This window comes from Phoenix dactylifera, chromosome 1, assembly GCF_051530095.1.
Source record: "Phoenix dactylifera cultivar Ajwa chromosome 1, Ajwa_hap1_PhDact_Kaust_v1.1, whole genome shotgun sequence".
Lineage (NCBI taxonomy): Eukaryota > Viridiplantae > Streptophyta > Magnoliopsida > Arecales > Arecaceae > Phoenix > Phoenix dactylifera.
In genome coordinates, this window is record NC_143190.1 from 36,197,895 (window position 1) to 36,324,394 (window position 126,500).

Consider the following 126,500-nt stretch of genomic DNA (forward strand, 5'->3'; position numbering starts at 1 on the left):
TGAAGAAGAAAGCGAAGATGAGGACATGGGCTTAATAGTAAGGAAGTTCAATAAATTTATGAGAAGAAAGAAACCCTTTCCAAGAAAGAAGTTTGGAGGGAGAAATGATTGGGAAAAGGAAAAAGAAAAGGAAAGAGACCCAATCATATGTTATGATTGCAAGAGACCGGGACAGATCCGTTCCGAATGCCCTCAACAGAAGAAGCACTACGGAAAGAAGAAGAAGAAGGCGTTGAAAGCAACTTGGGATGATAGTGACACATCCTCCTCTGAGGAAGAGACCGCCAACTTATGTTTCATGGCATTCAACGACGATGAGGTATGTCAAAGCTCAACTACAGATTTTACTTTAGAAGAATTATATGAAGCCTTCCAAGAGCTCATGAGTGATTGTAGTATGTTAGGAGCAAAAAATAAAGAATTAAAGGCCTCCAATCAAAAACTAAAGGATGACATTGAAAACTTACTGATTGAGAAGGAGAGCTTTGAAAATGTTAACACCATTGACCTAGAAAATAAAAATTCAAAACTTAGCATTGAAAATGAAACGGCAAAAACACTCATTAAGGAATTAAATCTAAAAGTTAAATTCCTACTCAATAGTAATACCTCACTTGCACAAAATGTTGAATCCCTTAAAAATGATAAGGAAGAATTGGCTAAAGAAAATTTGGATCTTAAAAATGAGGTACATAAGTACAAACCAATTGTGGAGAAATTTACACATAGCTCTGAAAAATTAAATCTTATTCTATCCAATCAAAGAGCTGTTTTTAATAAAGCCGGATTGGGATACAAAATTAGCAAACAACAAAAATATCTAAAGAATTTTTTTGTGAAAGCAAAAGATATCAAAACTGAAAAACCTACATGCTTTCATTGTGGGAAAAGTGGACATAAAGCCTATTCTTGCATTCAAAGAAAGATTCAAACTAACAAGAATACATTTGTAAAGGGTAAAAACACAACTAAAGTGTGGGTGCCTAAGGGAACCAACTACACTAACCAAGAAAGACCCAAGAAAACTTGGGTACCTAAGGGCCTCACATGATTATTTTGCAGGTATGCCTTTTTGCCGGGAGTAAAAAGAGAATGTGGTATCTTGATAGTGGTTGCTCAAGGCATATGACCGGTGACAAGAGCCTTTTCGTCACCTTAAAATCGAAAGAAGGAGGAGTAGTCATATTTGGAGACAATGCTAAAGGTCAAATCATTGGCGTTGGTAAAATCTCCATATCACCCTCCTCATTTATTGACAATGTATTGTTAGTTAATGGATTAAAACATAATTTATTAAGTATAAGTCAATTTTATGACAAGGGCTTTAAAGTGTCTTTTGAATCTTCACTATGCATAATTAGTAGTCCAGTTGATAATGAAATCATACTTACGGGACATAGGCGTGAAAATATTTACATGGTAGATCTTGATGATCTCACCATGAAGGATGGCCAATGTCTTGTAGCCATGGATGCCAAAGTCAATGAGACTAGCTGGTTATGGCATCGTAGGTTAGGGCATGCTAGCATGGATTTAATTTCTAAATTGATTACAAAAGACCTAGTCAAAGGACTACCAAAAATAGACTTTGAAAAGAACAAAATCTGTGCTGCATGTCAACTAGGAAAACAAACAAGAAGTTCCTTTAAGTCTAAAAAATAGTCTCAACATCAAAACCCCTAGAACTAATTCACATGGATTTATTTGGACCTACTAGAACTGCTAGTCTAGGGGGTAAGAAGTTTGGTCTTGTAATTGTTGATTTTTCACGTTTTACATGGGTTTCATTTCTTGCACACAAAGATGAGTCCTTTCCCGCTTTTATCAAGTTTCATAATAGGGTTTCGAATGAACTCAATCTTAAACTAAAAGCAATTAGGAGTGATCATGGTACCGAGTTTGAAAATCAGCATTTTGAAAAATTTTGTGAAGAAAACGGTATCAATCACAATTTCTCGGCACCTAGGACACCCCAACAAAATGGGGTGGTAGAAAGGAAGAATCGCACACTAGCAGATATGGCTCGTACCATGTTGTGCGAATCGGATCTACCAAAGTACTTTTGGGCTGAAGCAATAAATACTGCTTGTCATATTTTAAACCGTGCTTTAGTTAGATCTATCTTAAAGAAAACACCTTATGAGTTAATGAAAAATAAGAAGCCCAATATAAGCTATTTTCATGTTTTCGGTTGTCGCTGCTTTATTTTAAACAATGGAAAGGACAATCTAAGTAAATTTAGTGCTAAATCAGATGAGGGGATCTTCTTAGGTTATTCCTCATCTAGTAGAGCATACAGGGTCTTCAACAAGAGAACTCTCATTGTTGAAGAATCCATTCATGTTGTTTTTAATGAAGCTAATGGAGATTCTTCTAGAAAAGAAGAAGATGGTGATGCAGGTATACTTGAAGACAGAATGAAGGAATTCTCCATACAAGACAAACAACATGAGGACGAGATCAAAGAAGATACAATTCAGCAAGGTGAAGAAGATCAACCTCCAACGAGAAATCAAGATCTTCCTAAGGAATGGAGGTATGCACATGGTCATCCAAGGGATCTAATCCTTGGTGATCCTTCACAAGGGATAAGGACAAGATCCTCTTTAAGAAACACTAGTAATTATCTTGCATTTGTTTCACAGATAGAGCCTAAATCACTAGAAGCCGAAAAAGATGAAAATTGGATAAATGCTATGCAAGAGAAATTAAACCAATTTGAAAGAAATCAAGTTTGGACTCTAATGAAAAGACCCCCTAATGTTTCAATTATAGGCACCAAGTGGGTATATAGGAATAAACTAGATGAAGATGGAATAGTAATAAGAAACAAAGCTAGGCTAGTAGCCAAAGGATATAATCAGGAGGAAGGGATATATTTTGATGAAACTTTTGCTCCTGTTGCTAGGTTAGAGGCTATTAGACTACTTTTGGCATATGCATGCTTCATGAATTTCAAACTCTATCAAATGGATGTAAAAAGTGCCTTTTTAAATGGTTATATAATGGAGGAAGTTTATGTAGGACAACCTCCAGATTTTGAGAACCACTTACATCCAGATTATGTTTTTAAATTGCATAAAGCATTGTATGGACTTAAGCAAGCCCCTAGGGCATGGTATGAAAGATTAAGTAATTTTCTAATTGAAAATAAGTTTAAGAGAGAAAATGTAGACAAAACCCTCTTCATTAAAAAAAAAAGGGAATGACTTATTACTTGTGCAAATTTATGTGGATAATATAATTTTTGGTGCTACTAATGATAGTCTTTGTCAAGAGTTTGCTAAGCTAATGCAGGGAGAATTTGAAATGAGCATGATGGGTGAGCTCAACTTCTTCCTTGGGCTACAAATAAAACAATCAGAGGAAGGCATCTTCATCAGTCAGTCCAAATACATCAAGAAAATGTTGGAAAAGTTCAAGATGAAGGATGCAAAGGAAATCAGCACACCCATGGGCTCAAGTTGCAAGCTTGACAAAGATGAAAAAGGTAAAAGTATAGACCGCAAATTGTACAGAGGTATGATAGGTTCTTTACTTTACCTTACTGCTAGTAGACCAGACATATTATTCAGTATTTGCATGTGTGCTAGATACCAAGCATGTCCTAAGGAATCACACTTGCAAGCTGTTAAAAGAATATTCAGATATCTAGTAGGGACATCTAATGCAGGCTTATGGTATTCTAAACAATCTGATATAAATTTAATTGCTTATTCCGATGCTGATTTTGCCGGGTGCAAACTCGACAGAAAAAGCACAAGTGGCACATGTCAATTCTTGGGTGCCAATTTGGTTTCTTGGTTTAGCAAGAAACAGAATTCAGTTGCCTTGTCCACAGCTGAGGCTGAGTACATTGCAGCTGGAAGCTGTTGTGCCCAAGTTCTTTGGATTAAGCAACAACTTGAAGATTTCGGTATCAAAATGGACAACATACCAATTAGATGTGATAATACAAGTGCAATTAATTTAACAAAAAATCCTGTTCAACACTCTAAATCAAAACACATAGAGATTAGGCATCACTTTATAAGGGATCATGTGCTGAAAAATGATGTGATGATTGAGTATGTATGTACTGAAAATCAATTGGCCGATATCTTTACAAAGCCCCTTTGTAAAGATAGGTTCAACTTTTTAAGGAATGCTTTGTGTTTGTATGATCCTAGCAAATAGATTGAATTTGTAATGCAATGTTTTGTAAGCTCTAGAGATACATGTGAATGCTACTCAAACTAATACTACACTTCAAGGTCACAAATAGCAAACCTAATATCTAATAAGTGAAAACATGAATCTATCAAAGTTAGATGACGAATTGTTTGACTTTCCGGAGGATGGTTACCCTCCCTTGGACTCTTCATGGAGATATTTTCAGAGCCTATTTCATAGGCATTCGAAATTTGGTCAAACATTCCTCATTTCAATATTGATAATTCAAAAATCATTATCAAACTTTTATAGGATGTATTATTGAAGGGAAGGATCACAGGGAAACTCACTCTATATTCACCAAAAGAAATCACGCTGATTATTGTGGCTGAATAAAATAAATTGAGAAAAGATAGAAATCTTTCTGAAATTTTTCAGTGCCGGAGACGTCTCTGGCAAATCACAGAGACGTCCCCCCAGCGAGACGTCTCGCATTAGTCGCGGAGACGTCTCGGGGACCGAATGAAAGTTTTTAAATTAGGTCGAAACAGCTCGAGCCGACCCGAGCTATCTTCTTTCGTCCCCAACAAAAACACAAACCCTAGCCTCCATTTGCTCTCCACCACAAACCGAACCAAAATCTCTCCACATTTCCCTAGATTTTCAATCCATGGCACCTAAGAGAGCTAGACGAACGGGTGGGAGGCGTCCTAGAGTAGCGAACGACGACGAGGAACGGAGGGAAGAGCCTTCCGCGCCGTCTCCTCCGGTTGCTCCGCCAACCATGACCCTCTCCTGTGCAAATCGCACAGTAACCACGGGTAGGTACATTGATTTCCAATTTTTAGCTAGTGAGGGGTTCTCTATTGGAGAGAGACTCCGAGCCCAAGGTTGGGAATACCTATGTTCCCTAAATATGTCAACCTATCCCGGCCTAGTGAGAGAAATGTTTAGCAATATGGCCTTAGGGGACTCGGGGTATACCGGATATGTCCGAGGGACATTGATAGAAATCAATGAGGATATCCTATCTAGCTTATTACAAATTCCTAAATACGGTGAGGCTCCGACCTCACATCCCCAAAGGGAGATTGCCCTAAACCTACTTTTAGGAAGAGAGGACTGCGGCCCTCTTGACATAGTTAACTCCCAAGACCTCAATGCTGAAATGAGATTGCTTTTGAGCATAGTTAACCGGGTCTTGTTTCCAAAAACAGGTCGCTTCGATTTCGTTTCGGAGCGAGACTTAGCTATTATGCACCATATCTTGCTAGGGATTCCCCTAAACCTACCTAGGCTCATGTTGAACTACATCTCCATATGTCATAGGTATTCCAGATTTAGCATACCATATGGGATGATTTTTACCCTACTGTTCAAACATTTTAAGGTTCCAATTCCAGAAAATGAGCCGGCAAAACCTTTAAGAAACACTGACTACTACAATTAGAGCACATTACATAGGATGGAGTTTCACAAGAAAAACGGGTCTTGGGTTAAGGCCCCTAAAAGAAAATCCCAAACCATAGAGCCTGAGATCCCACATCAGGAGCCTGACCACCTCTCACCTCCACATAGTCCCATGGCTTTTCCTGATGTACCTTCCTGCTCGGCTGGACCATCCACCTCAGTGCCTCCTCCTCCAGTCAGTGGGCCATTCACTCTATCAGATGAGCAGATGCACACCCTAGCATCTGTGATATGCCAGCATATGAGGGAAGAGATGAGATCAATAGTCTCTGCTGAGTTGGCTCCCATCCGTACCTCACATGAAGCACTTCTACAAGAATTGAAGGAAATCAAAGTTCAGATAGAAGCTACAGCATCAGAATTGGTTCATGTGGGAACAAGTCAAACCTTAAGATCAATTGAGATACAGGCTGACTTGAAGAACATATCAGATGGTCTTCAAGAGTTGACGAGCCCTAGAGGCAATGTGGGCACTGTGGTTGCCCAACTTAGAGGAAAAATTGAAAGGGCAAGTCTTGAGTTTGAAGCACTAGTGGCAGCCTTCCATCAATCTCAGGGAGATCAGTTTAGAACTCTACTGGATTCAATAAATGGATTTATAGAGGCAGCTGTTAGGGCTATTGAGCAACGTCGCCGGTGAAGGACATTTTGTAGACATCTAGGGTTCATCTTTTTGTAAAACCCTAGGCTTATTTGAAACTTCTTTTGTATTAGCAATCAATACTTGTAATGGTTTCCTTTTCAAACTTGTAATGACTTCAAATGATTGCAATGATATATGAATTTCATACACTTCCTTTTGAAACTTTGTGTATGTTTCTAATTCTGTAGTATCAAACTTTGTGTATGCTGCTAATTCTGTGATGTGCCATAAAAATATCATAACATACTTTAAGTGTTCAAATTTGACACTATCCTGCCAACTTATCAATGCATATGAAACAGGGGGAGCACAACTTGTGATAACTGCTTTCAAAAAGTCTGAAATGAATTCCAAACCAAAGGAGGAGTAAAATGAATGCTGAATTCATGGATGGCAATAACTTGGAAATCATTGATTGCTTTATCATAATATGAATGCTGAATTCTAATAGGAATTGCGTTTTAGGTACTTAAGGAAAATTTGTCCCCTTCATTGTTGATGACAAAAAGGGGGAGTAGAACCTAGAACCAATATATGGAAACCAATATATGGATATATGGAAACCAATATATGGAATACAAAATACAAAATTTACACTCATACTTAAAAGTTGAATTAGAAAAGATAAAATTGAAGAATATTGGCTTTAAGATAATTGCCCTTCTGAAAAAGAAAGGGGGAGTCAAAAAGTATTTAGCTTTCAATTGTCTTTAGCATCAATATTTTATTAATTTACATTTTAACTTGATTCAAATTCAGTTGATATGCTAAAATAGCTCAAGAGCTACTAAGATCAATACTTATGCATAAGGATAGAACTGAAAGTTGACTATTTTGAATTATGCACACTGTATCTAGCTCTAACCAAAACACAATACTTGTACATCTGATCAAATACTGTGTATATGTTTAAATTTCGAATTTTGCATATACTCAGTGTTTTGTCATCATCAAAAAGGGGAAGATTGTTGACCCCCTAATGGATTTTGATGAATACAAAACACTAGAGTATAATTTCCTTTATCTTAACAATTTATTTGAGGATTTCAGGTGTTTAATTAAGAATATTGTTAAGAAATGTCTAGGCAAGTTTCCATATTTTTCAAGGATTTATTGAAGAATTTTTGAGATGAAGAAAACAGATCAGGGACAGCCGAGACGTCTCCGGTTTGTCCCAGAGACGTCTCTGGCACGAACAGGAAGAATTGGCACGTCTGGAGACGTCCCCGGCACCTGGCGAGGCGTCTCGCAGGGTCGGAGTCGACTCCCGACTTTGCGGAGTCGACTTCTCAGAGGCGGCAGAAAGACCAATTTCAAGGGATGCGCGCGAGTCGTCTCCAAAGGACGCGGAGTCGTCCCCACGCATAAAAAGCAAACTTCCCGAGACGTCCCCAGAAAGCGCGGAGTCGACTCTCTCAGGGGATTCCAGAGGACTTGTTTTTCGGTGATAAAACTACGGAGTCGTCTCCGACGTCGCGGAGTCGTCCCCATGCAAAAAGCGCAAACATCCTGAGACGTCCCCGTAAAGTACCGAGCCGACTCTCTCAGAAAAATAGAAAAACAGGCATTCAAGCTGCTCTTCCTCAGAGACGTCCCCGTAAAGCGCCGAGTCGACTCCAAACAACGTCAAAAGAAATTTTATACAGCCGAGACGTCTCGCGTTCAAGCGGAGACGTCTCCGGAGCACCTGGGACGCGACTGACACACTTTTGCAGGTTTGTTTGAATTTCAAACGTTCATATTTTTGTGTCTAACGGATCTATTGCTTTTTGGGCTATAAAAGGGAGCTTTTAAGTGCCTTCCAACAACTTCTCACCAACCTAACACAAGATCATTCAAGAGAGAAGAAAGAGAAAGAGGTTCAAGGGAGTTAGTGCTTTCAAGAGGAGAAATCAAGTGCATTCAAGCTTTTCCATCTGATTTCGTGCTCAACTACTCACTCCCACTCGGCATTCAAAGCTCACATTCAATCCAACGCGATCCACATCGGAAGAACCACCATTACCCACGCTTCCAACGGCAAAAAGGGTTCTTCCGGGTTTTGTTATTTTTCATTGATATATTTGCCTTCTTAAGAGCTTTCAAATCTTTGTGAAACACTCGTTTATTGTGCTTGTTCCAGTCAAGGGACTTGGAACAAGGGATAGGCGTCCCAAGCCTAGGTTAAATTGGGGGATTGTAGGGTTCGTTGTTAGCCCGGTGTAAAAACAACGAGTTGGGTAGTGCACTCGCAAAACTACCGGACTGTAATCGCGGATTATAGTGAAATTCCCAAAGGTATTTGGGGAGTGGATGTAGGAGCAGTGGAAGCTCCGAACCACTATAAATCTTCGTGTTTGCGATTGACTGTGCTTATAGCTTTATTTTTACTTTAGCGCATACACTTGTGTTTTTTGTTTTTAATTAGACAACAAGTTTAAAACACCCAATTCACCCCCCTCTTGGGTGACCATCTCTGGGCAACAAATGCTGATGTCTTCGCCTGGTCGCCCGCCGACGTACCAGGAATTGACCCTGAGGTCATGGTCCATCGACTCCAGGTGAAGCCGACCAGCAGACCTGTAAAGCAGAAAAAAAGAGGCTCTACCCCGGAACGACAACGAGCTGCAGCCAAGGAAGTGGATAAACTCCTTGAAGCTGGCTTCATCCGGGAGGTCTCCTACCCAGACTGGCTCGCCAACATAGTCCTCGTGAAGAAGGCCAATGGAAAATGGCGCATGTGCGTGGACTACACCGACCTGAACAAGGCCTGCCCGAAAGACAGTTTCCCCCTTTCCAAGCATCGACCAGCTCGTCGATTCCACCTCAGGACATCAATTGCTGACCTTCATGGACGCCTTCTCAGGATACAATCAAATCCGAATGGCGCCAGAAGACGAGGAGAAGACGGCCTTCATCACCGACAAGGGCACCTATTGCTACAAGGTGATGTCTTTCGGTCTGAAGAATGCTGGAGCCATATATCAGAGGCTGGTCAGCCAAATTTTTGAGGACCAGATCGGCCGAAATATGGAAGTTTATGTGGATAACATGTTGTGAAGCGCCGAGCGGCGGAGCACCATGTAGCTGACCTCAACGAGACGTTCTCCAAGCTCAGGAGGTACCGAATGAAGCTAAACCCAGCAAAGTGCGCGTTCGGAGTTACCTCAGGCAAATTTCTGGGTTTTATAGTGACCCAGCGCGGAATTGAAGCCAACCTCGAGAAAATTCGAGCGCTGCAAGAGATGACGCCTCCGAAGACAGTCAAAGAGGTGCAGCGGCTCACCGGACGGGTTGCCGCCTTGGGGAGATTTGTCTCCCGATCGGCTGAGCGCTGCCTCCCATTCTTCAAGATCCTTAAGCGGCCAAAGGACTTCCTGTGGTTAGAAGAATGCCAGCAGGCCTTTGAAGAGCTCAGGAGCCTTCTGGCCTCTCCCCCGCTACTCACCAAGCCTCAGCGGGACGAAGTTCTTTACTTATACCTGGCCGTTTCCCCGGTCGCAGTAAGCTCGATCCTGGTCCGGGAAGAGGACAAACTCCAAAAGCCGGTCTACTACATCAGCCGGGTCCTCAGGGATGCTGAGACCCGATATTCTAAACTTGAGAAGACAATTTTTGCTCTTATCATCTCGGCTCGGAGACTCCGGCCTTATTTTCAAGCACATACAACAGTCATACTGACCGACCAGCCTATGAAGCAAATATTGCAAAGGTCAGATCATGCGGGGAGGATCGCCAAGTGGGCGGTCGAGCTCGGGGAGTTCGACCTCGAATATCGGCCCAGGCCGGCCATTAAAGCTCAAATACTCGCCGACTTCCTCGTGGAATGCACCTTGCCAGACGACCCCGAGCTACCGTCTGCATCTATGGGGGGAACCCCGAGGCTACCATGGGTCCTATATTCGGACGGGTCCTCAACTTCGGGGGTAGCGGAGCTGGACTCATCCTCACCAGCCCGGATGGAGTGGTGGCCGAGCAAGCCTTATGCCTCGAGTTCCCGGCCTCAAACAACGAGGCAGAGTATGAGGCGCTCATTGCTGGGCTCAAATTGGCGAAGGAACTGAAAGTGGAAGATCTGAAGGCCTTCAGCGATTTCCAGCTAATAGTGAGCCAGATCCAGGGAGACTTTGAAGCAAAAGAGCCATCAATGCAGAAATATCTCCAAAAAGTGCGGAAACTCACGTCTGCCTTGGGCTCTTTCAGCATCCAGCACATTCCCAGAGCGGAGAATCTCAGGGCAGACCAGTTGTCCAAACTGGCGACCTCCCGCATGAGCGAGCTTTCCAAGAAAACAACGCTCGAGTATCTCCAGACACCCAGCACGGAGGAATCCGAACCCACCATGTGCATCGACTTCGAGCCGAGCTGGATCGACGGGTTCGTCCGCTATCTCCAGGACGGAACCCTCCCTCATGATGAGACAGAGGCTCGCCGGATCAGGCGCCAAGCTTCTCGGTATGTCTTACATGAAAATAGGCTCTATCGTCGATCATTCACTTCTCCTCTTCTCAGATGTCTCCGCCCCTCTGAGGCGGACTACGCCCTCCGAGAGGTCCATGAAGAAATTTGCGGAAATCACCTGGGAGGTCGGGCGTTAGCCCATAAGATCCTGCGGCAAGGATATTACTGGCCCACGCTCCAGAAGGATGCGACGGACTTCGTTCGGAAGTGCGACCGGTGCCAACGGAACGCCAACATCCAACGCCGACCTTCGGCCCTGCTAACTTCAATCATCGCCCCCTGGCCGTTTGCCTAGTGGGGGATCGATATTCTGGGGCCCTTTCCTCTGGCCACCGGGCAAAGAAAATTTCTGGTCGTCTCCATCGACTACTTCACCAAATGGGTTGAAGCTGAACCTGTGGCCCGGATCACCGAGCAAAAGATGCGGAACTTCGTGTGGAAGTCCATAATCTGCAGATTCGGACTCCCCCGTATCCTTATATCTGACAATGGCCGACAGTTCGACAACGTCCACTTCAGAGAATTTTGCTCCGAGCTCGGCATCGACCACCGCTTCACCTCGGTCGCCCATCCCCAGACAAACGGAGAAACTGAGGTAACTAATCGTACCATTTTGCAGGGACTCAAGGCTAGGCTTGATCGATCCAAAGGACAGTGGGTTGAGGACTTGTACAACGTCCTCTGGGCATACCGGACTACGTTCCGATTGCCCACAGGAGAGACCCCCTTCAACCTAGCATATGGCACAGAGGCTGTCATCCCGCTGGAAATCGGCCTCCCTTCTTCAAGGGTGGAGCATTACGACCCCGACTCCAACTCTTTCCGACTCAGAAATAATCTGGATCTCGTTGAAGAGACATGAGAGGTCGCCCGGGTCCGCATGGCAAGATACCAACAGAAAATGGCCCAATACTACAACTCCAGAGTCAAGCCCAAGCTCTTCAAAGTGGGGGACCTCGTCCTCAGGAGAACCGAGGCTTCTCAACCAACTGAGCAGGAAAAGCTCGCCCCAAATTGGGAAGGGCCATATCAAATCGCCCGAGTACAACGACCCGAAGCATACAAGTTGAAATCTCTCGAAGGGACTCCAATTCCGCGAAGCTGGAACTCCGAGAATCTACGAATGTACTACCAATGAAATCCCTAGGGGTTCTAAACAATCAGGAACATGGACTCAGTCTCCTCCTTATGATGATTTGTCTTCTTCAATGATTATGATTATCTCTTCTAATGTCGGGTCGTTTGTGATCCTCAGATTCCTCGACTAAGGTCGGGATGCCTCGAGGCTCGACTGTAGAGTCTCAAACTCCCTCGACCTCGGAAAGTGTAGCAGGACGATAAAGTATCGACTTGGCGCAAGATTCCCCGACAAGGTCGGGATGCCCCGAGGTTCGACCGTAGAGTCCCAAACTCCCTCGACCTCGGGAAGCGTCGCGGGTCGATAGAGCGTTCCCAGACCCATCGACCTAGCGCACGATTCCTCGACTAAGATCGGGATGCCCCGAGGTTCGACCGTAGAGTCCCAAACTCCCTCGACCTCGGGAAGCGTCGCAGGTCGATAGAGCGTTCCCAGACCCATTGACCTAGCGCACGATTCCTCGACTAAGGTCGGGATGCCCCGAGGTTCGACCGTAGAGTCCCAAACTTCCTCAACCTCGGGAAGCGTCGTAGGTCGATAGAGCGTTCCCAGACCCATCGACCTGGCGCACGATTCCTCGACTAAGGTCGGGATGCCCCCAGGTTCGACCGTAGAGTCCCAAACTCCCTCGACCTCGGAAAGCGTCGCAGGTCGATAGAGCGTTCCCAGACCCATGACCTGGCGCACGGTTCCTCGACTAAGGTCGGGATGCCCCGAGGTTCGACCGTAGAGTCCCAAACTCCCTCGACCTCGGGATGTATCGCAGGTCGATAGAGCGTTCCCAGACCCATCGACCTGACGCAAGATTCCTCGACTAAGGTCGGGATGCCCCGAGGTTCGACCGTAGAGTCCCAAACTCCCTCGACCTCGGGAAGAGTCGCAGATTAATGGAGCATTCCCAAACCCCCTCAACCTCGGCGGGCGCCATCGGGTCCATGAGAAGCCCGAGCTCTCCGAAAGTCAAAGAATGATTCCGAAAAGTTGGCGAGGAAATAAGGCCACCCACTCCGCTACGAGGAGCGCAATTTTGGAAATGCAAAAGGTACATCCTACTTGATGCTTGCCTTGTTATATTTATCTACATATTGCCAGCGACATCCCGATTAAAATCGGGACCTTATTCTGGCCAAAGTCGCATTGCTCCTGCAAGTCGGTTTAGTCTACTGACCTCAAGCATGCTTCGTCTACCGATAACCTCCGCGACAACTTATGTGAACCCTCAGGCACAAGGGCCCAATTCGGCCCTCATACGCAGAGACCCCAACGTCGACCTATGAAGATGACCTCGACCGCGGGCGTACTGATCGAGCTCAAGAAGACCGAGATATTCTCTACAAGTTCTGACCCCGCTCGCCGAAACCTCGGCGAGGTCCAAGGGCGATAACTATGAAAGCCCTGGCGACGATTTGATTATTGGCTCTCCTTCGAGGGACAGCACTAACCTTTTTATGGACCTACGGTCCGAAAGCCGAGCTCGAAAGCTCGGCGAGACCCCCAGATAGCGTCCTATGCAAGTCCAGCACGGCCCCGCTCGGAGGCCTGAGGCCCGAGCTCGGTGCCTCAAAAATCCAAAAGCCAAACACGACGACCTCTGCAATCTTCAAATCCGAGCTGCAGGACTTAGGAAAGTTTTCTAAGAATCTAAGCTCGGAGCTCCCTCTGGTTAGTGTAATCAGAACTCGGAAAAGCGAAACATAATCAAAAAAGAATATGCCTTTATCAAGTAGCTCGAAAGCTATGTTAAGGGTCGGTAAAACAATAAGTTAAACTCCCGGCCTCGTTTACAACAAAGGAAGACAAAGAGAGATAAACGCGAAGTGACAAAAGGAATTTTTCATTGATGAAATGCCAAAAGGCTAAGTACAGAATTGGAGGTCGACCATTCAAAAATTTGAAGGCCGACCTCGATTACAATGGAAAGAAGAAATAAATCTAAGTCCTAAGGGGCGGCGGTCGCGTCGGCGTCACCCTCGGGGTCATCTATGGCGATGACTGGAGGGTCTTCAGCAGGCACGGGCTCGGGGTCTGCGGCAGGGGCCTCGGCGGGTGCCTCGGGAACACCCTCCAACTCGGCCACCGCCACCGCAGGCTCGGCTGCTCCAACTCGGCCGACTCCCCCTCGGATGCCGGGGCGGCGGGAACGTCGTCAGAATCGGAGTTGTAACCCAGCCTCATCCTCGGACGAACCGTCGAAAGATCGAGCTGGGGGCAGAACCGGGCCATCTGCCTTCGGAAGTTCTCGAAGCCCCGGAGGAACCCGTCGACGGTTTCCTCCTCTAACATGTCGCGAAACTCCTCCGATTCTTTGAAGGAGTCTACGGCATGTTCGGCTCGCTCGAGCGCCCTCCTTTCCCGAGCCTCCAGTTGCTCGACCTTGAGGCGCAGGACCCCGCCCTCGTACCTGAGGCCCGCGGCCTCGGATTGGACCTCCCCCAGGCGCGCCTCCGAAGCGCGCAGGGCTGACTTGGCCAAGGAATGGGTAGCCCTCTCTTCCTCAAGCACCTCGACCATTACTAGGCGCCCGGCCTCAGTGGCCTCCCTCCGCGCCTCGGCCTCGGCCAGCGCCGCCTCCAACTCGGCAATTCTCTTCTTAGCCAGCTCAAATTGCCGGCTAAGCTGCCGAGTCTCTTCTTGACACCCTTGGGCAATGAATACCAGGGTGTCGACTTCGTGGATATGCTGCAAGAGAAAAAGGGTAAAGCGATTAAGAGTTGAAAAACATAACATATTCGCCAGTAGTCTTAGGAAAATTGAGAAAGTAACTTACCCGAGCGGTATTGCGGTAAGTACCGTCGACAACCTCTTCCAGCGGCAAGTTCCGAAACTCGGCCCGGTCCGCTGGAAGCATCGTACGCCGAAACACGGCGCGTGCGACATCGGCGTCGTGGATGGCCGAGCTCCCCTCGAGGAGTGGGGATCCTGGCTCGGCCGACTCCTCCCTCGGGACCCTTGAAGAGCTCGGCTCGTCCGAGCTAGGGACCTCGGGGCCTCTGATTTTGGAGCCTCTGGTCGGCTCAGGCCCCGAGCGCCGTAAGCGGATTACGGTCGCCCCCCCCCCCCGCTGGGCGACAGGGGCGGGACAGGGAGGGGCCGCTGGGCCCGCATCGCCGGCGGCCCGTGTCCGCCCCTGATCAACCGCGGAGGCCCCCGCCTCCGGGCCTCCCGTCCCGGCCGATGTGGAAGCACCGGCCAACCTCGACTTCTTCCGAGGCTGGGGAATAGCCCCCCCGGCCTCGGCCTCCCGCCTCTTCAATCGAGAGAAGAGGGACGTGTTGCTGGTCGGCATGTGGGGGATGTCTGAAACCAAAAATTTTCTTAAGTGTCAGACCAATGTTAGTGAGAAGAGGAAACAGATAAAAACAAAACAATGCGACTACTCTTACCCTCGGGGCGCGCCGAACTCAAGCCCACGCTCGCCAAGGCGTCCTCCCGTAGGAGCTCGGTCAGGTTGAACCCCTTCCCGAGGGCTCGCAGGGCGTCCAAGACCCTCAGCTCCCTCCCCGAGGGCTCGGAGAGTCTGTTGAGAGCTTTCAACCGAGGGTGCCCCCACCTCGGGTTAAACCCCCACGGCACCTCGGACGCAAGAAAGAAAAATTTCCCCTTCCACTCATGAATAGAGGAAGGGGCACCCTGAAAGAGTGACATACTGCCCCGAAAGGCGAAGTATAGCCACCCCGCATCCGCCGGGTTCTTCTTTAATAAAAAACACCGGCGGAAAATACTCACCGAGGTCGGGATCCCGTGCCCGAGACACAAGGATAAGAACCCGATTATGGTCCTCCATGAGTTCGGAGCAAGCTGTGCTGGGACGAGTTGATACTCCACCAGCAAGTTGTTCACGAACTCGTGAACAGGGAACCGCAGGCCGACCCAGAGCGTCTCGCGGTGAATCGCGATCCGACCTGGGGGCGGCCGCGTCGCCCTATCCTCCGGCCCCGCAGTTTCGAGACGAAATCCGGGCTGGAAGAAGAACCGGGAGCGGATTAACTCCAACTCCTCCCCCAACAAACTCGACCCCACCTCATCTGGACCAAGACCCATTTTACAGAAAAATGAAACAAACTAAAGATAAAGGGAGTAAGGAGGAGGAGGAAGAGGAACCCTAGCTAACACAGGGTGGAAACCTACGGAAAAGCCGCCGGAAATCGCTTCGGGCACCGTCGGCAAGATTTTGTCGAGAGGTGGAGTGAAGGTGGAAACGGCAAAAATGAAAAGCAACCAAATAGAACTCTTAGGGCAGATTCGTGGGGTTTATATAGACCCCCCTGACGGCCCAGATCGGCGGGTTCGGTTCCCACCCCCCGTCTAGATTGCGCCACGTGTCGGCCTCGGAAGCCGAAGCACCGCATTCACTCCAGATCAATAAGTCGGGTACAAAATCGAAGCGCCGTCCCATCGGATCTCACGGCCTCATCATGGGTCCACAAAACCGGACCGCCTTAAAAGACGAGCGGACGTCACCCCCGCTCCCTTCATTTAATAAGCCTCAAGGACACATGGAGCGCCGATATAACCTCAGCCTCCCCAGATCACTATCCTGCCAAAACGAGATCAGAAACGTCCGACCTCGGATCATGCCGCGTGTTCATTTTGAAGCACGAAACAGCATACCTATTTAAGAGGGGGGCCTCGACCACGAGATCGAGGCGCCGCCCCATCGGGCCCAGGGACCCTCATCATGAGTTCGCCGTACGAAGTGATCCCGGAGATCCAAAGGGCGCTATCCCCGTTGTAGCTACTTCGGGATGCGTAAGGATGCAGACCCCGTTATAAGTTCGCCATCTAAAGCAACCTCGAAGTGCCAAAGGGCGCAGACTCCGTTATAAAAGCTTCAAGACGCGTAAGGGTGCGGACGTGATCCCCTTCGGCTTCAATAACCACAATGACAATTTCTACTTCCCGCGTCCGAGCTTGCAAGCTGCTCGAACTCGGAAGTCGGGGGTAGTGTTGGGGGAATACAGTTTTCCCCCAGTAATATAGTAACCCCGCCTCTAGAAGGCCGCATAGCTGCCGACCTTGGGCGACTGAGGTCGGCGCCCGACCTCAGAACGTCCGACCTCAAAACCTCCGATCTGGAGAATTCCCGACCTCAGAGGTCTGTCCTTGTCGACTACCTACTACGGCCGTACCCCTCCGAGGTTCGGCCGAGGGCCATATCCTGCCACTGCCCCAGCATTTATTACGCATGACCTCTGCAAACCCCCGGTTCACTCAACAATTAATGCGAATCTCCAGCTTACTCAACAATTAATGCGCATGGCTCCTATTATCTACGGATCCTCAGCTCTCTACGGCAAATCAGCTCAGCAGAGTCCTGTCAGCCGTGATAAGTCTCTGACCCCGGCCTCACCTCCGACATTAATGCGATGATTCACCCGATCGCGTGCCAGCTCGGGTCGTACGACGGCCTCACCTCCGACATCAATGCAATGATTCACCCGATCGCGTGCCAGTCCAAGCAACATACCGAGCCGTACGACGGTCTCGCCCAATCACATCACAGGTAAACTGAAACCCCCTATAAAAGGGAACCCTTGCTTCTCAAAGGGGGGTTGGACACAGAAAACTCCAGAAATACTGCTCTCTTTTCTCCCTTAATACACAGTTTGCCCCCTCTGACTTAAGCATCGGAGGGCCGGCGTCGGAAAACCCGGCCACCGGCTTTTCTGCAGGCACCCCGACGGAGGACGCCGCCCGCCAACGGACCGCCACTCTCCTGTGTCCACCGACCGCTCCCCCTCCTCGACGGACGATCGCCCCCGGGTCCAATTTCCAGCAACAAAGTTAAATTAAAGTTCACCGGTGGGATTGTTTTATTTGACCTATAGGAACTTGCACCACCTGATTAAGATCAGACGGTCAATATTATTCAAGAAATTTAGGATACAATGTATCAAAAGTATTTCCGTATGGTCAGATATCTCTTAAAAAGAAAAAAAAAACTGATCATGGGCCGGATTTGGATAAAACATATCAAATTTTATGTAGGCTCCGTCCAAAGTTTGATTAAGAATAAATAAAGTTTAGGCCCGAGGCTGGCTCTTTCTCTCTCGTTGAAGTTTTTGGAATAGCAGAATACTTGTCTGGTCGCTAATAGGTTGCTATTAATTTTGTATTGTCTGATGTATTCTCCATTCGAGCAGCCTGTTTTGCAGAGATTTGAAGTTTTTGACCATTTTTTAGGTCATCAGGGGAAAGTGCCCATGTATAATTCTCCATCCCAAGTGCTTTTTCTTATCAATGCGAATGATAAAGCATGCTTCAGAATTTATAGAGGCTTCGCAATTTTGCTAATCTTTGCCAGTGGGGAATTTTGCTGCAGTCCTGCATTAGAACTGTGCTTCCCTGACTATGGTTGATATTTAATTAGTATTCTTGCTAGAGTACGCTTTGAGTTTTTGGCAGCTATAAATTCCGAATCTGATGAGTTTGAACAGTATTATGCTTTTGATCAAAGGTCAGTTGCATTCGTCGACTTATAATGGATTGTTATGTTGAGCAGGACGCATTCCAACAAGAAGCGGCCCAATATATTTGGGAGCCTAAGATCGTTTTGTCTTTAAAGCCTTTCCTGCAGTGGAATGGCCTAAGGCGAACTCATAAGAGAGACATTTTTCTTTTCTATTTTATGTTTAAGGCCTTTTCTACGGTGGACCTTTTTTAGGCAGGGGTTTTAGGCGACCGCCTTAGTCGCCTAGAGTTGAGCCGGCCATGATTCCAGCATGTATGGGAAGCGAGTTTGCCCCAGTACCTTAAGACCACAACGGCCAAGGGCGGCGCAGCTTTGGGCATATGAGCTGCGTGATCTCCTGTCTTATGCATTCATTCAACCATAAAGTAGCATCGCTTGCATTTTGCGCATGCTCCGTACCTTATGAAAGAAATCCAATAGCATTGGCGTTTCTGTTCCACCAAAAAACTACCTAATGATTGATCCTGCAGAAAAAAAAAAGAAAAAAGAAATTGGATTAGATTTTTTTTTTTTTGTAAAATAATATATGTTTTGGAATTTTCTGACAATTTCGTTCATGTGCACAAGTCTAAAATAAATGATGTATATTTAGTGAATGTTTAATATTTAAACGTGTGTGTGTTTATATTTTATATTTGTTTAACTTGCCGCTGGTCTCTACTTAAATGCTAATAAACTTGTTCAGAATTTGCAATATATATATGTATATATTTTCTTATAAAATCAATAACTAGGTGACTACAGAGGGTGGCTTTTTTGGGTTTTTCGGGGCGGTTGGCGGGTTGCGGGGGAAAAGAAAGTATCACTTTCCTTCGCGCGGATCCACCGTTGGATAACCCACCGCATATATCTCAAAGCGATCCAAATCCTGTTGTAGCGCAGATCTCAGAGCGACAAGTGGATGATCCAACGGTGGATTCATGTGAAGGATACGACCCGGTCCCAGTCGACAAAACTCAGTTACAAGGCCGGCATCTTTCACGAGGGCAGTGTGGCCGCTTGGGGAGTGTGTGAAAGCGAGCTCTCGCCTTCTTACTCTCCGGGGGGCCTGTTGTTTTTCTTGGATGGAAATATTCTGAGAGGAAAGCGAGGAAAAATAAATTAATTTAGAGATGGAATTTCGAGTGATATTAGTGGCGATTCTGTTCTTCATCTCATCGGTAGCTACTGGAATTGGAGCTGGAATAGGGGAGGATTACGTCCGGCCCAAGCCCCGGAAAGCCCTAACTTTTCCATGGAAGCGGAAGCAGTCCTCGGAGCCCCAGCAAGTGAGTTTTCGATCGCCTTCTGCGGATAATTTAGAAAAAAAATCGCTTTGTTTGAGGTTTGGATCGTGATCTGATCCTATTTAGGAACGTCGCTCGCCGGATCTGTTGCTCTCATTGTTTCTAGTTTGTGGAACAGGTCGCTGATTGATGGTTTTAGTGTAGTTTGTTGGCTATTTTTAGAATGTTTTGATGGAAAATTCCTAATTGGTTCTGGTGCTATTTATCCAGGAACTGCTTCGAACTCAAAATTCCCAGTTTCAATGTACTGAGGGCAGATTTTTATTTTTTTTTCATGTTTTTCACTATTTTTGAATGTTTTGATAGAAAACTAAGTTAATTTTGGTGACAGTTTGTTCAGCAGGTGCGCTTAAAAATTCAAAATGTCAATTTCCCCTGTATAGGGGTGATTTTCTCGAGAAAAAAAACTATAAAGTGGTAATTAACCATAGGCTTTTAGGCTGACAAGCTTCCGAAATGATTATTTCTGCCGTTGTTGTTCTCTAGGCTGGGATCTGATCCCCATTTATTGGAGATCTGGATAGAATACTTTGCGTTGCAGGTGAAGCATTGAGACTCTGAAATCATCTTGTCAGTTTAGTTTCGGAATTGGGCATGGTTACCTCTTGCTATTTTTACTGTGACTCCCATGCTCATGCTAAATTCACTGAGAATCGGCTATCATTTTACAAGGAGTAGTGTGATGTTGGCAATATTCACTTTCACTTATGGGGATCAGATTGTCTGCGGGTTTAGCATGCCATTGTCCAAAAAAAGGAATGCAATGAATAAAAAAATGGCATCTTTTCCACAGATTGGCAAGATTTAAAAATGACGATAAGTGTAATGCTGTCTGTCTAAATATTTGCGAATGTGTATGAATATACTTAAGCATGATATATGGCAGTGTGCTTGACTTTTGTAAGGTTCTAATATATGCAATGTGTGAAGCTCCAACCCTGGGATGCCTTGGATTCTGAATTGTTATTCATTTTACTAGAAAAACTAGAAAAGTAATCCTGTTCGGTAGGATCAAAAACGTCCTTTGTAATAGTTATAAATATCATTCACGTCTCATATTTTCTTGGAGGCAAAAATTATTTCAACAGCAACCTTTTTTCTATATTTTTGCAGGTTCACATTTCTTTGGCCGGGGAAAAACAGATTAGAATATCATGGATCACTGATGATGAAACTTCTCCTTCTATTGTTAAATATGGAACTTCACCTGGAGAGTACACTTATTCCTCTGAAGGAGAAAGCACATCCTATAATTACTTATTGTATAGTTCAGGGGAAATACACCATGTTGTTATTGGACCTCTTAAAGATGACACAGTTTATTATTATCAGTGCGGGGGACGAGGACCAGAATTTCATCTTAAGACCCCTCCCTCTCAGTTTCCTATAACATTTGCTGTAGTTGGTGATCTTGGTCAGACAGGGTGGACAACATCAACTTTAAACCACGTAGCTCAGTGCAAGTATGATGTGCAACTTGTTCCAGGGGATCTCTCATATGCTGATTACCAGCAGCATCTATGGGATTCTTTTGGCGAACTGGTGCAGCCACTTGCTAGTGCTAGACCATGGATGGTAACAGAAGGAAACCATGAGAAGGAGAGAATATTAATCTTTAAACCTGGATTTCAAGCATACAATGCTCGGTGGAAGATGCCTTATACAGAAAGTGGATCTACATCAAACCTGTATTATTCTTTTGAAGTAGCAGGAGTCCATGTCATTATGCTCGGTTCTTATACAGATTATGATAAAAACTCAGATCAGTATGCTTGGCTTAAGGTTAGTCTGTTTTATAGTTCCTACTGTGAAGCTTAAATATCCTTCTTAACTCACTTTTCTCATGGTTATTTTATTTCTTTCTGTAGCCTGGGAAACTTAGTAGAAAGCAACAAATTTTTCCAGTTCTCTGGAAGAAAGATCAAACTAGCCTTACAGGGCGACCGTGTAATATAGATGTGAACATATAATTTGTTATTGGAATTAAATTTTGAAAATAGAATAGAATCTGTCTCGCTTCTCCCTTAGTTTCCGGCAATATTGTACTAAGGACAATCATTCGTAAGAACTGGTCATAAGCATTATTAACTTCCTGCAGGCGCTACCTACTTGACTTTTCAGTTAACGTTGTAAACACATTTCTTGATATAATGATGCATCCTCATCTTATGGCTCATATGCTGAAATTTTTGTGTCAATTAAACTCTGTCTGAAAATAAAAGATACTATATTCCGTTTTAGCCAGAGTGCATGTCTCCCTCCAATGAACATTTCCTGCCCCAGAATTAGTATTCTTACTTCACCTAGTGAAACAATTAGTTTTTCTTCGGTTTTCTCAGATTTAGGGCTTGGATTTCCTTTTATGTTTTTCCTAATTCAACTGCATAGAAATTCAAAGAAAAGAAAATGGTTTAGTATTTTATATGGATGAAGAGAGAATCCATTTCCTTTTGATGTTACAGGCTGATCTTGCTAAGGTGGACAGAGAAAAGACACCATGGCTGCTAGTGTTATTGCATGCACCATGGTATAACAGCAACTGGGCTCATCAAGGCGAAGGGGATGGCATGAGGGCTGCGATGGAACGCTTGCTTTATGCTGCCGGTGTTGATATTCTTGTTGCTGGACATGTGCATGCTTATGAACGTTCAGTATGTCTGGATGACATGTAACTCTTTACTTTCCCACTCCTGTTCGAAGTAAGGCACTCATTGCACTTCACACTTTCAGGAACGTGTCTACAATGGTGGCTTGGACCCTTGTGGAGCTGTACATATAACTATTGGAGATGGAGGCAACAGGGAGGGTCTGGCTCAAAGGTACAGCATTTCCCCTGGCATGGTGCATCATGCTTAATTATATTACTAGAACTTGTGACCTTCATATTCATGGTGAAATTACTGAGCTTCTGAAGATATCTTTTTTGTAGTATAATTACTTAATTCCTCTTGTACTTATCAGATATATTCAGCCAAGACCAGACTGGTCAGTTTTCCGTGAAGCAAGTTTTGGTCATGGTGAGCTGGAGATCATAAATAAGACTCATGCCTTTTGGAGTTGGCACAAGAATGACGATGATGAACCAGTAAAATCAGATCAAGTCTGGATCACCTCATTAGTGAGTTCTGAATGCTTTGCTAATAGGAAGCCAGAGTTCAGGAAGATTCTGATGGCTCCTTAAGTCTGGAAATTTCAGCAGTACCACCCAAAGGAATCTAAGGGTTTCAGCTTAGTTCAACAAGGATTATGTTCGAGAAGTTCTTCTAGCACCAATTAGTCCTATCAAATATCTTGTCTTTCCAGCATGGTACACTAGTATGTACAAAGCCTTGAACTTGATAGTTGATGCTGTATGACATGTAGCATTATTAGGGTTGGAGCCTGTACTTGTTAGCATAAACTCTAGTTTCTTAGCTAATGCAAGAACTCATGGTTGTTCAAAGTTAGATGCAACCGAGGCAGATGAGTTGAGTGGCTTGATGTAAATTATTTGCTATTAATAAGTATGGACGATGGTTTCTAAGGTTGCATTGATGTTTCCAATTTCAAAATCATGATTTATGCTTCTCTTGGAATTAAATTTTTTTGATTTGAATAGAGTTCACTTAAGAAAGAAGATTCAAAAAAGGGAAAAAGGAAATATATCAAAGAGAGAAATCTAAATTTGAAACTATAAACTTCTAATCATCTGATTTTTAGACCTTAAGGAGTTCTCATTCCATAACCGAGAAATTGTATTACAAATTCCTCTGGTGAATTCAAAGACAACGGGAAGTCATTATTATCACAAACTGCGGCATAAGAAGAACTTTTGAGTAGAAAATTAAGATGAGAGCGCATGGAAAGGCCAAATAGTGGGCATGCTTTTGCGCCTGTCTTAATGGCTATGACACTGCTTGCAGTGCTGTCATTTCATTTTGAATACTGAATAGTCGTTTCAGCACAATCATACAAGATGTCAATTTGAAGCGAGCCACATTAACAGTATGTAAGTAGCATCAGTTCAGTACACCTCTCCACGCCGGTGATCAATAACTTGGGTGACTCAACAAACTGCAGGCACATAGATGATCAAAGGCTCCAATGAATTCACAAAATAAATTGCTGGCATGTAAGATTGTTATTACTCTGTGAGAGGAACTCTTGTTGCTTGGCTATATATTGCGTGCGGTACAAGATTAGCCAAACATGTCGCCCTCAAAAGAACTCTCCAGACGACATGAGCTAGAGGACTTTATGTGAAAGAGGGAGATGATCCATGAGGTGCTCCAGATCTCATTAAACGAATTGTCATCCTTCTTACTGATGAAACTTTACAAAACCAACATGGCTTACCACAAGCTTGGTGACTACGTTGTATTCGTTCAACTTGTATAAACTCGAGCCATGTCAAAGATTTTAGAGTACTGCTGGAATCCAACAATCATATTGCCTTGCCTGCTTTTTTCCATCAAGTGTATACAAAATCACAATCCAACCAATGATGGCTTATCAATGATAATATGAAAGGCTTCATTTTTAAGCATCAACACCATATACAGATACCAACAGCTTAGTGTACTACATTGTTTGGCACTTAAGATTAGTACCATTTATCATGTACATGGCTGTTCATGTATAGCATTTAGAAGCCTGAAATTAATCAGGACGGAATCTCCACAAAATGGCAATTAAAAAGCCTCAAATTTTGTCACTGATTATCATCTGCAACTAGAAGTAATAGGTTGACAGTTTCTCTAAACCTTCGCATGGTAATGTCCCTTTCAGCACGCAGGCGAGCATTCCTATATGAATGGAGGCAGCAGGTACAATATCAACATATTCAGTACATCTTATATGCTTGAGACAATGAAAAGATCGCATGTTGTCTCACCTCTTCTGCAGCTCTGTCTTCCTTTCAAGATCCTGAGCAAGAAAGTTTAATCTCCTTAAATGACCCTGTAAATTGTGAACTGCAGCAAGGCCTTCTTGTATTGAACACATTTTCTTCAGAAGCTCAGCTGCAATAAAAAACCCTTCACTTTTGTTCCTGAGGCAATTGATAAAGTAGTTATAAGAATGAAAAAGCAATGGTGAAAATTTATTTACTGGTGGCTACCAAAGCCCGTCCATGATGCACAGGAAGCTGAACCCAATCAGAAGAGTATATAAGGAACCAGAATAATTTATATGACAATAAAAAAATATGAACTGCGTACGTATTTGATAATTAATCTGCAACTATGCAACAATATATCAACCATAATACTAAACTTATATGCAATATGAGGAAACTTATTGTGTCGTGATCAATGTACAGTTTTACTAAGTTCAAAACAAATAAGAAATTATCCATCTATATGTTAATATTTGTCAAGGAAAAACCAATCTATTAATAACTAAACAAACTATCAATTTTTTCAAAAACCTAACAAACTGTGTAAGATAACAGTAGTTTTGTTTTTACACACAAAATGCAACAAACTGTTTAACGACCCTTTTTTCTCTAATGGTCTAGATTTAGCAAAAATGAAGGCAATTATGTGAAGTTATGTCTAGATTTAACGACCCTTTTTTCTCTAATGGTCTAGAAAAAGTTGCCATATATTAAGCACAACCAATCAGTTTTTTGATAATTTCTTACGGGAGTGAAAGAGGAGAAAAAGCACTTAAACTACTCGCAAAGAAATATCAAGTTCAACGTACCTTTCATAATATTCCTCTAAAAAAATAAAAAGAAAATCCTTTCATACTATAAACTGATTGCAGAAACGGTGAACTCTCTCATGTTACGTGCAATCTATAAATATAATAAGGACAAAATTTTCTTAAATAAAAATTCATTTTTAATATAGCATTATCCAAAGTTCACCGTCTCGGTACTGGATCCCGTACAAGTGCCACACTAACACTGTGTTGGTACGATACAGAATCTTTTCAACGTACCGAATATCGATACACCACCCATACTAGTTACCGGTACAAGTGTCCCGTACCACCATGTTCGGGTCGGTACGATGAACCATGGCATTATCACTAAGAACCCACACCAATTATGAAATAACAGATATGACAGTTTTGACCTCCATTATGTTGTATATGCAATATTGAAGAATGGCTATCTTGTATCATAACAACCCATTATAACACAAATAATGGGTATTATTCGCATTTGTACTACTTCTCCAAATAAAGTGTGATATTTAAAATTAAAATTTTAACTAATTTTCTCTCTAGAGAAGTTTGTACCACCTAAAAATAATAATTTCTATGACATGGACAATGAGTTGGAAGACTACATTGTTTTTTTTTTCAATATTTTCTGCTATAATGCCAACAAATTTGAAATCACATCTTACGTGGCAAATAATAGTCATTATGGCCATTATAATGACCAATAATGATTTTGATAGGGGTTCATTGTAATGGAATAACACTAGAAATCTAGGCCTGAACAGATACATTGCTTTTGAATAATTGTATATCCTATCACACTTTTAAAGTGAATTTTATAGGAAAACAACCATTAACTTCACCTCCTGATTATACCATAATGAAGTCTGAGCATAAGCAAATCATCTATCGGTTACTATCACAATCAAAAATGCTTTTAGAATCATTTGTATTTCAATCATCACATGATTAACCAACAACATTATGGTCACAGAATTAGTTAGACACATCATAGGAGTAAATATTTACAACATGTTTATCAAATGCAAACAATTTACAAATTTGAGGAAAGCAACATAGTAATATGGGTTATACCAAAATTAAGTTAAATTACTCAACAATCAATTTATTCACCTATCAAGCACGAAAGTCCCTCATAGTTCCTAAAAACAAAAACTTATTCCAGATCATGACCATGTAATTGGATGCTAGTAATATGAAGAAATGTAATCATAAAAGACGATTCTTGGGCATAGGGTTACATTGATTGATAACTTAAGCGATCACTGTACATTTGCTCTTTCCATTGATCACAAGGGTCTCAATAACTACATTATTCTAATATAGTGGATTCCCATCAAAATCATAGTTGACCAAACATTAGTTGCCCCAACCCTTGTGATGGGTACTTATTAATTATATATAGAATGATAAATTATACAACACCAATATTGCTGAGTTACGCCCCGCGTGATGCAACAATTGCAGCGGAATACCGCACGAGGCGTCATTCATCGTATGAACGTGCCAAGAATTGTAGAGTTCAAAAATTTTTCTGAATCCAAATCCAGAAGATCCTTGAACTCAAGAGGGAGGGAGATTAAGATCTGAAGGAGGTTGATTAACATTCATGTAAATAGAAACAAAATTCAGAGATAACGATTTGAAGATCCCATCTTCAAACCTTGTGCGGTTTTATGAACACCGCAGCCTGATGATCTTTTTAGGTTCCTGATTAAGCCGCACACATGTCCGGCCTCTACAGGTATCCACACGAGGATCTAATCATCTGAGATAAGGTCTTACCGGAGTGCTAGCTCCTTGCAAAGACCTCCCATGACTATCAAATAGATTGGAAGATAAAAATCTGCAGCATACCTCTTTGAAGAAAAACCCTTTCTTCTTCAACCTTGCTCACGATGGAGGAAGATGAGGGATGTAGCTTTAACCATGGATCTTCCTTTCCTTGCACCCATGGAAGAAGAGGATGAAGAGCACCCCTTGCTGCCGTGGAGAAGGAGAAGAGGAAGAAGGGGCTGACGTAAGCAAGAACACCTTCTTCCTTGGCGTGATTTGATCTCTTCCTTTGCTTCTTCTTCTTTTCTTTCCAACACTTGGAGGAAGAAGAAACCTTTCACATTGCTGCCGTGAGGAGAGAGGAGGGCCTCCTCTTGCTGCCGTGGGAAAGGAAGAAGGGAAGAGGGAAGGAGGCGTGGAGAGGAAGAGGAGAACTCATACCTATAACGCCTCAAGGGTCCTTTAAATAAATTTGGGTTTAGGGCTTTTTCCAAAGTCTATCATGAGTAGGAGACAAACTTCTCGAAATAACCCATCCTTGGATAAATGCCAAGTGTCCACTTAATCAATTGATTAGAGCCTAATCCAATTGGGATTAATCCCTATGGCGTCATGCATGATAGAGTGCCATGTGGACTTTAGAGTCCGCACAAATCCTGGTTTAATCCAATTGACCCAATCATGAACCCAAATCAATTTGGGTCGAACTCAATTTAATTTGGCTCATTTAAACAGCCCAATTGCAATCCAATTGCAATCAATTCCACTTAATTTTTCTTCCATTAACTCACTAACACTTAGTGGGTTAATTCAATCTCCAATCATATTGATGATTGATTTCTATTGTGATTCAAAATCACAATTATAATAGTCTGACTAATTAAATTCTCTATTTGTGTGACCCCGTAGGTTCTATTCTGACTGGTAGTGAGACAATTAGATCTCTATCTCAATATCACTGAAGCTCCTTTCAGTGGACTAAACTATTTCAATTCTACTCTCAGGGTTCACTGATCGCCAAGTGAATGCCTTCGAGTCTCACAATCTACTAGTGACACCTAGCAGTATGTGATGGCAACCCAGCAGAATGGAATGTCTGAACCTCTACGTGCAGTTAGCGTATGATACAGTCCCTCTATCATGGATCCCGACGTGATGGAGGTTATGGATAACTCGTCAAACTTCATCGTCTGTCATATGTCAGATTTATTCGACTTCCAGTTTGAAATATGGAAAATTCTTTTTCCAAAATACCTGACCAAAAATTTATCGAACTCAATCTCATAAATCACATAGGATCACTCCTAATCTATCAAGGTCGATAGATTCCATCTAGATGCAACCCTATTTCGAAATGGACTTACTGCAGCCAATTCGTACTACAAGGACCCGAATGGCTAGGGCCCAAGTTCACATGCTCGTCAAACTACAGCAACCTCACAGTGAATAGCTGAGGCATCGCAGGTCAAAGCACCAGTCATACAACTGCAGCATAAGTAGTCACTGACGAGTGGATAGACATCCATGTGACTACTTTCTTTGGTCACGCTCAGTACCTTGTTCTCTAACAAGTACTGGCATAATCACTCCAGTGTCTCTATACCGTGAACTCGAGACTCGTCCATCTGACTAAGTGATGTGTGCACTAATCTCAGCGGATCGATCACCGTCCCTCGTGATGGATCCATCGATCAGGAGCATTTAGAAATTAATTCCTAATAACACATGCCTCAAATTTTCAACTCTTTGAGAATATGTATCATCATCTATTAATTTCTTGGACGATTCATGGATACATACAAACATGAATGAAAAACAAATTGCCCAATCTTATTTATTAATAAGAGTCAAATTAAAAATTTATGTCCCAGATTACAAATATGCATCAGCCACATTGGCTTCTAGAGCATACTTCTAGCTAAGGTTCGCCGTACCGGTACCGAACTCCGTACCGAAGCCGCACTAGCATAAGCGTACCGAATGTCGGTACGGTACGGTATGCGGTATGTCAGGCGTACCGACACTGGCGTACCGATACCGGTATCCATTGGTACGGGTACGGTACGCCCGGTACCGACCTGTACCGATCGGTACATCATACCATGCTTCTAGCAAATATAACAATATTTTATTGGACAAATGTTATCCAAATCACTGTTATAAAATCACTTTTATAAAAAGTTAAATAAAATTGAATCTTGAAATATTATTATAATTGTAAATACCATTATAATAACTATTGTCCTTTTTTCTATTATTAGTAAGGTTGCAAAAGGGTTGGGTTGATCAATGACTCAACCACCTGACCCACCACATTTTTGGAGACCCATGGGTCGGGTTAGGGCTCAAAAAATTGGATGCATGTTTTCTGATTTGAAGCAACCTGACCCAATTGGATCAAACACGACCTGAAAACCCAAATTATATAAAACCTCATTTTCATATCTTTTCAATTCACTAAATGAACCTTACTTAAACTAATTCTATTTGTTCATCTCAATAACCCAATCTCCTCACCTATTTTCACATAATTATATTTAAATATTCATTGTTTGTTTAGGTGGATTCTTATTTGTAATATTAAGTATATAAATATTTATTTTTAAAAAATGTAGCTTGCAAACTTGTACTAGGTTGGGTCTGGATTTTGGATTATCTTTTCTGACTTGATCCAACCTGACCCGACCAATATAATATCCAGGTTTAATTTCATCAACAAAAAATAGACCAATCTAGCCCAACTGAATCCAACCCGACCTGAAAACCCAAAGTATATAAAACCTCATTTTCTTCACCCCCAATATCTTTTCAACTCATCGAATGAACCTTTTTAAACTAATCCCTCTTCGTTCATCTCAATAAGCTCGTCTCCTCTTACCTATTTTCATTAATTATGTTTAAACATTCATTGTTTGTTTAGCTGGATCCCAATATATAATATTCTCAAGTATACAAGTATTTATTTTTTAAAATTGTTGTATATTAGCAGTGATCACTTTCTTGGACAAATTATAAAAAAAAGCTTTGGAATGGAAATTCATATTTAAATTGGCTTTGTAGTTTATGTAAAATTTTAATAATTTTATATTTAATTATCAATTGCAATATTTTAGTTATAAAATGATAACTAAATGCTTGGCCTAAACTGTAGAGCCGACTTGGCTCAGTTCAAACCTGCATCAAGACATCTCGGGTTAGGTCTAGGTCATAGTTGACCCAACCCAATATGATTCATCCATTAGGTCTAAAATCTTTTCCATAGGCTCAACCTAACCCAATCCGATCAACAAATGTGTTGGATTCGAGCCCTAAATTAAGATCCAAACATGAAACTATGTCAGGTCGAGGTCAAGCATCCCACAGTCTAACATGACCCATTTGCAGCCCTAATTATTGGAGAGAGACCTAATGTGATTATAACGGCGATTAATTTTAAACCATGGATCTATGGTCACCAATGCTCGAGTTAACTGCTCCCTTATAATATATTGCTGAAGTAACAATGATAAAAAAATCAAACAAATTCTAGGCCTAAGGCAAAACTCTTACATCGGATCTTTAGTATGGAATCATCCCAATTGATGTTTTGGTGTTCCGATTGGTGGTAAGCACGGGAGCTTGGGCCACTCTTATGGCGCCATGTTATGCACCATATTAGATTGGTAACTTATAATTATTTGATAAAGGTCTTAACCACATAAATTTTTTAAACTTGAAGTTAAACTATAATGGTTTCTGGCTCCCTTCACAATGTTGTACTAGCAATTAGACACATGTAATGCATATTAAAAAATAAAGTAAAACAGTTTAAAGGATTAAAGGATAGGAGAGAGAAAATATGTGGATTACAAAAGGAGTATCGATTTTTTTTTTGCCTATTTTAAATTTAAAAGAGTTTAGTTGTGTAACAACTCAGGACCTTATCCAAAATGGCTAGACGGAAGGTATTATTTGGGTTTCTCGATCCTGTATAAGTACCCAAGATCTATCTAGCAAATAACCGATGTGGAACTAAACATACGCTCGTATAGATCCTTACATACTCCTTCCGTTTAAGCCCTAACGTCCTCATCAAGCTAAGGGTTCAAATCCATTCAAATCTAATTACAAACACTACGATCGGCCCATGGTCAGCCTCAATAAATTCGTGCTACAGTGTCCCCTAGTCCACAGATTATGGGCCAGGTCCGCTCTGAAACCATTTGTAACAACCCAGGACCTCACCTAAAATGGCTAGCCGAAAAGTATTATTTGGATTCCTTGATCCTTTATAAGTACCCAAGATCTACCCAGCAAATAACCGATGTGAAACTAAACACACGCTCGCATGGGTCCTCACAATAGGGATCCGAATAAGAGATGAGTAGAGATCATTTAAATAAAGTCCATTTGATGTGAGAAACTATGTAGATAAGAGAGAGCGCAGAAATAAATAGAGTACACGAGGTTTATATATTTGACTTCTTACATATTTTTCCATGGATATTTGCACAAAGATGACTCAAGAGAATTCTTGTCACAAAATTTGACGGATGGAATCTAAATAGCATATTACTCTCATGTAATAATATAGTATAGGTATAAAATAATGGAAATCATCGTAGTTCTTATAATTCAATTTTTTGCATCAACAATCTGTAACAACGCAGGACCTCACCTAAAATGGCTAGCCAGAAGGTATTATTTGGGTTCCTTGATCCTGTATAAATACCCAAGATCTATCCAGCAAATAACCGATGTGGGACTCAACACACACCCGCACGGATCCTCACATACTCCTGCCGTTCAAGCCCTGACGTCCTCGTCAGGCTAAGGGTTCATATCTATTCAAATCTAATCACAAACACCATGATTGGCCCGTGGTCAGCCCCAATGGATCCGTGCTGCAATGTCCCATAATCCACATAGGTTATGGGCAGGTTTGCTCTGATACCATTTGTAACAATGCAAGACCTCACCCAAAATGGCTAGCCGGAAGATATTATTTGGGTTCCTTGATCCTGTATAAGTACCCAAGATCTACCCAGCGAATAACCGATGTGGGACTAAACACACGCCCGCACGGGTCCTCGCACAAGCCCTCCAAAAGAGATTGTACAACCATAAAAAGATAAATATTTTCATCACAATTTTATCAAATGAACAATGATTGGGAGAATAGCACTTATTTTTTTATTATAATATTGTTATAATTGTTATTATTTTAACAATAAAAAATAGGATATCATATATTGTAGGAAAATTTCAGTGGTTATAACCATCATACAATCAACGACATTATCAGTGGTGGAATAGAATGACATTGCTATTGAGACCATGTTTGCGATAAGACTAACACCATGGATTGATTCAGTTCCAACCATCTCACTATTATTTGATGCTAATACCATTCCATAGTGGCCAATGTGTTCCCATCCAAGGAATGCCTTCTCTAATTTAGTGACCACAAATGGTTCTAAGGAAGGGCAAAATTGGAATTTAACATTTGTCATTTGCTATGTGGAGACCTAGGTCAATTGGCGCGGATTACGATGAAATTGTATGTCCGGGCAGAAATCAGATAATAGGACTGAAGTAGGAATAGATAAAATGATGAAGGGGAAAAGAGAAGGAAAAGGAGTGAAAAGTTGAGGTCCAAAGGATCTCCAAGAATATGCTTTAGTTACTTTATATAGATATATAAATAACAGAAGTATTCAGAACGCCAACATTGTCCATAGTGCATTGAAGGGATTTTACTAAAAATCTTAGTTTGGTATACTTATTTGGATTTAACCATCTAATTCACAATATCTAGTGATATCTATATACTATTATTACCTCTACTTTTGCAATTAGACCTAATTTTCACAAGTATGACTAGTTTGTGAAACATTGTTATATAAATTAATTACAAGGTGAACAAACCTTAGCAGCTCCTGGAAGATTATTTCCACTGATTGAGGAGTATTGATCAACACATGAAGCAGTTGTGGATAACGAATGATATTTCTCAGAGTACAGAGTATGTGCTTCAAGACTTCCTGATCAGGGACCCCACGATTGAGCGAGTGGATTTGCTTTAGTAAAATGTTAACTGCACCAGCAGACACCAGTGTTTCACAACATATCTGCGAAACCTCTGTAGCCATATCTGTGTTCACACATTATGAAAAATGCAGAACCTCAGTTTTCCAAAATGAAAGATCTTCAATGCAATGATACGACAGAATAATAACATGCTTATTGTATAAACCATGTATTTATAACATACTTTTCAAAAAAAAAGGCAAGGAAATACAGCTTTGAACTTGAGAGAGACTTATATTGGAGCTCATTTAGATGACCAAAGTGCATATGCACTACCCAGACACATAATACAGGCGCAAACTTGTAAGAAAACTTATTTCAAACCCAGCAAATGCATTTTGGCTTCTTAGGAAAACAAATCAGCAGACTGTATAGTATGTACCATGTGAAAAAATGGATAGTTGGAGAAAAAGCTTGGAGAAGCCAGGCATATAGCACGCACTAAGTTCTTCTCAAAGCAACAATCAGAATTGGTTTATGCAATACAATTACCAAAGCTATAACTTATAACCACACCTTCCCTAGACATAAAAAAGAAGCCAATATACTAAACATATAGTATTTCTCCAGAATAGTATAAACATGTCAAAAGACACCCTGCAGGATTCAATAAGGTCCCCCCTACCCGAGGGCACAGGTACCAAGTAAGGGTGCACAAGAACACATCAACCCACTCATTCTCGAGCAAAGCATGTTGCTACTACATGATCCTCGCAGTTTCACCATAACTTTTGTAGTTCCCACATGTATAAACAAATGACAAGAAGATTGATAGAAACATAAAATGTATAAAACACAATAGATGTTAGTAAGGTGGGTAGTCTGAAATATTCTTATTGTTTATATGATAATAATAAGGAAAAACATTTCACACTCAAGTTAGAACTCTGAGAAAAACATCTGAGAATGAATTTGATGTCGTTTCTTCAAAACACACAAACATGTTGGAAATATGACAGGGAATGAATGCAAAACTTTCTTGGTTTTTTATCAAAAAGAAAGAAGAGAAGGGAAGACAAAGAAGAAACCAACTGGAAGCCCTGCAGATTAGTTTCTCAGTGGTTTCCTTGTAATTCCCATGTACTCAAACATGTCCCTGTTATGAATTCTCGTTTCCTTTCCCTTTCTCCCACCAAAGTCTAGCCACACTTGCCCGCTTCTGCCCCTGCTTCCCATTAAAGCAAGATGGCTTATACTCTAAGCAGCTAAGTAGCACTATCCAAAGAAATGTATGCAAAGTGTCAAGGACAAAAGACGACATATAATGATCTAACATGGTATAATAATATAAAAGACAGCAAATGTAAAGATCTTAATTGCAACATAACGTTCACAGTAGGTTATGCAAGCATAATGAAATATTTGGAAGCTAAATGCCAGGATTATTTTTTCTCTAACGTTTACAGTACGTTTCAGAAGATGATGACACAATGACCCAGAATATTGATGTGAAGTGAAAGAAAGCTTACTCAGTGTAGCACAGGTATGTCGAATGTTACTAACGCTTCTACAACCAAGGAGTTCCGAAAGTGCAGAAACTAGTCTGTTGATTAATCGCATATCATTATCCACATTTGCAGCAGACTTTTTTATCCTGTATCGCAGCTCTACTATTTGTTGCCTTGAATTTTTCCGTGCTAGGTAACCTTTACAATAGGACTGTGAGCAAGAGATAGTTAATCAAACACCAGCACAACAAGGGAATATATGAGGAGTTTAGAATTAAAATTAGAAGGCAATATGAGACCAGAGTTCAATAAACACTCAAGTAAAAGAGCTACTAAGGCCAATAGGAGATGTTCAAATGTTTCAAAATAATTATATTGTGTTTATAACTTAAATATCAACACAATTGCCAACAGGTCAAATTTTTTTCTTTTTTTCTAATGAAAGTCCACAGATTATTTTTTGTTGCCTGAATACACAGTATGTAGTTGTACCAAAAAACACCACATTCTGTATCTCTTTTACCAGCCATGCGAACTTGATGATAAGGCAAGATATCTTATATAAACAGATTTGGGACAACAGTGGACAATGTTTAGGATATATGAAACCTTACAACAGGACCTAGCATTGCAGAATTACTGAATTAAGCCAATAAATGGATGATGGATCAAATCAAGCAAAAAAAGGAAAGACTGAAATTGTTGCATCTGGGTGGAAACAGTAGGATATAAGTGAACATCTGTGTGTCTTAGAAAAATGTTGAGTAACTGAGGTATCAAAATTCAATTTGGACCAAAATTGGCCCATTCCAGACTAAAGAGCAAAAACAGAATAGGCCTTTGAGAGCCAATCAAATTTTTTTACAAGGTAAAAAAAATCAATCTTGATTATGGTTTCCGCCAAGCAGATTAAGCTTTGATGATGTAGTTTCAGCAATCTTGACAAATTCAGTCTGAGTTGAGGTGAAAAAAATAATAATAAAATCAGAAAATGTAGAATATCAGAAACAATTGCTGATAAGGATACCTAAAACAAGAAAATATGTATGATATCATATAACAGAATATCGATCTTAGCATGTAAAGATTTAGTTCTATTACATTGGAACTATTAAAAAATCTAAAATATTAAGAAATGAAAAGGAAATGTTAGAATACATGCTTCAATATCCTTTTAAAGTAACTTAATTGTACTATGACAAAATAAAATATAACAATTCAAACAACAGAAATATGACCTAATGAGGTATGAGCTGTAACCATATTTAGAAAGAAATAAGAGAAATTAGTCAATCCATATCATCATGAAAATTGCAAGACTACCATTAGAATTAAAAGTTTTCTGTCTGATCTGCAGATTTGAATATAAAGGTGATTGATCTACAAAATCGGTTATAATGGAGATCAGAAAAATACTATCAAAAGTTCTCAAGCTTCCAGACCTAAAACTTAGGTTGCATTTGGCATCACTTCCCCTTTTCTGTTTTCAGTTTTCATGAAAACTAAAACAGCTTCTTTTTTTTTTTCTTGAAAACCAAAACCAAAACTTGTTTGGTAGTCTCTTGGTTGTATTTGGCAGCAGTTGCAATGGTGTTGGCAACTGTGGCAGCCAGCAATTGACGGCAGTGGCCTATTAAAAATATGTATGATATCATATAACAGAATATCGATCTTAGCATGTAAAGATTTAGTTCTATTACATTGGAACTATTAAAAAATCTAAAATATTAAGAAATGAAAAGGAAATGTTAGAATACATGCTTCAATATCCTTTTAAAGTAACTTAATTGTACTATGACAAAATAAAATATAACAATTCAAACAACAGAAATATGACCTAATGAGGTATGAGCTGTAACCATATTTAGAAAGAAATAAGAGAAATTAGTCAATCCATATCATCATGAAAATTGCAAGACTACCATTAGAATTAAAAGTTTTCTGTCTGATCTGCAGATTTGAATATAAAGGTGATTGATCTACAAAATCGGTTATAATGGAGATCAGAAAAATACTATCAAAAGTTCTCAAGCTTCCAGACCTAAAACTTAGGTTGCATTTGGCATCACTTCCCCTTTTCTGTTTTCAGTTTTCATGAAAACTAAAACAGCTTCTTTTTTTTTTTCTTGAAAACCAAAACCAAAACTTGTTTGGTAGTCTCTTGGTTGTATTTGGCAGCAGTTGCAATGGTGTTGGCAACTGTGGCAGCCAGCAATTGACGGCAGTGGCCGACGGTTGCGACAATGGTGCCAGTGCACTACAAGGGCTGGTGGCAGCAATGGTGACAGCAACAGGCAGCAGCGGGGACTGCTCGGGGTGGCTGTGCCAAGGGCAACATATGTGGTGGTGATGGCCATAGGTGGTTTTGGTTTTCAAAAGGAGGTGAACCTGATTTTTTTTGTTTCTACAATTTCTAGAAACTAAGAACGGAATTTTCAAAAATTGAAAATGGAAATTGGGTTACCAAACACCATTTTTGCCTTCTTTCTATTTTTTTGAAAAAAAATAACTGAAAATTGAAAGTGATGCAAAAAAGGGCCTATGGTTCTTTAGCTGTTTGGAAATCTTTGAAAAGAAAAGGAAAGAAAAACATTCTAAAAAGGAAAAATCTGATTCTTCTTTTTTTGATTGTTTAGCTTCTCACCATCCAACAGCTAGAAAATTGGATCTCTCCAAAAGTTTTAATTTTCGAAGATCTTTTCCAATTAACCAACTTTAGCAAGACTTGAGCTCAAATCTCACAAATTAGAACTTATCTAACAAGTCGCTTTCAGGATCCTAAATCAACTACAAAAATCAGCATTCTCTTTCCCGCAAAAATCTATCTGAAAAAAAGAAAAAAATCTCCACACACTGTGAACTATAACCTTTTCCTTGAATTGCATTCAACTAACATCCAAAAGCTTCAAATTTCTCAAAACTTGCACAACTTGAGTAGATGTTAGATAAAGGGTTTCTAGAAATCACAACTGAGAAATCCTTCACTGCCACAACTCTTGATGAGCCTGCTCTCGTCGCCTAGCTAGTCTAAGCACATTCTGTGAAAGAGCTGTTCTATAGAAGCAATCAATACCAATTTCTGGAGATGCCCTACTCCTTCTGATGATTGTTTATTGTGAATCCGTTCGACATATATGCCTTCACTCGGGGCCATCCAAAAAGTAGAGAAATGAAGAAGTGACGTCCAAGCCCGTGGTCGCAATGTCGCCTCCACGCAAGCCCTCGGTCACCAAGCCGACCTCGTCCGCTTGGAAGGACACAACCCCGGCCAGCCTTCCGGAAGCCTATAGCTTAAGGCAGAACTTACAAGCTTCTCACTAACCTCAATTGTAAGCTTAATTCGAAAGACAAAACTCAACAGACCAACTACCAAATGCGGAATGACGGTCGTGAGCCGGTCCTGATGGAATTCCTAGGCAGGAAGGTGGACAAGGTGGCGGTAACCCTCTTTATCTGGCGTAGCCTTTCGAGTGAAGCGGGCCTATTCGCTTCGTTGTCCAAATAAGCCTTTCACTTCACCGAGAGATCAAGGCTCCTCTTCGTGGCAATAAGAAGTTGGTCTGGTTGGTTTGCTTGCCAATCGATGGAATAAATGAATTAGCAGCCAAGATGACATGAACTTACAGACATACACTTAATATGGCTCTACAAGTCAGATTTAACCAAAATTTTAAAATCATTTTCATTTTGAAACCAATTTTGAGGGGAAAAAACAATACATTTGGTTTTGAAGTTTCAAGTTTCAACCATACTTGCAGTTAATCATATTCAACAAACAAACCATCCTTCCTAACCCTTTTTTCCATTCATTAAGTTAGAAGCGCATACTATTCTACCACCAGAAATCCCACAGTTCAGTTCATATCATCTTTGATCTTTGACACCCCCCCATTGTTTTAAATCATTTCACACAAAAGTGAGCCACAATATCAAGGATTACTTTCAATTTGTTGGGCACGCCAAAACCACAAGTTTACCCACTTTGTACTCAAAAAGTGCAACTTTTATCATCCCCAATCATTGTTCCAAACATAAACTATAAACTATCAAGGTAGCACCTAGCTTCACCATGTACAGACTTAGCTACCATATGCACTGCATATAGAGTGCCCAGATGGCTCAAATAAGCCTAGATGCTTTCACATGCAACCTGGCCTTCGATGAACTGCTTCCATGCAGGCAAGATGGGTTAGGTGGTGCTGAGAAGAAGAGGGGACATGGGGCTGCGAACCTTCAAAAGTAACTATCAACGAGGGATAGCAGCTAGTTGACAAAGGACCGTGTACAGCAACAAGAGCATCGCAGTAATAATCAAGGTTATTCTTTTGCTTACTTTTTCTGAACCCTCTGCCTCTCTGCCTTTTCTCCTTGTCTGCGGTTCCACATTCATCCTGCCTCCTTCGCTTCCAACCTTTTACGACCTCCTCCTCCATCTCCTCTTCCTCCCCTCCATATCCACAACTAACTCCTTTGGCCATTGTCCCCTCCTCTTCCTCGTCTCTGCCCCTCTCCTCTGACCTCCGCACTCCCCTCCTCTCTGTTATCTCTTTATTGGCCCATCACAATCTTGCCCCTTTGTGATGTTTTGGAAGTACACATCAGTCACAAGGGGGAAAAATTCTTGCTTAACAAAATCTCAATCTATGATCTGAAATAGGTTCTTAGGTTCTAATTGGATTAAATGTTTTTATGTTATCTTATTCTTTTGAGGAAAAACTTACATTAAGCTATTGCTCCCAACATAATCTGATGTTTCATTCACCCCAAAACCCATTTCTAAGCTTACATAAATACATCAAAAACAGATAAGTTGTAAAAGATTGTCAAGAAAGGTAGAGCAAGTATCAAAAAATGATACATACTTGGATTACTACAATGCGATGCTTATCTTGACATGCTGCTTGCCGAGCAATCCAACCACGAACATAAGCTTGAATAAGAACCACTGACCTTTTCCTTGATCTAATAAATAGAATATTTCTCCACCATCTCTGCAGTTTGAGTTATACCATAGATATGAATTGAATAGCATAGACATGAATTGTTTCTAATACTATTATAAACAGATATTAATCAAATTTAATACTATAAAAAACAAGTGAAGCGAAATAAATATTACAGAACAAATTTTGTCCTACTTGAATCATGTAAATGCTGTGCTGCAGTTTATGAGCAACCCTTCTAGCACCCTGTCCACGAATGAAAGATTGAATGAAGATGGCAGACATTGTTTGGGATTTGTGAAATAAAACATGTTTCCACCATCTCTGCAATTTTAAAATTGACTGTATTACTATCTTCAGCTCAATATTCTTCCCTGGATTGGCATTGCTTTTGCAGTAAAATCCACAACGCATCCTGCCAGATCGAAGGTAAGAAGCACCTGCATGGTTTAATATAACCGTTAGCATTTAGCATATAACGGAAGCAGGTTACACATTACAGAAGTCGAGACAATAAATATTTCTGAAAAATGAATACAGAAATAGTCTACTCAACCAAATAATTGAACATAATCACTGGGGCATCAGCAAAAGGCAAACCTAACAGCTTGTTTCGAGCAAGGTGCCCTCTTGAAAATCGTTGGATTACCACAACAGCAAGTCTATATCGTATAAATGCCTTATGACCTAACAGGCAACGAATGCCTGCCTGGATCTTTACGATTGCCCCAACTTGGTTTAAAAAGCTCATCCTAATGTACCAACAACGCCAATTACTCTGGATTTTAATTGCAGCAGATCTTTGTTCCAGAAAGCAATTACGTGTAGTAAATCTTTTCCAAGCCCTCTGTATCTTGATAGCGGCCAAGCTCGGAGACTCAAGAGATTCCCATCTGCAAACAGCTTGTTTTTCTTGTAACTGAGCAAGTAAATGAACATATCTAGACCTCATAATCTGACCACGAATATGTGACTGCAAAGCAATGGCTGCTGTTGCATGGTCTGAAAAAATTATGATTTCTGAAAATACACTACACTTTCTCTGATGCCTTCCTGCAATCCAAGCCCTTACAGCTTGTTGAATAAGCAGCACAGATTTTTTTATTTGCAGAAACCGGTGCCTTTCAATTATGAACCTGACATATCGGTCATGGGTTCCTGAGTTGTTGGTAAAATAGCATGTTAGGTTCCCATGTCAAACAAAACTATAAAGGCATAATGAAGAAAAAAAATACCAGATGATGGCTGCTGGACAGAGCAAGCAAGACTGGCTGTGTTTGAACTACTTTTTGAAGTCACAAATAACCAGGCCCGAATAGCATTTTGCAAAAAGGATGTTGCCATTTTAATCTTCAAGAATTTGTTTCGTTCAATATTTCCCCTGAAGTGAGATTGAATAACTCTTGCAGCCCATTCTGGGGAAAAATAGCAATAGCCCAGGTGTCACAAGGAACAGTTTACATAACATATAAGCTGAGATAACAAATGAAAAAAAATAGGAAAATTATTAGAGCAACTAGGAGACAACCTATTCCATCAACCACAATTAAACCAATTATAGTGCAACATCAGCTGATACATAATGCAATTTTGGAACCAAAGAAGAAATTGTTGACATATCTCCAACCCAATAAATACAAAAAAAAAAATGGATCTTGTCACAGGTTTCTTATAACAGCAAGAAAGTTAAAGCAATTAACTGACAAAAAGCTATCTGCAGCAAAAAAACAACACATAAAGAGCATGGAATTTGCAAAACATCTGAATTTTGTATCCTGACATCCACAAGAATGTAAAAAGGATTATTTTTTCTTTTTTTTTGCTAAATTCAGTAAAACATATTGATGTTAACTCTGATGTTTCAAAAACTGACTTCTCACAGCAGATCATGAAGTATGTAGTTTTAGCACATAGGAAGTAATGTTAATGCTACAAGTAGGTATATGTATCATAAGATGAACAAATTATAAATACCGCAACTTATTAAACCAACTTGATTCCAGCACATCTTACTTAATTGATCTTTTATGATCTATCAGACATAGCTTCAGTATGTTATTTCACTTATAACATGTGCCTTAGAGTTGAACACAATACCATATATTAAACATCGCCAACTTCCTTCTTCTAGACCTTTTCAAGCCTAAAGGAACATCAGAGGGTTTTATGAAGGATATCACATTTTTTTAAGGAAAAAAAATCCTACACGGGTAAATAATTGTTTCCATTTACACTTTAAGACATTCATTAGACCAACAAATATATGAAGATCTCATTATCAATTGTTTTATTTTTCTGAATAAAAGAGAAAATGAAATAAAAGAAAATAATTGAATTGCATGACAGATCCAAACCTGCATTATCAAAATATACTTTCATAGAATCGTAAAACACGCGCTAAAAAAGGAAGTTTTGAAACAACTCACAAGTAACATCATCATAACCTGTAGACTATTTTGGGTTCACAGTGATATATGTCAGATCAGATAAATCCTTTTTCTTAAAGAATTAAAAAAAAAAAAAACTTCAATGCAGCAGCAGGTCAAAACATGCCCCCCCGCCATACCCAAAAAAAAACTTTATAGAATCATCTGTGTAGATAGAACACTGAGATCGTAGATTTATTAGTGAATTATGCCCATAGTAAGAAATCATCATCATGCCATGAATTCAATTATATTATCGAGAAATAATCAAGATGAATTGAAATTTCAACAGTAAACAACAAAGCAAAACCTTCAGCATCGTATTTATCCAATGCTGCTTCTTTCAGTGGAGAGTCAAATTTCAGCGAATTTTCTCCCTGAGACTTGAATTTAGTATGTAAAGCGTCCATGGTAATTGACAGCCGAGAAACTGCTGAAGGCTTAATATCTGGAGTTTTATAATCTGAACTTGTAAATCTGTATGATCTTAGTTGATCCTAAAAGGCAGATGCAGTACCCACACAAGTTATAGTCAAGCATAATATTATCAAATCATACAAAATAACATGTGCATGGAGCCTTACCAATTTTTTCCGGTGAATGAGTTGAGAAGCAAGAAATACAAGAAGAATTATTACACTCCGCTCGTCATAAGATGCATCATTATCTAGTATGTCACCTATCTGCAGTACCTGTGGAATACGTATAGCAGAATCAGATAAGGAAACATAAAGGAACAAATGTTCATCAAATTTAGATTCTACCCCAGGAATGTTTCCCAGCAATGCAGTTATCTTTTGCACTAAAACAAAGTTGCGAACAGCAACACTAGAATCTGTATCCCCACGCCTAATTAGTGCTTCATTGCATTCATTCTGATCATCCTGAATATCATAAGAACCCATATAAAGAATGATAAAGTAAACTGAGAAGATAACAAAAATATATCGTGAACAAGGAAAATATGTCATTACTCTCAACCTTAGAAGAACATCTTTGAACGTCAATGCCAGAATAATAGTCAACCAGGCAGCACAGAGCTTCCCCATTAATTAGCGAAGAGAAGTTATCGACTCTGACACAATATTTCTCACAAATTACCTGTAATAAAATAAATACATGTAATACTAAAATATAAAAAATGAAAAATAACATAATAAGTAAATCTGAATTTTTACTATTAAGGAATGCATTTGTTTGATAAATGGCAATATGAAAAAAACAGCGAGAGAATGATAGATTGCAGATAAAATGAAGAGATGATGTAAGAAGAAGCGAGTGAATCGATTCATGACTCCAGGGAATGCATCTATCTCCATAGTGGACATCCCCTCCACCTCTATATGAACATATACAAATGAAGCAACTCCTATATGTCAAACTAAAGCAAGCCAGCCTGGCAATTAAATTTAACAAATTGTAAACCGGAAAAAAAAAACAGCATCATTTAGACCTTCAAGAAAAAACTTTGGAAATCACCAAAACAAAAAAGTAATAAAACCTCAATATTTTATTACAGAGAAAGATGATAAAAGGTGCATAAGAAGACCAACTGCAAATCAACAACTTCAGCATCTGATATGCCACAAAATGGAAAAAAAAACAACAAAAGAAACTACTGAATCTGAACTTACTGCTACTACCAAGTCAACATAAGTGAAAAATACTGAAGAAACTGCACTAAATCACTAAATTTTGTGATTATATTCTACAACCATATTTTCTTCTTTCTGAAAAAATTTTAACTCTTTTTGCACTGTTGCAAAGTTTCTAGATCCACTTGACTGGAAAAGGAACATTCATTTATGAAAAGTACTCTGCAGCTCCTCCTAGCTCATTTTCATCATCAGACTTAAGATACTATTAGCAATAAACTGCTTGAACAATAGGTCCAACTGATAATTCTTTCAGGAAAATTTAGAACCTGCAAGGAATAAATTAGGATAAAGGAGGCAGTTACTTAACCAACATATACTCCCCGACCAGCATCAGTATTGTGAATATCAATAAATCTACCAATTTATTTCGCATTAGCACCCAAAATTTGAGCATATGCATGATTGCACTTCAGCCTGGCAAGCAAATGAATTGGCTCATAGGCCCATGTGGACCTAATTTTCTACCTCTTTAGGCCAGGTCACCAGGACAATGCTGTTAAACTGAATCCCCTAAACTGTTAGAATTGATGAATGTTATAGTTAACAAGAACTCAAGTGGCATTTCCAGAGATCTCAACAAACAGAATATCAAAAAGACGAACAGGTTACAGAAAGAGTAGCATCATTTTCCAAAACAACATAACAATTAAATTCAAACGGATAACTAGCTCATATTATTTCAAAACAAAAAAAAAAAGCCAAAGAATCAGTACTACAATACAAAGAATACAAAACCTAGCAGAAATAAAAACTTCTATTCGCATAATCAAAGATCAAGTACATTTTATGCACGAAAAAAATCATTCCATGTGAATTACAAATGTCATGGTAATTACTGTACATTTTCAAAAGAAAACTATACCTAGTGATCAAACCAAAATAACTAAGAGAAGTACCTTGATCCAGTCAAGAAGCAAGCTCATGTTTGGTTTAGTATTGTACTTTGAGCAGTCCTAATAATCAAAATAAGCATGGAGAGTCAGGAGATAGCACTGGAACTAAATAGATGAAATTTCTCTCTGCAGAACACCAAAAGTTCTAGCTAAGTTTTGCTGGCATTACCCAATTTTACAAAAAAGAAATTCTATAAATGTGTATAGTCAACATTTTTTGTGTAGATAAAAGAAAAGGACACACACAAAAGAAAACACCTCCTCCAACATCTGACGTGCCCCTAAAAGCTTCTCCTGGACCACCTTCTCCACCCTCCTTGAGCAGCAATCCCCCACCAAAAGCAGCAATTGAGGACACAAGCAGAGCCCCATGAGGGGAGGGATTTCTAGGGTTTTGGTACATGGAGAGGTTGGGATTTCGTGATGGCAGAGAGAAAGGAAGGAATGTGGGCAGTTTGGATAAAGGGGCTGGGTTAGGGGTGCAGAGAGGAGGTGGAGGTGCTGGCCGTGGTGGAAGCTGCAACAATGAGGACAGGAATCTAGATGGTGTGGAGAAAGGTGTTAGGGTTATGGCATAGCAGGAGAGGGAGGAAAGAGAAGGTGGAGGAGGGGTGGGGGTTGGATGGTGGTGGTAGTGATCACAGAGTTAGAGTTCCATGTTTTATGAAAAGTGAAAGGAAGGTTTTTTTCAGCTTTCGGCCTTTTTCACAGATCATGACATTAGTGCTCAAAAACAGAAAAGAAATAGTGATAGCAAACAGGCTTTTTGTCTCAGTTTCATGTTTTGCTTTGGAAGGCAAATAACAGGAAAAATGATGATCCCAAACATGGCCAAAAAACAAGGGGTATCTCTTCTCCTCTATGGAAAGAGAGATCAGAGGGTTGAATTAGATCAGGGAAGGAAAAGAGGAAGAACTCCAAGGGCTTCAAGCACACTCATTACCATTAGCTGGATCAAAAGCATTTTTTGCCCGCATATGGAGCTAATATTAATAGTTTGCTATAGCAATAAAAAATGATTAGATGTATATATGTTTTTTTCTGTAATTATAACCAGTGAAAAGAAAAAGATGATTGTTTTTCATGGTATACATTGCAAATTAAGTACATAGAGAAATAGAAGATGAAACTCAACCTGCTTCAACATAATTTCCACTTAGAAACATGAACGTACCATATCAGACGCCTTTATCTTAATTATTTCCTCAACCAATAAAGTTCTCTCAATTAACAAGGGAACCTGCAAACGTATGCAGTCAAACTTTCATATATATTATTTTTCAATATGAAAACTATAGAATCATCTTCAAAGAGACAAATAATAGTGTCTACAAATGCACATGCTAAAATGACCAGATGAGTAATTCTGCAACCAGCTGAAGGGGAGATGATAGTAAAGAAGGTAAGAACAAAAATAGGTGCCAGTGTTCATCATGGTAAGAACCATGAGTGCTGTTTTAAGCATTATATAATTTTCATCTTGGTATATAACTCGATTTTCAAAAGATGTCTTCATTTGTTCTCCATTTGCTAATCCATTTTGCTTCATTAATGAGCTATGGATTTGCCTATCAAATCATGGGCTCAAGTCCCAAGCAGAAAATTTTCTTTTCAGAATCTAAAAGTATATTACGAAAATGAAACAGTTTTGAGTAAGACTATAATGAGAAAGTATCTACCAAAAGACAGAGAAAAGGACAACTGCCCTTACCATCATCACACACACCAATACATTCATATCATTAAGAATCATTTAACCTTATGATATTCTTTATTACCTGGTAATCCCCCTAAAAAATAATTGTATTATCTATTATATTTTTTAGACTGAAATATAAAATAATTTTAAAAATATTATTATAATATTATATAATTTAGTAACACTATTCTATAATAATAATATGCAATATAATCAAGGTAAGCAGAACTGTTCTGAACCGGGCGGTTCCGGCCAATCCAAGCCGTACCGGTGGCTCACCGGTATGGTTCCAGCAACGGAAACGAGACCCGTTGCCGAAGCTGGAGAAGAAGAAGGAAAGAGAGAGCGAGCGGAAAAGGAAGCAAGAGGGAGAGGTAGGGACACCGGAGGAGGCCGTGAGGGGGCGGCGGATGCCACGGCCACTTCTTCTGTTTCGAACAAAATAGGGAAAGCAGCCTCGGCTTCACTTTCCGCAGACTCGACCGGCCTCCATCTCCTCCAGCCTCCCTCCCTCCCCTTCTCTCTCTCTCACAGTATCGTCCCTCTCGGTACAGGCCCGACACAACTTGTACTGAGTCGTGCCGCCGAGCCGGTACCGATTCCTCCAACCTTAAATATAATAATAATATTATATTATCATATTATATTATTATATTATTATATCATTAAATAATATAGCAATATTATAAAATAGACTTAGCTATACCCGAGTAGATCTCCACTCAAATTTAGTCAGACCTAGATCAGACGATGGAGGTCTTACATTGATGATCCAAACCATTGGATATGATCTACTATGTCCAGCATGAATCACATCCAACGGCTTGGATCCCCAATGTGGGACTCTCATTGTCCGATTTAGACTTAACCAGATTTAAGTGGAGAACCATTCGAGTATAGCCAAGTCTAGCTCATAATATAAAAATAATATTATTATATTCATATAATAATATAAAATTATTATTTATTATATTATCCAGATTAAAAATAAAATAAATAATTTATAAATTAAAAATATTTTGTGATAATAGTTTTTGATAATATAAATAGCTAGATAATTGAAAGAACTATCCAATATCCTTATTGTTATTTCTTGATACTAAAAGCACTCTCTCAATTTGGTTACCAAACAGATGTTAAAGTTTCAGAGCACTTCAAAAATATAGTTATCAAACAACAAACAACCTTTTATTAAAACTCTACTACTGGAAGCTCTATATCTCAAAGCTATACAGACAAAGGCTCTATTACCTACATCAATGCCAAACAAGGACAGTGTCCTTCAGCCCTACTATTCTACTCCGACAGTAATCTTGGCAACAAATAATGTCAATGTAGAAGCAGACTATGAAAGGATTTTGACATATTTTGTAATAGAAGAGATTGCACCAGTCTAGACAGAAAATATCCTATAATAAATGGAATGATAGTATATGAAACTAGTATGACAAAAATAAAATACAAAAAAACCTGCAAGTGAACAAACATATTCCAAAGGATGGAAAGAGTTAGCTCTTTGTCCCCATTGACAATATCTTCTGCTACTATCTGAACTCCATCTCCATCAGATAATGGAACCCCACCCTGCTTAAGATACTGCATGGCAACACTGCAATTGTGCAAATTCTTTTTACGAGTATCCGAGGGAGCCATCACTTTCTGCCCATGTAAAGACCACCATAGTGATGATAAAGCTAAAGAAAATTTAAATTACAAGTATAGGATATTTATTAGGTAGCGCACCGATAGTACTGATGCATCACATTGCAAGAGCTGAATGGATCTGCAAAGCAGTATTCCATCTTGCAGATCTTTGAATAGATTTCTCACATTGAAGTGATATTCAGAAAGCGGGAACTGCAGAAATGATTGATTATGAATTTCAGTCCTGCTCATAAAAGAAAATCCACAGCTCAAGGGATATGTATGACTCATAGGAAATAGCATATGTATAACAGTACCTGTTGATAGTTTACTTTATATCCCAGAATAACAAGGTGTGCAAGAAGATTACCTTCTCCATGCATTACCTCTGACAAGAACTCTGAAATATATAAGGGAAGAAAAGGAAGCAGTCAAGGCATAAAATGAAATATTAATTGCAGGATAGACAAACGTGTTATTGTTTAAGACTTACCATGGATAACTTGATGGCTCGATTTTATATGAGAATGAGGGCAAAATAATAAAGGAGAACCACCATCAACACCATCAATTCCATATTTTAAAGGAAGCAAGCTTTCGCATTTAGCTTTGTCAAGGGAAATTACAAGCAATAAAAGCCTCTTCAAAATGATATTTCCCAGAGCTTCAAAGTAACCTGGCCTATAAAGGCCCTCCACCAGCTTATTATAAGCATATGATTTTGCAATGCCCATGTGTGCAAAGAATTGCTTCTCTATGATCATCTTTAAGAAAAGATCCTCCTGATCTGATTTCCCTTCATCATTCAGCAACAAGGAATCACCACCAAAAACAATATGCAAACCAATGCGAAGCCACATCGGATGATAACACATAAGTACTCTAATCGCTTTCTCCTTCACACCTAAATCAGTTACGACTGGACAATGTGCCTTCATCTTCAATCTCCTTTCATCTATATTCTGAGAGAGTAAATTATTAGTGCCAAAACTGGATCCAGGGATAAGTATTTCGTGAACTAAAAGAAATGCATCTTCAGCTAAACCTTTTGCTTTATTACTTGATCAAATTGTGAGCAGTTGGACTACCAAGTTTGAGAATTTGGAAAAAGTTGTATGGACAAAAGGATATAAGCTAGAAGCTTCAAGGCTTGAGAAGCCAAAGACATGTTGTTACTTATAAAATTCTTAAAAATTGATACATTAAATATGTATCTGAGTGAACATTTTCTCTCCGGGCTGCTTCTAAAATTATTAAAAATCAATACATTAAATATGAATCTGAGTTAACACTTCTACTCCAGGAGTTGTAATTTCTTTTTTAGAGACTAATAAGTAGCAAAGCAGAAATAACAGAAATTAATATTCGATTATAAATTGAAAGCAGCGGCTACATTCTCAACTTATAATGGTTAGGATCAGATGTGCACATTGTGTTGCTAGACATGTGAATTCTTGCAGGTTGCAGTGTACAGGAAGCCTTCAGAATGATCAACAAATTTCAATGGATGCAATGTCACCTGAAAATAGTATCTTTTATTGCTGTTCAATCTATTAAGCTATATTATTATCAAACTGCATTCTTTACTGGCAAAGATTTTCCAACGTATGTAGATCATACAGTAACAAATATGCGCATATACAGATATGATCAGAACCAGACTCCTCCTCCCCTGGAAGCATACGTCCCTATAAAACTCTAAAGATCTTCATCAGAAGAGACATTTTATTCAAATATTTACTTCTTGGATGAAGAAATAACTGGCTCTGAATCAGAGAGAGCGATGTTATTAAGCATTCCCCACAAAGAAAACCCATTTAAAAGATCATTATCTCGCGTGGTGATTCAAGATCTTAAAGAATTAATCAAGAAGAGCCACAACAAGCCTTATATTCTACTAAAATCTTATGCAAGACTGCGACCTTAGAGTATTCATATTACTAACGCCAAATCCTAAAAACAACGGTCTCGCCAAAGTTCATAACCGTGATGGAAAAGACTTACCTTGCAAACTTGGCTCATCATCGTGAAAACCTCAGTGCGACCTTTCTGGCTTATATACGCTTCCATCCTCTCTTTCATATCCTCGAAGCTGCAGACATCCTGCAACGATGCCTTCAGTGACGAGAGCCTCATGGAGAATGCCTTCTCTGTCCCATCATCAGCAAATGGACCCTTCCACAAGCAATCCCGCTGCCGCTTCGGGCTCCTCCACCTCCCACCGACTCCAATCCCACCACCACCGTCCAAGCTCTCACGCTTTCCATTGGGCGCCAGACTGTCCTGCCGATCATCAGACCAGGCACCATGATTGCATCCGCAAGATTTAGGGTTCTTGAAGAGAAAGTTCAACCAGGCGGAGACGGATTTCGAGAAGGATATCAGGGCTTTCTCGCGGCGGATCTGGGCCTTCTGGGAGGACTTTGACTGCTCGAGTTCCAGAGCTTTAAGGCGGCGGGCGGCCTTCGAGTGGGAGGGAGGAACGGCGGCGGAGGCGCGGCGGCGGAACGTGGAGTGGGAGGAGGGGGCGGCCGAGAAGGAGGAGGAGGGGGTTTTCTTGGAGGCGGTGAAGAAGATCGCAAGAGGAGAATGGAGTTCAGGGTTAGGGTTTGGCAAGCAAGGACGAGGGGTATTGTAGTTGGAGACGTCACGGAAGAAGGGGGAAGGGTTGGGGCGAGCGGACGGAGGCGAGGCGTCGTCCCGCTCCGCCCGCTGGCGTCGCTCCATGATTCTCGTTTCTTGCGGGGGTGGAGACGGTGGGGGAGACTTGAGGAAAGGAATGGTGTTTCTTGGACTTTCAGGACGCCATGGGCGGGAAATCGGACATGGATGGAACTTTGAAACGGAGGGCACGTTAGGTAATTAGGTCGGTTTGTCTGAGGCCTTTATATAATGCCAAGGGGCCGCAAGCGGGTCGGGTTGGGTTTGAGTATGACCCGATTAAGGAGCATCATTTGATCACAGCATATATAATTCGCTTGAAAAGGGATTTAAAGGTACTAATTGCAACAAATCCAGCCATTTAGGTGGAGATGGGCTTAGACAAATTAAAAGCAACGCATTCATAAGTGTGATGCATAGAAATGGAAATGTCATTGGTTTGGGTTCTACTATTGAATCTTTTTCTTATCTAAGACCCGAGGACCTTCTTTCCTCAAAAAAAATTTAAAAAAGAAAAAAAAATGAGGACATTCAAGGACTGTTACAAGAGTATTTGATTCATAAGGATAAAGTAAGAAAATAAGAATTCCACATAGTTGACAGAAGAGAAGCACTCTGATGGTGAATCCATTCATGCATGTATCAATTGCAAGCAGTGGGTAATAATAAATGGCAATATATAACGAGGTGGGTTATTAATGCAACGGCAAAATTGCTTCATTAAGATTTAACTTTTACTGATTTAAAACATATAAACATTCTCTTTATACACAAGAATAGAACTGCATGCATCTAACGGTTCCCAAATCCCGCAATGGTAGAAGCATTGGAATACCCATTCAATATTTATAAGGTAAAAGCCCGTTTAGTATATTTTTTCCTATTTCTTTTTTTTAAAATAGAAACAGAAAATCCAATGAAAAAAATTATTGCTCTCTTTCTATCCTTTTGAAAGTAACTTACATTATTTCTAAAAAAAATATTTTATCTCTTTTTTTTAAGTAATTTTTTCGGACTTCCTTCCCTCCATGCATCCTAACTCTCCCGTGTCCAAACTCCCCTCAATGTCTGAACTCACCTTAATTCTCTGTCCATTGGACTTCCTTTCCAGCTCCAACCAATGTCTCTGGTGACTTCCCATCCCACCCTCTCCACTCCAACTCCTACTCGTCCCCAACCTTGGTTTGCACCTTCTCCAGCTGCCCCATGCAATGGACGTCAACTTTGCCAAGATCGAGCACATCCTCAAGTGTCTCTTCCTTGTTGCATCCATCTCTAGGCCCATTTGCAAACAATATTTTCTTAGTTCCGTTGTTAAAAAAAATAGTGACTATCAAAAATGTTTATGTTATCAAAATTAAAAAAAAATAGAAATAAAATTTTTGTTCGGAAATTATTTTAAAAAGAAAAGTGAGAGCGATGTCAAATGCAGCTTAAATATTTAGGGTACAAGTTAGGGATGCATGACATAAGGCGCGTGCAAGTATTTTTGCTAACAAATCGTTAAGCTTAATAAATGTGATGCCAAAAATAGCCTCAACATGCATGGCCACCCATATATCACTCATGGAATCCTAACCCATCTGTCACTCATTGAATCCTAGATGCCGTCCATTGCAGTGGCTTTTCCCTCCTTGGCAACTTTGGAGAGCAAACACATTGCAGCTGGTAGCTGAGACTTTAGAATTAAAAAGGACAATGCCTTCTGATAAGGACAAGGGCAGGCATGTACAATTATAAACAGATTCTGCTGGGAATTCTGAAGAATTTCTGCCAATAAAAATTCAACTTAACTAAATTAAGGGAACGAATTTGTGCTAGGTTATTAACTAGGTTACAAGGGAAATCATTTATAATTAATCTTTTCTTCTTTTTGAGATTAATCAACTGTTATTGAATCAGAACACATAAAGAGATTAACTATTACCACTAAATGTAAGATAGCAGAAACATGATAACCAGCAAATAATCATGCCATTTTTAACCATCTAAAAATTTCAGCTTTAAGATTGAGTAACAAGCATGCTCCTGTCATTGCTAATCTGATATGTCTCTACAAAGTTTTGTTATCACAACATTGCTAAGTAGACTAATGTCTAGAAAGTTTAGTTATTACAAGATACAGCAAGCACCAAGTTAGGAAGGGTAGCACCGGAAACCAGTAGCTTTGGGGTGGAAAAGGGGTTGGAGATAAAAATCATAAAAAGTGTATAATGAAGGTGTGGCTCTGTGATGAAAGCAAGGCAGACCCAATTAGTCCCATTCAACTGCATCTGGTTTGCAGGAGAACTAATTTCATGGAAGATGCAAAAGAGAACTTCACATCCTGTGCTTCCAAAAGCACATCCAAACAGTAACTGACACAGTGAGATCTCTGAACCATGCTGCAATTTCTGAACTGTTAATTCTGATCCATACCCACATTCGCAGATAAAGATGAATGAGCTTGGCTCCAAAAAAAATGCCTTCTAGTTCATTAAAAAATACTAGCCTTCCTACCTTCCAATGAGGCTAAGCCATCTCATTTGTTCGTTAACTAGATACACTTAGCAGCAGTACCATTTGCATAGCTAGCATTCATGTTCTACACATCATGGTAATAACCAAAAATAAATCCTGTCTACTTACAATTTGATGAAACACATTCAGTCCATGAGAGAAATTTCAAGTTTGCTAGCCTCTACACACAATCCAATCACTATTAGCTTAATTCACATAATCATCAGAGCAGCATCTTGCAAGGACAGAAGAGTGTATTGTGATTCACCTTCACAAATGGAAGGTCGACATATTTAAAAAGGCCAATCAGGCTTGCCATGACAAATAGCGAGAGCAAGAGACGCAGCATATAACTTCCATTACAGGTTTGGCTAGACTAATAAGATAGACCAAAAGTTCAACTGACTTGTCAGAATCCTTAAGCAAATTTTTCGCAACCAAGTAATTTGATGCAAGTTATTGCATAGTAATTTGATGCAAGTTACTGCATACTGTTGTCATCATTAAGATAAATCTCTCAACGAGCAAAAAATGACAAACCATTGCTAAATTGGCAAGGTAAACGGTACACAATATTCGAGAAGGGATGAAGAGGACTTTACAGGCAGAACTAGATCATCAGGATGAATTTAATTAGACAACCAAAACCAAAATTGAATTTCATTGCAAGAATTACATTTATTGCCGAAAATGGTCGTTTCCTCTAAGTTATATTCGACACATGTTTTTGTATGTCAACAAAGTAACAGATGATCTTGCTTCTAAAGCCAAAAATCTGAAAAATCTGTATGGGCTTCAACTTGGAATTAAAAAAAATGGCAACAATCGAGAGATCAAAGACATCCATCTACCATTCAAAAGGAAATAAAACACTAAATATCTATTTCCTTCAATCTAGAATCCTATCATTGATGACGATTTCAGGCTTTAAAAAAATCACCTGCAGTGGTATCAGTGAAACAGTAAAGAATTAGGCTCCCGCAATTGGTATGGCATATTCTTATCCCATCAATGGCAGCATCTCCGGACTTGAAAGCATTCAAAGATCATTCAATCTTCGATTCCATCCCTACCTCCACAATTTTTATGAACTTAGAAAAATTAGAGAACCAAAGGCAACAAATCCACTCATGACAAAGACATTGCTCTGAACTTTTCTTCCTTGCAGCGCCTCTGATCCTCAACCATAGACGCGAACACGTCCAAAAGGTTGTCTAACCCATCTTTATCGCCCCCTAGTGTCTTCAAGGCACAAACAATGCTCTCAATGGTAGACAAGCACCAGGCCTTTGGCTGATGCCTCACTTCACTGTACAAGCTCTCCTTCCCTGACTCCAACTTCAAGTGTGGCAAAAACTTTAACCATGGATTCTCGTGGTATAACCGCTTTGCCTTTGACCATGTGCCATCCAAAACAAGCAAATGCTTCACCTCAAAATCCACTGCTTCCAAACTGATTGATTTCTCGCTTGGAAAGAGGAGGGCTGAGCCAGGAGGTATGACAATGTCAAATTCCATAAAGTCTTGAAATTCCTCACTTCCCTGTAATTGCTTCCTCTGCAACTTGCTAACCATAAAACCATTTGAAATTGCAGCTCTGCCAATGGGAGTCTCTAAAACCCGATTGATGTTGGGCTTGGCAGAGCGCTCAACAGTCATTGTGAGAAAACTACTGAAGCAAGTTACACTACATTTATCCTCGGTTGTTGTGACAGAGCCTTCCATGACTTTTCTGCAATCTCTAATACAATCAAAATCCACTCTTTCTGATTGAAATGGTTCGTTCTGGGCATCTTCTTCGGATCCAGATATAGATGACAGCACAATTTGCTTATCGGTCTGTAATCCAGAAACTCGAGCAACATCATCCTTTATATCTGTTTCCAAAACTGAAGCATTGGTTGTTAGGGATGATGGAAAATATTCTGAAATGAGCTTCTCAGAAGGATTCTGAGGTTTCTTTGGGTGGGAAAAATTACAACGATTGTCACATTCACCTTTGGTGTAAGAATCAAGAACTCCCCGACCCAAATCATCATTACTAGCAACCTGAGTTGTCAAAGAATTCGAATCTCCTGAATCCGGCTTCCCCTGGCAGTTTCCATCGATCAGAGATGACCTGATCTCTCGATTAAATTGCAGCGGGCGAACCAAGAACTGGGCTTCGAAATTTACATCGGTAACAGGGATCACGGCGAGGTTTTTAAGCCCTAATTTGGCAACTCTTGTGGAATTGAGAGGATGATTCTTCTCCAAACTGTGCTGAAGGATGGTGACGGCGATCGAGTTATCGAGAGGCGGGATTTGGAGACGGGAACAGAGGCAAAGGCGGGCAGGTTTGGAGCAGTCGAGGCAAAAGGGCCTCTTTGAGGGCCCCTGGCTCCCCATCTCTGGGGTTAGGGTTAGGCCTTGGGAGAGATTGGAAGTTTGGATGGAAAAGGGATAGAGAAAGTAGGAGAGAGATCGGTGGATCGCCGAGAAACTGGCTCCGGTCCGGAAACCGGCCGGCATTGGCGACCTTCACGCCATTGCCTTCATTTAGACAAATGGAGGGCGAAATTTATAGTGTTGAAAACCCTAAACTTTGGGAGCAAGCGGTCTCGCACTACGGGACAAGGGAATCTGGACTGTTGGACTAGTGAGGTTTGATCCTAGTAATATCGTGTCCATCGGATGGAGATCTCCAATCTGCGCTGAGTTAACGGTGTGATGCGGTCCTACGGCTTATATTGGATGGGAGTATTCAATAGTACAATTGCATTCTAGTGACAGCGGGGATATTTTTTTTTTTTTTTTTTTACGCCGGCGCCTCAGACGACGTACCAACAAAATTAGAAAAAAAAAAAAAGAAGGAATATCTTTATGATTCTCCTAGAGAAACCCATCCTGGATAAATTGCATTAAAACTCGCATATGGATGCATTTAATTGATCTAATATTAGAAAATAATTGGCATATGGGAATTAATCTTATCCATCAATTATGAATTTTAAATTTTAATTTTTACATATATAGTTTCTCTCGGGTAATAAATTTTATGTATGCAGTTGATAAATTTGTCTTTGTAACTAATTTATAAATTTTTTCTTGCAAAATATAAAATCATAGGAGTGTATGTATTGGCACGATCCATTCAAGAGATATCTTTATTTATGGCACAATTTTAAAATCATAGGAGTGTGGAGCCATCTATCCTCGCGACTTCTCGTTATAAACTAATTGTTTTGTATGGTATTTGTCATAGCCAGCTTATTTATCTCATTCTTGCTACATATAATTAAGCACGGGCAATAGGGATTCTATTATCTTCATGGGTAAAGATGTCATGTATTACTTTGTTATTTTTTACTATTTACCATTTTTCCCTAACAAATCGGTATTAATATATACGTACATATATACACACACACACACATATATATATATATATATATATATATATATATATATATATATATATATATACAAGTAGATTAAAATTTAATTTTATCAAATCAAATTGACTGTGAGCAACCATGCTGACAGAATCAGAATCATGCTAGCTTTCCACAAATTAAATCATCTCTACTTATAGTTTAATCATTGATACGTGTTTCTTCAATTTATGGAGTTTCTTGAATTTATAAAGAGCTTAATAATCCAAAAGATGAAATCATCCAGAGAATCTTTGATCATCTCTATAGACGTATGGAAAAAAAAATGAGCTTTGATTCATGGTGGATAGCATAGTCATGCTCTTACTTGATTGCCTCTAAACACCTAACATTTACCTTTAGTGCATCATTTATATGATTCCAAAAAAAAAAAAACAATGAACCACTCTTTTCAAAACGAATATTATTTTTTAACAACAATATATTGCACTTTAGATATGTCCAAAATAAGAGATTTGTGTTTCATTAGAATGTCATCAATTATCCAAGTCTCAAATGCTGCTCGGAAAGTTTTGCATTATAATTTTTTTCTCCATATAAAATAAAAGTTCTCGTGCATAAAAATAAAAAATAATCTAAATAAAAAGCGTAGATATTGATTCAACCATCTCCTGTCCTGGGTTGAATGATATTTTTATCCAAAAAAGAAAATTTTGCAGCCGCTAGTCTCACCATTTTTCACTATGTTATAGTAAGGTATGAAGCATCATTTTGATTTATTATTTTTTTTAATAAATCTGTAACTATAATATATATTTTTTTTGGGTAAGCTAGATACATCATACCATTTTAGCATAAGCATATTCAAAAAAATTAGAAAAATAGATGTTTCGCCGCATCCACATCCAAAGAATGTGAACCACCGTTGTATATAAAAAAAAAAGAAAATATGATGGAGAGAAGGTAGAGTACCATTGTAACTCTTTCGCAATTAGTTGTTGAAATACTGTACGACAAATAAGGCGACCTAATAAGCTGCATTATTTGTATGTATGAGTAGTTTGAAAAGGCATATGGTTGCTTAAGGGCTCGTTTGGTTCGCGGGAAAATAAGGGGGAAAAGTGTGGTCAACGGGAAAATAATGAGATGTCTCTTGTTTGGTTGGAGTTTTCAAAGGAGATAGATGAGAAAGTTGTATTCTCATGGGAATATGATTCCCACATTTCATGGAAAAGTATTTTCCATGAAAAATATGGAAAAATTACTTTCCGATGCGGCGCACTTTATTTTTATTTTTTCCCAAAAAGTCCCTTCAGCATTAAAGAAGCATTAAAGACCTAATTTTTATTAAGGACATAATAGGAATTATACATAACTTTTCTAGGAAAGTGGATGGCCAACCAAACATAAGCACTTTTAGAAATTTATCACTTTTCCATGGTCAACCAAACATGCCAAAAGTACTTTCCTAGTCATTCTCTTCCTATAAATTTGTTTCTCAGAAATTATATTTTTAAGAGGAAAAAATACTTCTCGCGAACCAAACGAGCCCTAAAAAATTTTTGATGTATTATAGCAGCTGATGTTTGTTCTCTGCTTGTATATGAATTTATCCAATCACATGATCGAATCACACCCGAGATGGATGCGTTTCGCCCTCGCCCCCAAAGCATTTGAATCACGGAGAGCGAATTCATAAGTCGCACATGCCGATCCATCATCAACGATCAAAGCTTTTAAAAGAGGTTCTGATCAAAATTTCTAATGACGTCATGCATCACAAGGCCCTGGCGAGTGGTGGCCACACTTTCCGAAGCCAAGAAAGAACCGTGCCCTCCTCACCTAAACCACGTTCTAGCCTCGAACCCACCACCAACTCCCCTTTTCGGTATTCCTCCTCTTTCCCTTTCTCTCTTCCCCCCCGCTTTGATCTTGTGAAGAAAGCTGAACCTGAAGCTTTGTTGTTGGGGAAGGAGACGAGGCGATGCACGACTTCTGCTTCACGATCCCGTACGGGCTCCTGGTCCTGGTGGGAGGACTCGTGGGCTACGCGCGGAGGGGCAGCACGGCGTCGCTCGCCGGCGGCGCGGGCTCCGGCCTCCTCCTCCTCCTCGCCGGCTTCCTCAGCCTCAAGGCCTTCGAGAAGCGCCGTAATTCCTACATTGCCTTGATCCTCGAGACCGGTATGCAACTCTCAATTGGCTAATTCCGGCCTCTCACAATTCCTCAGTCCATTTCCCTTCCTTCAATTTCTTTTTGATAACGGATTTTATTGCTTTTTTTTTTGCTGATATTTGCGCTGTAGATCGAGATTTTTGGACCGCAGGGGAGATTGATTTTGTTGAATTATGTTTTACTGTATACCATGGAAGCGATCGATCAATAGATTTTTGAGCCAAATAATTGATATTCTGTTTCTGTTCAAAATATGATAAATGGCAAGGTCTGGTTGCATTGCAATTGATCCAGGAATCTCTATTATCCTTTTTAACACCTTTTCGCTCTTATAGAAGCTTCCCGTGACAAAGAATGGTTGATGATTTTTAACATTCATATGTTCATGGAGGAAGTAGAAGCTGCTCTGTGAAGTTTGTATAGACTCAAACGTCTCGAAAGCCTTCATCACCGTGTCTAATTTAACTCTCTTAGTACTGCAAAGTTTTTTTTTTTTTTGGCAATCAAAGAGGAAATTTTAGCATATTTATGAGATGTTGGCTAGGTGATGCATTTTCTAAGTTGGATCTCTGGCAAAGGAAGCAAAGGAGACACTAGGTGTGAAGCTTGAAATCATGGAATGCCGTACCGGCCCGTACCGGCCGGTACGGGCCGGTACGTACCGGTCCGGACCTAGACCGGTACCGGAACGGATAAAAAACCGGTATTTCCCGGTTTTTTATCCGAACCGGCCGGTACGGGTGCGTACCGGCCGGTTCGGGCCCGTACCGGCCGGTTCGGGCCCGTACCGGCCGGTTCGGAGCCCGTACCGGCCGGTTCGGGCCTCGTACCGGTGCGAACCGGCCGGTTCGCACCGGTACGATTTTTTTTTTTTTTTTTAGAACCACAGCGCCGCGCGCTGTGGTTTTTGAAACCACCGGTACCGGCCGGTACGGACCGGACCGGACCGGTACCGTACCGGTCCGGCCGGCCACCGGTACGCCGACCGGTACCGGTACGGCGGACCTTGCTTGAAATTTAAAGGGCAGTATACTAGGAAGTGTAAGTGCCGGGCGCCAATGGTGAAACAACTCTTCAGGGATATTTTATGGAATGTTATTCGGAATTTTTTCTAGATAGGGTTGAATTATGGATGGATCTCTAAAGAGCAAAGAGCATTTTGAAGAAGGGAATTATGAAGGACTAAGAGGGTCCTGTATCACTTAAGTGGAGGCTGTTTCATATTTATCTTGAGTGGTATAAAAGTGCAAAATTGTTCCCAATATTGGCAATCGCAAAACCTTGTGTGGATGCTCAATCATAGTTGTGATGGGATGGAGATGCCTGATGTAGCATCCAAAGGCTTCATAGTTCATAGTAGCCAGGAAACTTACATCATCATTGTACCTGAATCAACTTCTAGGTGTTAGCCTGAGAAATTGCTGATCCTGGATTATGACTGCCAGACATATCTGAAGTCTAGGACCATGATGGGTGGTGCAGATTTCTCTCGGGACTTAGGATTGAATGTGGCAAGTTGAGATATGTTGAAAATATTACTAGCTTGGTAAAGGTAGCTTTGGGGGTCAACATAAGGAATTTTGACAGGATTGAATATCTGAGTTTGTGTGTCTTCGTAAATATCTAAAATATACGGTGATGATAACAAAATATGCTTCAATCCCCAAATTGGATTCTTGTTTGTAGCTCATGATTAAGTTATCTCTTCTGCTTGAGAAGCGGTCTTCTTGTATGCCTAGGCAGTCATATAATTATAAAGATGACAATTTTCAATAGATAATATTTTTGAAGGTGCTAGCTTATCAGGTTGGTAAAGTATTTGGCGGTTGTACCAAATGACCTGTGTTGAATCTTGCCTTCACTAGGATTTGGGGGTTTGAAGGTATTTGGGAGAGGGCTACCCCCGTTGTATAGCCTAATGCCCGTGGACCCTTTCTATCAAAGAAAAGGATTATGTTTTTCGCACTTTTATCATAAGCATATTGTTGATGGAAATGATTCTATTTCTTGATAGTTTCCAACATTGCATCATGTTCAATTTTGATTATATATCCACTAACTCTATTTGAGAATTGTTTATTGCCTTCCTAAGTTTGCAGTAACCTAGGTATTTGTTTTGTTGCTACTTTTGGATTAGGATCTCTCTTGCACCAAACAGTAGATAATTGCCTTAAAGTCTGAAAATCATGATGCACATTGGTGCTCACCGTGTGTCCTTTGATATCAATGTTGGGTTCAGTTGAATTTGCCATTAGAATTTTGGAATTGGTGACTTGCTAGTAGAGTCAAGGTCTTCATTTTAAGTTTCATCTAGAGCAAATCTCTGGTTTAAGTGGCTTCAAAATTTGAAAATGTTGCCTGTCTATTTCTTATTGTAGCTTCCTTATGTTCCATTTTATAACGGTAGTAGGGTCAAATGTGTTTGTAATTTGATTTGACAAGACTTAAATTATATACTAATTGTCATGGTATTCTGTTTTCCTTCTTCATTTAAACTACTGAAAATGAATACCATTTTGTCAAAATATTTAAAACCCACAAACTTGAAACTGGTGGTTGCTGATCCTCTTCACCTTAACACCATTCAACTTAACAAGAAGAGGTGATGTGATGTGAACAAGACTGAACCAACAACTGTTAGCACAGTTGGTTGGCACTGCACCTGTAACAGCTTCCCTTTGGGAGGTCTAGGGGTCAAATCCTGGGTATTGCTTTGAGAAGAGAGGGAGAGAGAGATGTGAACAAGACTTGAATTTGATAGTTGGCATCTCTGTCTCTCTGAAAAAAAAGGAAGAAAGATAGAGGTGCTCTATGTAACTTTAATATCCTAGAATAAATGCTATTATCTTTAGCATCTGAACTAGAGATTAGATAGTCTTGCTTATTTTAAGAGTTCATTGGACAACCTTGAGAAGTGGTAACATGATTGTGTTACTTTTCACTCTGAACGGACAAAAGCATTTCCTTCAGATATCAGAAGCACTATTTTAAACAAGAAGGACCTGATATGGAAAACAATCAACTTGTTTTCCGACCTGTTTTTTTAATCTTGTTTTCTATGCTCTGGTTGTTATTAATTTGTCCCTATTAATTGTTTGACCATTACCTTCTTGATCTGATATTGACTGACTCTTGACTCTTGTTTAATTTGTTGGCGGTACTAGGCCCAGAAAACGAACATTCTTCTTTTTCTTTTCCCCCCTTCTGGTTATTATTTCCTCCCCTCTGTTGTTTGACATTTATCTTCTTGTTATTTTCTGTGACCCAGTTTGTGCCCTAGTATTAACATATCTTATGGGGCAAAGATACCTTGAAACGTCCAAGATAATGCCAGCTGGAGTAGTTGCAGCTCTCAGGTTCGTTTGGTTGAATATCTATTCAGTTTGCCATTGATATCCATCACATTTTTGTACATTAGTTTTTATTACTGGTTTTCACCAACTCACTGGTCCATGAATCGGACACCTCACTAGGTGCCATCCACTTGCAGGGCTCTGCTACCCCTTATTTGTTCGATTAAATCATGTATATGGACACACACGCATGCACATATCAACTAACATATTTTATCCCCTTTTTATCACAGATATATAAGACATCAGTCGACAATAGACATACATGCACATAAAAAATTTACAAAATCTGTACAGAATTCCTGAAACTCAAATGCTCAAGTTACATAGGCACTGTGTTTCTTTTTTATAATTGATTGTTGAATATTTAGGTGGGAACTAGGCGGAGAATGTATGGCTTGTAATCTGTTGATGGTATTGTCATTGTAAAGGTTGATAGTGGCTAGAAGTTTTGGAGTTCCATTTTGGTTAACAAAATGATGAAGGCATCTTCTGTAATTAAAAACATTTATTAAGAATAGAGTCAAATCAAAAACAATTTCGCTTTACACAGGTATGCTCCTACACACATCAAATGAGAAACACCTTAGGATTCTTCTGGCAACTTAAGACTAGAGTTTGGTATTTTCTGAAGAAAAGGATTTGTGCTGGTGTCAACCTCTTCGCTATCTCAGTGTTAAGACAGTAGTTTAAAAGTTATTAACTAGAAAACATGATGTTGTTGAATCCACATATGGAGCTGCACAGGTTGATATGGGGTAAAGCTAGAATCTTTTTGAGTTTTTTCTTTCATTCATTCTTTTTTTTTTTCCCAATTGAGTATTGGCAAGCGAATTAAACAAGTACCAGAGGACCTGTTGAAACGTTATATTTAATAGTTAACATTTGCAGATCCAGCCAACAAAATCTTGTGCCAAGCAACTAATTGTCTGCAAATTTAGAAACTACCCTATTTACTACTGTGAAACTGGAAAATAAATCAATGTCTCCCACTTCTTAACTCTGAGAAAGCTTCCCCTTTCCCATTTTCCTAATTACAATAAAATTTAGCATCAAATTACTGCAGAAATCAATTCAAGTTCCTGACACTACGAGGAAATCAAAATTAAGCAGAACATTTGTTTGAAATCCTTTTTCTGCGAGCTAAGAGACAGCAAATATTGCTACACCATTGTTCAAGTATGAATATATCTTCAGACTTTAACTTACTGTTGCCTGCTCCCTGACTGATTATTATCTTTTGGTTCATAAACTTTTGGAAAATGGGATGTATATGGGTTTTTCTGGAGGCTTATTTGTTCTCCTTTTTTCTGTTAGCATCACATGATCATGCTTTATGTTTAATGTAAGTGTTAATTAGACAATGCGTCACATCCTGAACATTGGGTTTCCTTGCAGTGCACTTATGTCTGGATTCTATCTTTACAAGATTGCTACTGGTGGCAATCATATCCCATCCAAGCCAGAGTAAACGTGTCGACTTGACATTTCAAGCATACAACATATTACAGGGCAAGTGACATGGTAATCTGAATCAGGTTCTTGGTTGCAAGTTTTCTCAGTTGTGTTAGTTGTTGAAGGATACGGTCATATCTAAATGGCGCACATGTTTTATATGTTTGGTCTTTGTGCTGAAAGAAAATGGAAGTTATAGATAGACCCATCAGATTGTTTATCTTGTCATTGGGATGATTTCATTAAACCGAACATCCTTTTAAGGTAGATGCTGTTTTTTATCAAGAACATGAGATAACTTTGCATTCCAGTTTTTTATTTTGCCAATATGTGGTCATGGTACCAACCAAGGCAATCCTTCTTCGTTCTCTCTGGACGTCCTCAACTGAGGCATCTGCTTGTAGAAAGTCATCCTTATTTCTTAGGTTCAATTCGTTGATCTTTGGATTCACTACTGCTTGGCTTATAGTGTTCTTTCTCGTGCTGACGAGAACTGCGTAAATGCACCATCAAACTTCCGGTCTTTCTTTATATGCCAGTTCTATTATCCTGAATGACAGCGCGGTTTGAGCATGGATTAGCTCAAGCAGGCAATTGTTTCTGGGACCTAAATTGGCTTTCAATTCTTTGTCTTTTCATTATGTTTGAAGCTGGTAGCCATTTCTATCTATTCACAGAACCTGTTAGCTTTGGACCACAACAATTCAGTAAATCAATCTAAAACACCAAACTCGTAAGCTTAGCCTCATCCTGTCTCTCTTGAAGTCTCTAATCCACATACTCACCATCTCCTAAGCCCCCAAACTCTCTCTCTCTCTCACTCACTCAGATGGCCGCTTTGATCTTGTTAGTTCTGTTCCTTGCCTTGTTAGTTCTGTTAGGCTCTTTAGGCATCCCCATGATTGCCCAGAGTCTGGGCCTTCCGTGGGCATTGGCAGGCGTAGTCGCTATCATGCCAAAATTTATTCTCTGTCACGATTAATGCAAGATCTATTTTTCCTAGGCTGATCCAAAGTTAGTGTACTCATAGACATCCAAATCTCGGCATCAAAAACAGTCAAACAGAGGCACAAAGTTCACATCCTTGTCATTATATTTCTGTCGTTATAAGGTGGTGCTGCCTTTGAGGAAAAGTCTCTTTTGACATTATATGCTTAATTATATTCGGACTGGAAAGAGGGCCCCTGCGATAAGGACTGGAAAGAGGGCTCCTGTGATACGAAATTGCGGACAAGGCAATGCTCCTCATGGTCGCCGGCCACGACACGTCCTCCATCCTCATGGCCTTCATGGTCCGCCTCCTTGCCGGCGATCCAGTCACGCTTGCAGGGGTTGTTCATGGTAAAATGATCCGCCTCCTTGCCGGCGATCCAGTCACGCTTGGTAAAATAATTATGATGCCTTTTTTCTTCATTTCTAAGTGGTAAGTACTATGCACGGTTAAAAAAAAGCACAAAAGATAGCCAAGAGCAAGGTTTCCGACTTTCCGAGGAGGCTCTGAGCCTCTGACATATCTTAGCAAGATAAAGCACGCATGGCAAGTCACGGTAGATATTGAATACTCGCTTGGTTGGTGGAAAACGGGAGGAGGTTTGTTGACGAAAACTACCAAATACTTTGGTTGAAATTTTTAAAATAAATATATATTCAAATACATCTTTGCATACTTTTTTTCATTTAAGCCATATCATCTTTGCTAAACCAAATGTCTAAATCTAAATATAAATACTACGACTAATTCATGGTCAATCCTATATAGGTTTGTGCTGCAATATTTCTTAATCTACTTTGAAATCATTCGTAAAAATTTTAAATATCACTGAAAAATTTAGCTAAAAGTATTATTCAGATTTTTTTGGCTGTTTATATATAACCAAAATTTAACCAGCATATAACCAATATAAGATATTAAACATACACCAGTACGAGGGACTTGATACAATGACCTCTTGGTCACTCTTAGTGATCAAGAAGGAGAGAAAAGCTAAATACCTTTTGTAGAATAATAGTGGATAATATTTTCCTTTCACTATTTGTATCAATCTTTATGTTGATTCATCTATTCAAATTGCACACGATACTTAATACTTGCACGAGAGACATTTAATGGCAATATTTGGAAAACTATAACACCCAAACCAATTTCTTTTGCGGCAATCACATTATAATTAAGCTAAAAGCATACGAGCCCAAAGCATTACAAAGGGAGAAATTTAAACTGGTTAAGCGCATGAGAATGGGCATAATATTCTACTTCGGCTGAGGAATTGGTTGAAGAACCTGACCGAGAAGGAATAATTTCCAGTGAGTTTCCAGATCAGTTTATCTTCGCAATCTCTGCAGCCTCACTTGCAACAACAAAACATACAATTATCAAGCTCCTCAGTCCCTTTGTAATTTAATGGCAATGCCACAGAAATTTTCCATTCCAAACTTTCCCATCTCTAGTGAACTTATACTGCATTCCATCTCAAAAATATGCCGTCCTATACGTACAATTTGTGCACCAAGTTATCCTCCTGATGGCAACATTTGGGTAGGGAAATTGTTGCAGAAAGATTGTGGGGTTACCAAGCAATCAATACAAAGATGGATTATGACCTTATCATATAGTGCGGACCACATGAAACTATATCTATCAAAGCGGTGATGAAATCAAAAACTAGCTTGGTGACCACTACTTTATCGTCGCACCCTATCCATCGGGATACTTGAATTCACAACTTTCGCCAATTTAATGAGGCTTCTAATAATCTGATGACCAATGTATAAGAGGGTATCTCAAAATAATGAAATTTTTATATGGTTGGCTCTCGAAAATAGATTATATGCAGGTGAATTTTTATTGCTCCCTTGTTCCTCTCATCTCGGCTATTGATCACATTGTTCTACCTTTTTCTTTGTAATTCCATGATGCAAAAATGGATCATATCCCTCTGCAATATGAATAAGAGAAGAGTTCTGGACGTAAAACAAACCGACCGTCTCATCTATAAAATCGACACAGTATCTACCGATCACCCCATTTTGGACAAGATTTTGGACAATCTCGAAACAGAAAACGGCTAAATTTTCCTCGCAAAACTGTTCTACAAGACCCAGCCAATAGGAATAAGGAGTGAGATATTAATTGGATGGTTGTGGATTGGTGATATAAAATTTTTTCAGGATAGGCTAATAATTTAGATTTTTTGTGATGGGCCTATCATGCAGGTACAGGTAATTATCAGCCATGCCCGAAAAATAAAGACAGGTATATGATGAGACAGGTGGATGTGGACCTTTTGTCAGGGGCGTTAATGTCCCTTCGGATGGCACCAAAGATTTCGTACCGATCGGTCGGAATGCATTTGTCAGGACGTGCTGACGGTTATGCTGCCGTGGACTCCGCACACGTGGAAGAAATTTATGCGCGAGACGACAAAAAAAACAAAATAGGGTACACAGCGTTCAAAGCTAAACGTGGGAAGAGGCCATCCGGAAAGAGGTAACGACACCAGTTTTCTTCCCTGTTGTGCCGTTTTGGTGCAAGAATGAATAAATTTGGGGAAAAAAGGTCCATAAAATTCTAATAATCATATTTTTTTTAAAAAAAAGAAGAGGGCTTGTTAATTATCAAAATTATGGACCAAAAAAAAATAAAAAAAATGAAAACTGATGCCAAGGTAGGATTGTATTTTTGACGGAAGAATAATTCATTTTCTTTCACATAAATTCACCGATGAATCGCATAAACATCATTTTGAATTTTGTGCAAATTGATGAGTAAAATTGGAGTGGCTAAAGAAAGCCAATCAATTATTTGCATGAAAGATATAATTCAAATTTATTTTTCAGTATGCCGCTATCTACTGTTGCATCTTAACAAATATAACATCTAGCTTACAAGTGGCGTTGTTATTTTTTTATTTTCTAAAAAATTATAGTATAAATTCTGTTATTTTTTAATACTATGATATTGTTATTGGGATATAAGATTATATTATTTGAAGTATTATAAACAATCTAAAGCAATTATATGCCGTTATTGCAGCTTCGAACAGCGTTTTACCGCAGCAGTAAAATAGGTCAAAGCGGCAAATGATGTGGCTCATAATGGTCTAGATGTTGCGTCGGCAAATGATGCCAACTAGTTGTCAGACCAGTAATTTCAATGTCAGGGTAAAAACTGCAGAAAATTATGACCATAACTTCTAAGGCATTAACCTTATAAGTGTAACCTTGGTGCACGCTTGCATTGCTTCAAAAAAAAAAAAAAAAGAAAGAAAAAGAAAAACCGATCCACTCCAATCCGCCTCTACTCAAATTATTTTGAAAAAAAATTTGTTCAATTTATTAAGTCTTTTATCTCGAATTAGATCAACAACAAACCCATAAATTATTCGTCCATGAATATTTTACAAGCGGCTACAAATTTGTTTCTTGTTTCGGGCAAACAAACAAAATGACGGACCCATTGGGCATTCACAAGTTCGGTGAAGCTGACACCAAGCACTGCCCATTGAACAAAGCCTAGTAGTGGAGGAGGGCTAAGAGAGTTGGTGGCAAATGTGGCTGAGATTGCCTCTAGCTATTGATATTTGAATTCAGTTGGATACTTGGATTGCTTTCATAACAATTGGAAAAAAACCCATCATATCTCCAATCTAGCTTTGCCTGACTATTTTGGGTGATGAAATATGGATGCCTTACCTATAGTGCAAGTTATAGGACAATAGTGGTAAGTCTTTTAGCATTCACATTATGAATTATGGCTTTTAAAACGAGGATAATATTGAAAATAGCCAAGCATTATATTTGTTATATAGTGATTGTTACATCATAATGACGATGATTGCTTTTTGAGATTTTTTATAATTTTTTGAAAAATAATGACAACAGTTGTTATTTCATTATATGATATACACATGTTTAGTATAATGTGCTTAAGGACCCTGAAATTGTTATTTTAAATATTAATTAGTATGGAAGGGCATCTCCTATGCTAGGTATATTCGGGGTGCGGTTTACATCCACCTCGAAAGGAACTCGGCTATGGTGATCGAGTGGGTTCGAGATCGACACACCGAGATGAACGAGCAGTTGCTGCTTTGTGACATCTGGAAACTTGCAAGAGGGTATGGCTCCTTCCGGACCACTCATGTTTACCGGAAGGCGAACAATGCGGTTAACTGGGTGGCCTTCTTTGCGGCACATCACTCTGAAGGATTTTTTGGGAGAGCCAAGCGGATGTTCCTTACTTCCTTCGCCAGCTTCTTTTTTTCGATTCTGTTGGCTGCACTTATGCACGTGTCGTGTTAGGCGCCGTTGTACTAAAAAAAATGTTAATTGGAGCATTGCACATGTGTTCTCTTGGACATTTCTTGGATGTTCTACCATGCACAAGATTTTGGTCATAACCATTCATTTACATTGACTGGTGCTTCAAATTCGCACACGCATCAAGCTTCATTTTTTTTATCCATCCATAGCTTGAATTTTGACGTATCAGTGAGTCATGGATCAGAGGCTGCTCTTAAAAGATCTGGTCCATGGCATGATCTCACCCAAAATACTTGCTCTCCGCACAATGAAGACAAATAAAAGTCCATACATTACGTATTCTATTTTGATTGAGTGCCCCTTGAAAACAACGGGAATGCGGTTCACGTTAATCTAAGAGATCCATGCGGCAGCTTATGCAATTTCATCTCTTACTAGCTTTCTTGTTTTCATGATTACAAGATCCCTTCAGCAAGATATATACCAAGCATCTCCTATTCTTCCCTACTCTCCATCCATCACCTTCTTTCCTTCCCTGCTCTTCTCCCTCTCTTCTCTCCCAAGCCATGAACTCTCTCTCTCCCTCTCTCTCAAACTACTCTTCTTAATTAACTCTGTCCCTCTTAATTACTCTTCTCCATCTCTCTTCTCTCAACTTATGGCACAAGAGAGCAACTTCGTCCTTGCATTGCTTTCAAGAGAGACCTGACATGTATCCTCTTTCATGGACGCCATGGTATGAAGCGTGGTCCTGGCTTTATAGTTAGCTACTTAAACATGAATCCAAAATGAGATAAGATTCGTTATATTGACTATTTTAGGCCGAGAAGCGAGACATTGAATGGCTCTTCATTAAAATTTACTTGGGGAAGATTTGAAGACGTTTTGTATTACTTTTGAGGAAGATTCTTCGATGATGGTTAGGTGGCCATCGAGTTCAACAAATACTGACATCAGCTCATCCATTGATTCGTAATTGCTGGAGAATGGAATCATCATCTTCACGTTTGTATAGAATGACATATATTTATAGAAAATCAAATAGCGCTGTGGATGGAATGGTAATATTTGTGGCTAATTATAAAGAAACTATATTGTGGGCTTTACTGTGAGATATTCCAACTGATTTTTTGCATATTTTATTTTTCGATTTCCACTGATGTATTTATTCTAGATTGGTATAATAAAATCTGATTTACAAACTAAAAAGCTCTTCACTAAAAAAAACAAGATTATCGCCAGAAAGAAAATAGTGAGATGGTAGTATAGGACCATCTTAAACGCAAGCTACTAAATTAGGAGTTAGACTACATATCTTATACTAACCCTTGTAAAATAAGTCAACGATTTTCAAATCATTCTATTAAAATCATCTATTTTGACAGTAACTTGATGATTGGTTTAAAAATTATTAATATACGTAAATTTTACTTCCAGATATTTTGTATAATATAAATTACATTCAACATTTTGAATCATAAGATGGGGTAGTCAAACATTAATTTTGAATCGTTAATTTTGTTTTTAAAAAGTTAATGTAAAGTATGTAGTCCAACTCTTAAATTATATGTTAATTTTTTAATTAAATTCACAATGTTTTATCTTTTAAAGTAGAGAAATTTTTAATGAAAAGATATTAAAACTCAATAGGCTAAATAAATATACAGTAAAAATCATTTTTTCTTTGAAAACCACCCGAGGTTATTTGGACAATGCCTAATATTTAAAGGATCTACGCTCTCAATTCCTTGATATTTTTTCTTAAAAATAAAAAACCCTCCAACATTATTGGGAAAAGAAAATTATTCTATGACCATGAACCATTGTTTAAGTTAATCATGCCATTGACTTGATAGCAACAGATTTCTAATCTGATGCCAAAGAATATTTCCTACAGCTTTACAAAAGAAATTTCGAAAATTATGTGCCATGCGTTTGAGGTCTTTGCATCCTTAAGCTTCTGCACTGTTCCCATTCTGTCTCGGCAGCTTCTCGTATGGTGTTTTTTACTTGGGAGCCCCCACCTCCAAACTTCCTCAAGGTCAATTTTGATTGGTCGGTACTGGATGGAGGCACAAAAAGTGGAGCGAGTTTCGTCATTAGGGACCCGAACTCTAGAATCGTGGCAGCGAGAGGCTGTTAGTTATTTGACTGCATGGTTCCTGGTGTAGAGCTGAGAGCTACTTGGGTGAGCCTTCGACATGCTTAGCGTGTGCGCTCAGCTAGTTCAGTCATCATGGAGGGTGACTCGGCTACGGCCATCAGCCGGATCTAGGAGGTCCGAAGGTCGCTGCTACTGGCTATCTCTTGATTCGCGGTATCTGGATAATGATGAGGGACGAAGGGGTTGTCCAGGCGAATCATGTGGTTAGAGAAGCTAACGAAGCTGCAGATTAGGTGACCACCTATGTGGCTAACCATACCAGTAGCATTCTGTGGGCGGGGGATAGGGAGCTGCCTCGGAAGCTCCTTAATATTTTGTTTTCCGATTTTATTGGGTGCATCCGTACACGTGTTGTATGAATCAACCGGTCTTAAAAGAAGAAGAGGAGGAGGAAGAAGAAGAAGAAGAAGAAGAAGAGGAGGAAGAAGAAGAAGAAGAAGAGACTCATATTTTTTTAATCCAAGGACAAGATAATTTCATCTAAATCGGATGGTAGCGGTCAAGCATCATCAGGAGTTCTATTTTCACAGAGAAATAAGAAGCATGTCCACCAGAAGTTCCCAAAAAAAATTCACATGCGTCTGCGGACGACAAAAAACTCAGCTGCTCCTCCGGCATAAAAAGTTGTTGTCTGATGGAGCTTGCGGTACCCGCTCTGCTAAGGCCCTCATGGTCGTCAAACAGTCCGTTTTTTTTAAATACAGGATCTCGTTTTCTCCCAGATTTCTTCTGTTTACAACGACCATTTTTCTCAATATAATAATATTTTTTTTTAAAAATCCATTATAATAAATATATAAATATCATCTATATGGCTTCAAATGCTAAATTATATTTTTTAATTCATATTTATTATATTTATATCTAAAAATTTATAAAATTTATATTTATATTCGGTTAAATTAGACGTTAGTTAAGCTATTTATCTCGTATAAAAAATTGAAATTACTTTTAGATAAAAAAAAATATACATATAGATGGCCTTATATCACTTAAAATTATTTTTTAAAATTTTTTGATGTGATATTGGATCTCATTTAAAGTAAATAGTTTGACTAATATTTTAGATTAAAATATTTAATAAAAATCAATCTAAGAGATAAATATAGATTTTTTTAAAAATATTATTTTTTATGGAGAGTGGGAGAGATCTAGAGGATGAGTTTATCTTTTAGAGCACCGCAGTAAATGCTGATTTTTGATTAATTTTAGAATATTTTTATAATTTATTTTAATTTTGTTTTAAAAAATTAATATATATATATATATATATATTTTTTTTCATTTCTATGCATGAACTGTTTTGATGTTATATTCACAATTATGTCACACAACTCTAAAGCAAAAGTTTGACATACGTCAAAATCTTTTAAAATCTTCCAAGGTGAAATTTTTTTACAATGACACTTATCACCATGTCAGCGACCTCATTCAATGTCCAACGTCCTGTAGCACATAACGCATCCTGTCGATACCGGCAATGGCCCACCACCTGAACGAGGGCATTTCGGTCAATCCGCGCATTTCCTAATTCGGATTCCTCTCTCCAGAAAAAAAAAAATCTCCTGTTTCCTTATCATTTTCGAAAAATCTGGAAACAAATGACAAATGGACGGCTATGATAAGCCTATCATGTTAGTTAAAATAGATCCGTGTCGGATTGGGCAGCTCCCTCTTTCTTTATCGGTTGGGGCTGCTTGCGTCTCATAGATCTCCTCCACGTAAGACCAGAAAATTTCTATTTTCTATTAAAAATAAATAAAAATAAAACTTTATAAATAAACCCTCGACCTCGGCGCAGGGCCCCCGGCTCTTATCTTCTTCTCTTCTTCGCTTCTTCTCTGAGAAGCCATGAAGTTTTTTCCTTTCAAAAGAATCCTTTCAGTTCCTCTCTTTCTTCTCCTGCTTCTAATCGCTCTTCTTCTCGTTTTCTCTTATTCTTCTCCGAATTGGGGGCATGGGTGTTGGAAGGCTCCTTTCCGGCCGACGGATTTCCTTCCGCTGCTTCCGAGGATCGTCTCGTGGCCGATCCTTCGGTCGCTTCGCAGCGCCGTAGACCTCCTCCCGACATTCGTTGGCGCCGCCTCCTCCACCAACCACGACCTCGAGTGGAAGGGCGCCTGCTTCTATGAGAACCAAGCCTGGCTGGAGTTCCACAACAAGAGCGGCACCCCGTTCGGCGGCGGTACTCTCCACATCAAGGTCGGCAAAAATAGAAATTAAAAAAAAACGAAAAAACTCATCCCTATTGCGCGCGTTTTGGGGTTTTAAGCCTGGGCGAAGAGAAAATTTCGATTTTGTTTTTAAAATTTTTGTCTTTCGAGGGGTTTTGTGGGAATTGAGCTATTGGATTCTTTGATATAGCGAGCTTGTGGTTTTTCTTAGTGTTAATTTCACTTGTGCTGGGGGCAAGTTCCTATCTTCTTTAGTATTTTGAGGGATTTCGGGAGAAATTGGGTTACTGGGTTCGTAGGATTAGGTCGGATTTGCCATGATTAGCTAGTCTGGGGGGTCCTACTTTTCTCTTTTCTATTTTTGTTTAGTTTTGCTGTTTTCCTGTTATTTTCACTGATATTGGACAAAGGCAACTTTTCCCCACACCCCCTCCCCCTTTTTCCGGTCTTTTGGGGAAATTTGGCTATTTAATTCTTCTATGTTTATATCTAAGTTTTTGACAGAAAAGATCAGACATCGCTCGACAAGCATTATTATTAAGCCAAAATTTAAAGTTTTTATAATAATGAGAATTGTCTGCAACCTTCGTCAATTGGCCCAGGAAAAGTACTGAACCAAATAGGTAGCATATTATGGCTTAATAAAAAAATCAAATCACTCACGATGCTAGTCGCCAGAAATCCAAAAATGAAAAGCAAAGCAATTGTAGAATAAAAAGAAACTCGTGAAACACTTCTTTCCAGTACTCTCAGCAATTAATCACCAAGTCTAGCTGATTTGTAAGTTGAACACTTGAATTGCAGCAAAAGTTCTTGGTGCGCTTCCCTATCAGTAGCATTATAGTTCATGCTAAAATATGGAAATAGGAGCTTTCTCTACCAATGTTGTAAGTGTTATTTGCTGACATGCTTTTTGGGTAAAAAACCCTATGAAGCTAACAATTTCTTCATTTTCTGTCCAGACCAGCAATGCACATAGTTGGACATGTATGGATCTTTACATCTTTGCAACTCCATTCCAAGTAACCTGGGATTACTATTTTTTGTCTCGAGAGCATACTCTGGATTTTGATGAGTGGGAGGGAGAAGCTGAATATGAATATGTAAGTTCATACTGTAAATAATTAAAATCTAGGTATAACAAAGAAAGCATGATTTCCTGATTTTTGTTGGCAAAGAATTTTTTTTCTTAAAACTTTAGATGACATCAGGTGAAAGAAAATGGAGTATCGATCTTCCTTATGCAATCAGGGATGATTGGAACCCTTCGAGCTCTGTGGGATGTTTTTCCTTTGTTTACAAATACTGGATGGGGTGAAAACTCGAACCTTGCTTTTCTAAAGAATCATATGGGGGCAACATTTGAGGAGCATCCACAACCGTGGGTTTCAACTATTAACCCCGATGATGTTCACTCTGGAGATCTTTTAGTTTTATCAAAAATTCGGGGGCGCTGGGGTGGTTTTGAGACTTTAGAGAAATGGGTGACTGGAGCTTATGCTGGTCATAGTGCAGTTTTCTTAAAGGATTCTGAAGGAAAGCTTTTTGTTGGAGAGTCTGGCCATGAAAATGAGAAGGTTAGACTTGATCAGCTTCTGCTAGCTAACAACTCCATTTATGCCTTGTTTTACCTATACAGAATTTGGCTTTATATATTTTATGATAATTATCTTTGATGCTGCTTCTAATCCTTGCTATTTCTGAAAAAATGAAAATGTACATGAAAGTTTCTGGTGACAAAGAATCAAGCAGTGTTAACTACCGGACAACATACTTTAGGACCATTTTCATTCATTCACATCCTATTACCTTTGGCCTAAGATTTATGCATATAAATGTGCAAACTTGAGCATAAGTTTATTTTCTATTAATGTGTATGTGCACACACATGCATCCATGCTTCTGGTTGTATAGAAGAGAATGCATATGAATGCTTATAAGTTCATGTATTTTATTACATCTACATTAATTTGATTGATATACGGACATGCATAGATAACATTTTGCATACACTTATGTTCATTCTGAAGTTTACTTGTTAACCTTCGTGCGTGTGTGCATGTGTGCATATGCATGTGCATGTGCATGCATTGGTACGTTGTTACAAGATCTGTCAAAATACATCTTCACAATTCTCTCAGAGCATTTTGAATTTGATGTTGTAGTTTCTTGGTGCTTTTTCACAATATTGCTTTCTTACAGTATCATTATTTAATGGCATTTTTATAATTTATGCTATCAAGGTAAATGCTTTAAGGTTTGAAAAAGATAAAGATAACAAGCATTGGTGGTATATTTGCTGTCATGTTTCCTGTTGTACTTCATTTTTAAGTTGTTTGCTTAGATTGAAGGCTGTCTTTTCTTTTGACCCCCTAACGTCAGGGGCTGACCGCTGAGCTCACTCTGGCCTCGCAGGGCGGGCCAGAGTGGGTGCGGCAAGGTTCTTTTTTTACCCCTTTAGAGTTTGGTTGTTCAGATAACTTCTATACAAGACTTCTAATTGATGTTTATACTACTCCCTGATCATGGTATATATGGTACATTTTATATTCACTATCTTATTAGCGATGGAGCTCATGCTTTCTTTCTTTGTAGGGAGAAGATGTTATTGTTGTTATGCCATGGGAGGAGTGGTGGGACTATGAGCAAACCAAAGATGATGCAAATCCCCATATTGCATATCTTCCCCTGCATCCAGATGTTCGAGCCAAATTTAATTCTACTGCAGCTTGGGAGTATGCAGAAAGCATGATAGGAAAGCCTTACGGTTATCACAATATGATTTTCAGCTGGATAGATACTATAAGTGGGAATTACCCATCACCCTTGGATTCACATCTGGTATCTTATTTCTTATACTTCTTAATGTAATTCTTTTTTTGGTGGAAATCAAGTTGAAAATTTTCTAGTTTCTTATGCACATATCATGCATTATGTATGATATTTTGGGATATTCAAATTTATCGATATATCTTGTGGGCAAATGCCAAGCACCATCTATGCGACGTACTTAAGAATGCCCTTGCTGAAAGTCATCTATTTACCCAAATTTTGGAGATCCATGCATGCAAAAGAATGTGTTGCTGGGAGCCAGTCACTTGTTTGTCCAAGCATTTGAGGCTTTTTTGAGGCATTGTTGGCTAAAACAAGCCATTATGATGTGATTGTGTGGAATTTAAAATGTATTTGATATATTTGTTGAGGCGTTCTCTAGATTTATGATAGCTTGAAGTAAATATATTAATGACTTAGTTTCAATTTGCTAATGCATTTAATTTACATGTTATTGTAAGTAAATCAGAATATTTTCAATATCATTCTAACTTGCCATTTTACTATTGCTTCCTATATGTATTAACTCATGATTTTCTCGTTTTATGAACAGTTTGTTCTTATTCGGCTATTCGCCTTTTTTCTCTTCAAATCTAATTTCTGATTTGTAATCCATATAAGCAGTTCATTGTTGATGTATTGATGTACCATCTTACTCCAAAATATCATGGTTTAATGTATGTATTTATGCGTGCATTTGTATTTTGATTTTTGTTTTCTACCATTTCTCTGAAATTAATTTTTTCCCTAATGAGAAACTAAACATAACCATATGGTGCTCTTCAATAGTGTCCAATTTGAGGGTTACAATTTACTGGGGAATTTCTAATATGCTTCGCTTGAAAGTTAATTTATGTGGTTGAAGTTCCATTTTGTGCTTACCGAAGTTTCATATGGTGTACATCCCATTGAAGAGGATGCTTATTTCTGTTTCCCTTATATCACAACACACTAATGGCTTTTATATTCATAATATTAAGTATTAGCCTGCAGCAAAATGATGATCTCGATTGGACATGCAACATATTCCTTTGGGTGATCTTAGTTTAAAGCTTCTAAATACAAATTACACATACACACTGTTAAACTATTGATTAGATCTACAGTATTAATTCCAAATTTCTCACTCTTTTTTCTGCCTTTCTTTCTTTAAAGTAAGTGCTAACTGCTAGTTATGATGTAACATAGGTTGCTTCTGCTATGACCATGTGGAATAAACTCCAGCCAGCATATGCTGCTAACTTGTGGAATGAAGCCCTGAACAAACGACTTGGCACAGAGGTTTGATTATCCATTCATTTTGTTGGCTAAATTCTTCTTTTCATATATTCATGTTAGTATTTTAATTGTCAATATTTTTCTGTCTAAAAAAAAAACCCTCCAGTTTTCTTTTCATGAATAGTCTATTTTTCCTAGTTAAGTAAGTAGCAGTGGTTCAATTTTCAGGATATTATAGGAACACTTAAGTTTCACCTACAGAGATGTCCATTATGTGGCTGATGGAATTATTTGGATTGGGAACCAGTTGGCTCCAAACAGGCTAGTAGTAGTAGAAACATGGGAGTTAATCTTTGTTGTTTTTAATGTTGGAGGATTTCATTATAGCAATTAGCATAGGATGAGTTTCAATTCTGAACCCCTTTTTCTGACACAGTTTGGGCTGACTTTGGTCATGCAATCTGCAATTCTGCTTGGGTCGGGGTCAATCATTATAAACTCAAATATAAGCCGGTTTGGTTCATGGTAGAGTTATGAAATATATGGTCATAGCTATAAGTACAGAGCCAAGGTAGGCTTATTTCAGTTAGACCATCTGCCACCCATTGGGACATTCCAGGCCTATATATGAAAAATACTTTAGCCTAGGGCAATTTCTGAATGCAGGGACTCACACACCTCTTTGTTTTCTCCATTTGTCTCAGATCTTCATTAAGGCCTAAAGTTCAAGGCTTACTTCTTGAAGTCTGGGGTTGTGACACCAAAAGTGCAACCTCCTCCACCATACCCAAATAGGCAAGAGATTAGAATTTTTGTTTCATTATTGAGCATATATTTATGTTGGTTAGATGGGTTGGCTCAGATCAGAGACTTGTTATTAGGTCAGTCATGTTCTTGTCCAGCCTCCCCATGTTGGCATGGGCGTAACCTAACCTGAAAACACCTGACCTAATTTATTGCCACTCTTATGTTCGTTGATGAGTAGACTGCATATATGTGGTGTATACCATCTACCACAAAAGAAATCTGATTTGCACTTACTGCAATAAGATAAGTGCTTTCATGAATCCTAATCCTAATCCTCTATATGTTAGTCTTTTGATAAGGTCACTGAAGTATAAAATTCTCAGTGTGCATTGTTTGGTGGCTTTTCTATGACAAGTTAATATCCAATACTAGTATGTAGTAATTTCTCTATTAGATACATCTTATTGAGTTATATAACAAGAGCATGCGTAGTTATGCTTAAGGTTTTAAATACTGAGGTATGGAGTTGTACCGGTCACTGGCCAATACGGTTCGTATTGTTGTATGTCCCAGATGGCACCTTGTATTATTTGGGCTGCACGGGCTAATTCTTTAATCCATTACGATGCTACCGTGCTTTATGGATTGTAACTGATGGCTTTGTGACACTGATAACATTTTAATTGTTGGTAAGAGATGTAACATTAAACACTTCCAAGATTTTGCAGTGAACCTTGTCACTACTTCTTGTGATGCTTACCTCCATTATTGTTCAAATGGTAGGCAAAATGGGTTTTGATGCTACTCATGATTAAAAACTATGTTCATGGTGTCCTTTTGGAAATGTCATTATTTGTATCCAAATGGTGCTGAAAAATAAGGAACATTTATTAGTTAATTTAGAAGTGATTTTAGAGAACCAATAGTTACTGGTATGAGATCTAGGTAGCACGCAAGCATTTGAGAGCAGCTTTGAAATTAACACAACATCATACGTATAAAATTCCTTTAGTAGATATTCCACTATGAACAAACCAAACCTTTGGAAGTGCAATTAAATGAATTATATTGGAAGTTATTCCACTCGGACAAAAAAAAACTACAGTTGGCTGGATTTTCTATTTAGATCCGAGCTGTTAATGAATGCAAACCATATCCTAAGCATGTCTAATGGAAAGTACGCAATAGATGATTAGGTTTTGACATATGGATTGAGGATTTTAGTTATATTAGAAATAGAAAAAAAGACACTGCAGGAAACTTAAAAAAAAAATAAAGAGTAGATGAGACAGAGAGGAAGTGGGATAAGATCCGGACCCACTCCAGTGTGATCTTGTTCCAGAATTGAGCCTCATGCATGTTAGAAGAAAAGAAAATTAGAAAGAAGACACATGATAATCAGGATTCACTCATCCAACTTTGCATCACACTAAGAACTCAAATGGAAGACAGAAGACTCCTTTTTTGAGTGACATAGCATCATTTTTTTTGTTGTAAAGTACTCCTACAACCTAAAACACCTAGAGCCCATTACATCAGTTAAAACAAGAGCCACAAGGCCCGATGGGAAGTTAAGAGTCCCAAATCCAATGCTCCTCCAGGGAAGCTCCAAAACCAGCAACGCAGTCTGATGGTCTATTGCCTTCATGGAAGACATGAGCAACACAGACCTCCTGAAGCTTTGGAGAATAGCCTTCGGCTGAAGTAAGCAGGGGTTGTAAACAATATTTGTCCCCTTGTAACCAACATAACTGTGGTGGATGTAGGTTTTTAACAGAACAGGTAACACCCATAAAAGTGGCCTGTGACCAAACCTTCCTTCACATGTATCAAATTGAAGGTCAGACATTCCTCCATGCCCAAGTAACTTGTTGAACAAGTAGAAATAAAATGAATTTGATGTCTTTAGGCCCAAGTAGTGAAGTAGATTGCTTCATGGATAAGCATGAAAACAGAAAATAAAACAAATTAATTGGAACTTACATGACCTAACTAATGATTCAAATGATAAAGCTGAGACAAATAAGACTCGATGACTCAATTAACGAAGATCAATTGACTTGTCTAAAGCACTTGATTGGTACTTCTAGTTGTTGGTCCAAAGCCATCGACAAGCTCGACTTTTGTAACTGAGTCACTTGAAACTTTCTTAATCATGCATGACCAGAACCCACATGTGATGCTGGTTTCTACTGCTGATTGATTTGGCCTCAGGAACCAGAGCCAATTACTACAGCTTGTGCTGATGGTGTCTGTGTCCTCCTGCATGAGCATTATTCCAATCCTTTCGACATTAATTTGCAGTGCTAAGCACCACTGGTTGATTTTGGATTATTTTTTGGACAAAATGAGTGTGCGTCGTCAACTTCACAAGGGTTGGGATGACATTCAATGAGAATAGCAACCATGAATAACACATTTATAGTAACTGAAATCAACTGCACTCTTGCATAACATTATTTTATTTATCTTTTAAACCTAATTCGATTTAGGTATGGATTCAACAGCATCTTTTATAGTGACAGATTGATTTTGTCCCTTGGGGGTTTATTATCCTCTTTACTAGCTATTTTATGACCTCATTGGGGTGAATATTGCTTAACCGACAATCAGAGTTGAGTCCCGGTGCTCTATTTTTCATAAATTTTAATAGTTTCTTGTTGAATATAGACAAAAATAAGTCTAGGCTCGATTTAAGGTTGTGTACATTTACCTTTTTGATTCCTCATTAAAGTTAATTAAACTGGGATTTTGCAGGGTCTTGATCTGCCTGCAATTATGGTTGAAGCAGAGAAGCTTGGGATTTCTTTTGACAAATTGCTGACAGTTCCTGAACATGATAATTGGGTCTACTCTGATGGGAAGTCAGCCTCTTGTATTGTTTTTATTCTTGCAATGTACAAGGACGCTGGGCTGTTTGATCCAATTGCCAGCAACATACAAGTCACTGAGTTCACTGTAAGTTTTACTTGAACTGGCTGGAGCAAATAGGTCATAATGTGCATGTAATATTTTTTGGCAGGGTGACATAAATATCTTATTCATTTTTTTTTCAAAGGAATTGTTCTTTTATACTTTGAATTAGGAGCTGACTTTTAGGGGCTGTTTGGATGCCTGTGTAACTTATCCCTAGGATATACTTTCAGTAAATGATGAGAAATTATCATTAGTGGGTTGGGCTAGAATGCTCTCGGGAGAGCTGGTGGTTCCATTTGTGCAAATTCTATAGTGGAACTGCTCTTATTGAGAACCAGAGATGCACAGACGGACATACAAACACATGCATGTGCATGCACACACAAGTTGATTATAACCTTGTCAATGGTATAATAATTCATGCTGATACATCCATGTCGACCTTCATACTAGACATGCATATTTGCAGACAAAGACACATATTTGCATCTACTAACTTAATTGCAATATATCAAGGGTTTAATGGTTTTGTGAAAACAAAACTTATTATTAGACTTGTGCAAATTTTATATTGCCAAACTACCTTAAAAACATGAATCTATTTATGCCATATGATTTCAATGATGCATATTGAAATATTTGTTAGGCACATTACGCATTATAGATCATGATCAATAGTGTAGACATCAATCCAGATTCCATATGTGTTTTGTCTGCATGGTGTATCTTAAAATCTGGTCATGTATGCTGGGGCATCAATATCACTGTAACCAACTTGAAAATCTTGAATTCTGTATAAAATCCAAGAAAATTGAATGGTTATGTATATCGCAATTGTGATCTCTGTGTTAAGTCTCTTTTCTTACCTCTCGGATTATTTTCATAATATGCAGATAAAAGATGCCTACACCCTCAACTTTTTTGAGAGCAACTCAAGCCGCCTGCCGGAGTGGTGCAACAAAGATGACAACGTGAAGCTTCCTTTCTGTCAAATTATGGGCCGGTATCGAATGGAATTGCCTGAATTCAACACTATACAGCCATACCCTCACATGAATGAGAGATGCCCATCCCTACCACCAGACTATGCCAGGTCCAGTTATTGCTGAGAAACTGTTCTCGGTTTCACGAGTATTTAGTTCCTATATGCTGCTGCTTTGTATCAATTCTTTCAAGCTACTGCCTTGTGTAAATAAGTGGGTAGGAAGGGTACTAGTTCATGTAATTTGGTGCAAGGGTTGTATACTAAAAGCCTAGCCGCTGGTGGGGGCTGTGGTGTGGAACTTCTGGTAGAGGAGCGGTGGAATGACTGTTCATATGTAGTGTAGGTAATAGCAATAATGCTAATTCCTGGTTCTAAGACTGACATGAGAAGTTTTCATGGGGATCCCTTGCCAATTACATGGTGGTCCTTCATCTAGTTTAAAAAGTTTCCATGCACCGAATTTATGTACATCTGTTATCTCTGATTCCTACATGGCTTGGATTAGGTTTTTCTCTGTCCTCCATATACAAACTCACGTTGTTATAAAAGGCTGATATGGAAAAGGCATTTGCCGGATCTGGGCACATACCTTCTAACATATCTTCTGAGTTGGTCTAGGGTATGGAAGCAGTCCTTCCTATCGAAATTTAGATCCCATCCCTTAGGATACAGATTGACAAGGCGTTCCAACGCGCCCACGCCTTACTGCTTATTCAGGGGCGGGCGAAAGCGCCTATGGGACCATTCGACATTCACTGCTACCTGTGCTGCTTTGTGAATTTGATATGATGGATCTCCCACCTCGGTAGAATATGGCGCCCTTGTGGCAATCTATTTGATTGTATCGAAAGGCCCACTGAATTGGGATTTCTCTATTGGGGCGGGTCATTTCGGGGCAAGCGGATCATTTATCATAAAGAGGATGAGCCATCTCTATCAAGATGATTCTAACTCGTCGGATATTTATTCTAGTATCTGGAGCACGGAATATATAGAATAGATCAAGAAAAGAATTCCGGGCTTTAGGCTTGGATAGTTAGAAATTCTATCTTGGGCGGTTGATTGCCTAGTATGTCTCTCTTTGTTGTCGGCGTGAGAACAGTTGAGGGTTGCTTTTTTCTTCTTTTCCAGCGTCGTATAAACTCTTTCTTCTGTTTTAGGTTCCTATTGATCCGGTTTCAAGATCAATGAACAAGAGAGATCCCAAAATATCCATGTGAAAAAAAAAGAGATGTATGAGCTCTGTTCCAATGAAGAAAAGAACAACAATAAAAAAAAAGCATCACCTTCGCTGCAGCTGCCGCCACCACCACCAAGTCAATCTTATAGTAATGTGGTTCGCTCAATGCCTACATCATGTTTAAATATTGTATTCAAACTCGATAGACTTGATTCAATATAAAAAGATGATGAATTAAATAAATAAATCTTAAAATCTCATCCAATCCAATTCGACGAAGGAAAATGGTTTAAGCTTGAGAAATCAAAGTTTTAATCCAATTCAAACTCGGATAGAATTTGAATGTGCTAAATATTGTTCCAACCACAGAGAGACAGAGAGAGAGAGTGCTACGTATGTCCACGAGGCCCCTCACCGTCCCCGTCGTGGGTAAAAGAAAAGAGATTCTGGACGTCCCCACTTCACCGTCTACTTCATCGAAGTAAAAACGCAGTGCAGTCCTTCCAAAATCTCAGCTGATATTGTCTAAATTTCCGAAACCTCAAAACCAAGAACTTCCCCAACCATGCACTGAATCGACCAAGATCACACTGCCATTCCTCCTCGAGTACTGATTGGCCTATTTGTCCCAGACTCTTTTGAGTTCCGTTGCTCTACATTACCGTATCCTAATCGATGCAAAAAGAAAAGAAAAAAAAAATACTCGAAATTTTTGAGTACTAGTACGTAAGGAAGTACAGTGGAAGGTAACAAACAGTATGTATCATGATCAGCTCAAACTATTCCAGTTTAAAATTGGTTTAGTATTTCCAACATTTTTTAGGGGGATCAAAGCCAAAATATTGGCATATGTGTCATGATCAGCTCTTTTGTTAGAAGTTGTGTCTTCCAACTCTGCAAAATGTATGCCAACTTCTCTTAAAATCCATTAATACAGTTTATTCTCAGGAGCTAAAAAGATTTAGACTTGGAGAACATTGTTGGGCTCACATCGCCTCCATACTGTAGTGGAATCACTGTTTGCATTCTGGCAGGACGTGATGAATGAAGAACTTGGAGACTTATTATGAGAGTTGGTAATCATTAATCACTTAATCAATTTTTTTTTAAGCCATCCGACACACATTTCATCAGAAATGAAGCGAGTACAAATAGATTTTAAATTAAAACAAAAGGCAGGAAGCCCAAACATTTGACTCAAAGTTTGCCTGTGTATAGAATCTTTCATCATTAAGAATTAAAAATTAAAAAAATCATTTATGCAACAAAACTAAGCCAACCTACCACAAACAGATTTGCATCATAGTGGACTGGAAAAAAAAGAGAGGCTCATCTACAGCGATCCTGTCAGCAAATTTTCAGAAATCCTTATCCCTCCAAGGACAAGTTTCACTTCCTCATATCCCGTCCGCTTAGGATATGATGCTTGGGGATTCGTCGAACCATACAGGAGTCCCAGCAGGCACCTACGGGTCTTTGCGTCTCTCATTAACGCCCAATTACCATATAAGATTGGGTAAGAGGTGGAACTCCCTCAGAAAACTGACCATCAATAGTTGTCCCGGGCTCTCACGGATGACGCAAACGCACCTCTTCCCCTCAACTCAAAATATTGGATTGTGGCCATGGTGACCGACATCCACAACATTCTTTGAAAGACTTGCCTCACTCTTAACCATATCCCACCGAATCGGTCCGTACAAAATTTACTAAATCAGATGGTACGGAATATACTGCACCATACCAATTTTGTACTAGTATACAATACGAAGGATGTACTGATATTTGGTATACCGGACGTATCGACGTGATAATAGAATGGTACTGATTTCAAGTCTCAACTCTGCACATATCCAGCAGCCGAAATGTACTCGTACGCATTTCCTTCCGGTTGGAGACTGCAGATTCTATTTGTAGTCAAAATCTTTGGGAGGCCTGCCAGCTCATGGCTGCCTGAAGCGCTTGCAACTTTGGCAGGGCCGCAGGCTGGTGGATAAAAAAGGAAGCATTGCCATCACTTGAGGAACTTTACACTGACAAAAGGAAGCTTGCAACTTCTATATTGACATTTATGCTTTGTTTGAGTTCAGAATCTGATATCATTTTCACTTTCCTTTTCTTTTTTAATCTACTTTGCGATGTCCGTCATTTTTATAACTTTTGATCTTGGTGGTTTTGTGGGCCTTCACATGAAGGTAATGTCTCGACTAGCCTTGTTAATCCAAATTAACATGCTAAAGTGTTTCTCTTCCTTTCTTCTAATATGTCGCTCTTGATTACCTCAAAAGAAGAAGAAAAAGAAGACGACATGATGTTGCCCATGATCGAACGGACTCGGATCTGCAATTGGCTCGCTAGCATTTCTCAGCTCGAATAAGAGACATTCCAAAGAGACACGAAGAGCGACGAGTCAGTGCTGCTCGCATTCAGTTATTGGAGAAGCTCTCCAATTGTATTATGACAACCAAAGCAACCATTAAACGCTCCACTACGGTTTCTGGTCCTTCCCTTCTCGGATTCTCACGTATTTTTCTCTCTAGATAGTGCTCTTCCTTTTCAATAGATTATTCTAAAAGTCCCTTCAGTTTCTTCTAAAGGAAATCGACTCAAAAGGTAAAGCATCTCAAGGGCTCTCTCAACCATATGTACAAGCTAAGAACCTGGAGTCTTCTATTTTGGGTAATTCAGGTCCGCCGCATGGATCCTGCCATTTTACCGAGACCTTGATTTGGATGACCATTTTATGTTTAATACGTGGCCTTGTTCATAAGAGGGGGAATACTCTGTTCGTAAATGTGCAAAACAGGGATAACCATGCAAATAAATGCTAGATACGTAAGAGCTAAATATAAGATGACTGTCAAACAAGGAATTGAATGCCAATTCCCCAACTTTTTTTATTCTTATAATATCTTCTAAATAGAGATTTTTTTATATAATATTTTTTAGTGTTGGAGCTAATAGTTTCTTAGCCTTTTTCCTTTGAAACTTTTCTCTCGTTTTATAGAACTTCTAAAGGGCTTTGTGGCTGTTCAGAGAAAGGTATAATCAACAGCTCAAAACGAAACGGTTGAATGTAAATAAGTAGTGAAAGGTCGAAGAGTCTCCTTCTTTTCTTTTTACTTTTATTTCTTCTTCCTTATTTTTTTTTTTTGGTAAATTTGTCTGGGTTTGTTTGGAAGAACTCACAGCTGCATATTAACTGCGACATGTTTTCAGCTTTTTTTGTTAATTATAGCTCTCAATCGGTGGGGTGCATGAGGTTTCTTTCAGAATGTTATTTAGTTTCAAGAGGCGAGGATAAGAAAGGAGACAAAAGGTAATGTATGCTGCTAAAGGAAGATTTTGAGCAGTCAGCAATGTTTGGGCCTTCAATAAAGCTTTGTTTTCTTTTCTTTCTTTTTTTTTGTGCCTTTTTTATAAAAAAAAGAATTAGTGGTTTGGGTTATCAGCAAACTGTAAGCTGTTTTTTTTTTTAAATATATTTCTGTATAGCTAACTTGGTACAATTGTTTTAGTGTCCATATCTTTTTTTTTTTAAAATGAAGTTATGTTGAAGTTATATGGGCTTTACTGCCCATATTAGGATGAGTTTAATAATGAAGTTATATTAAACTTTATTTTGCTGCTCATGTTGCTTTCTTTTCTTACTAACTTGCGATTATCTTGTGTCACACCCCGTCTGAGATCGTGAGTTAGGGGTTATGGCAACCGCCGTATACTCATAGGGAACTCTTCCCACGAGTGCAAGGTATTTCATCATGATATCATAATCAGGTATTAAAAATAATTTAAATAATAATATTCAAATTTTAATTAAATCATAAAATTAAAAGTTTTAGAAAACAAATAATATTTCAAAATCTTGCATCAACTTTAAAACAAAATCTAGTTTAAATAAAGATGTCAAAATCTAGTCTCTAATCTCTCTCCCATGATAAATCCTCGAGTCGAGCTAATTCTTCGGATCTGTAAAAACGGTAAGAAATCGTATAATGAGCTAGACAGCCGAGTAAGCAATGAATACTTTAACTAGATAAATCAAGTAATAAAATAATAATATACTAAAATTAAGTATGCAAAATACATCCATTCAAAACAAAATCGATATACTATTTAGTCATTCGAATTTCAAATCTTGTTCATAAATTAATTTCTTTCAAATCATCAAGCTCATCTCGATAGCTATAAACTGTGACCGCATTTATATTCAGTGGCTAGGCCAGAATATGTGGTCATCAAAATGCCAACGTATAAGCCCAATGATATGGTGTCGATATACCAATGTATACATCTATTGACAGGGTATCGATATGCCAACGTATAGTTCTCACTGGCAGAGTATCGATAAGCCAATGTATGACCTCCACTAGCAGAGTATTGATATGCCAACATATAATCTTCACTGGCATGGTGTTGAAATGCTAGTGAATAATCCCTATTGGTAGCATATCGATACATAATCTGGTTGCGAGTCCAAACCGTTTTGAAGCAAAACTCATTTTCTCATATTCAGTGTTCTAAATTGTAAGATACATAAAATCATACGGTATCAAAATCAATCGAACATAATCCATATCGAAATCAAAACATGCAATTAAGATTCATACTCTATTTTAGAAAGAGGCATATATAATAATAAAATACTATGCATCAACTTCATAAATCAAGGATAATTTGATTCAGAAATATTTATAAATTTACCGATAAATATAGAAAAAGAGGTATATTGCTTATCTTGCGAGAAAATCTAAAGTATTAATCCAATCAATTTCAAAAATTCTACTAAGATCCTGGTATTTAAAAATTATCAGAATTTATTATGATCATTCCAAACTAGAAATCTTAATTCCAATATCTTTATAGGGCTGACCAAGCGGAAGTGTCTGACACCTCAATTGGTCTAATCAAGGCAAAACTCATTTGATAATGTTCGAACTAGGGTACAGATAGTTCAATAGAGATTGAAGGTGACTAAATCTAATAGTGTCTAGGAAGAGCCAAAATGGGGGCTAGCGTGTCGCCCGTTGAATATGAATCAGGGCCATTTCACATGAGTTGACCCAGAATCATGAAGAGAAGTATCTTACTGGTTCTATCATCTCTAGAGAGAGTAGAGAGAGAGTCCAATAGAGAGAATCAAGAGAAAGAAAAGATGGAGAAGAGAGAGAAAAGAAAGTGGAAGAGAGAGAAGAAGATTCTCTCTCTAACCAAGGAAGGGGAAGAGAAGGAGGTGGATGCAAGTGGTGCTTGGGGTTAGGGACCCACTGCATGCTAACAGGTGGCCTGCGGCGCTTAAACCATCAAAAACAGGGGTTTCAACCCCTTAAATCACAAAATCGAAGTGTCCCGACGGCCGAAACTCTGGCCAAGGCTACATGCTGCTGTGGAGGAACAGAGGGAGGCCTCAATGACAAGAATCGATGGTGGAATCTACTAGAATCGGAAGAAGAAAGAGCTTACTTTCCGAAAATAGGAGATATGGGGGCTTTGTTCCTTCTCGGCCAAATTTCGGCGATCACCGGCCATAATCGGACTTCCAAGGGTCACAGAAGAGGGAGAAGAAGGTCGAGCTAAAGTTGTCTGGTTCGTACCTGGCTTTCAAAGATGGTGGGCCATGGCGGCGGCATTGAGACGATCAATGATTGCTTAAGAATCGAAGAGGAATCTAGCGACTAATCTCCACTTAGGGCTGGCTTTTAGATGGGGAAGGATGGAGAGGAGCTTATATAGAGCAGAAACTAGAGTTTCCTAGTCTCCAGTAGAGTCCGAAGAGGACTTGTCCTCCTCTGTCATGCTCAATTAGGGCTCTGCCTTGGTTTTGATTGGGATGGGCATTCGGCCCGCGCACTGCTGGGCGTGGCCAACAAGCCAGCCCAATGAGGCTGGGCCTCACATCTCGTCACACAGATGTGCCACGTATGGTGGACAAGGATCCACATCAAAAGGAGTGGAAAATTAAACCGTTGCGGAAGGGCCGCCTACCGGGCGTTCACCCACCAGTCACTTTGCTTTGAGGTAAGCATTCTCTTCCATCAGCTTGGTGAAAGAATTTATTGACGATAAAAACCAATTCTGATTTTTGAACGAGCTGTGCTAGTTGGGGAAGTTTGGAGAAAAATTATAATCCGGGAGACATCTCAGTCATGGATGAGCTTTATAGAATTGATGGAGAACGACACACGGATGAGGATTGTAATTTTTGAAGTCGTGGTTACCAGCACAAACAAAAGAATTCTGCATCAAAGATATCTTCAAGTTTTTTTTTTTTTTTTACCTTTAAAGAAAAGGAAAATTATGTCAGGATTTGTGAAGTCATAGTCCATCAATTCTGTAAACGCACAAGCCTTACCAAAAACAAAAGAAAAGAGAAGGAAAAAAGACCCTACCATACAGGCATTAAAGGAACAAAGCACATGCAATTCATAAGAGAGACGAGATTTCAGCATTCTTGTAAACTAAAAAGCAAGGAACACAGTCAACTCGCGCCAGCGTCCACGATCAAATAATCATGCAGGCAATTTTTCGAGTCCCAAAGCACAAAATCTGATGGATGATCACTCCCAACTCTAGACATTCTTCTGTCAAACCAGAATACATGATAGTCACTCTTCATAGTAAATGATTAAAAGACTACTATATCCCTATTCTTTGTACACAACCAAATACTCCTGGATCTTACTGTTTGGTGTGGTACCTGATTCTGCTGGCAATCTGCTGGAGTTTGTGGAAAGAATGGGAGAATAGAGATCACCAAAATCACTATTATTTAATAGTTTAAATAGTCCAGTATTTTACAAGTATTTCATTTGTTTATTAGATCAAGTCTTCAAGGACACAAGCTATTTGACAGAATTATCTTGATAATTGCTGAATCATTCAATATTTTTCAAGAATTAACAACTACATCTATATGCCCTTCCCGGCCCTTCCCTGCATGGAATTAGAATTTCTGACAAAAAGTTAGGCACTTTGAAATGAACACATCGTATAGTGAACTAAATTAATCTGGTTACGAATAAATCCTATCAATCCAACAAACCTTTACTCCTAGATATATCCTTGGGGAAAACCTGTAAACACAAACAGGTTTCAACCTTAAGAAGCACAATGACATTGCCTACAAATTGAGTTGTGAGGAGCACTTGTCGGTACCTCCAGCATGAAAAAACAGTCACACGAAAGTCATGGAAGAAAGCCTTGAGTACAAAATCTAGTCTTTCATCTAATCTCGCACCAGTTCCAACCATGCCACCTTCATCAGAACTGTGAACAGTTCAATAAATCTAACATCCTTGTTGTAGATGTTCATTAACACTAATGAATAGGGTGGTATTGCGCTGACACTCGCTTAGGAGGAAGTTTGCGGAGTATGTATAGAACAAGTGCCGAAGGGAGTATCTCAGCCAGCTGTTCAGTACAATTTTTGAATATTAGAACATCAGAAGTAAGCAGTTCTGTCCGCATAGACTGCATCCAAACTTACCATGTAATAGATGAGGTCCAAAATTGGGTGATCCAAAACCTCGAGAGATGCGTCAGGATCAACTGCAGATAATCCAACCTACAAAAAGGGAATAATATATGCTAAAGTAAATGATTGATGCAGTGAATGGAAACAAGAGAGATCAGCAAGTGGCTGATAGAAAATTCTACTGCAATTACCTTTTTTTTGAGTGTGTATGTTTGAGAGAGAGAGAGAGAATTCTATGCACAAGCTTAATTGCACAGTGCATAATTATGACAAGGAATGTGGGACTTTTTTTCCTGTGTAGACAAGATCTCCAGTAGTTGCTACAATTACCTTCTTGATATATGATGCTTACCTTAGAAGTAACATGCCCGAAGTATTAATTATATTGAATTGGTTGACTCATATCATGAACTGAGTTCACTATGGGTCACAACAGTTTCAGCATTTATCACTAACTTCATGTTACTTGGTACAAGTAGTTCACTTTGTTCATACAAAATTCCACCGCCAATAGGTGGTAGCTGCCAGTTTCTCATATTACAGATCTACATTTTCAATAGAAATTAGAGAACACAATTTTGCCACACAACAGATTGATAATGAAAATATACAGACACAGACAATCTCTCCTCACTAAGGTTAATACTTGGTTTCGTTTCAATTTTTATTCCCTTTGACAGAGCTTCATTTTCAACATTTTTAGTAGTTTTGACAGATTTGCTTTGATTATGGAGTTTTGCCCAAAAAGTCAGAAAAATACAAAACTAGAAAAATTAACAATAATAAAAGAAACCAAGGCAGTTATTTCACATAATTTTATTATGTTTTCAGTTATCTAGACTGTAATTTGTGTAGTTAGGATAATGCTTTACACTGAAATTGAACTATATCAGAGATTGGTGTATTAAGGAGATCACAATAATGCACCAATCTATTGAAAATTCATCACTCAATCAAGGATAAACTAACAACCAAACAAGAGTATAAAATTATTCAGATATACCTACTCAGTAACATTAAAAAAAAATGATAAAACATCTAGAGCAAGAACAAACTCATATAGGCGTATTTCATTTTATTTTATTTAATTGCATGCTTAAAATATAAAAACGTATATATATGTCGTTTTAATAACCTATCTACGCATCTTCCATTTTCTTTCATTTCAATAACCTATCTAAGAAAAAAAGTTTAACTAAGAAAACTTTTTCTTTCATTACTTCGTTTTTTTCATTCCGTTTCCGCAAAAAGAGAAAAATATTTAAGAAAAAAGGTTCCCGTGAACAATAAAGCTTTTAAATTAGCAAAAAGGTCAGTAATGCAATTGAAAGAAAAGGAGAATCAAAACAAAACATTAAACATGTGTGTTTTTAAAGAAAAGATAGTTTCAATTAGCTTTGGCCGAGGCGCTGAAACCAACTAAATTGACCGAAGTTGAGTGAAACTGACCAAAACTGACTGAAACCAACTGAAACCGAAACTTTTAGTTAGCTTCAGATTGGTCTCAGCCAAAACCAATCCATTTATGCTACAACAGGTTAGGTTTCGGCTGAATTTTAAATGTTGCTTTCCATCCATTAATTCAATTTACTTCCAAATTTACTCATTATGTTGTTTAATTTACATATCATCTGCCCTGACCATAACCAAAAAGTCTCATCGTGTCCATGCAAGGGTCACTTCTATGACTTAAGGTAGAATCCATTCAAGGTTCTAGAATGCTTTATGATACATCAAAATGTGATGCCAAATCTCTTGAATTAGTGCCAAACCCTGTGAGGCTCCTTATACTCAAGAAGTGGGGTTACACAGTTTCATGCAGCCAATTAGAGATGTCGAGCATGTGGTATGACTAGTGCTACTTAGAAACTTACCTCCCCCACCACAAAAAAGAACAAAAAACAAAAAAAGAAGATGCACGCACACATTCACACATTGTTTACTTGCCAACATACAAATGATAGCTGCTTCTAATATTTCAATTTTCAACATTTGCCGTGCCACCTTCTTCAACAGCATACCTCAAATCTTAAGGCAACTTGATCTATCCACAAATTGCTTTAAAAGAGCTAGATTGGTTTTCTTTGGAGGCCATGTAGATGACAATGTTTTAGGACCGATAATATCATTAACAAGACAACGAAACACCAAATGGGACAAATGCATAAGCACCAAATTTCTACATTAATGAACTGAGAGCTGCCAAATTAATGAGCTTTCGCGAAATGATACAAAAAAAAAGCTATTACAAAAGTGCATTTGACAGCATCTAATACAGCCTGCAGCAATCACTTAAAGTTCAAACAATCAATGTTTGATTTTCATGAGCCTGTATTGGTGCTTTTGGCCAGATCGTCCCAAGAAACTAGATCTTTGGTCTCTAATATCTCCAATAAAATTTAGAATGGCAATGGACGCATGGCTCTTTCCTATCAAATGGATCACAACCAAGAACCGCGCAAAGAGCTGGCAGCTGTAACCAAAAAGTCTGTAAACCAAATCCCTCTCAGATGTTCCTCCAAAAAGCTGCAGTCTTCTTGAAACACCAGTTCTTAGGAGCTTTATATTGTCCTATGATAATATTTTACTTGATATCAGAACTTCAAAGATATACATAGTGAAGTTCCAATTCTAAAATATTAAGTTGATTTAAGAAAAGGTTCACATGAAAGCCAGAGTTCTTATGATATAGTCCTAGCACAACAGAAATGCTGATGCCATATCAAGCAGATTGCCTTATTGGACAAGTATCTTCAAACAGTCTAAAAAGGGTTTCTGAAGCTACATAGGGTATGCATCTTAGATATTTTAAGTCAAGGCTTTTGACAACATTATGTGGTCCCAACAAAAATAATAAACAGGCAGCTCTTTTATATAAGAAAACTGATCAACTGAAAAGGAGGAAACATACTGGTTAAGTTGTCACTTTCTCTGAAAGTGTTGGGCACAAAATGGTTGTTCACAGGTTTTGTAAGTAATCATTCCTGGTTCTTGATGACCCCATCACCGCAAGCGGATCAATGGAACCCAAGATACCATTATCCTGGAGAAATAAATCCATGTGTTTTGTCAAGTCACCCTCCTTCTGGAATGTAGATCTTTTATGCAAAAAGAATGCGCACAGTATGTTTGGCTCTAAGTCTCATCATGCATGCCCAAACTATCTCAGAGATTTGCAGATAACTTTGTCCACCATATTTACCACTACCAAGCTTCATTTTTTTTCTTTTTCCCCTTTTCCAATTGCCACAGTTGATAGAACTATGGAATCATCTATTTGTTTGCGTCAAGTTCAAAAACTATTTTCCTCCAAGTTTCGGCTTTCTTGATATGAAGAAACTTGGATAATGAATGCTCCATGACACACTTTAATATAGCAAATCATGAAGCCATTCCCATACCATGTCAAGTCTCAACATTATATATAAAAGCTGTTATGTTAGACATAACTTTTAAAATAGATGATCTCAATTTTATCCAATTATGGAGCAAGTAATCTAACTAATAATTTAGTACATTCATCCACATCAACACACATCCAGATAGCATAAACATTTTCCTGTCCGATTTCTTTAAAGGCATGCTTGGTTGGGTGAAAGTGGCAGAAGTTGAAGTGTTTTGTCCACTTTGGGCAACTTAAGACCCTCCACTCCAAAGTCACAAAACTCACCTTTTAGTCATAATGGGGCACAGTGGGACTTCTGCAGGAAGTGGACTTCAAGTCCACTGTTGTAACGCAAGCAACTTAAGTCCATGCTTCTACTGGAAGCTGGAGAGACCTGAGAAGCGTAGATGGCAGTGCTAAAAATGGTTTTCTTTCTTGATGAGAATGCATCTTGAACATTATTGAGTCTAGGTATCCAAAAGAATCTGCCATGCAAAACTTCAGGCGAGTTTGGTTGTGGTGAGGTGGGCAGCTCTTTAGCACTCGTCCCATCATACATGATCAAGCTATCTCAGAGACTTGAAAATAACTTTGCCACCAGCTTTAGCTTTACCAAAATTCTATTTCAATGGCCATTTTTAACTTGATTCTTAATACAGTGGACACATCTACTTACTATCTATTCAATGCTCTAATTCATGTGAATGCTTAAGTGCCAAAAGTACAGCTGGAAAATGGGCATCATACACACAACACCAAGACTTTACAGAAATCTCATAAGCAAGCTACAATCACCAAATATACACCTATGAAGTCATCCTTTTAAAACTAACATGTATTTGACCATGGATATGTACCCTGTTTAGATGCCAATAAATTGACCCTTATCCAACTAACAGTCGTTTCACAAAACAAAGGTAACATACAAGAATGCGATGGTGTTAGTGCATTTATTAGTCAGTTATTCCAACTAAAGCCTCATCTTCATATTCATTATACTAAATAGCAATGCAGTTGCTCTCTTTCAATTTAATGATATTATTAACTATTCCAATCATGTTCTTTGAGTAACCCCATTAAACATGAAAATGATAATGCATGTTGTTGGTCCATCATACATGTTACAATCTAGTCAGTTTCCATTCTGTCGGAATTTTGTCATGGAAACATATCACTGCTTGATACCCATGATAATATTCTTTTTGAGAAATGTCATTATATGAAGATACTTAGATAAATGCACTTTGATAAATACATTACTACCTATATGGGATCTGAGACACCTTTGACGGGAGCATAATTTTAGGAATATCTACTATTAAAACTTAAAAGAAAAAGCATTCACACATATTTTGAGACATTGCATACTTTATGACCACTGAATTCAATCCAACTAGAATGCTCAAACTTAACAATATAAATGCATGTTCTTTTCCCTCTTTTTCTCCTTTCAAGAGCATGTGAAAAGAAGACCATAAAAACAAGAGCTCTCCACTACGAAGAGCTTCACCGAAACACAATAATCTATTGTTTTGTATATTATTATTTTGCTACAAAAATAAAAGTTTTCCATGAGAGAATATAGTCAGCATGTAATATTGTGCTATCAATAATAGGCATGCTAGATCTGTGGAAGGTGACATTCTATACTAAACATCATACTATATCTTTGAAACAGCATTTAATACTTAAATACTTACCACAAAACATCTTATAAGGAAGCAGGTGAAGCATATTGCTGTAACAGATCCAACCTGCAGCGCCATTCCCAAATATGTAATTACCATCAAAATATTATAGATTGTATAAAACTAGTGAGTTATTACCTCAAATGCTTTCTAGAACACAGAACAAGGAAATTATTATTTATTGATGCTTACAACAACTGATTCAAAATATAGGGATTACAAAGAAAGAAAAAGGGAGAAAAAAGAGAGGGAAATATCTGCATTGTAGATCTCTACAAAGGCAACTACTAAAGCTGTTGACATTAATTGACTATCCAATTATCTGAATTCCAATAACTTTGGCTAATTATTGAATTATAGACTACAGGCTGGTCAAGGGAGCACCAAAAGAATGTGAAAGCTGTACTATTTAATAATTGAGCATCATTATTGCTAATGGGAAGTCAAATCATTTTATCATTAAGGGGAATCAGTATGTCCTTGAAAATAATGGCAAAAAGAAAAATTTAATGTGAAACGAAAAAAGAATTAATCATGGCATTGTTATGTTCTATAAGGAATAGCATCTATGCTAGGTGAGACATTTTATTACAAAGGGAAAGTAGGCGTGCCCTTGAAAATAATTACAAAAAGAAAAATATAACATGAAACAAGAAGGAAGTAATCATGGCTTCTATTCTGTTCCTTAAGGATTAGCAACTGCGCAAAGTGAAGATCAATGTCCCTTGTAACTGCCATGCAATTTATGATGTCCAAAAGTTATTTATCTTTTCCTAAAATCCATAATTTTTTTTAAAAAAAAAAGTGTTTGGAGAGTGTTTTTAAATTAATTAATTTCAAAAACAAGGACAAAAAAAAAACAAATTGTTTGGATGGTTATGGCAGGGCTATGAGGCTGTGGGATTGTATTTATGAAGAATTTCATGGGCATTTTGAGTTCTATGACAATCCTATTAGATTCTTAGCCATTTTTCTATGCCCACATATAATATGCTGTAAACATACATTTAATTTTAATACTATGTGCAGAGGTGCAATACTGTATATGGAAATTGAAGATCCAGCCTTCCACAGTTGCCATGTGCCCGTTTGGACCACCTTGCCGGTGATTGCTGTTACCAGGACCCCGGAATGCATTCGGGGACGGAGGCGGAGGGCCAAGGCGCGGAGACGGAGGGGCAGGGGGAAACTGCGAGTGGATCGGAAGTTTCCCCGCAGATGACCTTTGGCCCGTGGATGACGGTGCCCCGGCAGCGGTACTGGAGGAACACGGGCGCCCTGGGCGGTGTGAAGAAGACGACGGAGGCGGCCGAGACGGCTCGGCGAGGGAGCTTGGTGAAGCCACCCCCGGAGACGGCTGAGGTCGATCCGGCTGAATCATCGCCGGACACTGAGGGGTGGCGTAAGCCAAAGAAGGTTGCCCGACGAGGGTCGCCGGGGAAGGGGCCGGGGCAACCGGAACCCGGTGTGGCGGAGGGAGTCCAGACGACTGAGTTGACTCGGCACCAGGACCGAGTGCCGGAATCGCCAACCAGACCCCAAGACCCAGGCCCAAGTCAGATTCGCGGGCCGAGCATATCTCCAGGCCCACTGGAAGTGGATCGGGCCATTCATCGGGCCGAGGCGGGGCTTGTGTTGTTGAAACGGGCTCGCAGCCCAACCAAGAAGTCGGCTGGCACGGCCCGGCTGGCACGGTACCCTTCCGTGCCAAGCGTGCCGCGGCCGGTGATGGCAGGTCGGGGAGCTGACCGGCGGAGCTTCCGTAGCCGGAGTCTGTCGCCGGCGGTTGTGGGAGGACTCCGGCCAACTGTTGGGAAGCCCTTCGTTGCCGTGTCCGATGGCACGGTGAAGGGGGGCCGCGACGTCAAGGCGGTGGATCGGCCGGGGAACTCAAGCTTGGCTTCTTCATCGGCGGCTGGCGGCGGGATCCCGGCGGAGATTCCAGTGGATGGGTCGTTCTGTCCTGGAGGAGGGGAGAGCATGGTTACGGGAGACCACAGATGTCTGCCGGCCGACGATGTGCAGAGGCTATCGGTCCGTCCGGATGATGGGGGAGGAGGCAACGCGGGCGGCTCGGATCTTGCAGCGATTGCCAAACAAATGAGGGAGGCTTTGTCAAAGAAGGTGGCGGATGGGTTGTCCACAGAGGAGAAGGGGTTACGGGTGGTGGATGGGTCACAGGCATCTGAGACTCCACCAAGCACGGTTCAGCTGTTTTAATGAAGGTCCTATTGTGGAATTGCAGGGGGGCGGGGAAGCCGTCCTTCAAACCGGCTTTCCGGAGATTGGTTTGTCTTCATGATCCCGAGATTTGTATCTTATTTGAGACAAGATTGTCGGGAGGTAGTTTGGAGCGGGTTAGACATCTTATCCCGAGATCTTGGGGTACCTATGCAGTGGAGGCGCAGGGGCTATCTGGAGGGATTATTGTGTTGTGGAGGATGGGGTCGTGCAACATTGATGTCTTCCACCAGTGCAGGCAGCAGGTGAATATAGTGATATCAGAGGGTAATGCTCCCCCATGGGTTTTACTTGCAGTATATGCAAGTACGGACTATAGGGAGAGGAGAGTGTTGTGGGAGGAGGCCACAAGCCTCATTCAGCTGGGGCATCCGGTGTTGGTAGCAGGGGACTTTAATTGCATTGACAGTCCAGTGGAGAAGAGGGGCGGTAAGGCATTCACCAATAAAATTGAGGTCAGGGAATTTCAGAATTTTTTGATGTCTAATGGGCTAGCGGATCTTGGATTCACCGGCCCAAGATTTACATGGTGCAACAACCAGCAGGGTCAGGCCAGAGTATGGGAGCGGCTCGATCGAGTATTTGCATCGACTGGATGGATCCAGAGATTCTCAGACTACTGGGTGCGCCATTTGCCTAGGATTGCCTCGGACCATAGCCCCGTATTGGTGAGTACCTCGTATTTTATTCAGTCTCATTCTCCATTTCGATTTGAGAAGGTATGGTTATCCTACCCGAGGTCGTGGGAGGTAGTGAGGGAGGCCTGGAGAACGTCTGTTCGTGGGAGTGCAATGTACAGGGTGTCTCGGAAGCTTGAGCTGACTAGACGCCGGTTGATTCGGTGGAATAAGGAGGAAGTGGGGAACCTTTTCAGAAGGGTGGAGGAAGTTGAAGCATCTATTACTAGGGCGCAGGCCCAAGAGGATAGTGATGGAGGATTGTCGGAGGAGGACCAGGGGGTACTTAGGGGACTCTTGGCCATGCATCACTCTCTACTCAGGCAGCAGGAGGTCTTCTGGAGACAGAAATCGAGGGTTCAGTGGATCTGCGAGGGAGATCGCAACACGAGATTTTTTCATCAGTCGACCATCATGCGGAGGCAGCAGAACAGGATTCGCAGGATCAGGGATAGCAGTGGGCAGGAGTCAGAGGATATGGAGGTTGTCAGGAGGACACTATTGCAGTTTTTTCATGCCAGATGGACTGACACAGAGCGACTGGATACTGATGACTATGAGTGGGGATTGGTTCCAGAGGTGCAGATCACCGAGGGAGAGAATGCAGCACTGAGCAGACCAGTATCAGATACGGAGATTCAGGAGGCCCTATGGTCTCTAGGGGAGGATAAGGCCCCAGGGCCGGATGGTTTTCCCCCACTCTTCTTCAGGAGGTATTGGCAGATCATTAGACAGGAGGTTCTACAGGCTGTTCAGCAGTTTTTTACATCGGCTTCGATGCCTATGGAGTGGAGGCGGACTTTTATCACTTTGATCCCGAAGAGACATGACCCAGTAGAGCCGGGCCACTTTCGGCCTATTAGTTTGTGCACGACTTTGCACAAAATAGTGGCCAAGGTACTGGTACAGAGGCTGAGAGTTGTTTTGCCCAGGATTATTTGTCAGGAGCAGGGAGCTTTTGTAGGGGGACGTTCGATTTCTGATAACGTCCTCTGTGCCCATGAGTTTATGACTGATTTGCAGAGTGCTCCCCGTTGCAGGAGTTTGATGGGGATCAAATTGGATATGGAGCGGGCGTATGACAGGATGAGGTGGGATTTTGTTAGGCGGTCCTTGGAGATGTTTGGATTCCACCCACAGTGGATTAGATGGATTCAGGGGTGCATTTTGGCACCATCTTTTGCATTATTGATAAATGGATCCCCATCGCGGTATTTTGAGTCATCAGTGGGTCTGAGGCAGGGGTGTCCATTGTCACCACTTTTGTTTATCATCTGCTCGGACTCTTTGTCACGAGCACTCCGCCATGCAGCCGTGTCACAGGAGATTGAGGCATACAGGCCGGCGAGGGGTGCGACAGGTATCTCACATTTACTTTTTGCAGATGATTGTTTACTATTGACCCGCGCGACTCGGAGGTCAGCTCTGGCTATTAGTGGAATCCTGGAGGGATATTGTGGAGCTTCAGGTCAGATGGTCAACTTATCTAAGTCAGCCATCACCTTCAGCCCGAGGACTGATCCTAGGGTGAAGGCATCCATCATGAGCAGTCTGGGGATCGACGAGCAGGAGGGGACCCTTAGATACCTCGGGGTCCCGATTACTGGCCGACGTCTACGGCAGGGGGAGTGCTCATCCATGGAGGCATGTATCAGACGGAGACTGGAGAGCTGGCAGGTGAGCACTCTTTCGATGATGGGCAGAGTTACCCTACTGAGGTCAGTTTTGAGCTCCATTCCTGTTTACCTACTGTCTAATACACTGGTACCGATTTCTGTGCTCCGTAACCTGGAGAGGGTATTCAGGAGTTTCTTATGGGGGCATCGTGGGGATAGAGGGGGCATCCACCTACTGGCTTGGGAGGCTATCTGTCAGCCAACCAGTCGGGGTGGGCTGGGAGTCCACTCTCTTTTGGAGCGTAGGGAGATACTGGCCACTAGGCTAGCAGTCAGATTTATTCTGGAGCCGGGAGGTATTTGGGCTTCCTTGCTGAGAGCGAAGTATGGTGACCCCATTACTTCGGATACATTCAGAGCCGGACGTGGATCTTCCTTCATCTGGAGAGAGATATGTACTCGTGCCCCGGGGGTGATGCCTATGATCCGATGGGAGATTGGGGACGGTCGGACTATCAGGATCCTAGAGGATAGATGGCTATCGGAGGGCAGATTGCAGGATTGGCCCACACTGATGGATCACGGGTGGCTGGAGGGGCGCACACTGAGTGCTTTGTTTGTCCAGGGGGAGCAGAGATGGGATGCAGACCTCGTTAGGCGGGTTTTTGATGATCAGCTGGCAGAGAGAGTGTTGGCCTTACCGATCCCGATGGGGATGGCGGTGGATAGGAGGATATGGAGTTCGTCCGGGAGGACGATAGTGAGCTCCCGTGATATAGCGCAGTGGAGAGGAGGAGTGGGGACCCGATACTTTGATGGTGCCTGGATCTGGAGACTACGTGTTCATCCACGCATCGCACTATTCCTGTGGAAGGTAGCATGGGGTTGCCTACCCACTAGGAGTGTTCTGATGCGACGGGGAGTACGGATAGCTGCAGATTGTGTCGTTTGTCCGGAGGTGGAGTCTATCTATCATGTGCTAGTTGAGTGCCCGCGGGCTGTTCAGATTTGGAGGGCTGCAGGGATCGCCTATGATCCGGGACAGAGATGGTCGTCCATGGCCGAGCTCATCCGGTTCCTGGAGTTCCCAGGGGCAGGACCCGGGGTGCAGGAGAGAGGGACTCGTGTTGCATATCTGGCCTACCACTCCTGGTTAGACAGGAATGTACGAGTCTTTGAGGGTCGCAGCTCGTCCCCGGGGGCGGTGGTGGCCAGGGCCTTTCTGCATGCAGAGGAGTTTTTGAGCACTGCTGTTAGGTCACCTTCCAGGTTGGCCAGGGACATCTGGGGTACCCCGACCGCTCTTGGAGCGCCCATCTGTTTCGTATCCTGGGTACCCCCACCCCCTGGTTTCCTGAAGGTGAATTTTGATGGTAGTTTGGCAGCTGATGGACGTGGTGGAGGTGCAGGCTTCGTCATCCGTGATCATGATGCCAGGTTAGTGGCACTGGGGGGGCAGCGGATCTTCGATGCATCGGTGGTGTGTGCGGAGCTCCGAGCCGCATGGGAGGGCATATCTTATGCGAGACGGATACTGCATGCCGACCAGGTCATTCTAGAGGGCGACTCAGCCACTGTGATTGATTGGATTAGGGGTCGTGGTCGTGCAGGTGAGGGCAGACCGTTACTCATGGATATTCGCGGACTTTTGCAGGCGTGTGGAACCTATCAGGCTACACATGTCTACAGGGAAGCGAATTGTGCAGCTGATTGGGTCGCTGCCTATGCGGCTCACCATTCTGGTGGTTTTACTGTGAGGGAGCCCGACACTGTGCCGGAGTCTCTGTTAGATTTACTTGCTTCTGATTTTGTAGGCCGTCTTCATACCCGTAGGGTATGAGCCGCCGTTGCACCAAAAAAAAAAAAAAAAAAAAAAAAAAAAAAAGAAAAATTCTCCACATTCACACACTCTTTAATCACAACCCAGACAAGATTCTATTAGGGAAAACAAGGAATTAGAAGGTATTATTTTTTTCAAAAACAAAACAATGTGCTTAAATTGCCTAAATAATAAAATGTACTCTGCACCAAGCAACTTAGCAAAAATGCTTATAAAGCCCGGTGTTTCTCTTTGCACATACTAAATTTACCTGTATAATTGAGAGTTGACAATATATAGATAGTATATAAAAATAGAAAAATCATTTTACCTATGCAAAAAAAGAAAAAAAGAAATTTTTTCACTCAAGTGCTTTCGTTGGCAAACTATGCTACGAGTATTTTATCTACTTGTTTCCTTTTATTTGTTTATATCATTTTTGCAACTATTTAAGAGCGTGTATGTTTGCATGTAAGTTAATCATCCAAACCCTGCACAATGATCTGAAACATGAAAAATCAGAAGTGCTTATAGACAATATTTCTGAGAATTATTATGTATGATGAATAAATCATTTAATTTTCAATAATAGAATGAAATGTATGAACCTAAGTTTAACAGGTTCGGCTGCTTCTAGATCATCAATCAAATCTATATGCTTACTTTGTGTTTATTTGATGCATAGGTAGGCAGCCACTTAAACATCTGATTTTTGGTTTTCTAGACAACTTTAAATGTCTCAGTACTGGGCACTGCAGATCTTCAATTCAGATATGATTTCTGAAAAGATTTTGATTCCAGTCCCACTGGTTGGACTCCCTCACTCTTCTTTGTGGATATGTGTGCACATACAGGCGTCCATATGGAGAGATAAGAACAGAGAGAAATGTATAAATACAGATACATGAATAAACATGACCATTATCTGGTTCATTCGTTTATATCAGTATTTAGATGTCATGATATCTAGAAAGCCTTGATGAACTTCACTCATTAACTTATAAGAGAAGAGCCGACCTCATGAAGCTTCTTTCTTCTCCCTTTTGATTCAATAGGGAAACGCCTCAGCATGAAAAATAGCCTATGAACAGATTCAGATATTATCATGAAAAAAGACTGCAGAAGACAAAGATATCAAGGCAAAAATAAGAAATTGACACGAACAATTTACCTTCCTCCATACAGTAAGAATCCAAGCGCAGCAATAAATGATACCACTGAAATTACATAAGCAAACCATAAAAAGGCATATCAACATTTAGTTAATATTCAACCAAGTGAAATTGAGATTGCAATTATAAATTACCTACTATGAAGATCTTTCCAATTAACTCCACAACACTATTGTCATTTATCCAGAGGTATATCCATATACCAACCTGACCCAAACGTAATTTCCATGAGCACTAAAATAACTTGCAACAATGCAGTACATAACTTAGAGTAACAAATTACTTGTGACAATCTGCTAAAACGGTCAGCAAAAAGCACTTAATAGCCAGGAAATAGCAACCATTAGGTCTTAGTGTTGCATATTTGAGCTAAAAGAACCATGCAATAATTAAAAGTTGTTCAGTTTCAGCAATCGTATTTTAGATTATCAACTTATAGTAGTATCATATTGACATATAACCAACAACAAGTAGCAGATCAGTTCCCAACAAGCAAGACTTTTTAGGTGAAAGTTCATGTTTCAAATATTCGTAGGAGCCAAACTTTCAGCTTACCTACCACGATTATGTCATAGTTTACCTAGTACAATTTTGTCATCCCCTAATTGCCAGCCTAGAGTAAGAAGAGCGGTTTCAAATGAAGCTTCTGTCCAAAAAGAAAAGTTAATATGCGATCTTGGTGGAACCCAAGAGACACATGGCAGTTTCAGGCCAATGGATACCTAAGTGTAAATTCTTTCTCAGTGAAAAGCCTATTAAAATAAGAAACTAGCCATAGTGCTGCTTCACCACGTTTCTTCTGGAAAAGAAAATGAGAAGAAAAAAAAAAAGCTGCTCACTCCCACCAGAGCCATCCATGCAACCTGGTTGTTGGGTGGGGTATAAAAGTAAGTCCGTGAGTAATATGTACTTGGTGTGTCGGGCATGAAGATAAAGTTACACAGGAGCACAACTGACTGAAAATATTTCTCGCTGTTCAGAAAAGACCAGCAAGCCATACTGCCACTCTATGCAACTTACGTTGTGTCAACATAACTTCTTCAGTAGCTTCACAACACCATCTGCCAATTATATACTTGTGACACATGGAAGACCACTGCATTTGCCTATCTTCTTTTACTATCTACCTCTTGCCAGCTATTCCCAGTTAAGAGCATCATGGATATATTTTCCAAGATCCACTCACAAAATTAGCTCTGCATTTTTTTTATGCCGGTGCTCTAACTTCTGTTACTACCTTAATGTAACACAGGATTCCTAATTATCAAGAATTGCTGTAAAAAATCTTGCCACTTACAACCTGCATTTTGTGTTTCCTTATACAATCCACATGGGTAATAAAGCACTACAGATTGAGCAATTCTCAGAAGTCTGAAATTAAATTATTTGTAGTGGCGACAAATGAAAGCTGGATTCCAAAAGCTACTAGACTTACTCTTTCAAGTTGTCATAGAAAACTCTGTCTTCATTTATATTTTTTTTCTTAAAAATACAAGGATTATTTAATGGTTATAGAAAGACAAAGCGTTCAATTATTTGGTTAAACCATATTTTTAATGAATTAAGAAAATTAACAACTGATAACATTGAAGTAAACAAAACAGATAAATCTACTGATTTAAAATCGAGTTCTGATTTGATTTGATTTACAATTTAGGAAATGATTTTGTATCCAGGAGAATAATTGGGAATCAATATCTTCCTCACAACAAGGGTCAACTTTTCTACAAAACATGCTTCTTGTGTAAGACATAAAACAACTCTAAAAAGCAGCACCAGCCTGCAGTCCCCGCAATTACTTGGTCAGCCTCCCTTTTCAATTTTACCTCAACAGATGCTTCTGACTTTGCTACAACACAAAATCAGCATACCTATAAATTACTTCACTGATTTCGGTCCTATATCACATAGGATCAATACAATGATGGAATAGCTGAAAATAAATTCATAAAGAAGAAAAAAAAGGAGGTATGTAAAATTTGATTGTCGTGAGTCACTAACTGAGGGGATTAGAGACATTTGTTTCCCAGGCGAGGATTATATATACTAAGGATTTAAGTGCCGGTGTCTGGCATGGCATGTACAATGCCATGCCATGTTGGATGCCATTCCCTGCAAAAGCAAGAAGAAGAAGAATGCCATGCCATGCTCAAAGAGGAAGAAGAAGAGGAATGCCATGCCATGTTGGATTGAAGAAGCTCTTTTCTTGAAGTAGAAAAAAATATCTGCCATGCTGATCCTTGCCAGCTGCCAATATTCTCATAGCACAAGCCAGCATCTGAAAGCATGGTCCACAGTCCACGCCCTACTTAAAAAAATGCACTGGAAGTACTCCTTCTGCATCTTATTCGGAATTTAGAACTCCTAAAAGGATCTCTCATAATTCATCCACATCCTTCATATGTTCTCCAAGAAGATCGATAATTATATTCCAGGTCTTGAAATGCCTCTGGATATAAACAGATACATCGTCCGAAGTTATGTATCACCTTGTATACATCTTGTCGTACTTTAAATACAGTCTATGGTCTACCATATTTTATTAGATCAGGATATCTATAAATCCCTTAATAGAACACTAGTCAGTTAGTTGTCACTAAGAAAAATTTCATGCAAAGAGAATATATAAAACCTTATTTGACAAAAAACACACCTGAATTATATAAATCACACTATTAACAGAGATGTAAACAGTCCTTAGCTTGTCTGTTGGAAGACTCCTTGCCTGCAAGCAATTCAAAAGAGAAGCAAAAGTAATATAAAATAGCAAGTTAGACATTATAAGAGGAAACACATATTCATGCACATAAGCAAGACATACCCAGCAAACTTGCCTGATGATATATCTCTGCCCAGAATAGAACAAGCAGCGTGTACGTAGAGAAAAATAATAACCCAGGAAGGTCTAATAGTGCTAAAGCAAATACCTGGTACAAGAAAATATTGATTGTTGCATCAGTTATCCAAGCCTCAAGCCATTGTACCACAAATCAAATCCATCAAAGAATTTCAATCATGAAGAGATACCAATTAGAAAAACAAATAAGCAAAGAAATTGACCAGTAACTTCTCTGCGTTAGAATGTTCTGTTAGACATCATAAAATTTATTATATTTACAGTAAATATTACTTGCAGATCAACAAAAAAGTAACTACATCAGTTTCTAGGCATAGCTAAGCCAGCATGACTATCAAGCAAATGTATATGATCGATTAGTCACAATCCATGCCATTAATAATTTTTCACATTTACCACTTAACATAAGAAGCCATATATCACAAAATTGTGTCTAGAAATTTCTCCAAGTCACTATTCACTGATTAACAAAACCAGAACAGCAGTGATTGCAGGACTTGACTAAGCCAATCAAACTATCATGCAAATTTTAAGATATTAGTTTCAATTCACACCATTAATGGTACCTTTTCGCATAACTTGACTTGGAAAGAAAAGTCATAGCAAATATCTTAAAATTCCGATCTTTCTCCATTGCAATTATTTGGTACCTTCAGCACTATGAGAAACAGCGACCTTCAGATTCAAAAATTGGGTAGGGATTTAGGCATCCTTTCATCTTTTCAGACCTTCTAAAGTTATTCCTCATGATGGCTGTTTTCTGACATGATGAAACCATCCTTACTTTCCTTAATTTAGACACCCCGTTCTAATCTAGTTATACATTCACCTCAAGATCATCATCTTTCTGTGCCTGTGACATAAGCATGGACCGGAGTATTTGCCTCATCTTTAAACCAAAGTCTTGGTACAACCATCACATGAATAAATTAGAGGTCCAAGTAGAAAGTACAAAAAGTGGTGGGCCAGGGGGTTGGGTTCGATTGTGTGGTAGTCATATGCTTGGACAGTGGAAAACCGAGATGGAAGTTGATAGAAGAGACCAATGTTTGCCATACCAGTCGGTACTATACCGTACCAAGTGAACCGTGCCATACCGATACCGAACCGGTATGCACTCGTACTGTATTGATACTCAATACACCTTACCATCTTGTACTGTGATGCATACCGATACTATAATAAGATGGTACCGATATGGGGTTCAGTACCGAGACGGCAAATCTTGGAAGAGACTTTAACATTCTAAATTTTGGAGGATTTTGTAAATAGATGGGTATCAAAGATGAAGTGGGAAAGCAAATAGAGAATAAATGAAGTGAGGTAGTAATATTCAGGAGTGCGGCAACACGGATGAATCTGCCTTTAGAAATATTGAAAAACAAGTAGAGTATAGCAACGTTTTAACACTAAAATAAAGTGAGAAACATCAGGAAAATCAAAATTTTAAGGGGGCAAAAAAAGCATAAGGTTGAATGTTTAGAAGAATGCAAATCACTGTTGCTAATGCGAGAGAAATAAGATATCAATAGAGGGCCATTGTAGAAGTCATGAAACCAATAGATGAGAAGAAGAAAGTATCCATGCTCAAGTGAATAAGTTTTGATCTTTTTTTAAGTGCTCGGAGTTTGTACTTGGGCACCTTAGTTCTTCTCGCTCCGAGAGGTTCACCTTGCTTGTGGCTGGCCCCCTTCTCGACGGTGTGGCAACCAAAGAAACAAATTAGAGAAAAAGTTTGATGTTGGGAGGTTCATGATAGTTTGAAGCTGAATGGATGTCTGATGTCAGGTCAAGATGGAAAGCTAATTTGTTTTTAGAGGTTTTTTTGTTAGAATATATGGACATCCTTTATTAACAAAAGTGTACTAAAGAGAAGTCTATTTTGTGATTCTTGCTACCTCAAAGTAGGGACCAGACAATTTTCAAAAATATTTATGTATAAAAGGTTCATTTCCATTTGCTTACATATTTGCACTTCTAAATTTTGGGAAATGACTTACTACTACCATCAAGAAGAAGATTTATCGAATTTTGGCATCATGAAGCATTTATCAGTATTTGGCAATGCAAACTTGAGAAGCTAGTGTTGCAATTTTGTAGTAATGCAACAAATCCACTATCAGGGAGAACGTTACAACTACATACATATACATTAGGCCATAATTCTTCATAATATATTATAAGATGAAATAAATGAGTGTCAGCGTGTGTTAAAAGATTATATTCCACTTACACCAGTCCATATTAGCACCCCTCCCCCTCTCTTGAACTTGATCTGGCTGTAGTAGATTAAAAGGTTTTCTTCTGGGAAATTAGTTAATGAGTTGATATAATTCTTTTGAATTAGCCCTAGTTGCTCAGTAGGATGGGTTGGGGAAGTGGGTTTATCAGATGAAGTAATAACTGATTCCAACATGCTAGACTCATGCATGACAGACTAGATTTTTTGCCAGCTGGATAGCACTCTTTTTACCATGAAAAGGGACCTGGAAGCATGTAAATGGGATCTTAATCAGAAAATAGATGATAATGCAAGAAAACCTTTTTGATAATATGAGCAACTAAATGATATTCACATTACATGCCGTGGTGTGAGAGAACATTTTTACTTCTTTAGCAAGAGATGAAGCCAACAGCAAATAGTTGGGGAAAGGCTAGATGATTATGATAACTTTAGCAAGAGACAAAATGAACATCAAAAATGATGCAAAAGCCAACAGTAGAAAATCAATCATTAAGATCGCAAAAAAAATTGGCATTGATGAAGGCTCAATGTTCTAGCTAGGAATCAAGTAGAAGCGAAGCGATTGCAAGGATCATCTCACAAAAGAACGAACAATATTGCAAGAAAAGCATAAAACAGATGGAGAGAGAAACATGGACAAATAAGTTTACCACACAAAATGTGGAAATCCACCTGGCTAGAAGGGAAATAGGTAGACAACATCATCCTCAAACTTACTATGCCTCGTGGATCCAAATTAACTCTCCATCGAATCTTTGGATGAAACTCCCTTGATGTATTAATAATGCATATATCAAATAGAAGTACAATTTCTCAAATTGGAACATTAATGGGATGGCAGCATAACTCCTTTGTTAGGTATTTCTTTACCACTCTTACAAAGTAATTCTTGAAAAATCTCTCCATTCTAATATTCATATTTTCCTTTATACTATAAAACTTCTTAAATGTATCAACAAAGCGAAAAGATGCAATCCTACATGCAAAATTTTGCTCACTCTGTATAACAAACACTTGCTTTCAACTTGTACTAGTAAACTTGGCTACTTCTATAGGCAAAGATATTCAGTGTCTTCAACCAAACTTCAAAAAATGATTGCACAACAATTGTAAATAGTGCATGGAGACCGCATACTTACTTTTGGTTTGAAAAGAAAAACTTGTGAGTGAAATCCAAACACAACAGCACGTGCTGAAACAGAAACCCACAATTAGTAATTGAAATGCAAAGCAAAAACAAGAGGGAGAGATAGACACACACACCACACGCACATCCACACAAAGAGAGAAGCCAAATCACCTCCATTTACAATAAAATTCATAAGATGGAAAACCTTCTGAGTTGTCCAACCATATTCAGGTACTCGTAGCTGTATTCGAATAAGTTGTATCTGCAAATTATAACGAGGTCATAAACTCAATATTCCACAAAAAGCAAGTTCAGCAAAAAAAGAAAAAGAAAAGCTTTTTCATGTGATTAAGAGAATATGCATCTATAGTAAATAGGTAATTGAATTAAACACTCAAACGGGCAAAATAAAATCAGATTATGACAGGCATTATTGTATTAAATTTGTAAATGCAGAATAATTAGAAATAGCTGGTGCGGGCACCAGAATCTGGAAAAGACTCCAATCAATTAACTCAAGGTCACTGTGGCTAATTTAAATTTGATCGAGTCCTGTAAATAAAATCATTGAGTCAGAAAGCAAGCCAAGTCAGGTTTCTACCACCGCCTTTGCACACCCTTGGAGCACCACCTCGGCATCCACATCAACATCAGCTAGCCACCTCACCACTACTCCAACAATGGAAGCACGCCAACCAGGATGAAGTCAAGCATAAGGAGCCGACCACATCATGCTATCTCATCAAAGGAACCAATGCAACATTACGCCACCTCATCAGAAGAACCAATTCCTATGCAACATGCTATGTGCCACCTATTGGGACGCCACCTCATACAAGTTGACACGTCACCCAAATTCAAAGTCCAAGAGGTCGGCCACAATTCAAATGCAAGAAAATTTCAAATGGGAGTCAACAACTCTTCAAACCTTCCCCTTAAAGCTGGCCAACTTTCCTTCCTTTTCTCTAGCAATCAAGCCTTCAAATGTGGGGCGCCATTCATTATGTGTTTAAATTTCAAATCATGAGGAAAGTCTATAAATACCTCCTCATGACATCTTGTAATGTTAATTGATGAATGAATAAAAAGTGCTTCTTTCTTCCTTAGCAATCTTGCTTCGTCACCTTGAGAGAAGGTTGGGCATGAGGCCCTTGTTCCAGGTTGGGCGTGAGGCCCTAAAGCCACTACCACATCCACCATTGCCCTACCTCCTCTCGCCTCCTTTTTCTTTTGTGATTTCCATTCCCCTCTTACGCCAAAGTTCTAATCCCTGTTTCTTTGCAGGTCTTTAAAGTACTCCATGTCATTGGGTCAATTATCCTTCCAAACCAATAGCAAAAGGGCCCTGTTGCAACGGAAGATGAAGCTTGGTCATCCAATCATCAACCTTCGAGAGTGAGATCAAGGATCCTCCTCCAAAAAAAAATTCCAGAAGTTCAATGTTTGGTAAACCTCAACTTTAGGTCTGATTTATTGAAGGAAGTGTCCTAATCAAGTGGTTTCTCAACCACAACGGTCCATTCTTCTAAGTCCTAAATGAATTAGTACATGCGGGTAACTAGTCTTGAAATTACTATGCTCATGTTAATGTTTTCTTATCCCATATGTGACTGAATTTCCTGCTGCTATTAGGCTAGTTAATCAACATAACTTACTGATAATCCTTATGTTTAAATCCCTCGCATTCATCCCGCATCATTTTTGGTATCAGAGCATGGTTAATTAGGACACGCACATTGATTATGCTGAAATTCTGCACTTGCTGAAATTTCTGCACTTTCCTGAAGTCCATTGATGCCAAAATCCTAGTTTGCATGCCTTATTAAGTTTATGAATTAAATCTGAATATTTCAAATTTTAATTCCGAATTTTAGTTATTAAAGTTGAGATCTGATCTCCACAAATTTAGGATTTGAAGTTAATAATTTTAAAGTTAAATTTGAAATTCTAGGTTTGGGCTCCAAATCTGAAATTTCCAAATCTAAAATTTCCAAATCTGAAATTTTCAATATGAATTTTGCATTCGAATTTCAAAACTTGAAATTTTGAAACATTAGATCTGAAATCCAAATTTGAAATTCAAAATTCAAAATTAAAAGTGGGAACTTAAATTGAAACCAAAAAAAAATTTGAGATTCAAAATTTAAATTTGAAATTTAAAATTGAAATTTGAAATTTGAAATTCAAAAGCTGAAAACTAAAATTCAAATCTGAAATTCAAAATTCAAAAGTTTAAATTCGAAATTTGAAATTTGAAATTTTAAATCTCAACTTGTGTGGACATTTAAAATAGTTGCATCCATCATAAATCATATTAAGGGCACTCTAATTGCAACATAAGGGAAGGATTTCATCACCTTTCCTTAGCCCAAAACAACCACCCTCATAAATCTAGAACCCAAGCCTAATTTAAAACTCAACGAGCCAACTTAACTTAGAAACCACAACGAGTCTTTAGGCTAATTGAATTTGGCTAATTCCTTGCTATCTAGAAAAGTTTCGATCAGGGTCGTGGCTACCATCTTATCTGCCCAGCCCCGTTAAGCGGTTGGTGTCAGCTAAGTATGGTTAATGGCGGTTACACGAACTCTTGGTCCAACTGGCCTGGGCAAGTGGTGAACCAATTTTGATTAGATAAGTTTTTGATTTAGATTTAGCAAACCCTAGCATAGGCTAGTCATTTTGTTTTGTCTTGAGCCTTGTATGACAACTAGATCAGGATCACCATACAACCCATCACATACACAACCCATTGAAGCCATGGACCCCAATCTTGAGACCATCCTAAGGACTATGACTGAGCAGTTCAAACAATTGAACAATAGGTTTGATCAAGTTGAGGAGAGGCTAGGAACCCTAGAGGAAAATCAACAGACCCACGTGGAACCTGAATTGACACCCCAACCCCATCGCCACCTTTTCACTCCTGAACATAATCAGCGACGACCACATCAGGATCATGTAGACCAGGATGAACGAGCCCTTAGAAGTATCAGACTTGATGCACCCTCCTTCGAAGGAAGTCTAGACCCTAAGGTATACATTGATTGGGAAAATGACATGGATCAATATTTTGAGTGGTATGAAATGTCGGAAGAAAGAAAATTCAAATTTGCCAAGCTTAGGTTGACACGACATGCAAGGTTATACTGGGAAAATATTGAGAGGATCACTAGGCAAAGAGAAGAACTACCTATCAATACATGGAGACAGATGAAAATTAAGCTAAGAGAGAAATACGTCCCATTATCCTACGAACAGAGATTACTAGATCAATGGCAAAGATTAAATCAAGGAGGAAAAACTGTATCTGAGTACATTGCCAAATTTGATGAGTTCGCTATGAGGTGCAACATAGTTGAGTCAGAAGCTGTAACCCTATCTAGGTTTAGAGCTGGTCTTAAGGAGGACATTCAAAGGGAATTGTTCTTAAGGGAAATTCATGATTTAGACCAAGCCTACCAGATTGCCAGAGACTGCGAACGATTCCAGAAGGGACCCATTTTTCGACGACCTGAACCCAATAGGATTAGCAACCCTGGAAGCAGGCCAAACCCAAGTTCAAACCCATTACACATACCCAATCCTATCACTCCACAGGCTCGTAGGGACGACAAAGGAAAAGCCCCTGAAGGTAGAAAGGAAAACAATGTCCCTTGTTTTAGGTGTCATAAAATAGGACATTATGCAAGCTAATGCCCCACTAGAGCGTTACACATAGGAGAAGTAGAAGAAGAAGATCCTGAGACCCTAGAGAATTATGGAGAAGAAGTCTACGAAGCAGAGACCAATTTGGTAGATGAATATGAAGAAGAGGAAGAAATCATTGAGACGTCTGAATTTCTAGGAGTTGTGAGATGTATATTGACCCAGGCTAAAGAACAAGAAGATTGGCGTAGGACCAACATCCTACAAACCTTTATCAAAATAGGAGAAAAAGCCTGCAAAATCATCTTAAATAGTGGAAGTTGTGTCAATGCCATATCAACCAACACCATCAAGAGTTTAAGGTTGCCTACCGTACCCCATCCCCATCCCTCTAAAGTATCTTGGATAAATTCGACCTCACTACCCATTAAACTTAGATGCCAAGTCCAGATACAATTCCAATCCTATCAGGAGAAGGTATGGTGTGATGTCCTTCCTATGGGAGTAAGTAGCATTATCCTAGGCAGACCATGGCTATACGATCATGATGCTACCCTGTTTGGACGATCAAATTCATGTTCCTTCAATCATAATGGAAAGAAAATTGTAGTTCACCCTACCCCACCTAAGGACAACGTTAAGAGGGGAGCTAGTAGTAGTCTGAAGGAAACGAAACCTAGATTGAACCTAATCAATGCTAAGGAATTAGAGCAAGAGATCAATAAGGGTTCACCAATTTGGATGTTGACTGTTAAGGAGACCCAATACCAAATTCCAGTAGCACACCCTCAAGAAGTGGTTGAAATCTTAGAAGAGTTCAAAGCTGTATTTCCTAAAGACCTTCCTGACAACCTACCACCTTTAAGGGACATTCAGCATGCCATAGACCTAGTTCCAGGAGCCACCTTGCCCAATCTACCCCATTATAGGATGAATCCTTCGGAGCACCAAGAATTGCAAAAGCAAGTTGGCGAGTTACTTAGGAAAAGATTCATTAGGGAGAGTTTAAGTCCTTGTGCAGTACCTGCCCTTCTGACCCCTAAGAAAGATGGCACTTGGAGAATGTGTGTAGATAGTCGTGCCATCAATAAGATTACCGTCAAATACCGTTTTCCTATTCCCCATCTAGACGACATGTTAGATATGATGGCCGGAGCCACGATATTCTCCAAAATCGATCTTAAGAGTGGCTATCATCAAGTAAGAATTAGGCCGGGGGATGAATGGAAAACTGCCTTTAAGACTAAAGACGGCTTATTTGAATGGGTAGTGATGCCTTTCGGTTTATCCAACGCACCTAGTACCTTTATGAGGATCATGACCCAAATTTTAAGGACATTCATTGGAAAGTTTGTAGTAGTCTATTTTGATGACATTTTCATATATAGCAAGACAAAAGATGACCACTTGAATCACCTTAGACAAGTTTGTCAATCACTTAGACAAGATAGCCTCTATGCTAATCGAAAGAAATGTGAATTCATGACACCTAGGATTATCTTTTTAGGATTTGTCGTGACCACTGAAGGAGTATCTGCCAATCCTGAAAAAGTCAAATCCATAGTTGAGTGGCCAGTACCTAAAAACATTCATGACGTTCGTAGCTTTCATGGTCTAGCCACATTCTACAGGAGATTCATTAGAGGATTCAGCACAATTGTCGCCCTCATTACTGATTGCCTTAAGAGAGAAAATTTTGAGTGGACCAAGGCAGCTGAGAAAGCCTTTAGAGAGATTAAAGACAAGATGACACAAGCACCTATATTGATATTACCCGACTTTTCCAAAGTTTTCGAGGTTGCCTGTGACGCATCAGGAGTCGAGATTGGAGGCGTTCTAAGTCAGAAAACCACCCAGTAGCATTCTTTAGTGAGAAATTAAACGACGCCAAGCTAAGGTATTCTACCTACGATAGAGAGTTGTATGCAGTGGTCCAAGCCCTAAGGTACTGGAGACACTACCTTCTGCCACTAGAGTTTGTCCTATACTCCGATCATGAAGCCCTACGTTTCCTCAACTCTCAGAAAAAGTTGAACCCTAGACATGCGAAATGGGTAGAGTACATCCAGGCCTATACCTTCGTCCTGAAACATAAGGCTGGAAAAGAAAATCGTGTTGCCGATGCCCTTAGTAGACGATCTATGCTCCTCACTTCTGTTAGTACCGAAGCCATAGGTTTTGAAAGGCTCAAGGAGGAGTATGAACATTGCCCCGACTTTAAGCAAACCTACCAATCAATCCGTCAAGGACCCTCGAGCCAATTTCCCGATTTTACCATTCACGATGGATTCCTCTTCAAAGAAAATAAGTTGTGCATTCCCCGCACCTCCACCTGAGACTTTCTAGTTTGGAAAATCCACGCAGGAGACCTAGCTGGTCATTTTGGTAGGAACAAAACCATCTTAGAAGTCGAAGACCAGTTCTTTTGGCCAGGTCTAAAGAAAAACGTTGCCCAAATAGTAGCCCGATGTCGAACCTGCACCACAGCAAAGCAACAACGACAAAACACCGGTCTATACACTCCCCTACCAGTCCCCGAATGCCCTTGGCAAGATATTAGCATGGACTTTGTGTTAGGATTACCCAAAACCCTGAGAAAACATGATTCAGTATATGTCGTGGTAGACCGATTCTCCAAAATGGCACACTTCATACCTTGTTCCCAGACTTATGATGCCTCAAAAATAGCTAAACTTTTTCTAAATGAAGTGGTTAGGCTACATGGTTTACCCAAGACCATCGTATCAGATAGAGACATTAAGTTCACTAGCTATTTCTGGAAGACCCTTTGGCATATGCTAGGAACCAAACTCAAATTCTCCACTGCCTACCACCCTCAAACTGATGGTCAGACCGAAGTCGTTAATCGGAGTCTAGGAAACTTATTGAGATGCCTTGTCGGTGACACCCTAGGAAACTGGGATCTCCTATTATCACGCGCTGAATTCGCTTATAACAGCTCAGTCAATAGATCCACAGGAAAGAGTCCTTTTGAGATTGTCCATGGATATAAACCTAGGAAACCTGTAGATCTTATTCCATTACTATCACATGCACGAGTCTCAGAGACAGCAGAATCATATGCACAACATGTCAGGGATTTACATAAGGAAATCAGTAAGAAAATTGACATGAGTAACAAAGCTTATGCGCAAGCAGCTAATCGTCACAAACGGGCTAAGGAATTTATTGAAGGAGACTATGTAATGATTAGACTAAAACCTGAAAGGTTTCCCCCGAGAACTATGAAAAAATTGCATGCCCGCAGTGTAGGTCCATTTAGGATACTAAAGAAAATTGAACCTAACGCTTATGTGGTTGACTTACCCCTTGATTTTGGTATTAGCTCGACCTTCAACATCTCAGACCTTATAGAGTATAAGGGACCAACATTGATACCTAGTGAACCTTTTGATCATGTTCCCATTGAGAGTGAACCCACACCTGAGTGCCCTCCAGCCACATTTCCAGAACCGAGAGATAGGGTTGAACATGTCTTGGATGATCAAGCTATCACCACCCGGAACAAAGGGTACCAACGCTATTTGGTTCACTGGGAGGGTCGACCAGAATCTGATGATTCATGGATTACTCGAGAGGACCTACAGAGACTCAACCCAGATCTACTAGAAAAGTACCACAGCCAAACCAACCCCTGTTCGACAGAGTCGAATTCTTCCCACCCCGGGAGAATTGGTTCGGGCACCAGAATCCGTAAAAGACTCCAATCAATTAACTCAAGGTCACTGTGGCTAATTTAAATTTGATCGAGTCCTGTAAATAAAATCATTGAGTCAGAAAGCAAGCCAAGTCAGGTTTCTGCCACCACCTTTGCACACCCTTGGAGCACCACCTCGGCATCCACATCAACATCAGCTAGCCACCTCACCACTACTCCAACCAATGGAAGCACGCCAACCAGGATGAAGTCAAGCATAAGGAGCCGACCACATCATGCCATCTCATCAAAGGAACCAATGCAACGTCACGCCACCTCATCAGAAGAACCAATTCCTATGCAACATGCTATGTGCCACCTATTGGGACGCCACCTTATACAAGTTGACACGTCACCCAAATTCAAAGTCCAAGAGGTCGGCTACAATTCAAATGCAAGAAAATTTCAAATGGGAGTCAACAACTCTTCAAACCTTCCCCTTAAAGCTGGCCAACTTTCCTTCCTTTTCTCTAGCAATCAAGCCTTCAAATGTGGGGCGCCATTCATTATGTGTTTAAATTTCAAATCATGAGAAAAGTCTATAAATACCTCCTCATGACATCTTGTAATGTTAATTGATGAATGAATAAAAAGTGCTTCTTTCTTCCTTAGCAATCTTGCTTCGTCACCTTGAGAGAAGGTTGGGTGCGAGGCCCTTGTTCCAGGTTGGGCGTGAGGCCCTAAAGCCACTACCACATCCACCATTGCCCTACCTCCTCTTGCCTCCTTTTTCTTTTGTGATTTCCATTCCCTTCTTACGCCAAAGTTCTAATCCCTGTTTCTTTGCAAGTCCTTAAAGTACTCCATGTCATTGGGTCAATTATCCTTCCAAACCAATAGCAAAAGGGCCCTGTTGCAACGAAAAATGAAGCTTGGTCATCTAATCATCAACCTTCGAGAGTGAGATCAAGGATCCTCCTCCAAAAAAAAATTCCAGAAGTTCAATGTTTGGTAAACCTTAACTCTAGGTCTGATTTATTGAAAGAAGTGTCCTAATCAAGTGGTTTCTCAACCACAACGGTCCATTCTTCTAAGTCCTAAATGAATTAGTACATGCGGGTAACTAGTCTTGAAATTACTATGCTCATGTTAATGTTTTCTTATCCCATATGTGACTGAATTTCCTGCTGCTATTAGGCTAGTTAATCAACATAACTTACTGATAATCCTTATGTTTAAATCCCTCGCATTCATCCCGCATCAATAGCCCACAAGAATAGAAGTGCTTCTAGTACCCTGCATTTTACAAATCTCGAGGCTTTCATTTGATTCTTAATTCATTTCATATTTGAAGAACCCTAGCCTCCAAAACCTCTTCAGATTTAAGGGGAAGATCATATTTGTTATATTTTACATATCATTCATGTAATATAGAAACCGATATTGCACATAGATTTCCCGTTCTTCGTGATGCCGAACTTGCCTACAGCTCTACAATGTACAAAACTACACATAAACTGACATGAGTACCAACGAGACATGGAAACCATCAATATAATAAACCTCTTTAATACTTTTAATGATATCATTGCTTAATAAATATAAGTAAATCTTTTAAACTTTCTTCAAGCATCCAGGGTCCATCATTCAAGATTTTGTGGACCTCATCATTTCCATGGTATGTTGGTAGGTCATAGGAAATACAAATGACAAAGGTGATGATCTTTACAATCCTAGCAGATTTTCACACAACTTATTTCTCAAGCTGCTGCTCTCTCCTAAATAGCTTCCTCTACTACCATCTAATGAAAAAAAATGCGGAAAAAAATATTCACCCCACTTCACCTAAACATTGTTAAATGAACCAATCAAGTAACCAGTGAAATGCAATCCACTACTTATCGCTGGAGTCCACACCACCACGATGGATTAATTACGCTCGAATAATGAAATGACAGCAAGAGAGACTGAGGAGAAATATGAGCCATGATGGTGGAGGAGAATATTGATCATGATTGGAGATTGATGCTGGTACTCCATGTCTTTAGTTGAAAGAACAAGAAACCTTTGAATACAAAGATTAAAAGACAGTTTTTACCCTAAATAAGAAGGAAATATCCTTCAAGGGCACAGAAGTTGCACGAACCGAAAATAGGGTGATTGGATGTTCATTTAGATGGTATGGACATAAACAATAAAGATAAAAGACAATCCAAATAAGCCTTTGCATAGGTCGTGCACTCATAGAAGATCATTACACTTGAAAGACAGTTGTGAAAAAAAAAAACGGTATACACAAAACAGTCAGAAACTTGAGAATTCAACAAAACTTCCTTTCTTGCCCCCAAAAACAAAAGATTTTTGACAGTACGTATATCAACAGCATCCGAGATCACTAATTTGTCATCTCAACATTAAACTAATAGTTGTCTATAACCCCTCAGAACCAAGAAGATGGGATGTAAAGGGGAGCTCTCTCTCCAAGTCCTTAAATTTCTGATCAAGAAATAGCTCAAGCCACGATAACAACAAAGAATAAAATCATAACGTATAAATAGATAGAAAAACAGAAAAGGAAAGGGAGATTAGACCAGAGCGACGGCGGAGACGAGGGCATAGGCGGCGCAGAGGAAGTAGAACACCCCGTCCTGCCACTGCGGCGACTCGTTGATCTCCGTCCACCAATCGGAAAAGGCAGCGAGCGCCAATCCGGAGGCTTCTAGAGAGCTCCCCATCTCTTTCTTCTCGTCCCTAAACCCTAACAGCGAGGGTTCAAGAAGAAGAGGAAGAGAGAAGCTTCTCTAGAAAACCAACAAAGAAAAGAGAAGTAACAAATAAATAGACGGAAAGATGGGGAAAGGTGGATCGACCCCACGCCCTCTCTCTTCCCCTCGCGTTCTTTCTTTCTTTCTGTATTTATTTCTTGCGTCCGCTTGGTGTGCGAGGATGGATTCGCGAGGGAACAAAAGGAGCAGGGAAACTTTTGTGTGGATTTGTTTGGTGACCAATAATGTAGATATATATATACAGGGAGGAGGAAAGTTAATAATCTATCAACCCCAGAATTATACGATATTGCCACTAATTTAAATAATTTGGGACAGCATTCTTTATTGCCCTTTGCTTCCCGGTTCTTGGTTTCTTGGAGGTTCTTCTATAGATTTTAGGCATTTTGAAAGGGTCATTTTGGTCGCCTTGGAGAGAATTCTTTTCTGACCGATGGTCCGATATAGATGACGTACTAACATTCGGTATATCAAAAAAAATTTATACTATATCGTTCTTGTTGGGGGGAAAACCCAAGTCGTGCCAGTCCGAAGGCGCTCGGCCAGGAAGCGCCGACCAGAAAGGCGTTCGGCCAGGAAGCGCCGACCAGAAAGGCGCTCGGCCAGGAAGCACCGACCAGCGGTCAACCAGAAAAACATCCGACCCCACGACGAGACACCCCGCCAAACAACCGGCTCGGCTCGGCACCCGTGCCGAGCCCGTGCCTTAGCCAGATATCCAACCTCCACCTAATCCTCTAGAGGATCTGACAACCAAATACATGGCTCCACCGTACTCTGTTACCATCCTTCAGCCATTAAGGCACGTGACCTCCGCAGGCCTTCAGCACGCCCTATCATTAATGCGTATAACCCCTGCGGGCCTCCGATGCCCTCAACCATTAAATAAACACGGCTCAAGATGATCTCCGGATCACTGGACCATCAAAGCGTATGGCTCTCCCTGATCACCGGTTCACTCAGCAATCAATGCACTTGCCATCTACGAACCCCAGGCCCACCACGGCCGGCGGTTCAACCACTCCAACAGGTCCGATCAACCATGACAGTTCGCTGACTCCGGTCTGATCCGGTCTTATTCTCTACAATGCCATTAATGAGCATGATCGTGCCCAATTATCACGAAAAAGACAAATTGCCCTGTCACCCCCAGGTAACATAATATCTTTCTATAAAAGAGAACCTAGGGGAAAAGAGAGAAAGGGGACAGAAACAAACATTCTTCACTTTTACTCCACTCACATACTAGCCCCCTCTGACTTAAGCTTCGGAGGGCCGGCGCCGGGGAATCCGGCCACCGGCTTTCTTGCAGCATTCTCCAGGAGGACGCCACCAGCCGACACACCGCCACTCACTGTCCCGGCAGCGGAGCTCCTCCCCTCTCGGTTCACGGCCGCCCCCGGGTCAATTTCCAGCAACAGTTCTGATACTGTGCTAGTATGATATCTGTATGGAGTTTGGGCAAATTTTGATACAAACACCAGCGGCGGAGCATTCGGGAAGGACTCCAAATCTTCTGGGTGATGCTGAAATTTACCAGGACACCATAGAGGATTTATTCAAGTCATTTTGGTATCGGCTCCGCAGGAGCATCAGAATCGCCCTCAGCTTGTTAAGAATCCCTCAGAACAGAATTTCCACCTCTCTTTAGTTAGAGCGCGTTCGACTGGATTTTAGGTTTGAGGAGGGGACACTGACCATTCAAGGACTCTCCCAGTCTCACGGGAGTCGGAAGGTGACCACACCTAACCGGTCACGCTGGGCGTGCGTCTCCAGACCAACCAGAGCCGCTGACCTCCGTATGTAACAAGAGATGCACGTGAGATTTGCTCGTGGGGTCCACCGCGCCGCAGTATCCCGTGCTGCAGGTATTAAAGAGATCATGTGCCGAGAATTATCCCGATCCAACGGCTCCTGTCCGTCTTGTTTTCTTTTGAGATTCCACTTGCAAAACAGTGCTATGAAAGGCTGGGTTTATACGTCTCTCAGGCTGGAAGAGAAGAGAGAGAATGGCTGGGTTTTCATATATATATATATATATATATATATATAGAGTATTAAAGTTTTCAAAAAATAGATAAAAAATAAATTTTATATAAAAATAAAAATTTATATTTTATTGAAAAGAAAAATTAATATGAGACATAAAAATGTCTAAATTTTATTGGCTGAAAATTGAGATTTTTTTTTCCAAAAATATACTTAAGATTTTAAATAGAATAAAATAATGTGTTTTTTCTTCACTAAGAGCTTGACCATTCTGAAATATGCTATTTTTTATAATCAACTAAATATTATCTTTTCAAGGTATGTATCAGCTTTATAAAAAAATTTGGTGAGAAAAAAATATTTCCGAATCCTTGCATTTTTTTTTTCTGTTCCGCTTTTTAGGTTTTGGCATGGCATTTTAGGATTTTTTCCATGTTCTGTATCCAATCAAATGCAGACAAATAGTGTACTAAAGTACTGAAAATATTACTGTGGACAAAACAGTTTCAGCTATTAATATATTTAGTAGCAAAGATCAAAACGAATTCTTTTTTTTTTTTATTGTCCAAGAAACAAATCAACATGTCTCTCTCGTAAACTCTCAAATTTTACTGTTACTGTGATTTTGGCTTGGCTGAAGCAAATGCCCAGGCTCCTATCAAGCTCGGTCCTGGCATGATCCTTAGGCGTGATACAAGTCAGGCTTGTAGGCTAAAACTGAACGAGAACATAGGCCCAGTCCTGAAAACACCCTAATTTAGATGCAACAAGCATGATATTTGTTGCTGGAAATTGGACCCGGGGGCGGCCGCGAACCGAGAGGGGAGGGGCTCCGCTGCCGGGACAGTGGGTGGCGGTGCGTCGGCTGATGACGTCCTCCTGGAGAACCCTGCAAGAAAGCCGGTAGCCGGGTTTTCCGGCGCCGGCCCTCCGAAGCTTAAGTCAGAGGGGGCTAGTATGTGAGTGGAGTAAAAGTGAAGAATGTTTGTTTCTGTCCCCTTTCTCTCTTTTCCCCTAGGTTCTCTTTTATAGAAAGATATTATGTTACCTGGGGGTGACAGGGCAATTTGTCTTTTTCGTGATAATTGGGCACGATCATGCTCATTAATGGCATTGTAGAGAATAAGACCGGATCAGACCGGAGTCAGGGAGCTGTCATGGTTGATCGGACCCGTTGGGGTGGTTGAACCGCCGGCCGTGGTGGGCCTGGGGTTCGTAGATGGCAAGTGCATTGATTGCGGAGTGAACCGGTGATCAGGGAGAGCCATACGCTTTGATAGTCTAGTGATCCGGAGATCATCTTGAGCCGTGTTCATTTAATGGTTGAGCGTGTCGGAGGCCCGCTGAGGTCATACGCATTAATGGTCAGGCGTGCCGAAGGCCTGCGGAGATCACGTGCCTTAATGGCTTAAGGATGGTAACAGAGTACGGTGGAGTTGTGTATTTGGTTGTCAGATCCTCTAGAGGATTAGGCGGAGGTTGGATATTTGGCTAAGGCACGGGCTCGGCACGGGTGCCGAGTCGAGCCGGTTGCTTGGCGGGGTATCTCGTTATGGGGTCGGGCATTTTTCTGGTTGACCGCTGGTCGGTGCTCTTTGGTCGAGCGCCTCTCTGGTCGGCGCTCTTTGGTCGAGCGCCTTTCTGGTCGAGCGCCTTTCTGGTCGGCGTCTTTGGTCGAGCGCCTCTCTGGTCGGCGCTCTTTGGTCGAGCGCCTTCTGACTGGCACGACTTGGGTTTTCCCCCCAACAATATTTTTGAAGAAGAATTATGATACAATGATGAACATGTCTCACAGATCAACATACTCAAGTATGACATTTTATGTATGACAGTATCTATTGTATGCATGCCCTGTCCGTCAAGCATTCAAACCTGAATAAATATTCACGAGAGATCAACAAACTCTTAATGTTAGATCCGCATGACTCCAATTAAAGCCGACTGTGGGATGTATATGGTTGAGTGGACACAAATCTGATCTAGATCCAACTTGATTTGGATTGGATCCACGCTTTGAATTCAGATCATGAATCAGTTATATGTCCTAACCTGGGACCTGATCTCAGATTATCTACTCTATCTGTCTCGCTAACCTAGATACAATCTAATGACTCAGTTAGTCCCAACCAAGTTAATTTGAAAACTGGACCTGAACAGAGCCACAAAGTAACAGAGTTCGAGCCTTCGAGGCAGATGATGGCTGTTAATCAAGCTGGATTCAGACCCACTGCGACTCGTGGTGAGATTAGGGAGTCAGTTTAAATCATGGAAGCTTTTGTAAGTTGCTACGATGCCAATAAATCGCAGACGTGCAAAAGTGTAGATTAGGAGCAGATGCTTCGTGAATCACAACAATCAACATACAGTACACGCTGAATAGGCCCAATTTTTTGACCGCAATTCTCCTGCACAGTGCTGTATGGAAGATGGACAACCATCAAATAAGATAAATCGTGTACCATGAGGCCATCTTATTTGAGCCATCAATCTTCTGATGGTGGTTATTGAGTATTGCACAGCAGTCTGTAGTGCAATCCGTGTACTGTCTATGTGTGGCAGCTAATCACAAGCTGGACCTTCAGCCTTAACTAATATTCATTTTCAGTAGGGCTTTGGGCCGAGCATATTTATAATTAAATATTTTTGTACCCAAGTCTAGCCTATGATCAGTTCGACTCCGCACAAGCGTGTCAACCGAGATGTTCGCAGGATACTGCAATTGCAGTGAAATTAGACCATCTTCACGGGCATCGCTTGACAGGCAAAACGAGCTCCTACTGGCCAGGAATGCTTGGATTTTTATATAGAGCAACTTTACACCTAACTTCGTCATGGAGCGGATCCAAGCACAAGTGGCAGAGATCACCCATATAGGGCTCTACATCTGCTCTTGTAGTACCACAGACGGTGTTCTTCACTTAGGAGTCCCCACCTTCGAGCTTCCTCAAAGTCAATTTCAACGGATGCATGCTAGGCGGTGGTAGAAGGGGTGGTGTAGGCTTCATTATTAGAGGCTCGAACTTCAGGATGGTTGTTGCTGGTGGTTGTCAGATCTTTGACATCTCTGTTACGGAGGCGGAGCTGAGAGCAGCTTGGGTTGGTCCGTATTAAGCTCGACGTGTTTTGCAAGCTAGCGCAGTCCTGCTCGAGGGTGACTTGGTGATGGTGATTGGCTAGATCCAAGAGGCACCAACGGCGTGGTTGGGTGCTACCTCTTGCTTCGGGGTATTCAGGTCATGGTTGGTGAAGATGTTACTTTGTTAGCCAAGTATATATATAGAGAGGCTAGTAGAGTTGTGAATGGGGTGACCTTGTATGTGGCTGACCACTCTAGAAGCTCTATAGGTTGGTGAGGGAGAGTTATCTAGGGCGCTCCGTGACTTATTATTTTTTTAACTTTTTTTGAATGGATTCATGGAAGTATATAAGACGTCCGTTCTAAGGAAAAAAAAAAGAAAAGAAAACCGAGCTCCTTAGCTCCAACAAGCAACGGAAGAACGAGCGAGAGAGCTCAGCCCATTTGATCTTTAGTTTAATTTAATTTTATTTTTGTGGCTGGGACTTGATCTTACATTCCAATGGAAGGCAGCACTCAACATCATATGCAGTTGGAGGCCTGCAACAAACGATAGAGCGTGGGATGGGGGACGATGTAGAAGACGTCGCCGGTCTTCAGCAATGCGTCAGGCCGGACGACTGATCTTGGATTCTTAAACACATCCGTCCCGGTGATGGAATGCCTCGGATTTTTCGCCATGATGTCAGCTGCGGCCACCGGCTTCCGGTGGACCTCCACGAACCCGCCAGGGTGCACGAGCTTCAGAACGCCGCGCTCCCTCCCGACGATGCCCATGGCTGCGATCTTCTCTCCACCACCAACTTGATATGAATTGAGCGCTTAATTACCCATCTAAGCCTTTTATAGCTGAAGTCGGCAAGTAGAACAAGTTAGTGTTTTGGTATTCTCGCCGGCTTCGTTCATGAGAGTAGCAAAGATTTTGGTTGATGATTAGATTAGATCTTGTCGAAAGGTTTGTCTCTGTCTCGTTATCTCGCAGCTTCTAGGTACCTTCTTGTTGGTTAGTTGATATTCTCTAAGCTTTCACCAAAGATGATGGTATACAGCTGTTATTTGGAGCAGGATCTATGGCCTAATAAGAACAACAGAATAGGGTAACAAATGGGAAGTTAGAGATAAAATTAGGATAGATGGTCCCCTGCAATCTAATACGCACACGCAACTTAGCAATACAGCTACATGGTTGTCTACTTCAGTAGGACATATGCTCTTTAGTTTATGAAATTAATAAACATAACAAAAATAATAACGTTCTAATTTATATTATATATATATATATATAAACATTTATATAATAGATAACAAACTAGACCTATGCTCTGTTTCTGAAATTTGATAAATGATTGCTAATAATTAGGTTAAAATTATAAACTTTTATTGAAAGTGTCAAAAGTACACATAATAATGATGGCATTGGTATGGTGTCCAAATGTCCCGTATTCCATGAACATGATATCTATCTAATATGATATATGGAATATATGGCAAAGATGGAATGTTGGAGTATTTCTATCGATCGGTCATGTCTAAGTAATATTGCATGGAAGTGTCCGGACTGGACTAGCCAAAGCAATAATTATTACTACAATTAAAGTGCATTCTCAATTAATATAAGGATACAGATGTCTATGTGTAACTTTTAAACAAGGTGACAGAGAGATGTTGTGCGTGTGTTTTGGGTTAATTACATATTATTAGTATCAACCCTTAGTAACTTCATCCACACTAGTTGGCACCCTCACCTTTAAGGTTTTAAGTTTTGAAGAAACTCATGGCCACGGGAAGCATCTAAAATAGGCTTAGTTTTGTGTTGTCCCAACCCTGGATTGAATGAGGGTAGGCTTGATTTAAATAAATTAGATTTGGGTACTAGTTCAGCTCCATGCCCAGCTTGGGATCCTATCTTTTTCTCCTAGGGACTGGGGAGGATTAAAATATTGAACTCATTCTTAGCGGGATAGCCTGAGTTTGCTATTTGTCATTTAGAAAATAGAACTTATTCACTGTTTTTTTTTTAATTGCAAATTTTGCATATCGTACATCTGATGTAGGATTTTGATACAAAACTTCATGGCCCTTGACTGACTAAATTCATCAGACAGCCACGCAATAGTTCACATTCATTGGCAACTCTTTCTGCTTCCTGAATGTTGGCAATTAGCTCTTAGACTGATTCATAATCATGTCCTTTCAATTAATTTGAATCTTATAG

At 40.0% G+C, this 126,500-nt stretch overlaps 6 protein-coding genes across 10 annotated transcripts; 3 read left to right on the forward strand and 3 right to left on the reverse strand.

The window, feature by feature from the left end:
* Positions 1-19,273: 19,273 nt before the first annotated feature.
* LOC103723321 (purple acid phosphatase 18-like) lies at positions 19,274-23,131 on the forward strand. The gene is made up of 5 exons (XM_008814207.5): positions 19,274-19,583; positions 20,715-21,383; positions 22,064-22,252; positions 22,332-22,420; positions 22,563-23,131. The coding sequence occupies exons 1-5, from the start codon at positions 19,428-19,430 to the stop codon at positions 22,780-22,782; spliced, it is 1,323 nt and encodes a 440-aa protein (XP_008812429.4). The 5' UTR covers positions 19,274-19,427; the 3' UTR covers positions 22,783-23,131.
* A 985-nt stretch (positions 23,132-24,116) lies between these two features.
* On the reverse strand, positions 24,117-54,071 carry LOC103723331 (binding / calmodulin binding protein). Of its 2 annotated transcripts, none has more exons than XM_088723131.2 (19): positions 53,931-54,071; positions 48,324-48,792; positions 48,148-48,230; positions 47,930-48,043; positions 47,657-47,845; positions 45,662-45,727; positions 44,491-44,547; positions 42,918-43,037; positions 42,701-42,820; positions 42,521-42,628; positions 42,247-42,433; positions 40,746-40,925; positions 40,111-40,668; positions 39,706-39,950; positions 39,430-39,558; positions 34,589-34,778; positions 32,958-33,183; positions 24,475-24,630; positions 24,117-24,385 (listed from the first exon to the last, which is right to left on the reverse strand). In XM_088723131.2, the coding sequence occupies exons 2-19, from the start codon at positions 48,766-48,768 to the stop codon at positions 24,292-24,294; spliced, it is 3,267 nt and encodes a 1,088-aa protein (XP_088579257.2). In that variant the 5' UTR covers positions 48,769-48,792; positions 53,931-54,071; the 3' UTR covers positions 24,117-24,291. The 2 variants fall into 2 exon arrangements, with proteins under 2 accessions (XP_088579257.2, XP_088579256.2); XM_088723130.2 differs by lacking the exon at positions 53,931-54,071 and adding an exon at positions 49,835-50,693.
* LOC103723325 (DTW domain-containing protein) lies at positions 53,624-55,542 on the reverse strand. Its single transcript, XM_008814210.6, has 2 exons — positions 54,988-55,542; positions 53,624-54,879 (listed from the first exon to the last, which is right to left on the reverse strand). Exons 1-2 carry the CDS (start codon positions 55,499-55,501, stop codon positions 54,119-54,121), a joined length of 1,275 nt encoding a protein of 424 aa, XP_008812432.5. The 5' UTR covers positions 55,502-55,542; the 3' UTR covers positions 53,624-54,118.
* Positions 55,543-58,151: 2,609 nt separating this feature from the next.
* Positions 58,152-63,657, forward strand: LOC103723326 (protein FATTY ACID EXPORT 5-like). 2 transcript variants are annotated; one of them, XM_088723155.2, is made up of 3 exons: positions 58,152-58,547; positions 61,808-61,895; positions 62,126-62,937. In XM_088723155.2, exons 1-3 carry the CDS (start codon positions 58,349-58,351, stop codon positions 62,196-62,198), a joined length of 360 nt encoding a protein of 119 aa, XP_088579281.1. In that variant the 5' UTR covers positions 58,152-58,348; the 3' UTR covers positions 62,199-62,937. The 2 variants fall into 2 exon arrangements, with proteins under 2 accessions (XP_088579281.1, XP_026655840.1); XM_026800039.4 differs by lacking the exon at positions 62,126-62,937 and adding an exon at positions 63,291-63,657 and having other exon boundaries at positions 58,173-58,547.
* An 8,786-nt stretch (positions 63,658-72,443) lies between these two features.
* On the forward strand, positions 72,444-82,113 carry LOC103723322 (inositol-1,4,5-trisphosphate 5-phosphatase). The gene is made up of 7 exons (XM_008814208.6): positions 72,444-72,975; positions 73,910-74,050; positions 74,159-74,524; positions 75,543-75,788; positions 76,968-77,060; positions 80,502-80,702; positions 81,554-82,113. Exons 1-7 carry the CDS (start codon positions 72,625-72,627, stop codon positions 81,767-81,769), a joined length of 1,614 nt encoding a protein of 537 aa, XP_008812430.2. The 5' UTR covers positions 72,444-72,624; the 3' UTR covers positions 81,770-82,113.
* A 7,683-nt stretch (positions 82,114-89,796) lies between these two features.
* On the reverse strand, positions 89,797-119,563 carry TOM1 (tobamovirus multiplication 1). 3 transcript variants are annotated; one of them, XR_606605.6, is made up of 12 exons: positions 119,026-119,427; positions 109,300-109,390; positions 109,139-109,191; positions 105,732-105,824; positions 105,551-105,622; positions 103,032-103,104; positions 102,897-102,942; positions 102,743-102,806; positions 95,385-95,438; positions 90,312-90,389; positions 89,981-90,235; positions 89,797-89,898 (listed from the first exon to the last, which is right to left on the reverse strand). XR_606605.6 is itself a non-coding variant. In XM_008814212.6 (11 exons), the coding sequence occupies exons 1-11, from the start codon at positions 119,167-119,169 to the stop codon at positions 90,143-90,145; spliced, it is 861 nt and encodes a 286-aa protein (XP_008812434.4). In that variant the 5' UTR covers positions 119,170-119,563; the 3' UTR covers positions 89,797-90,142. The 3 variants fall into 3 exon arrangements, 2 of the variants coding, with proteins under 2 accessions (XP_008812434.4, XP_089786765.1); XM_008814212.6 differs by having other exon boundaries at positions 89,797-90,235; positions 119,026-119,563; XM_089930639.1 differs by lacking the exons at positions 89,797-89,898; positions 89,981-90,235; positions 90,312-90,389 and adding an exon at positions 93,139-93,342.
* Between the last annotated feature and the right edge of the window lie 6,937 nt (positions 119,564-126,500).

Bases quoted from the DNA above. Each gene is read 5' to 3' on its own strand.
- LOC103723321 (XM_008814207.5), top strand. From the start codon at position 19,428: ATGGAATTTCGAGTGATATTAGTGGCGATTCTGTTCTTCATCTCATCG. The intron at 19,584-20,714 runs GTGAGTTTTCGA...ATATTTTTGCAG, and splicing joins AGTCCTCGGAGCCCCAGCAA to GTTCACATTTCTTTGGCCGG. The intron at 21,384-22,063 runs GTTAGTCTGTTT...TTGATGTTACAG, and splicing joins ATCAGTATGCTTGGCTTAAG to GCTGATCTTGCTAAGGTGGA.
- LOC103723331 (XM_088723130.2), bottom strand. From the start codon at position 50,557: ATGGAGCGACGCCAGCGGGCGGAGCGGGACGACGCCTCGCCTCCGTCC. The intron at 48,044-48,147 runs GTACTGTTATAC...TCATTTCTGCAG, and splicing joins ATAAAGTAAACTATCAACAG to TTCCCGCTTTCTGAATATCA. The intron at 47,846-47,929 runs GTGCGCTACCTA...TTACATGGGCAG, and splicing joins GTGATGCATCAGTACTATCG to AAAGTGATGGCTCCCTCGGA.
- LOC103723325 (XM_008814210.6), bottom strand. From the start codon at position 55,501: ATGCCGGCCGGTTTCCGGACCGGAGCCAGTTTCTCGGCGATCCACCGA. The intron at 54,880-54,987 runs GTGAATGTGACA...CCAATGCTTCAG, and splicing joins TCTTGATTCTTACACCAAAG to TTTTGGAAACAGATATAAAG.
- LOC103723326 (XM_088723155.2), top strand. From the start codon at position 58,349: ATGCACGACTTCTGCTTCACGATCCCGTACGGGCTCCTGGTCCTGGTG. The intron at 58,548-61,807 runs GTATGCAACTCT...TCTGTGACCCAG, and splicing joins TGCCTTGATCCTCGAGACCG to TTTGTGCCCTAGTATTAACA. The intron at 61,896-62,125 runs GTTCGTTTGGTT...TTTTTATCACAG, and splicing joins GGAGTAGTTGCAGCTCTCAG to ATATATAAGACATCAGTCGA.
- LOC103723322 (XM_008814208.6), top strand. From the start codon at position 72,625: ATGAAGTTTTTTCCTTTCAAAAGAATCCTTTCAGTTCCTCTCTTTCTT. The intron at 74,051-74,158 runs GTAAGTTCATAC...AGATGACATCAG, and splicing joins GAGAAGCTGAATATGAATAT to GTGAAAGAAAATGGAGTATC. The intron at 77,061-80,501 runs GTTTGATTATCC...GGGATTTTGCAG, and splicing joins ACAAACGACTTGGCACAGAG to GGTCTTGATCTGCCTGCAAT.
- TOM1 (XM_008814212.6), bottom strand. From the start codon at position 119,169: ATGGGGAGCTCTCTAGAAGCCTCCGGATTGGCGCTCGCTGCCTTTTCC. The intron at 102,807-102,896 runs GTAAATTGTTCG...ATCTGTTCATAG, and splicing joins TTCTTACTGTATGGAGGAAG to GCTATTTTTCATGCTGAGGC. The intron at 90,390-95,384 runs GTAAGTATTTAA...CCCTTTTTGTAG, and splicing joins TCCTTATAAGATGTTTTGTG to GTTGGATTATCTGCAGTTGA.